This window comes from Esox lucius, chromosome 13 (genome assembly GCF_011004845.1).
Source record: "Esox lucius isolate fEsoLuc1 chromosome 13, fEsoLuc1.pri, whole genome shotgun sequence".
Lineage (NCBI taxonomy): Eukaryota > Metazoa > Chordata > Actinopteri > Esociformes > Esocidae > Esox > Esox lucius.
In genome coordinates, this window is record NC_047581.1 from 22,838,017 (window position 1) to 22,959,912 (window position 121,896).

The 121,896-nt window shown below is 39.0% G+C and overlaps 1 protein-coding gene across 7 annotated transcripts; it reads right to left on the minus strand.

Annotated features, from left to right (window-relative positions):
- Positions 1–19,983: 19,983 nt before the first annotated feature.
- On the minus strand, positions 19,984–119,075 carry galnt9 (polypeptide N-acetylgalactosaminyltransferase 9). Of its 7 annotated transcripts, none has more exons than XM_020052195.2 (12): positions 117,985–118,052; positions 97,523–97,690; positions 97,012–97,195; positions 87,372–87,538; positions 78,961–79,135; positions 65,676–65,873; positions 62,683–62,800; positions 34,137–34,322; positions 30,167–30,304; positions 25,823–25,918; positions 21,583–21,750; positions 19,984–21,010 (listed from the first exon to the last, which is right to left on the minus strand). In XM_020052195.2, the coding sequence occupies exons 3-12, from the start codon at positions 97,179–97,181 to the stop codon at positions 20,864–20,866; spliced, it is 1,563 nt and encodes a 520-aa protein (XP_019907754.1). In that variant the 5' UTR covers positions 97,182–97,195; positions 97,523–97,690; positions 117,985–118,052; the 3' UTR covers positions 19,984–20,863. The 7 variants fall into 7 exon arrangements, with proteins under 7 accessions (XP_019907754.1, XP_019907753.1, XP_019907752.1 ...); XM_020052194.2 differs by lacking the exon at positions 117,985–118,052 and adding an exon at positions 99,724–99,790; XM_020052193.2 differs by lacking the exon at positions 117,985–118,052 and adding an exon at positions 99,713–99,775.
- Positions 119,076–121,896: the final 2,821 nt, after the last annotated feature.

The window sequence follows — 121,896 nt, forward strand, 5'->3', positions numbered from 1 at the left end:
CACAGCAAGGGATTGAAGCCCTGTAGTGTTATGGGCTTATCGCTTCTCTCCTTACTCGTTCTCCTCCTTCTCAGTGGTGGTGGGTGGGTAAAATCACAGGGAAGCCAAGTCGGGAAAGAAAAATCCATATTACAACCTCTATAAGCCGCTATTCATAGCCTAAAGATACACGATTGTACAGCCAAGAATAGAAGACAACCATCACACACACACACAGTGGTTGAATATATTCCTACACACAACTTGAGTAAAAAAAACACAAAGAAGCCAAAGACTTGCCTTTACTATTCAAGTGCCATTTGTGCACAAATCAGTCTTAAAACCTACAGCAGTGGCAACTTAAGATAGCAACCGACGAAAAAATCTATTTGGTCCAATCAACATACAACTAACAACTTTCTTTGGTAGGCTGCTTATTTGTTTGTGTGTGTATGTGTGTGTTAGTTGTGTATGCAATTACAAATACTTTTTGGACCCAACCCCCTAGTGGAAGGTCCATGCCATTCTCCTCTTCATGTTGCCAACTAACTTAAATGGCTTGACTTCATACAACAGACAGTACACCAGTTAATTTTTTCCAACTAGACTTTGCTAAATGTTACCTGACTAAAAGCTGGTGCTGGTCTAACTTCATGTTAACATTTAGCAGAGTTTAAATTGAACTTCCATTTTCTCAGGTCCGGTGCACATTAAGCAGTTAGCAAAAAACCACAGGTCCGTGCCACCCATGTATATTTACGAAATAGCAACTTTTAGCTAGCTAGCCACCGAAGAAGAACAACATAACTGAGGAGTAATATATTTTTTCAGTCACTTACGTTTTTTGGTGTGATTTAATTGGTGTGAAGCCAGATACACCAATTTGGAAAATAAATATATTTTTGCAATGCAAAATGTATGTAGAATATATGATGAATATATGTTGAATACATTTAACTTAATTCAAAAAACATTTCAGATATCAACATGTATTTCACCTTTTATTCTGAAATGCATTTAAAATTGTATACATACCTTTATCTTTATTCAAAATACATTTCAGCTATTAAAATATATTTCAGCTTTCATTCTGAAATGTATTTGAAAATGTATAAATAAATTTTATAGATATAGATTACGAAAATACATTTAATCTTACAGTCACAAATATAGTCTAACGTACTAAGGCAAACTTGGTAAGATCACTACTTGCCTCTTCCAAAGATATAATCCTGTTTGAGTAGTGGTTCGTGTGCCTGACTATGGAACATAAGGTTGTAGTTTCAAACACTGCATGGCTGACGCTGCATTATATTTAGACTTGCATTTTAAAAATGCATTAAATACATTCTTTATAAATATATTTAAGCTGCAAATTTCATACATTTTGACATATATTTACCAAATGTATTCAGGAATATATTTTCCAAATGTGTTCGGAAATATTTTTTCCAAATATATTCAAAAACATATTTAAAATACATTTATTTTCTGTATGGGCAAATTAGCTTCCCGTATGAGACGTTTTCTTGCTAAGAAAATACACACAATTAAGCTCAGCTCAAAGCTGATTGACTATTTAATGTTTTTTCCTCAAGGGATGCCAAACAGGACTTGGCGTCAGTCAATCGTGGTTCGGCAATCATACTGTTTTCAGCCAGACGGCATGAAATACTTGGCCTAAACTTATTGAGACAGGGGCGCTGTTTCGCTCCATCGGATGATCTTTTCCCTGGCAGAAATTCAGCAACTTGTGAAATCAAAGGAAAGAAAAGAAAACAGGAAAGACAATCAAGAACATTCTTAATTATGTTTTTATTTTTATTGGTCAGATGTTTTGGTGGAAACCTGGCTTCCCTTGGGTTCCATGAATAGACACCAATCCTCCATGCATCCTCTCTGTTCCTCCTGTTTAGGATGTAACAGAAAATTCAAAGTGAAGCGCAGCCATGGCATGGTCATTTATTGGTCATTTATTATTTTATCAACATATAATGTGTTATAGACAATTCATATACTGGGTCCATTAATGTATATCTGCAAGAGACAGAGAAGTGAGGTAGACACACTCTGTATACATACCATACCAGTACAGTAAATAAAGTATATCCAGACAAACAATCTGGTATTCGTTTTGATGGTCTTGTCGTCACTGTTTAGAGTAAAGAGCTCTCTTGTGAAAAGTAGCAGTGAAATTCCCCTTGACAGTTTGTCCAACACCGCACATATTGAGCCTTTTGGATTTCTAGCTGGGAAGGTGCAATGTTATGCTGCCTGGCATAGCAAGCAGGATGGATCATTTTTGACATTGAATCTCATGGTTGTTTACAGTATATGGCTTTACAACTTATGTTTCAGAATAACTGCACTGATCTAGTTAAGTCTTTCTTAGAGTCTGCCCAAGTGTCCTAAGAAAATGTATACTGTTATACAAGCTGTACATTCACTACTTTACATTGTAGCAAAGTGTCATTTCCTCAGTGTTGTCACATGAAAAGATATAATCAAATATTTACAAAAATGTGAGGGGTGTACTCACTTTTGTGAGATACTGTACATGGGGAGTAAATAAAAATAAATGGAAAAAGTCATACATTTCCGTTGGAAAGATTAATGAGATCCCACATTTAAACACTGTTGTTCTACAGTCTTTTGACAACACAATTAATTAATAGCCTCAGGCATAGAATTAGTTCAAAAAATATTATGTTTACTAGATAGGCAAAAATTCTCAATTATGATTAATTGTTCACTGGGACTACTCTACTACTTGTCCCCTAGCACTGATTGAAGACTATAGAAAAGATGCCTAAATGTGAGGTAGGATAAATTAACCAGGAAGTCACAATAGACATGCTACTTTCTTTTACTAGTTAATGGAAATACACATGGCATGGTGATTTTTATCCTGGGTTTCAGGCAGGAGGGAGAACAGCAGAAACAGCACAATTAAGTAAGTAAAACAGAAAAATACTTTTAGAAAATGTAGTTTGTTACAAATAGTTTTTTGGGGAATGCCTCAATTAAAGAGGCCCCATTTTACAGAGAAATACAACCAAAAAAATGATTTCAGTCCTGTTGATAAAGGATGGCACATCGGATTGAGATTATTGAGAGTTATTGAGACTTGTGTTGCCTTAATAGATAACTGTCCTATCTAAAACCAGTGGCAACTGCACCTCCACCAAATTAAAAAGAAAATCTAACTATATTATAGTATTATATGAATTATTTTGAAACATTAAAATGTCATAACATAACCTTTTGACATATAAATATTTATAATGGCCATTAAATTGTGAGTTCTCTTTGCACGTGTGACAGAATTCTATGTTGCTCTTCAAGAATTTAATTGTTGCGGCCATCATTTGTGGCACTTCATAAAAAAGGAAATGTTATTTTTTTTATACGTCTGATTGATAGTCTTTTTTTCTATTATCTATTTTGTATGATAAATTATTAAACTACTAAATATTCACCCACCTTGAACTTTTCCACATTGTATTGTGTAAAAATGTAATGGAGATGTTGGTGCTGAGCAGCACAAAAAAAGTCCATAACGTCAGAGTAAAAAATGTAATCTGCTAATTGTTTTAAATAAACTACAAATATATAACAGAAAATAACTGATTCGAAGCCAATCTTTTTTTAAAGGTTGTGCTGATTGTGCTAAGCTAATTGCAGTATTCAAGCAGTCATTTTTGTTGTGTTGTCGTTATTGTTATTCACATACATTTCTGTCATACCAAAGTTGTTATAACCAGTAAAGTATGTAAGAAGTGTACTAGAAATGATTAATCCTGAGTCTGATGTTCTATTGAAATCTTTATAATTTTCACACGCATTGTCTACTCATAGCCCAGTCCCCTTACTCCTACTCCTTCACACTGAATTACAAACCTTTCACGGGATACTGAATGGTACCAATATACAAACTAATAGGAAAACATTAGAACTAATTGACAGAGTAAACTAGCTATCTGGTGCTATTCACCATTTTTTGTTTTCCCTAGTAAATAAGAAACTTAGCTTAGCCAAAAATGCAATGGATCTCTTTCCTTACAGGAGAACTTCACTCTGGGGGACCTTAGGTAGTGTGTTTCTTGTCTGAAGGAGTTTTAGGGCAGTGAGATTAGTTTTAAACAGCATTGGCCAGAAGGAGGTTTGTTTTTTGCGCACCAAAAAGCCCACATTATTATGTCACTGTGGGCATTGAAGGGCGAGTGAGATCAGAAACATTAATGGATGGATGTCTTGTTTCATTTTGGTAAGACTCCATGTTGTAATGTTCACACTACAAGTCAGTTTAATATATAGTCGCGGTTGTCCTTGATTGATAAAGCCATAAGATGTCTTTCAGAAATTTTCCCATTTACAGATATATTGATAAATGTACAATGTGTCGACGTTTCTCCTCTTTCTAAAAGTCTACAACTCTGAAGCCGTTATTTTCTGTTCGCCTATAGTCCCTCCCCATTTTCACTATGCAGATTCTTTAAAAAAAATCTGCAGTAGACTGGATACTACTAGCTAGCTAATTTTACATAAATCAAAACAATGGCTTGTTGCCATGATTTGAATGATTAAAAAAGTGATCATTGTGATATTAAACAACATGTTTGAACAAGAGTAGGCTAGTGTAACACTGATTTGAAAGAAAGTGGTAGCTGTTTATTATTGGGATTTTCCTAATTTAATTTATACCACAAAAGGTTAACAGGACCAAAGTGACCCATAATGAAGTTAATTCTGTTGATTTGTGTCTTGCTTCTTGCTAAACAAAAAGTGGGAATTAACAACTTAATTTGGCTAAGTTAAGAAACTAACAATTGAGATCCCTGGCAAGTAATCTACTGAAAAATGTCTACTCATTTTACATATAATAATAATAATAATAATAACTTTATTTGTATATTGCTTCACTAACCCAAAGCGATTCACACAGCAGTAAAACAGCAAAAGTAATAAGCAATAGTAGAAATAATTAGCTACATTAAAATAATAAGCAATAGGAAAATAATAAGTGTCAATAAAATAATAAAAGACAGCAAAAATAAACTAAATACTATTAAATTACAATAAATCATAAGTGAATACCATCTTATAATGAAAGGTAGCAGATCTTACATTTTGTGGTATGTTGTTCCAGAGTCTTGGGGCCCTTACAGCAAAAGCCTGGTCCCCTTTAGTTTTCAGTTTAGACAGAAGTCCTTTATTAGATGATCTTAGAGACGTAACAGTGTTATATGGGTTCAGTATACCCTTAATGTATTCCGATGCCAGACCATAAAGTGCCTTAAAACTGAAGAGTAAATTCTTAAAATCAATAATAATTTATTAACAAGTTGATTCAGGTGTGCTAGCTCTGGGATACATCTAATAGATTAAATGGCTGGGGGTCCCCAGGAGAGGGTTGAAGACCTAAGTGTTACTTTAACTGGTTTATGAAAAACTTTGGATATTAATGTTATAATGTTCCTTATATGTAATTCTTGGATGATAAAATGTTTGCATTTTTCAGTAAAATATGAAATTAGGGAATACATATGTCAAAAGGTTTATTTAGCATTACTACGAACCTTATTTAGGTGTGTTTTAGACAACAATGCTGTTTTGATATGTTGCTGCATAACTAGTACCCCAGTGTTCTGTGTCTATTGTTCTAATCACATATGGTACACTGCAGGAAACTCAACAATGATCACAAATGTGATTGTATGGCTCAATGGTTTTTTGCCTATTCTGGTAGGTTGGAACTGTTGGTCTACTTTTTTATATAACACGTGATCTGTTTGCAATACAATTATATAAATATTTTAGGACTATTCCTTTTGGTAAGAGGTTAGCTCTGTGTATGTAAATATTTTAAAATATGTTTGTTCAAAAGCATTTCACAGGCCAAAGCAGGCTAAGGGAAATTAATTATTGAAGATATATTTTTGAGTTATTTTCTTTAAATAAAAACTGTGATTTTACAGATGATTCCAAAATAAAAGGACATAGTCTGCCCTCTGACATTAATCAGGTGTTATACAATACATTGCTAGGACTTTGCTAGGACTTTTGGAAAAGGTTGACATCTATGTATTCATTGATTTTATTTACTGTGTGGCTGTGTTTGTTGAATGTTTTCAATTCCAATTACATTCGACTGAAATTATTATTGCCCCAGAAACAGGTGATTCAATTGTCCCTTTGGCATTCCATCACTTCCACTCCTTTGTTTCCTCCTGTTTCAAATCAAACTAAATAAAACATTGAAAAAACATTGGTGGAATTCCACAATATGTATTCTCCAAAACGCATTGAAGGATTTCATTAGGAATCCCATTACCTACCACTAAAAGCAGCAGCTACTCTTCATGGGCTCCACACAAACATAAAACATTACATAAGACAGAATAAACACAGGCAAGTACAGTGAAGACAGAAGTAAATACATTAAAAAGTAGGTCATGTCACAGTACAGCCCTTGGGCTTACGTAGGTAGCTTGCAATGATATTGCCGCTAAAGATTCTCTAAGATAGTATGACATGAACATAGCAATCTCCCCAAATTATATATTGTCAACAGCTATGTTTTGCTAATTGTCCTTTTCTTGCTGCAATCTCTTCCAATCTTAAACAGTCAACGTTCTGTCTAGCTAATTCTGCCTAATGATATAAACATTGCAGTTTCCTAGAATTGTGAATCGTAAGATAGTCAGCCAATCAAACATTCATGCATGATTGGAGGTTTTGCCTCTACCAGTGACTGTATGATGTAGGGTGCTGTTTGTACATTGCACTCTATGAACAAGATAGTTCAATGTTTTGGCACTTATTGCATCAGCTCAAGTTTCAAGCCTAAACCTGCTCCAAATACAACCGTTTTTGTAAATGTTACATGCTATGCAAACAAAGTTAAAATATCTAAAAATATTATACAATTATTTTAGTTTTTTGAGTGACTTTAGATGTTTAAGTTGTACTTTAAGATCATACCACTACATGAAAATTCAATGTCTTTCATTCTTTCTGGTTTTCACACTGTGAAGAAAAACTGGTAACCTGTCTTGTGGGGTATGTGTGTCTGTAAAAGCGACATGTTGGCTGATTAACTAGACATTTTTGAATTTGAAGACATTCATATGCTCGATGAAAATAACAGGATTAATCAATTTTCCACCTTAACAATAATGAGAGATTTGTATGCATGTTATTTACATTGTCTCTCTGATTACAATGAAAGGCAAATGGAGCTCTGTTCTGGACCAGCTGCAGCTTTCCAAGGTCTTTCTTTGCAGCACCAGATTGACTGACAGAGCCATAATCAGGATAAGTGGTGTTGGGAATTCTGACGATCCCTACCCATAGAACTCTTCCCATTTTTCCAAACCACTGAGTCAATATTCTTTGGCCAAAACATTTTACAATCTATCGTGACACAATAAACCTATTCATAAATCAATAGTTAGGCAGTAAACCATTCACATTAATTAAGTATTGGATTGTAATGGTTACTAACTCTTATCTTTTGTTATGTTTAATGCAGCTTTTCACATGCACACATAAAGAATTCCCCAGACAGTAAAAATACCAATATTCAAATTGAAGAAACACTTTGGAGGTCCTGAGACTCTTGGTGTATTTAAAACACTGTAAAATAAGAAATTGGGTTTACATACACTTGCAAATAAATTGGGTTTACACTATGAGCACCTCTCCTTGAACTGCCACCTTAACGTGGTGGAGGGGTTTGAGTACCCGAGTGACCCTAGGAGCTATGTTGTCTGGGGCTATATGCCCCTGGTAGGGTCTCCCAGGGCAAACAGGTCCTAGGCGACGGGTCAGACTAAGAGCGGTTCAAAAACCCCTTAATGAAGAAAAAAATCATGTGTTCTGTGACGTCGCCCGGCATGGCGCAGCCGGGGCCCCACCCTGGAGCCAGGCCCGGGGTTGGGGCTCGTTCGCGAGCGCCTGGTGGCCGGGCCTTTCCCCATGGGGCCCGGCCGGGCCCAGCCCGAACGAGCGACATGGGGCCGCCCTCCCGTGGGCTCACCACCCACAGGAGGGACCATAAGGGGCCGGTGCAGAGAGGATCGGGCGGCAGTCGAAGGCGGGGGCCTAGACAACCCGATCCCCGGACACGGAAACTAGCTCTAGGGACGTGGAATGTCACCTCGCTGGCGGGGAAGGAGCCTGAGATGGTGCGTGAGGTTGAGAGGTTCCGACTAGAGGTAGTCGGGATCACCTCTACGCACGGCTTGGGCTCTGGAACCACACTCCTTGAGAGAGGATGGACTCTTCACCACTCTGGAGTTGCCCATGGTGAGAGGCGGCGGGCTGGTGTGGGTTTGCTTATAGCTCCCCAGCTCTGCCGCCATGTGTTGGAGTTTACCCCGGTGAACGAGAGGGTCGTTTCCCTGCGCCTACGGGTTGGGGATAGGTCTCTCACTGTTGTTTGTGCCTATGGGCCGAACGGCAGTGCAGAGTACCCGACCTTCTTGGAGTCTCTGGGAGGGGTGCTGGAAAGTGCTCCGACTGGGGACTCTATCGTTCTACTGGGGGACTTCAACGCCCACGTGGGCAACGACAGTGACACCTGGAGGGGCGTGATTGGGAGGAACGGCCCCCCTGATCTGAACCCGAGCGGTGTTCAGTTATTGGACTTCTGTGCTAGTCACAGTTTGTCCATAACGAACACCATGTTCAAGCATAAGGGTGTCCATCAGTGCACGTGGCACCAGGACACCCTAGGCCGCAGGTCGATGATCGACTTTGTTGTCGTTTCATCTGACCTGCGGCCACATGTCTTGGACACTCGGGTGAAGAGAGGGGCGGAGCTGTCAACTGATCACCACCTGGTTGTGAGTTGGATCCGATGGCGGGGGAGGAAGCTGGACAGACTCGGCAGGCCCAAGTGTACTGTAAGGGTCTGCTGGGAACGTCTGGCCGAGTCTCCTGTCAGAGAGATCTTTAACTCCCACCTCCGGCAGAGCTTTGACTGGATCCCGAGGGAGGCTGGAGATATTGAGTCCGAGTGGACCATGTTCTCCACCGCCATTGTCGAAGCGGCCGCTCGGAGCTGTGGCCGTAAGGTCTCCGGTGCCTGTCGAGGCGGCAATCCCCGAACCCGGTGGTGGACACCGGAAGTAAGGGATGCTGTCAAGCTGAAGAAGGAGTCCTATCAGGCCTGGTTGGCTTGTGGGACTCCAGAGGCAGCTGACGGGTACCAACAGGCCAAGCGGACTGCAGCCCGGGTGGTTGTGGAGGCAAAAACTCGGGCCTGGGAGGAGTTCGGTGAGGCCATGGAGAAGGACTATCGGCTGGCCTCGAAGAGATTCTGGCAAACCATCCGGCGCCTCAGGAGAGGGAAACAGTGCCCTACCAACGCTGTTTACAGTAGAGGTGGGCAGCTGTTGACCTCAACTGGGGATGTCGTCGGGCGGTGGAAGGAGTACTTCGAGGATCTCCTCAATCCCGCCGTCACGTCTTCCAGTGAGGAAGCAGAGGATGAGGGCTCAGAGGTGGACTCGTCCATCACCCAGGCTGAAGTCACCGAGGTGGTTAAGAAACTCCTCGGTGGCAAGGCACCGGGGGTGGATGAGATCCGCCCTGAGTACCTCAAGTCTCTGGATGTTGTGGGGCTGTCTTGGCTGACACGCCTGTGCAACATCGCGTGGCAGTCGGGGACAGTGCCTCTGGGATGGCAGACCGGGGTGGTGGTCCCTCTTTATAAGAAGGGGGACCGGAGGGTGTGTTCCAACTATAGGGGGAATCACACTTCTCAGCCTCCCTGGGAAAGTCTATGGAGAGGAGAATACGGGCGATAGTAGAACCTCGGATTCAGGAGGAACAGTGTGGTTTTCGTCCAGGCCGTGGAACACTGGACCAGCTCTATACCCTCTACAGGGTGATGGAGGGTTCATGGGAGTTTGCCCAACCAGTCCACATGTGTTTTGTGGATTTGGAGAAGGCATTCGACTGTGTCCCTCGCGGCATCCTGTGGAGAGTGCTTCGGGAATATGGGGTCCTGGGTCCTTTGCTAAGGGCTGTCAGGTCCCTGTACGACCGAAGCAGGAGCTTGGTCCGCATTGCCGGCAGTAAGTCAGACTTGTTCCCTGTGCATGTTGGACTCCGGCAGGGCTGCCCTTTGTCACCGGTTCTGTTCGTAATTTTTATGGACAGAATTTCTAGGCGCAGCCAGGGGCCGGAGGGTGTCAGGTTTGGGGACCACACGATTTCGTCTCTGCTCTTTGCGGATGATGTTGTCGTGTTGGCCCCTTCAAGCCAGGACCTTCAGCATGCACTTGGACGGTTTGCAGCCGAGTGTGAAGCGGTGGGGATGAAAATCAGTACCTCCAAATCCGAGGCCATGGTCCTCAGTCGGAAAAGGGTGGCTTGCCCACTTCAGGTTGGTGGAGAGTGCCTGCCTCAAGTGGAGGAGTTTAAGTATCTAGGGGTCCTGTTCACGAGTGAGGGAAGGATGGAACGGGAGATTGACAGACGGATCGGTGCAGCTTCTGCAGTAATGCGGTCAATGTATCGGTCTGTCGTGGTGAAGAAAGAGCTGAGCCGCAAGGCAAAGCTCTCAATTTACCGGTCAATCTACGTTCCTACTCTCACCTATGGTCATGAGCTTTGGGTCATGACCGAAAGGACAAGATCCCGGATACAGGCGGCCGAAATGAGCTTTCTCCGCAGGGTGGCTGGGCGATCCCTTAGAGATAGGGTGAGAAGCTCGGTCACCCGGGAGGAGCTCAGAGTAGAGCCGCTGCTCCTCCACATCGAGAGGGGTCAGCTGAGGTGGCTTGGGCATCTGTTTCGGATGCCTCCGGAACGCCTTCCTGGGAAGGTGTTCCGGTCCCGTCCCACCGGGAAGAGACCCCGGGGAAGACCTAGGACACGCTGGAGGGACTATGTCTCCCGGCTGGCCTGGGAACGCCTCGGTGTCCCCCCGGAAGAGCTGGAGGAAGTGTCTGGGGAGAGGGAAGTCTGGGCATCCCTGCTTAGACTGCTGCCCCCGCGACCCGGCCCCGGATAAGCGGAAGATGATGCTATGCTATGATGCACTATGAGCACCAGATTGGAGCTTAACATGACTTTTTATGGTTTCATTGCACATGGTGTCTTTCAGTTTTATCAGTGTAGCTATTACTTTTAATTGCAAATGAGTAGAACTTATACAGCAGGTTTGGAAATGTGACTCACACATACATTGTCTGGCTGCAACCAGGTCTGTTCTAAGAAACAGTCTTATGTCACGTTTCCCTTGGTGGTTTACCCCAGTATTTTATATTCAATGATGTAATGTAAAAACAGACAATTTCATTTTCAACCCTGCTGCATATTCAGGTAGGCCTATTGTGAACTCCAGAGAAGTTACATTGCTAGTTTATTATGGCTGTTTAAATTGAGTTTTGGTTGGGTTTAACATAGAATTCAGGTGCACATGGTACTTAATTTCTTTACATTTCATTTGAAATTTGAAAATCCTTTGTCAATTACCCTCATAATTACAGACTACATGTTGTGTAGACAATTACGTAGGCCATATTGAAATTTAGGTACGCATGCATTCGGGTTTACAAGGTTTGGAGATCACTTTTGGTTGATACATGGGGCGTATAAGGTTTGGAGAACCATTTTGGTTGTTGCACGGCCAAAACTGTAAGAACTACTGCAGTGTAGTTCTGAATCACACTATTTTTTGTTCATAGTTTTTCTTCAAAAAGGAACTTCAGAACTTGTTGACCAGTCTCTGCAGCAAGTTCAGACGAGAAACGCCACGTTCTTCGTTTAACCTTTACTAGAGAAACAATAGACATAGGATGTCTTGGTGTTAGGTTCCGTTCCTTTGGAGTAACTCATTGCCTTCATATAATGGTGCATACAATACTACTAATAACATCAACAGTGTAATATTTTAACAGCAATACCGATGGCAATGAGTAAAGTACGCAGTACCAAAACCCCTGCTGAAAGAAACAGAACCAACTGGTGGAGGCGGGTGGGTTCATGCAAGACGACCAGCAGAGTAGCCTGACCGACTAAAAATAGACCGCCATATTAGATTAGGAATCTTGAGACTTGGGTAGGAACAATCCAGACGTCACTTGATGCATCGCTGGGCCAATGCCCACTCAGGTTCCTTGGCCCAACTAGCTGCACTTTTGTTTATTAAATGATACACTTTTACAAATATTTCCAGAAAAGCAACTGAGGGCATTAGAATTGACCAGTAATATACAAACTGTTTGTGTTGCACAATGTTGTTTGCAACAGAAAGAATACAGTTTAACTCGTAGGATGATTATACTCTTTACAAATCTTTATGTTCTTCACAGAAACTCTAAGATGGTTAATGGTATGAGTATGCACAAAAATGTGGTTCCAGTCACACGCAAGCATACATAAGAACACACAAGCATGCAAACACACACAGGCACTCACACATGCACACACACTCACTGGGAAGAGACACCCTGCACCTCTGTATCAGTCTGTATTATTGTAACTTGGAGGTAGAGCTATGCTGGCTTTAATTGTGTCTTGGAGCAACTCTCGTCATCTCTGGAGATCTCATTACGTGATCCACAAGCTGTTCAAGTATGTACATACAAACCCTATTCACTTTCTTAGCACATCAACCCATGTACAGCGCTTACTGGGATGAGATCTCTATTACACTGCACTGCATTGACATTATACCTAGATCATTTATGGTTGATGACGAAATTGTGCATAGTGAAAGCTTTGAGAAACAAGGAAAGGAACCAGGTAAGCCAAGTTCTGCCGGCCCGTGATGAGAAGGGATGAATATTGTTGCTCCTGGTTGGATTCGATCTGCGGTTTCTTATGTGGCAGACTATGTCTTTAAACCACTACGCTCTATAAACAGTGCTGTTGCACATGATACGTGTGTGGAGATGTGGTGTCTGTTTACTTCTGCATTGTTAACTCAATTTGTCGAAACTTCACAGATCTTGAAACTAGTTCACTACATTAGCTACCATCTCAACCAACATCAGGTATAAAAAGGTCGCTACATTACATTCAACACGTTCAATTCTAAAGAGATTACTGTAGTTGGCTAGCTAATACATACAGTAATGAAAATGACTCCAGTCAATCCATGGCTGGTTCCACTATGCTATATGATCTATGCTATGTCAATCCAAATCGAGAAGAAGTTGTTCGTTGTAGGTCCAGTTCGTCCATCGCAATGTAACCACTGAAGTTGGTCAGCAAGTCAGTCAGGCACTCACTCACCCACTCAATATGTTTGTGTGTGTGTGTGTGTGTGTTGCACACCCCTGTTTTGAAGCTAATAACTGTTTAGTATAAATTACATTTATAAGAAAAAATGACACAAAACAATTGTACAATAACATTACTAAAGACGTGTGTTCTTCCAGGTTATGGTAACATCCATTTCTCCAGTAGATTAGACAGGTTTCATATACGTTTTAACATGTTCTTTATTTGTTACAAACTCACATTTCTCGAGGCTCTCCTTCAGAGACTGCAAGTTCGACTGCAGATGTTCACATAAGCACATTCTTTAGAACAACAAACCTTTCAATCTGCAGCCCTCCGTTTGTGCATTTACGTGTGCCTCCACCATGCGCACAAAGAACTCAATTTCCCAGGAAGTGAACATTATCAAGGGTATAGGAGCTAATTAAACCACCCGGTGGCCCCTTCCAGCAAGTGTGCACTGAAGCAGCCTCCACAAGCGAAGGGGAATCCCATAAGGCACCATATCATTTCTGGGCTTTCGCAATTTCACGCAAAAGAATAGAGAGTTGTGGCAAAATATGTGACAGGCATTTATGTCTGATCTTAAAAACAAAAAACTACTTGGTAAATTAGATGTTCAGTTGTAAATGATTTTCAATCATTTTGAAGATACGATTTCTACATTCATAAATGTATCATTCGTGTTGACGCGTGTTGATGCATTTATTAAACTCATAATGCTGTGGAAGTCACTGGGTTTTGACAGCAACACACGGACATGGAGGGCATTCAGAGCAAGTGAAGGGGATAGGCACTAATTAGAGATTCACAGGGTTTGTTTTATTGAAATTCAGGGAGGGCAGTTGCAAGTTGCATAACGGTCTCGAATGTTGCATATAGAAAAAAGAATGGAGCACAAGTGATTTCTATTCAGGCATGTTTGTACTACATATCATATTTCTGCCTGAACATTTGTGAAAGGGTATGTTACTGAACACAGCTCAGACTCTTCCAATGTCACCATCATACAGGGAAGTACCATGGAACAAAAGGCAAACAAAGGACGGAATAAATTAAGAAAACTTGCAAAATGACTTTTAACAACCCCATGAGTGTCTTATGATACACTATTCTAGAAAACTGCGGTGCTTGTACCATTAGTCATTGCCATGTAACACTATGTCTAGGGTTCTAATTGGCTGCAGAGTCATTTTAGATCATGGATGGATTATAATTATTGTTTTGGGCTTTTAAAAGTAGACCAATGCAATAATACATGGTATATAAGATCTTCAAAGTATTCTCTACAGGATACATCGGGCTTATGTAAATGTTTTAACACTCATTAAACCCTCATTAAACTAACGAACTATAGTTTATCAGTGACTCACAAGCTTCTATTTTCTGCTCCATCTCATACATTCCAGTTACAGTAGGTTTCTGCCATCAATGTTTCTGACAAATGTCTGATTGCAATGACAAGCCACCTATCTGTGACCAGACAGTTGTTTGCAATGTTCGCAAACAAATGTCACAGAATCTAATAGCAGTGTGACTGAATGTTTTCAACAATGACTGCTATAAGAATCCGAGTGATGCACTTAAGGCATTAAAAGATTATTACTAGCATGGCAATGACAAACGATCTGGTTCCCTGCCCATGAGTGCCATGTGTCTTTGTTCATCTGCATTATTTAGCCCCACACCGCTGCTCCATCAGTCCCCTCTTAACCACCTCTCAGGAACGCAGGCCATCACTCATTGTCTAACATGTGTCTATCTGGGAATTGAACAAGGATGTGTTGGACCACCCATCAAAACAAATAACATCCAATTACCAGTGAAAAGTGGAAGGAAGTTGTAGTTTCCACAACTGCTTAGTGCTACAACTATCAATGTTTCTAATCATTTTACTTAGTAACAGATAGCTCAAAATGACATCAACGTGAAACTAAATATAAAAGTTGCAATATGTAGATGAACAACTAGATAGTGGTTGCACAAATTGGTTGTACAACAGACCGTTCCAGTGTTACAATAAAATCTAGCCACACACTTTCATCACTTCTTGAAAAACAAACTCTCCAAGCTGCTTCCTGATCAATGCACTTGGAATTTGTCAAACCGATGCGTGTGTGTAGCTGTATTCAGTGTAATTCTATGTTCCTTTGTGTTTAGTGTCCATTAGTATTTATACTTTTGTGACATTATTCATGTAGTTCAAGTAGTGTTATGTATGAGTAATTGTGGCCAGGTCATCAATCAAATGTCAGTTGGTTCTCAACTGGCTAATATGACTCAATAAAGGAGAAATAATAATAACAAAAACATAACTGGTGTTCTGGTACAGTCAAAATAACTTAGAACCTGACACAAACAAAACCATGGAGGTGGTGGTTGAAATGGCCCCATTTCTCTGCAGACGACATCAAAGTGATCATAAAACAGGCACATGTACTAGCTGATGTACTACTTACGGGAGTTGAACAAATATAAGATATACAAATCAATACTGACCCTGCCCTACACATCAATCGTTTGGTACTGTTTGCTCGCTCCAGAGGTAAATGCATTGTACAGTCCACAGAAAGGGTTATAGGTTGCCACCTGCCCTCCATCTGGATTCTGCCTGACTCCAGGGAAAGAAAGCGTGCAATCAGGATTATGGCTCACCTCTCATATCCCCTTATTTTAAATGCTCACCAGCAACTGTTTATATACAGTGCTATAATTACATAGTAAAATTACACTCCCCAGTCATTATTGACTTGCATTGGGTATGCTTCGGATTTGCTTTTACTGCATGGACTCTTAAGTTATCTTCAGTTGTTTTATTATTCCAAATCCAATAGATACGTTCTACAGTTTTTCACAATCACATACACCGGAACTGGTGCTATAAAAAATATACACCAAAGCATTTAGCTAAATTCCAGAAGGAAGACAAATCCAACCTTTTACATTTACAAAAATCTGGTCAAGAAAAAAGAAAAGACAATTGCATTTTCTGACGGTCCGTAGGTACAGACAGCCTAAAAATATAGCCTAACATGTAGATTGAAATCTCTGGCCCAAGTCAGATACAATTCCTTCCCCCAGTATATAATGGGTATTCAGTATTGCCATTGTATTTTATGCTTCTGTGAGACTTTTGAGGGCAACATTTTAATTATATGCCAGATATACTTTTTGTATATCTGCACAGCAGTAGCCTTTGTTTGGAAAACATTTAGTCATTGTTCATTTTTTCACACACAATGTCAATGCTAATCATATTTTGTGCAACCAGTAAACACAACTCTCTAAAAAACATTGAAGAACTCAGTAATCACGTCAAACAAGATTAAAACGTGTACAATTTAAGACAGACTTTTGTATGCCCTCAAAATAATTGTATTCAAATGTTTTGAGTACATGTTTTATAAACAATTGTTGTATTAACATTACTGAGTAAATGTTGTGAAACCCTATCAATCCACTATTTCCACAGATATATTATGGACTTATAAGTAATGCACTTAAGATATCCAATTGAAGAAACTCAGAGCAAATTTGGGACATTTGATGATGCGACATGCAATGCCGTTGTGGTTCTTATTGGGCTGTTCAACCAGGAGGTCGGGACAGAGTCATTATCAGTGCCGGCTCTAGCCTTTTAGGGGCCCTAAGCTACATTTGATTTGTCGACCCCTCTCCCCTATTGGTCAGGGAGCTCCCAAGTGGTCGGAGGCCCCCTAACACGGAGCCACTTCTACTTTGATTGAGCTTACGTCCTTCAGCCTTGTTGGCAGTAGACTAACAGTTTCAAGTTCTGCCAGAGACCCTTAACATTTTTCATCGTCAGGTATGATTTCTTTTAATAAAAATGTGACCAATTTGCTTTTAGATTTGTAACCTTGTGCCCAATTTCCTCACATAGTCAATCATGGGTTAGGCATGCTAGTTCTATGCAAACTGTCAAATTGCCCTCTCCACTTTCATCTGGCAGACCACATTTTTAGCATGCACGATAACCTATCACTCCTTCCAGACCCAATGTTGAAAAATAAAAACCTTACAATAACCTGGTTGCATAAGTGTGCACACCCTCTTACAACTGGGGATGTGGCTGTGTTCAGAATTAACCAATCACATTTAAACCCATGTTAAATAGAAGTCATTTCACACCTGTCATCATTTAAAGTGACTCTGATTAATCACAAATAAAGTTCAGCTGTTCTAGTAGGATTTTCCTGACATTTTCTTAGTTGCATCTCAGAGCAAAAGCCATGGTCCGCAGAGAGCTTCCAAAACATCAGAGGGATCTCATTGTTGAAAGATATCAACAAAGGACACCATACCCACAGTGAAGCATGGTGGTGGCAGCATCATGCTTTGGGGCTGTTTTTCTTCAGCTGGAACTGGGGCCTTATTCAGGGTGGAGGGAATTATGAACAGCTACAAATACCAGGCAATTTTGGCACAAAACCTTCAGAGCTGAAGATGATGAGGAAGTTCACCTTTCAGCACGACAACAACCCAAAGCACAAAAACATGGCTTCACCAGAAGATTAACGTTTTGGAATGGCCCAGCCAGAGCCCAGGATAAAAGTAGAAGAAACGCACACCTTAGTTGACAAGGTGCTGGCTAAAGGGTACGGAATGGAAACAAAATGAATGAAAAAGCTGCACACTCTAAACTCAAATGCATATAATTTTTTTAATAAGACCAACGTTTTGACAGACACGCTGTCTTCATCAAGGTACAATGAAAAACACTGCAAATCACATGCAAATAAATCACTATTTGTTAACGTGTCCCTGTGGTAAGCACTACGTGGGTGAAACAAAAAGAGAATTAAAGGTTCTTATCTCAGAACATCGTAGCACCATTAGGTGTAAAAACACTACGTACCCTGTTGCTTCTCATTTCATTGAGATGAATCATTCTATTGCATCTCTCCGCTATATAGGCATTGAACATGTCACCCTTCCTAGGAGAGGAGGCAACCTCGACAATTTATTGTTAAAAAGAGAGGCGGCTTGGATCTTTAATTTAAGGACCCTTGCTCCATTAGGTCTCAATATTGATTATGATCTGAAACCATTTCTCTGATTTGTGTATTAATTTTTAACATGGTTTACTCTTGGTTATTGATAAAACTTAGTGCCATTGTGGCCTTTGGTGTATTCCTGTTTGTATATATCTATTTATTTTGTTTCCCTATCCAATTTTGACACACTACTCCTTTATTGTCCAATTAGATAATCTCTCTGATTGACATATTACAAGCACCTGTGTGTCCCCCACAATACCCTATAAAGCATTGGATTTGCAGTGTTTCCAGCCAGTGCCCAGACCTGAATCCAATTGAACATCTGTGGGGTGATCTGAAGAGGGCTTTGCACAGGAGATGTCCTGGCAATCTGACAGATTTGGAGAACTTTTGCAAAGAAGAGTGGGCAAATATTGCCACGTCAATATGTGCCATGCTAATAGATTCCTACCCAAAAAGACTGAGTGCTGTAATAAAATCAAAAGGTGCTTCAACAAAGTATTAGTTTAAGGGTGTGCACAATTATGCAACCAGGTTATTTTGAGTTTTTTATTTTTCCCTCTCAAAGATTTCAGTTTGTTTTTCAATTGAATTGTTCATGTAATAGGTCACATTAAAGGTGGAAAAGGTTCTGACATGATTTTCTTTGTCTCATTCTTTTACATCACAAGAACCTGGTATTTTAACATGGTATGTAGACTTTTTATATACACTGTATGTTTCACAGCTCATTTCTTCAGTTGTCGGCAAGATCTGATGTTATGCCCCAGCGGTCACAGATTGGTTGGTCCTCACAACGCATTAAGGAATCATAGAATACTTCAATGTCAACAAGTATTCTCTTAACTAAATAATACATGGCAAATCAACAAAAACAAATATAATTATTCTGCTCAAGGTAATTTTTTTCACTGATACAACACACGTTCTTTGTGGGCCCCACTTCCCCCACCCATCACACCAATTCTGGCACCACCTCTGGACAGGACTACATCATGCAAATCTTCAAATCTCAGCCCTGTGAATTTCACAGCCCAAACATGTTGTTTTGTCTGTGCCTGTGTATCGGAAATCCCTCTATCAGTTTTTTCTTTCAAATATAATTAATACATACATTAAGTACAAGATAGGCATTAAGTACAGTTTGACAGGGGTTTTTTCCTACCCAAGGCCAGGAGGTTTTCCTGGAGTAGAAAAACAATTAAATTTTACATGATTAGAAAACCTGTAGTCTTATCATGGACCATATTTAAGTTTTTCATAAAGGTTGAACCACATAATACATTTACAGGGCTGGAGTTTAACCTTTTTGGTTACCAGATATGAAAAAAATTACAGGCCCCAGAAATATTTTTATTAAACAGGACCTATGATGTCACCTTCAAACTCAAACTTTGGTCAGACATATAGTGGAGACAGAGTTGGTTGCAGAACATAATGAAATGGAAAGCCTTTAGTACTTTTAGTACTTTTTAGTACTAGTACTGTGAAGTCCTATTGGGTTTTAACGATTATTTGTATATTGCTGTAGGTGGACTGGAAACACAACAAAGGCAGAAAATTGTGCCTAGTATCAAATAACCACCATTATGAATTTGGCTATACATAGGCCCTGGCTCCCATGTAAAATGAATAGCATTGTGGGTAATATTTAGAAATCTTTAAATGTTCCAATGTACTGTACACTAGCTGACATGGCTGTTTTAAAATATTGAATTATTTAATCAAACACAAAGAAAACAAATCATCATAAAAACATTTTATTATCCTAACTGTTCATGGAGAACTGATACCATTTTAAATTGTACAATATATTAATATTATTTAGACATCTTTACATCAGTTTTTATATTGATTACTTGAAAATTATTTGTACATGCTTGTGGAATGGACATTCCCTTGTCAGATGGAAAAAGGCACTTTATTGCTCTGATAGTAAGTGGGGAGCAATACAGTCTAAAGAAAAAAAAGTAAAGAATGTTCTTCTTTATTGTGACAACAGTAGTCACTTTGCATCCTGATTAGTTGAACAGCTTTTTAAAGTGTATTAAATCTCTTATCAGGATAGTGAAATGTCCACAGCAATTCTCCAAAACATAGCCTTAAGTAATTCCACATTGATATGGCAACTGATAAGCAATTTCTTCTTTTAATCTGCTGAAATGCATCAACAAAATAACTCCCTGCAAACTAATCTGCAAAGGGGATTGGCTTTATACCAGAAACACATTGCTGGTCATTGTCAGTGTTAAACCCCCTTAGGAGATGCATTCCAGTGTTTTATTATTCTTTTTGTAGGTGGCTGTTCTGTAAGAATTGTAGAGCATTTCAAAAAGTATTATACAGCTTGCTGTAGGCCTGTGGTACGGTCTCCACGTTTGATCCCAGGCTCAACTAAATATATATATTGATAATATTCTTCTGAAGATTCAGCAGTTGAAAGCTCTGTGCCCTAAGGTGGGGGGGGGGGGCATAGTGCACAGAGGAGTCCATAGAAGAGTCCAAACACTGCGAAGATCGTCTCATCAGTCCTAGCGCCTAAAGCCATCTCCTATGAAATGCTGACTGTCCGTCAATGGGTTAGACTGAAATTATTAGATTTGTTTCAGAAAGAAAGTCTTGCCTCAATGCCTTGGATGCTTTATCCAGTTCCGTATCATCCACTTTTGACCAGAACACCTCTGCACCACCAGTCGAAGGCCAAAGTTGGCATCTTTGGACATCTCCACCTCCAGGCACCGTCCAGTGTCTCTGCTGATGACTGGACCATTCTGCCAAAAAATATGTGAAACAATTCTATTAAAAAACACTGACATTGAAAAAGAGAACGCTCTAAATAACATGTTGTAAACTCAAATAATTATTTTCCTGATGTTAAATAGATAATGTTTATAATGGTTAAAAGAGTGTTACAATTATCCATTCAATATACGCACACTTTAAAGTGGAATCCAAATCACTTATTTTTCCTTCTTTCAGCCATGTGCTAAAAGTGAATCAAAAAGCACTTAAAGAACGTGGAAGATGTATTTGGTTTCAACTCAGTGTGATGCTGCATACAATAGTTACACCTTTACCAGCAGCAACCACCTTTACCAGCAGCAATCACCTATACCAGCAGCAATCACCTATACCAGCAGCAATCACCTATACCAGCAGCAAGCACCTTTACCAGCAGCAACCTCATTATACCTGACATTAACACATGCCTTGTACTGTTACTGAGAACAATTAATTTTAACTTTCTCACTATGTATAAATTACACGAATCACTGATGTCAAAGAAGCTAGAGGCTCCTATCATTGACCAATTCATATTAATACATTTGAGGTTTGTTTTTACCTGTGTAAAATCCCACAACCTTTGCGAAACCCGCAAAACAGAATCACATTTTTTCAAACTGGGTGTGCGGCCTCTCCCGTCGTCAACTAGACATTTTGTATCAGGCAGAAAGGTGGTCGACCCTAAAGGTCCTAACTGCAGAAGGCCCTCCGTTGAGTAACGGGCAAGCTGAAACACAAAGATGAACATCAGACAGTTAAATCGGAAAATGCGTAGGAACTTTAATGATATTGCAGTGAACCAGAAGGTATTTTTATTTCCTACTGTAAATCAGTGAGTAAATTAAATAATTGTATGCCGATACCTAAATCATTTATATGGGGATGATTAATATATAAGCTATATTCCATGTGAATAATAATATACACTTGTAGATAGCAACGTAGTTTATTAGTGCTCAAGATTTTTCCAACCACACATAATTCATGAGAGGGTGTCTGTGCGTCGTATCTGTTATATAAGCGTACAGTAAAGACAACATTTATTATTCATTACTCTGATCCTCTCACAGAAATGAGATGCAAACTGTGGAGGATCTTCAATACAGGCCAACTTGACACTGTGATATTCTGCTCTGCCCCATTGTTCCACAGCCAGGTGTTTTGTGATTTAGGTAACTGTACGAATCACAACGAGGAGGAGGTTGGGTGGGTAATGTTACTGTATGCTTCTAAACTCATACTGTTGATCATCTAACTTGGATGGACAATATATTAGCCTTGCAGCTGCATGGATGGCTGTATATAGCTGCAGGCTGAAATTCCTGGTACCACTCCCTTAAAACAAATACTCAGAGCCGGGAACAAGCCAATCATGTGGTGATAGTTTAATATACTGTAGCTCTAACCGAAGGTGACTGAGATTGCCCTTTGAGCAGAATGCTGCACTTACAGAGATAAAGAGACACCAGTTGGAAAAATATGGAGTGGGTTCACCATTTAAGGCACTCTTGTTTAAAGGAGGCAAAATAGGTTTGAGTTTGAAATGCTTTCATTAACTAGGGAAAGGTCCTGCTGAACCAGGTCCTGTGGCTGATTGTCTTTTCACTATTTCTATTGAAAGTACCTAGAGAAAGTGTTTCATATATAAAAACAGTGTTTAAACCTCATAAAATACACTTCTGAAATAAAGCGTCCAGTGACAATCCGGGAGCAGTAACATTATTCTGCATTATGAAGTGATAGCTGTTTTTCCTCTAAACTAACAGTATGACTTAAACCCTGTCTTGACATTGTTTCCAACTGGCAGCAAGGGAAATAGATGTTTTTTTAATTTTTTATATTTATTGTTTTCATTGATTTTGAATGTTTACTTTCAAAATTTCAAAAACGGACTTTCTAACTAACCAGCGTGTTTTATTGTGTTAGACATCACACCTACCAATGGTAGAAACAATTGCGCACAGCCCAAAGCTAAATAATTGATGCCTTTATTACCTTTTCTATTTTTTTTTTGTACTGCCATTTACTCACCTCCGTGCTTTGTTGCAACCACTCCCAGCGGAGATGGGAGAGTCAATGATCAGAACATGTGTCCCTTGAAGCACATCCAACAGGAGGCTTGTATTAAAATGTGTGCACTCACTATTGTCACTACGGATAAGTGTGTATGCTATATTACTTTATATATTAAATATCAACATATAAATATACATCCTGCCAAGCGGTTCAACTTCTTACCACGTCGCTCAACTAGGAAGTGGTTTTTGCCTGAGTTGCCACGAGAAGTTAATAGAGCACACCAATGTAAGGCAACCTTGTTGGACATTCCGGATAGCGCTGAGCCTATTCGCAGAGACTTATACTGCTGTGCCATTCGAGACCCCCTAAAATCTGACTTATAATTATAAAATAATTCCCAAAACACTGTAAGATGTTTCTGCCAAACCAATCAACCAGTATTCAAAGCATTATATTAGAAGCGGATGCTTGATTATTTTCTTGGCGCAATAAAGTTTGGTAGGGAGCCTCTTTAGCCAGGCTAATTATGACTCCACTAATTGTCTCATTAACACAGGGGGTACAGTAGAGTAAACATGATGTTTGTGTGTTTTTGTATAAGAGGAAGTATTTCAGAGGGAGACCTCCTGCTATGTTAATCCCCCCACTCCTCGCTCTACCACAGAGCAACAACACTGAAATGTGCCTCTCTGTGATTAATGTGTTGTACACCACTTATTGGCATTAAGAGGGGCAATGCAGACATACGTACATGTAAGTACGTTACATGTATGAGCCAAAGGGAGACAGGCTTATGGTACAGTAGCTCTGAACAGAACCCAGCTCATGTCCTCTCCCTATGGGGGGTTGAGAAAAAGCAGGAGACCAGTGTGAAAGGTGTGTGTCCCAAATAGCACCCTATGCCCTATATAGCGCATTACTTTTGCCCAGGTACTGGGACCCTGGTCAATGGTACAGTATTGTACCATTTAGAATACAAACCTGACTATTAAAACACCTGTCTGGGGACTTTAGAGGCTTGTTAGCATAAGTGGTGCTAACATTTTTTGTCTACTACACTATGTGTGCTGTCTACTACAGCACACATAGCTGGGATTTCAGCTGTAATGAGCCAGGCTGGGTGACCCAGGGTACAGTTACAATAAGCCCAAAATGGACAAAGAGAACAATTGTAATCCTGGTTTTAAATAATATTTACAGAAGGCATAGGGGATACACACAGGCTAATTTATAAGAGGTGCAATAAAGATTCATTCTTCACAACTAAATATTTTATATGTAATAGTAGCCAGTAAAAATCCCATGATAAAGTTCATGACTATCTTTACCACTGGGCTTTGTTGTGGACAATGTAAGCAAGGTTAATAAATAAAAATGTGAGGGACACTTCCCTTGCACCATGGTCTTTTATGGATACATGCTTTAACTGGAAGCCAATGAAAAGTGTGCAAGAGTGAGGTGAAATGAGAGAACATGGGAAGGTTGAACGAGGCAGGCTGAGGCAAAAGTGAGTTGCAGTAATCCAGCACAAGATGACAAGTGCCTGGATTAGTGCCTGAGATGTCAGTTAAGGTCGTACTCTAAGAATATTGTAGAGCAGGAACCTGCTGGATTAAATCTCCACACAGACTTGCAGAGAACATTGTTGTCACTGGTCACATCAAGATTCTTGGCAATCTGGGAGGGCGACACTGTGGAGTGGCCTTTTATTGTGGCCAGCCTAAGGCACACCTGTGCAGTAATCATGCTGTCTAATCAGCATCTTCATTTGCCACACTTGTGAGGTGGATGTATTATCTCGGCAAAGGAGAAATGCTCACTAACACAGATTTAACAAGATTTATGAAAAATATTTGAGAGATATAGGCCTTTGGGGTAAATAGAGAAAGTCTTAGACCTTTTGATTTCAGCTCATGATAAATGGCAGCAAAAACAAAAAAGTGTTGCGTTTATAATTTTGTTCAGTGTATGAAGGTACAGAGGAAAACACAGTTAAAAGGTAGAGATATAACAATGAACATTTATTGACCTCTGATTCATAAATGTAGTCAAAGTCCACAGACTATTGTGAGGAAGTTCATCAGCAATTTTTTTTTTGCAAGGGTTTTAGTTCAGTTGGCTTAAAAACATTAAAACTTTAAAAATGTCATTACGTTGTGTGGACAAGCATAGCACATTAATTGTTTTAATCTGATTGTTCTTTTTCCATTTGTTTATGTCCCTTGAGGTTAAGATTATATGACATTACTGGATTGCATTCAGCTCTCTCTGGAGGAAGCATGGCCAAAGCAAGCCAAAGTACAGCAACTTTTTAAATATTTGTATGCAACTGATAATAAACATGTTGTTCTGCTTCCTGATAGGGGAAAAACAACCATCAGTAATATTTTCATGCCCTGTTTCTCCGGCATAAGTTAAAAATGTTTGGTATAGGCACAAGTAAAATTGTCACTAAGCCCTTTTCCACCCGGAACTCACAGGACAGCACCTCGTGAACAATCTCCAATGGAACTTCCATGGCTTTCTAGAGACCATGGATTAGAATATTGAAACAAACAAATAACAAAGCACAAAGATTTTTGCTAATGAATTACTTAAATTGACAATATTGAGCATTTTTTATTTAAAATAAGTATCATACCAAGGTATTGTTTTGCATGATATAAGAATAATGATGAGAAACTATCCATTAGTAGAGAAAGAAGGATCCTTCACAACCAACCAATATCGAAACATTCTGAATATTTGTTGTAAATATACCAGGGCCCAAATCTACTAACCTGTGAAGACATTCCATGGCAGGGGTAAAGAATAGCTTTGTCATCATCCTCTGATCCTTGGTCCAGACAGTAACCACTAGCCTTACTATTTCTCACCTGAAACAAACAAAACAACACAGAAAGACGAGAATACATTAATGAAAATAATGCCCCAAAAATGTATACTATTACAACAATTTATTTAACTATGGCACAAAGTATTATCTCAAATGTGTGCTGGTGATACAATATATCAGTAATTTCAATTTACACAGTCTCTGTGTACATCAACCCCAGGGAAACACAATGACGAAATGAAAACACGTTGTTTCATCGCATTCTCATTGAATTTTGACACAAACAGCATTACCAATGAATCCAGTTTGTGAATCTACTTTTTTCACGTCTTTATTTCAGGCATTTTATGCTTAAATTGATTGGAAAGTGCTAAAAGACAGATTTTGCTGATAGAGTAGTGGGCCATTCTTGAACCCAAGATGCAACAATACATGTATACTGACCCAGACCGCTGGACCTTCCCCAGATCACCCCAGGATACTTTTTGAACCTTTAGGTAGCAATTCTACATTTTGACTTGAATACACAAATGTATAACCTACTGTACAACCTCATATAGAGGGGAAATCTATGCTCAGCATAAATATTTCAACATTTTAATGAATTTGGTGTAAGCCTATGCTCTCAGTATGTCAAATTAAAAAAGAATCACCATAATTGATCTGCTAAGTTGCATGTCGTAACACTTCATAGGTTTGTATGCTGGTTACATTTTATAATGCTAATACAACCTTTACCTGATTGCCAAATCAGTCAGTAAATGGAAAATGTACATGTCTAGAACACATCCACCTGGCTATATCATCATGACAAGCCATATAGCCTATATTATTTAAATTTCCTCAAAGTGCACATTTTGTCAGTTTCCACATGTCCCAAAACTTTCCCAATGCAACCTGAAGAAACACAGCTTTAGGCTGGAAATGTGATATTTTCCAAGTTGAATATGGTTAATTTAACTCCCAAATTCACTGAAGTGAAGGGGTCTGAATACTTTCCAAAGACACTACAACTGAGAAGAATATGTGGAAAATACACATGTAGAAAAATACACAACAACTACACTGCTCAAAAAAATGAAGGGAACAGCTAAATCACACATCGGGTCTCGATGAATGAAATATATTAAAGATAAAAATCTTTACAGTACATTGTGTAATTTGTTGAGATGAGAGGACGTAACAATAGTCAGTGGAAACCAAAACCACCAACAAGTGAAAATCAAAGTGAACAACTGAAATCCCAGGCTTTTCCAACTTGCATGAATTTCATGGCTGCAACTCATAATGTGACTCAGTAGTGTGTATGGTGGGGGGTGTGGGGGAAAGCATTCACTGCCAACAACGTCTGGGCATGCTCCTGATGGAATGGCGGATGGTGTCCTGGGGGATCTCCTCCCAGACCTGGATCAGGGCATCAGTGTGCACCTGGACAACCTGTGGAACTACTTTATAGCGTTGGATGCACCAATACATAACGTCCCAGAGGTTCTCAATAGGATTCAGATCTGGGGAATGTGAGGACCAGTCAATGGCATTAATGTCTTCGTCATCCAGGAACTGCCTACACACTCTGGCCACATGAGGCCGGGCATTGTTCTGCACCAGGAGGAACCCAGGACCCACTGCACCAATGTAAGATCTGACTATGGGTCTGAGGATTTCACTTAACAGCAGTCAGGGTACCTTTGGCTGGCACGTGAAGGTCTGTGTGACCCTCCAAGGATATGCCTCCACAGACCATCACCGTCCCACCGCCAAACCGGTCATGCTGGACGATGTTGCAGGCAGCATAACGTTCACAACGGCCTCTCCCGACTCTTTCACATACTCATTGTGAACCTGCTCTCATCTGTGAAGAGAACGGGGTGCCAATGGCGGACCTGCCATTTCTGGTGTTCTCTGGCGAATGCCAATCGAGGTGCACAGTGCTGGGCTGTGAGCACCACTAGAGGGTGTCGGGCCCTCATGGAGTCTGTTTCTGACAGTTTGGTCAGAAACATGCGCATCAGTATCCCGCTGGAGGTCATTTTGTAAGGCTCTGGCAGTGCTACTCCTGTTCCTCCTCGCATAAAAGATACCGGTCCTAGTGTTCAGTTAATGGCCTTCTACGGCCCTGTTCAGCTCTCCTCGTGTAACAGCCTGTTTCATGGTGTCTCTTTAATGCTCTTAAAACTGTACTGGGAGACACAGCAAACCTTCTTGGGAGAGCTGGACTACCTGTGCCATCTGAAAGGGCTGCGGGTACCGCCTCATGCTTCCAGTACTGACAATTAACAAACTCAAAACTACAGAATAATCAGCCAGTAAGGATAATGAGAGAGCAATTGTCTGCACCACCACCTGCAAAACCATTTCCTTTTGGGGGGTTGTCCTGCTGTTGCCTCTCCAGTGCACCTGTTGTCACTTTCATTTGCACCAAACCAGGTGACATTGATTACCTTGTTAACTGCAATAATCTCTCTTTCCCCTCCTCCTTACTCAACTGACAAAATTTGGTATTGCCTATGATTTTGAGATAAACTGCCATTGATTCCCTCTTTTTCTGCATTTGTTCACCATGTTTCTATAATACATCTTCTTACTGTTATGAAATCGCACATCTGTCTCTGAAAATTGGAACCTGACTTGCCATTCATAGAACTGAATAACCAGATTAAAATGTGGATAAATGCCATTTGTTCAGACTTGAGTCTTAGTGTTTTCAAATAACATATAAAAGAAATGTACCAGTTGTAATAAAGTGAAATTATAGAATTGGAAATAAGAGTGTGACATTTTTTTTCCAGACACTGCATTTCAGATTAGCACAATTAAAATATTAATACCACTGCCATATTTCAATTTTCCCCACTTCTAAAATGATGAATTGTCTGAAGTGAAGTGTAATTTGCTGTTTCTGACGCAAATACTTTCATGGATTGAATGTTAAACTAGTAATCACTTTAAGATGGAGGGGGAAGTTGAATTGATCATAATACACATGTTGATCATGGATTTGGCTGGCCTGTGTCAAACATTAGCAGGGTAACAATCTCTGCCAAAACGAGGAGATTAAATGTGATGAAATCCATATAATTATTTTTGTTACAATTTTCTCATCTTGTCATACATCTTTAACGGCCATGCTACCAACATTTTATTTTCACATTGTAATGAGTACATAAAAATGCTTTAAAAACTGAAAGGAAAAAACACCAAAACTTTTCTGATTGGCACTATCATTGGTCCTACCGTTCTGAATGGTCCTACCATTATTAGGTTGGGCTAGAGATGGAACATACACAAAGTGAGTGATTTTAGGAAAATAAATTATAAAATTGCTAATCTTCATTTGAAGATTTCATATTGTACCCAAGCCCAAAACAATCAGATAGGGATCATAAGCTAATAAGTGTTTAATTAAAATGCATTACAGACTAATTGCATATAATCTTGTAGTTGCACTGTGTTGCTATGGAAACATGATACCGTTACCATTTGAAAACTAACTGTTAATTAATGTACAGGTTTTCCCTTAAACATATCCCAGGAGACGGGTAGTTATAAAGACATCAAGTGGTCCATGAAACAACCACCTGATGTTCAGTGAATACATTTTTGTTTTCAGTGGGGTAATCATAGTTCTGTAGTGCAGAAGGGGTGAAATACACTGTCACTGATAGAGTGATTGTGTATAGAATGTAAATATTGCTTGTGTAGTGTGCATGTGACATTAAAGCAAACACAGAGACAAGAATGTGCCAAATAACTCAACTGAAGGCTGAGGAGAATAATTCAAGGAGTTGTAGTTAAAGTCTTGGTTTATAAATGAATGAGCTTTAGGCATACCAAATGGATGTTCTTATTCTAGGTAGAACACAAATGTCATTATTTTCAAACACCCAGTATTGTAAAGATATTCCAGTGAAAACATTTTTTTGTATTATGTTGTTTGTAATAAAAACAGAATCTGGTCCACAAAGCCAGTTCCAATCTCATTGCCACCGCCTAATCAGGGACTTATTTAAACCAGGGACACCAGATGGGTGCAGATAATGATGTGGTAGAATGGAAAACCAGCAGGCTCTGGCTCTGGTAGGGTAAGCTTTTAATATCCCAGCCGTGCAGGTATTCCAGGCAAAATGCAGGTTGTGTTTGTATTTTTCTCATGAAAGCTTTTCATGATGAAAAATGATAACCTGCATTTTCATTCAATAGAAACATATTTCAAACAAACATATTTTGCTTTGTACTGTATCCCTATTTTTGATAGTGAATAGTAAAAAGTAAGTAGTGAATGTCTCACCTCCCCATACGTAATGGTGTTATTGTAGATGCGCATCTCTGGGTAAACATGCTCCAGATACCACTGGAAGCTTTGACACTGCAGCTTTTTTCTCAGGGCTACACGTTCAGACACATCCCCAAAGTCAACCCCTGGGTTCTGTTAGCAAACGTGGAAAAATCATTAAACCACAAAATCACATTTCCTTACCTGTACACTAAGCAACATGCAATCTCATCTCAAGGCTATTGCAAACAATGAGCGTGACACAACCACCATTCAAAGTTGCCTTAATGGTATGATTTTATGGGAGTGAAGATAATATGTCATCTTTTGACTTTACACAATGAAAGGCTACAGGGCGAGCCTCCAAATATTGCTGTACGTGATGTTTGATCATATAAACACTGTCCATTACATCCAGTCTAGCCTGAGCCAGCCAAGTAGCTAATCTGGGGTCATAGTTTTATCACACTGAAGGTGTTTTAAAAAAACTTCTTTGCTCCACAACATTGTTTCAATGTACTGATTTGTGCTTGGGTGCACAAGAGGCAAGGTGTAGTGTGAGACAGTTTGATGTCAGACTAAAACGACCAATGGCTATTGTGCAGGGAATTTCTCACTTTCTTGCTTGTTCTAATGGAGGCAACCTTTGGAGGCTAAACATTCCACCAGATCTTCCAAAACATTTGGGCATGAGCTTAAGCCACATGTAACTACACTTGTATCTGTTACAAAACTATTGATGTCTCAAACAACTAAAAATAAATAAAAGGGAGCCTACGAGAAGAGGTTGTGTTTGGTTAAGAAATGGGTGGATCGTGTCATGTGGGACCCTCTTTGTTCTTTCATGAGACAATGATAGTACGCTGTGTAAATTCTAATCAGCTGATTAATTATGAGGGCTCACGGCCCTGCCAGGCAGCGTTGGGCATGGGGGTGGCATCCCAGATTGATGTAGGGAATGCCTAATAACTGCTCTGCTCTGAGCACTGTGCCCTGGCCTCCACAGCAGACATGCACTGCCTCAATAAGAGAAACCGTCCTGAACTTAAAAATAAATGTTTTCCCTTTTCCTTTCTCTAGAGCCAGCCATGGTTGTATCAGCCATATTTTAATATCTATGACTAATGAACACTGGCATTACTCTCAGATATTTTTACTAGATGCATTCCATTTGGGAGAGCAGTTGTTTGGACTACATGTTGGTGGGAACCATGCTAAATTATAGACCCTACTCTCTATAGTACCATAGATAGTTCTTATTCACAGGTCTCCCTAACCAATAATAAGACTCAATGATTCTATGCTTGGTGAAAGGAATGGGAAGTAGATTAGTTATTACATTATGCATTGTACTGTATATAAAATAAAACTGTAGTACCATGAGACAGGGTGTAATATAGCACATTATGCCTGGTATTAGGGAGAGATATAATATTGTCCGGCCAATACTTCTGCATTGGGTCGGGTCAACCAATGGGAATTGGTTCTCAAGTGACTGACCTGATAAAATAATGGGTAAATAAAAATGAATAATTTAACAAATTAGCTTTTGGACACATTTACAGAGTAATTCGTTGTTCTGGTAAGTTTGTGGTATTGTAAATTTTTTTTTTTTAGCAAAGTAAATGTACACAGAATCCATCCTTCTGCTGCCATCAGCAGAGGTTACATCATCAATGAAGACAAGTGATCCCGTTCCATTGGCAGCCATGCTGGCCAAAACATAACAACCACTTCAACATACCTGACAGATGAGGTGGTATGCCACTGTTTCTGCTCTATCAATTTTTATTACATCAATAAGACCGCAAAATGCAAAACTAAGAATCAAGACTAGATATTAATCTCTTGTGCATTTATTAAAAATGCAAAAAACACACATGTCTAATAAAAACAGTTGTGAAGCCAACTGTCCAAATATTCTTTACAATTTTCTTTTACAATTTGTAGTTCACCAGAATTGGGATTCAATTAAAACTTTTAGTCTGCACTTTTAGTCATTGTATCATTTTCACAGTCATTGTATAATTTCAAGAAAACAAAGCCAAATACAACAGCTTGAATACCAAGCCAAAGGAAAACAAAATGTGCATTGTCCAAATACTTCTGGAATATATCAACATAGAGATCATCTCAGTAATGCTGCCCATGCTGCCGTAATGGCACAGATACACAGATTCATATTTTTTCGTCATTTTTGAAGTCTGCCATCTTTACTGTTGCCTTGGAAACAACTGAAATCTCTGACGTTCTATGGCATTTCAAGCCAATTGGTAACTCAGACTTTCCATCCTCAAGGTCAATGAAAACGTGATTTCACCTTGTCTTCTTCAGAGTTCCCAGCTGTCTAGAAAGCATCATGCGCATGTTTGCAATTATGATAAGGTTGCGAAAACATTGTCACCGGCCGCTGTGAAACTCAAAACTTTTATAATAATACTAGACCTAGCAGTTAGTATTCAACATTAAGATTGTTTAATTTATTGCTGAATATAGCTGTTTACTATATTTCAAACTCATTTCAAAGGCCTTTGAAAGCAATTACATCTAAACTGTGTATTAAATGTAAGGCCCCCTTATTCATTTGGTTTCAGCTCTTTGCTATGGTCCACCACTCAGAGCCAGATGTCATGGTACATATCTCACTGAGCCTCTATGAAGGCTGAGTGTGATGAAATCTGAATTCTGAATTTCCATTGAGGCCTATGTCTCTCTAGAGGAGCCCTACCCAGCATGCAACAGGAGGAGGGTCTGAATGAACAAGTGCTGAGGACGGATTGTGGTTGCACAATTTCCAGAAATCAAATTTGGAGGAATTAGGCACTATAGGATGGTTGGACCGATTTATATGCAAAAGCCCAGCAATATTCTTGTGACCAACTGCATTGAACACTAGGCATTAGCTTGTGGATCTAATAGAAGTCTTCGGGTGTCAAGCTAGACTACTCATGTGCTTGGCTCATCAGACTAACTCATGTTGTCTTACTATGTTTGCAACGTTTCCCAAAACCAGTTTCCATCCCAGAGTTGGGATTTGTTGATGCTTTACCAAGGTTTTAGGCACAAAGCCTTGACTAACGACAGTAGCTATATTGTCCTATTCTACTTCTAATTAGAATAGGACAATATAGCTAGGTTACTTAGGATGCAAACCTCATTCATTGTCTTCCCTCAATGTCCTGCTGTAAAAATAATGTATACTAGGCTGTATGTACCTTAGATATAGGTTGATTTTAAATGTGTTGGAATGTCACCATATATACAATAAAACAACAAAAATCCAGCATTCCACAAGGACATGTTGTATAATGCAATTTTAACATAATATTGTTTTCCGGTGTAAAAACCAAAGAAATTAAATAATAAATATACAACTCTGGAAAAACTTAAGAGAACGCTGCACCTTTTTAGCCCTTCTGTTCCTCACTAATTTCCTCACTTTCCGACTTTTTTGGAAAGGAAAGAAAAAGGTGCAGGGGTCTCTTAATTTGTTCCGGAGCTGTATGTTTAAAGGGAGAAATATGAATTGGCTGAAAAGAAAATCCCATGAGCACCATATGTGGATTTGGATAACAGAAGGATAATAATGGGCTTTAGAGTATCCTGCTATTAAATTAAGTGACTATTGTGTTACAGTATGTTGTTTGTTCTGTACTTAAGTTACTCAGAAGCCTCTAGGTTTCTCCATAGCTGGCTCTAGGTTTCTCCATAGGTGCCTCTAATTTTCTCCATAGCTGCCTCTAGGTTTATCCATAGCTGCCTCTAGGTTTATCCATAGCTGCCTCTAGGTTTCTTCATAGCTGCCTCTAGGTTTCTCCATAGCTGCCTCTAGGTTTCTCCATAGCTGCCTCTAATTTTCTCCATAGCTGCCTCTAGGTTTCTCCATAGCTGCCTCTAGGTTTCTCCATAGCTGCCTCTATGTTACTCCATAGCTGCCTCTAGGTTTTCCATAGGTCTGGTGCTGTGAGATTATGGTTCCACTCACATTCATGGGGATGTTCCAGGCCATGTAGACGTGGGACTTGTACTCATCCATCCAGACCTCGGCAGCCCGCAACGCATTCCTCTTGGCATAGTAGTCAATGTCATTGTTGTATGGCTTCTTTGTCCGCTCGATGTGTGCAACTCTGGCACACGGGAGCACCTCCATGCTTCCTCCGCACTGCCACACCTAGAGAGAGAAGGCAGCAGAGGGAGGCTACAGTCAAGGCAACGGTATCAGCAGGATCTCCTGTTATGGCTTGTATTGCTGCCTCCTTTTTCTTTTCACAAAGGAGGGCGTTTGCTTGATGCAGCAATTAAGTTCCACAGGCTATTATTTTCTGCTGAAGTGGGTAAAAAAAAAAAGGCCTGAAAAATGGTTCTGTATGGGATTGGCAAATAAATATGAGTGTCCCTGGAGAGCTTCCTGGGACACACAGTAACCCTGACACTGGATTGCTGCTGGGCAGTGTTTGCGTGTACTTAAGAGGTAATACACAAAAATAGGCAGTCATCCTGTAGAAGAACGTCCATTACTGCAGCAAATATTGATTCACTACGGGCCTGAAAAATGCAATGACACTCAACTGTGACCGACTCAATACTGAAAGTAGGGAAATAGTGACAGCATTGTAGAACGAATACGAGAATGAATTCTTCCAGGTTATTGGAAAACAATTCCAACCTAATACTAACACTTGCCCCCACAAAAATGTGTAATATAACCACGAAAAGAGAGAAAGAGAGAGAGAGACAGAGAGAGAGTGAAAGAACACCTTTTCCTCCTTTCTTTTAACTGCAGAGCCACCAGCACACTCAACTCTTAATGGTAATTTTCACAAAACATGGCATACGTTCCAAACCATTAACATTCCGCTAAACCCAAAATGGATCTGAGGCTCAGCAGTCAGAGACAGACAGCTCACCATACCTGCATGTCACATAAAAATACCCAAAGAATCCATGAAGCTCGATCAGTCAAAGATAGACTATCAACATTAAAATGACATGAAAATGATGCATCTTCTTGAAGTAAACAACATTTAGACTAGGGATGACTTCATTCTTTTGGAGGTGTAATACGGTATACTTGATGTAATGGTGACTTACAGCTAATGTTACATATTTTGCATTTTTATGGACTTACACTACACCAAACCACATGCAATGCCGCATGAAAGTCCACTGAGTGCATTTAAGTATGAAGCAGAGCAGAAGGAACTTGAGACAGCTGGAGAAATGTAATTGCTCAATTTCAGTTGGTTGATGGATTCCTAAGATGCATTGTGTTTCTTCTCAAACCTTTTTGTTGGTGAGGGCTGAATATATTTAACCCATTTCATTGAGCCTTTCACTGAAGTGTGAAAGAAATGCTTGCAAATACAAAACATTGGGTTGGCTGCATTTCTGATGCAGAAAAGTGTCTCTGCCCAAAAAGACTGCATGGTATAATTGTTCATCTTGTACCTCCCTACACATTACGAAGAGGTATTTAAACAATTGTTTCACAAGCACTATACATATAAATAAGTATTCAAAAAAGCCAAATAACGTCACAATAATAAGCGGGTCGGTGAAATTCATTGGGACAAGATGCTGGAACCACTGTGCCCCAGAGCCATATGATTAAAGGGTACCATGTTGATGGTAATCAAAAACATCAAATATTAATGAAGTCGCTGTTACCATCATTTACATGTACAGCAAGTAAAGTGTTTGTTTAATTTAATATGGATAAAGGCATTCAAATCGGTAATACACACCTATTCTGACCCAGTTGTGAAGCCCTTTGTCATCCTGAATCTACCACGCTCAATGGCTGCCTTTGATAAATCACTTCCATAATGACGCAGATTGTGTCTGATCTTCTCTTAGATTAAACAGCCATGAACCTTGGAGTCACCCTGGACAAAAAAATTACTCAGACCGTATACCATTACTTGCTCAATCAACAATCCATTTGAGAATATGTGGAAAGAGTTGAAAATCGCTGTTCACCAAAAGTCTCCATCCGACTTGAAGGAGATTTAATAAGGTTTCCAAAAATAATTAGCAAAAATTGCTTAGTCCTGGTGTGCAAAGCTGTTAGAAACCTATCCACATAAGACTCATGGCTGTAATTGCTGCCAAAGTGCCTGTAGCAAATACTGATTACAGGGGGTGAATAATTATGCAATCGGTTATTTTCTGTATATTTAATTAATTTAGAACAATTTGTAGATTTAATTTTTCATTTTGACATTATGGACTGATCGGTGGCAAAAATCTATTTTGATTTCAGATTGTAACAAAATAAAATTTGGAAAGGTCCAAGGGAGTGAATATGCTTGCGACTATAAATCATATCTGTAACCCTATGAGAAATTAGAATTTTCATTTTGATCAAACAGTACTGTACTGTACGCGCAGGTTCCCTCTCTTTCTCCAGATTGTGATACATCCAAAAACAGCAGTATCGAACCAGTCTTGTGAATTACTTTAGGTACTATGGAGTTCCAATACGCTTGAAGTGACAAGAGAAGAAGAAACACACAGACAAAACAGTATGCTTGACTGCTACTGCTAAAAGATGTTTTCCAGAGTTTTGGATAATTTCAGACAGTAGTAGCACAACTGGTGGTCCAGTGCCAATAATGGTCCCAGTTTTAGGTCTATGTCTTAACCCATTTTGTATGATACTCTATGTTTACAACCCAGAATTTATTTGAAATGTTTACAATTTGTCACAAAACCAATTCATAACATATTGTACAATTCTGATGTGCTAAATATGCCTAAATGCATATTTAATTAAAGTTTAATAATAGCATAGAACGTTTGGACAAGTGGGGGTTAAATCCAAGGCCGTATCTAGGATCGCAGAAATACTAAAATCATGCAGCAACCCTCCCAAACAAGAACATTTTGAGTTCCAGAATTTCAATCTATGCATTTTCTTTTGTTTTATAAAAACAAAACTCATAAGTATCTAAGCTGAAAACGACCTCTTGAAAAAACATCTATAATGTTTTATAGTCTTTATGACTTCAATGTTAAATGTATGCCAAGAGAACAATTTCTGTTCTTTGATCACTTGAATCAATACAAAAACACTCAACATTGAAAATCTGGGATGTGTCTGCAGTCAAGAAGATTGGCTATAACGTCTGTGCCAATGGCCTGTCCCTTTCTCTGTCTCTCCTATCTGGACATCTCTGACATGTATATTTGTGTTAATTATAAATACATTGTATGTGTAGATTGTATAACTTTATAAAAGGACCTGCATGCGAACCAAGAGAGATTTTATGAAACCAAGATCACAGATGTGCCCGGCTTTATTTCACAACTCACAAGTCATCACCTGCAAGCAGGTGGTAATCTTCAATTCTACAAAGCCTTTGCTTTAGGGTTTAATCACATCATCACATTTATCACGCATCATTTAACAAGAAATGAAAAATATATGAAGGACATGACCGCAACGTCCTCAATGGTTGATAAAGGCCAGGTTAAATCAAATCAAATAGTACTTGCCACATTTCATTTACAACAAATGTTAACTAAAAGTGAATACTAACTATTGTTTTGCATCAGTGAGCTGATGAAGCTGTTAGGTAGTGAAAACAAAACGCAGGGACGTTTTAGCTGCACAGACCACTCCACTTTTCACCAATCTTAAATTGCCTGTACTATATCTAGTATTTGATGGCCCTTGTTGCTTGCCATTGTGTTCTCTCCCCATCTTCCTCCAATTTGAGTCACTGTGCACACTGGTATAATAGCTGGATCATTGCAGGTATTTGCCAGATACATGCTGTATCTTCTGTCTTCTAAAAATCATTACCCTACAGATAAACTTCCAGCTAGGTCTTGGTTGGAGTCGGTACATGTTCAATGTGTAACTTTTACACTATAAAGGACACCACTGGGAAATGGATCCCTAAATTTGATGTCTATTTAACCAGAGGGAAATAATTTTAATCAGAATACATGTTTAATTCATGTTGGCCATGTGGTTTCTAAAAGTGTGCTTATCTAATATTGTCCTTTGTGTGTGTTCTAGTAATCAGTCTGTGCATTGATGCACAGTGACGATGTGACCTTTGCAGCATGAGAAAGAGACAGAGCGTGTCATAGTTAGTCAATCAGAGAGAGCGAGAACAGGTGGCATGCTCCAGGCCAGTGCCAGACAAAGGAAGGAGCAGACTGCTGGCTTCTCATGTATGTCACGTCTGTTCCAGGATGTCTTATCATGCTGCTGTCACTCTCTGATATGTTTGGAGGTCTCTGCCGGGGCATTAGCAAAAACACATCAGACCAAATGCCCTCTTATCCCTGGACACAAAAGGCATAATGACGACGTGCTGATTGTGCATGGGTTAGGTGGATGACACATTTACATCAGGCTGAGAGAGGTTTTCCAGCCCAGTTCGTGCCTGATCTGCTCTAATAGCCAATAATTGATCAGCAGGTGCCTCATCAAGTGACGTTAAGAAGTGTTTTCATTACCAGAGTAAAACAAAATGTATCCCAAAGATAGTGAGTGTGGTTTGTGCCTTTCCCTGAATATGACTGTTGATTCTTACGGCATCATAGCAAGGCTGTCAAATCTGCATTACCTTCTTCTTGAGATTCAGATGGGTATCTGTATAAGCACTTGGTGTATGTTGGTGTAAAAGGGATTTATAAAATACATCTTATCGATAGACTATTAACTTATTGATTAAGACAACAGCCATGTACAGTTTCAGGGTGAAATTGGTGACCTACAGAGAAGTGTTACAAATATGTGTAAACACCCTGCTATGAATTTACAGGAATATAAGGACATCTGTTTGCATATAGACCTCTTTAAAAACAGAAGAAAGATAATTCTCATCTCCTAATATTGCAGACTGTTTGATTTAGTGTGGTAATACAACTGCTAATTTAATTGTCAATGTACTTGAGGTTAGGAAATTGATGCAGGAGAATTTGGGGGATAAGCTAAGCTCTAGAGAGTTGCTGGAAACATCAATCGTAAAACAGCTGTAGATAGAAATTGAAACAGCACCATTTTACAGTATTGCTACTAATCTACCATTAATGGAGGAGTCTACAGCAATGTTGTGTTCATCGGAAGATCTTTTATGTTAGAATACCTCAAGCTAATGTGACGCGCGAGGGTTGCGAGTGCGTAAAGCTAAAGTAACAAAACAACAGCGATACGAAGAATCCCGTTTCAAGGCTTTATCTTTCAATGAGCACGGCACCCCACAGTCTTCAAACATACGTAGACACAATAACCTGAGGTGCGGGTAAAAACCAGGAACTAAATAGTCATCCTAATGGCTACCTCAAAACAGGTGTGTGTGTGAGCGGTGCGCTGCTGCCATGTTCTCCTGCCGACGGTTAGTACACCGGTGAGACGAGCGCCGGAGAGGGAGAGAGCACACAGCGCCACGCGGAGCAACTGTCACGGCTACTTAGAGAATGTATAAATAAAATGAACATTGACATCAAGGCCTGTCCCTCTCATCTACCAGTCAAGAAGAAAGGAGACTAGTAAATGAGATAGAGTGAATACTAGGTTGGGATATCTAGCAAAGTCTGACAGACAGAAGGTTGCTTGAGGTCTAGCTGACTTGTGTGCCTCATCTTACTTGGCAAATGACTGATTTAAAAGACACTATACTACAGGAGACCTGTCTGTCCCAAGAAAGGTGATTTTGAGCGTGGCATGGTTGTTGGTGCCAGACGGGCCGGTCTGAGTATTTCACAATCTGCTCAGTTCCTGGGATTTTCACACACAACCTTTTCTAGGGTTTACAAAGAATGGTGTGAAAAGGGAAAAACATCCAGTATGCGGCAGTCCTGTGGGCGAAAATGCCTTGTTGATGCTAGAGGTCAGAGGAGAATGGGCCGACTGATTCAAGCTGATAGAAGAGCAACTTTGACTGAAATAACCACTCGTTACAACCGAGGTATGCAGCAAAGCATTTGTGAAGCCACAACACGCACAACCTTGAGGCGGATGGGCTACAACAGCAGGTACCACTCATCTCCACTATAAATAGGAAAAAGAGGCTACAATTTGCACGAGATCACCAAAATTGGACAGTTGAAGACTGGAAGAATGTTGCCTGGTCTGATGAGTCTCGATTTCTGTTGAGACATTCAGATGGTAGAGTCAGAATTTGCCGTAAACAGAATGAGAACATGGATCCATCATGCCTTGTTACCACTGTGCAGGCTGGTGGTGGTGGTTTAATGGTGTGGGGGATGTTTTCTTGGCACACTTTAGGCCCCTTAGTGCCAATTGGGCATCGTTTAAATGCCATGGCCTACCTGAGCATTGTTTCTGACCATGTCCATCCCTTTATGACCACCATGTACCCATCCTCTGATGGTTACTTCCAGCAGGATAATGCACCATGTCACAAAGCTCGAATAATTTCAAATTGGTTTCTTGAACATGACAATGAGTTCACTGTACTGAAATGGCCCCCACAGTCACCAGATCTCAACCCAATAGAGCGTCTTTGGGATGTGGTGGAACGGGAGCTTCGTGCCCTGGATGTACATCCCACAAATCTCCATCAACTGCAAGATGCTATCCTATCAATATGGGCCAACATTTCTAAAGAATGCTTTCAGCACCTTGTTGAATCAATGCCTTGTAGAATTAAGGCAGTTCTGAAGGCGAAAGGGGGTCAAACACAGTATTAGTATGGTGTTCCTAATAATCCTTTAGGTGAGTGTACAGTATCCCACAAAAGTGAGTACACTACTCACATTTTTGCAAATATTTGATTATATCTTTTCATCTAACAACACTGAAGAAATGACACATTGCTATGATGAAAAGCAGTGAGTGTACAGCATGTATAACAGAATACATTTGCTGTCCCCTTAAAATAACTCAACACACAGCCATTAATGTCTAAACCGCTGGCAAAAACACCCCTGAGTGAAAATGTTCAAACTGTCAATATTTTGTGTGGCCACCATTATTTTCCAGCACTGCATTAACCCTCTTGGGCATGGAGTTCACCAGAGCTTCACAGGTTAACACTGGAGTCCTCTTCAGGTTAGAGACCTTGCGCTCCGCCACCTTCCGTTTGAGGATGCCCCACAGATGCTCAATAGGGTTTAGGTCTGGAAACATGCTTGGCCAGTATATCACCTTTACCCTCAGCTTCTTTAGCAAGGTAGTGATCGTTTTGGAGGTGTGTTTGGGGTTGTTATCATGTTGGAATACTGCCCTGCGGCCCAGTCTCCGAAGGGAGGGGATCATGCTCTGCTTCAGTTTGTCACAGTACATGTTGGCATTCATGGTTCCCTCAATGAACTGTAGCTCCCCAGTGCCGGCAGCACTCATGCAGCCCCAGACCATGACACTCCTACCACCATGCATGACTGTAGGCAAGACACACTTGTCTTTGTATTCCTCACCTGGTTGCAGCCACACACGCTTGACAGCCTCTGGACCAAATAAGTTTATCTTGGTCTCATCAGACCTTGGACATAGTATCAGTAGTCCATGTCTCTAGTCTGCTTGTCTTCAGTAATCTGTTTCCGGGCTTTCTTGTGCATCATCTTCCTTCTGGTACAGCCATGCAGATCAATTTGATGCAGTGTGTGGTGTATGGTCTGATCACTGACAGGCTGACCCCCCCACACCTTCAACCTCTGCAGCAATGCTGGCAGCACTCATACGTCTATTTCCCAAAGACAACCTCTGGATATGACGCTGAGCATGTGCACTCAACTTCTTTGGTCGACCATGGCGAGGCCTGTTCTGAGTGGAACCTGTCCTGTTGAAACACTGTATGGTCTTGGCCACTGTGCTGCAGGTCAGTTTCAGGGTCTTGGCAATCTTCTTATAGCCTAGGCCATATTTACGTAGAGCAACAATTCTTTTTTTCAGATCCTCAGAGAGTTCTTTGCCATGAGGTGCCATGTTGAACTTCCAGTGACCAGTATGAGGGAGTGTGAGAGCGATGACACCAAATTTAACACACCTGCTCCTTGTTCACACCTGAGACCTTGTAACACTAACAATTCACATGACATCGAGGAGGGAAAATGGCTAATTGGGCCCAATTTGGACATTTTCACTTAGGGGTGTACTCACTTTTGCTGCCAGCGGTTTAGACATTAATGACTTTGTGTTGAGTTATTTTGAGGGAACAACACATTTACACTGTTATACAAGCTGTACACTCACTACTTTCCATTGTAGCAGAGTGTCATTTCTTCAGTGTCACATGAAAAGATATAATCAAATATTAGCAAAAATGTGAGGGGTGTACTTTTGTGAGATACTGTATCTACCCTATGTAGCCTATGGCACAATATTCTACTGTACATCGTGCTGTACAGTAAAACCCATGCTGTGATCCATTCTCATGTAGATTCCAGTGCCATCCACCATATGTTTTTGGACAAAGCAGGTTTTAATCTAGCAAAGAGAAAGCATGGCAGTAATGCAATGGAGCAGAGGGCAACTGCTGACATCCTGGGTCAGCGTGAGAGCAACATCACCATGTGTGACACAATTAGTCAACAAGGAGGGTCACATTAACATGGCCTTATTGGTCCTTACAACAGGGACCGATTGCTGGTGTTTCTCAATGGGCTAGTGCAAAAGCTAAAAGAAGCAGAAGATGAAGGTGAGGGGACTCAATCCAAATATGTCATAATCTGGGACAATGTAAGGTTCCACCACAGTTCGAGAATAGTTCCAAGCCAATCCCAATATATGTTGAATGTATTTTTCCCATCAAATGAAATTGAAAGTAGAAACAACGCTTAATACTTATGAGGTTTTCAGCTATTGAGTTTCGATATAATGTCCATCCGAGAGTTTTTCCTTTTACACAGAGAATGCGGGATTGTTTCAGTTCTGTTTCAGGAAAGAAATCGGCAAACTATAATATGGTCGTCATTTATGCGTAGAAATGCTTACCACAATGTTCATGGCATAGGCAATTTACACAAAATATTGTGGCAGACAGAATTGCAGAGGGGAGTCTGAATGAAGGTGTTCCGGGCCCGTCCCACCGGGAGGAGACTCCAGGGAAGACCTAGGACATGCTGGAGGGACTATGTCTCCCGGCTGGCCTGGGAACGCCTTGGTGTCCCCCCGGAAGAGCTGGAGGAAGTGTCTGGGGAGAGGGAAGTCTGGGCATCTCCGCTTAGACTGCTGCCCCCGCGACCCGGCCCCGGATAAGCGGAAGATGATGATGATGATGATGAGTCTGAATGACGTGAAGCATGTGCCAGTTGGACATCACTTTCCAGCACGGACATGGAGACATAGAGGACGAGGATCATACAATGTTTTTATTCAGTCATATTATGTCTTTGTTTTGGTTATTTCTCGCCAATAGACACACTTTTCTATCACAAAAATTAAATACCAATGAACAAGATATGATCGAGAACCCAAAAAAGTTTGAGGCAGAACTCTCTAAAATGTGTACCCAAGCAAGCATCCTACATCAGGACCATAAAGTTGCAGCGCAAAAACATTGTAGTGCGTGAATGCTATACTGCCCCATTTATACAAAGCAGTGGCCGAAAGAAACTGGTAATATAAACTACCTCCACTACTTTGTTGACAGGCTTTCCTTTGCATACCTTTCATATTGAAAAAAAAAAAGACACCAAATAATTCATGGCAATATCAAATTTGTGTTATTTTAGGCTCTGTGTGAAAGGGGTATAAGAGTCTGCAAAGATGATTTATTCATAAGATATTGCTTTTAGAGTTGGTTTTGAGTTATATTTTTATTACATTCATTACATGTTTACAGTATATAAATATCGTAATACTATAAGATATTTTGAAGAAAAATATAGGTTCTAGGAGAATGTATTTAATGTTGTGAGAAAATATTTCTTTTTGCAAAAACATGTTAAGAAAAATTCTGTGTCAGAATTCAGAAAAATGCACAATTCAGAAAAACTGTAAATGTTTTGAAAAAGTTAATTCTGGTTGGACATAAGCACTAAACAGAATAACAAAGTCATTAGCTCCTGTTCAACTTCTGGTCATAAAATATGATGGTAGTTGGGCAACGTCGCCAAGGGCCTTCTCCCATTGGCAATTGCTCAAATCACATTAGACATTAAAATGGAATAGTACAGGGGTTGAGTCATACAAGAACTATACAGCTCTCCCCAATCTTGCATACAGTACATATCTCCAATTAGCATAAGTAGTAGATATGAGTACTAACTATCATATCTATATCATATAAACATTTGAATAATCTTGAGACCTAATTTTAACCAAATATTCTAGCCTTAGCCTAGTTTCACTTCATGACCAGCCATGTGTCACCCCAGTCAAAAAAACTATACAAAAGTATATTATTTGAGAAGCAAAAGTGGTACTTTAGTACACTAAACTAAAAAGTATTTAAGTACTATTAAAATCGTAATAAACATACTTCACTGTGTTAAAATGGACCCACTTATTTCATACTTGAGCATACTTATAATACACTGAAAAAAATATATAAACGCAACCCTTTTGTTTTTGCCCCCATTTATTATGAGCTGAACTCAAAGATCTAAGACTTTCTCTATGTACACAAAAGGCCTATTTCTCTCAAATATTGTTCACAAATCTGGCTAAATCTGTGTTCGAGAGCACTTCTCCTTTGCCTAAATAATCCATCCACCTCACAGGTGTGGCATATCAAGAAGCTGATTAGACAGCATGATTATTGCACAGGTGTACCTTAGGCTGTACCTTAGGCTGGCCACAATAATAATCTAAAATTAGTTCAGCTCATGATAGAATATCTGCCCATTTAAAAAAACACTGCCTATTTAAAAAAACATAAAGTGAGATCTTCTCCCATGAAGCTGTGTGGCTTTATGAAGTGAAAGAAATGCTCAACACATCTATATTATATATGTTTTTGTGATAGACTGTGACTTTGAAGATTCAGTAAATTTGAGAACCACTTGTTAAGTGTGGACAGCTAGCGTTCAAAGCGCTGATTGATTCACTCCTTTGTGCAAATTACATTTTAATTGCTTCAGTGAATAACAATTAAGGCAATCATAACATCAAATATTTCCATTAATGCTTTAACATGAATAGTAGAACATGTAACATTTCCTATAAAGCCTACCGATACTGTTTAGCCACAATTATAAATAATCAGTGGTTAAAGCATTATTCATTTGGGCAATTGGTATTTTGTCAGTATTCCTGTTACTCACGTGAAATAACACACTGGGTAGACCATCATCTAAGTTGTTGAGAATGACAAGGATACCAGAAAGCAACATTAGGTGTTGCAAAGGCCGTGCGTGTAGATCCCAGCCTTTGCAATACTGCATCTGACTGAATGAGATGCGTGAAGTTTCAAAGCTTAGTTGGACTACCCTCCTCCAGTAAACTACAAGCTGTCACTTAAGATGTATAACGGCTAGAGAATATACTTTGAATAAAAGTTAATGCAGAGGAGAGTAAGTGTGTAAAAGGTTTGTTTTTGAAATCTCTGGTATAACCTTTGTTACATTAAATTATTAAAATAATTTTGCCAAATACAACAACACCAAAATCCACCTAAATGAAAAAATAAAAAGAGAATTTAAAAAATCTGTCATTACAAAAGTGATGCAATTTAATGTTTGCGAACGCCAGAGTTTAAGTTAATGTAACTGCAATTTCATAGACAGTATGATGGTTAATTATCTTCAAGGTTTTATTTTATTTTTGCATATTAGGCTCAGAAAACAGAGGGTTAGGAAATTAACAATAGGTCTTAAGGGATCTTAATTGCCTTGTCAATGTGTGTTTTAAGATAGGTGTAAGCACAGTCACACTTGAAAGAGGCCTTTAATGAAGTTTATGACTCATGTAGATAATGCGAATTCTGACAAGTTCTACCTAATTGCTACTCCCTCTGGCCCTGAATGGGTAAGAGCTCTTAAAACTTTGTCAGGTGCTACAATATGTTTTGAGAGCCACATAACCATGGCAATATCCAAAAGGTATTCAGCAATTTCAAAGACTTGAAAATAAGCTTTATGGGCTGTTATTCAGAAATATTTGTTATGGTTAGGACAAATTGGATTCACAATATTTGATACAAATTTTATTTTTTTTTATTGTGGGACATAACTTTGACACCCTGTTTAAATAAAACAAATAATGTTTCATTACAGCTTTTAAAGAGGATTTTTTTGGTAATTACATTGCATTAAATTCAATAAAATGGTTTTACTCTGATGGGCAATTCAAAGAAATTCAAAGAAGTCAATCGTGTCATGGTCATAATGGGTGAAATATTTAATATGTTTTTACTTTGATGTTTGAATACAAAATTATGTAAATCATTTGAGTTTTACAAGCTGGGGAATCTGCTAGAATTTTTAAGTATGTGTGAAAAGAGTTCTCAGATGAGCCAATATTTTTTTAAACATTAGCCTATATACAATTGACAACTCAGAAACAAAAAGTAAAGCAGCAATCAGGATTACACTGTAGTACTAAATCACATAGGGCCAATTTTGCAAAAACAGATTAATCCTAGTTCTAGTCAAAAATGTTCCTCTCTATAGGGTTGAGCCGGCAAGAGAAAGGCGCAGGGATGTAGTCACCCTCGGTGCATTGGGAAAGAAACAACCCCAACTCCAATATCCAAGACGTCAACCACAAACTAGCTGGGTGTCAATGAGATGCTGGAGGACCTTCCAGTCATGGACGATGGTCATCAAGGTAAACAAACACAAACATGTTCAGTATGACCCGGAGTACATTGTTGAGCAGAGCCAGGTACAAAGCAGAAGCATAGGTCAGTCCCAATGGCTTTACAACACATTCATATTTGCCCCTGGCGGTGTTAAAATCCCCCTCCTGGATCCAAACCAGGTGATAAGCATTCCAAAGGTTGAGCATGGAGAATGTGGTCGCCCCCTAAAGCAGCTCAACAGCAGTGATGAGCATCAGCGGGTACCGGTTTTTGATGGTGATGTTGTTTATAATCTGGTAGTCACCTTATTTATCGTTCTCCACAAAGAATCCTGTCCCGGTGAGAGATACAGAGAGCCGAATAATTCCAGCGCGACTCCATTACTTTGGTCTCTGGACCAGACAGAGGTAGTCACACCAGTGGAGGTGAGGTTCCAGAGTGGCGGTCTCTAGCGTAGTTGTAAGGCCACTGCAGAGTGAGAGAGGTGGCCCGGAACCTGCTGAGAATTCAGCCAGGACCCAGGACAGGCCGGGGGCATCCTCCAAGCCTTGGGGTGTGCTGCACAGACCTCAGACATCAGGCATGACAGAAAGAACTCCAGCCCATAATGGAAACCATAGTCCAGTCAAAAAGGGGATTGCATTTTTGGACCCATTAGTGGCCTAGAACAACAGGTATGTTGGGGGAGCTTAGGGGCAAGAACTAGATCGCCTCACTGTGGTTGCTAGAAATGTGCAGGCCAACTGGGACAGTAATGGGCCTCACCCGGCCAATGGGATACAGAGAAGGGATGAATGGGGATCCCTAGCCGCTAGACAATGGCAGAGACTATAGCAATCATTGGCCCAGGAATCGATGAGAACCTGGAGTGAGTGAAATTGGGATCCACAGAAAAGGGTAGCGTGGAGCAGGGTGTGTGTTGATAGAGACCAGGGGGTCTCGGTTTGGCCCCACCAGCATACCCACAACTACTGATGGGCTTTGTCATTTATCGTCCAGGTTGGTGATGAAATGAGCAGGGTTCCCCCAGCACAGGTCTCTGCGGCTTTTGATCCTCCGCTGCAGCACTGCAGGGGTAAGTCGTGTCCTACCCAGCTGCGTGGGTTCTGGAGGTGAGGGCTCATCAGTTCACAACCATTCTTGGAGGGGCTCGGGTCATTAATAATTATGATAATTAAGGTTAAATACAAGGTTAGTGGTATATGGCCATTCAAAAGGTCAAAGGGTTTCTACGTTGAATCCATGGGCTTGCCAAGTAACAAAAAATTATGCTAAATTACTAAAATGTAAAAATGAATCCCAAATCCAGCAATGTGGGGGGAAAACATTCCTGTCCAATGTGGCAGCCCCCAGAACATTGGCAATTTGCAGCTCCCCATAACTCTCCAATTTAGAGGGGGACTTTGATAACAAACATCTTGATATGATGGCTTTGTTTTCTTTCAGGCTGCAGTAGATATGCTTAAAGATCCTGCTGTTTCAAACAAGGTACCATTTTCAATGAGAGGGAAAATAATACAAACATGTTGGCTATGGGATTTTATCCAACACCAAAACCTTTTACAGCTCTGTGGCTAAATACCATGCTGTACCGTGCAAATTGCAAACTGCAAATCAACTGTTTTTTGGTTAGTTGATTAAACAAAAAAGGTGACACACATTCACCTGCCCTGATCACAGTCAACACAGAGATATTTTAGACTGAGAACATAAAGTAATATAATAGCATGAATTAGGACTGCACAATATATCGTTTCAGCATGGACATTGCGATGTATGCATCCGCAATCACATCGCAGAACGTGCGATTTAGTAAAGTAAACATATATCAGTCTACAATATATATATATATTTTTTTGAAATGTTAAACTAGCATTATATATCTGTCTGATATAACATTATTTACTCCGATTTATGGCTTATTGGCTACACAGTATATTATTATTATTATTTTAAACACGGTTAGCTGCTGCACGTGGTTGACATGCAGGCTCTGCTTGGGTGTGACGAAATGATGAGCGAGGAAACCGACAAAAAAGACCAAAATGGAGAATTTGGTTACAAAAAGAAATGCATTGTCAATTATATCAGACAGGACAGGATCATGTTGACCAAAAACAAGTACTTTGTCGAGAGTGCCATGCAATTGTTGCCACAACACGAGGCAACACGACAATTTGTTCGATCATTTAAGGCGAAACCACAAACCTTCATATGACGAGTGCAAAGCATCTCAATGCCGTCCAAAGCAAAAATATATTTTGGATGCATTTGCCAGTATTACACCATATGAGAAAGGTTACAAACGGCAGAGAGAAATCACAGATTCAATAACATTTCACATAGCCAAAGACATGATACCAATTAACACCAAAAGAGGGTTTTAAAAACATTATCCGGTCGCTTGACAAGCAGTATGTAATGCCATCACGCAACTATTTTTCTCAAGTTGACATCCCAGAGTTGTACGAGAAATGCAAGGCACAAGTTGAAACAGAGCTGTCACAAGTAGAATATTATACAGCAACTAGGGACTTGTGGTCCAGCCGGACAACGGAGCCCTATATAAGTCTGACCGTACACTATATTAAGGAGGACTTCCACCTGAAAAGTCGCTGTTTGCAAACTGAATTTTCCTAGAGGATCATACAAGTGAAAACATGACAACAGGGATGAGAGAAGCTTTAGCTAATTGGGGCCTAGATGAGAGTCGTCTAGTCTGTATTACAACAGACAATGCCGCGAACATGGTGAAGGCTGCCGCCCTGAAAAAGTGGACCAGATTGCAGTGCTTTGGCCACAGACTGCATCTTGGCAAGTTATGCCCAATTGTGAATTCTATTTTACTACTGTTGCTATTGCTATACTATTACTGTTACATATTTTTACCTAGCAACCTGTTCAGAAATATAACATTTTTAATAAGTTTAATATAGTTTTATTGTAGAGAATGGGGCTGGGAAAGAATGAAGGATACAGACTGTCAGGTTGATACCCAAAGCTCTGAATGCCAGGGCTGATATCCTATGGCATTAATGGTTCATATCTATATATCTCTGCTATCTTTTTTTATGTTTAAATGTTGCATTTGTTTACAAAAGCAAACAATGGAATTAAATGCCCCTATATTTTGGGGTATCATTAAGTAAAATAGTGCTAAACCCATGAGATAAGTTATATGAGAATGAATGTGTTTTATTATAGGTCTTTAAAACATAAAGAAAGCATGCTGAAACTATTTTTTTTTAATCTGTAAATAAATAATTGTGTAATCATTTGCAAAACAGTTTTATGAGCAATTTATTTTTTATAATTTATTAAAGTAAATTAATTAAATGTGTATAACAATAAGTTCTTTATTTTGTCTTTGTTTTTCCCCTTAGAAAATGCAGTGAAAAAGGATGGAGCTGGTGGGTCAATTGCAAGAAGCAGGTGGGTCACTTCTCTCACAGCTGGAAGGCCAGAAGTGCTCTTGACAGAGCCCTGAATGAACTCAATCTACAGTGGGGAGAACAAGAATTTGATACACTGACAATTTTGCAGGTTTGTAGACCTGCACAAGGCTGATCAGCAGGATACTAAAGCAGCAGAAGGCTATAACTCAGGTTCTGTCTGAGGACAGGAAGACACAACATCTAATTCTAACCTGGCAAGATATGGATGTCCTGGAATCTGTCAGTAGGTCACTGGGCACACTGCTGGACTTCACAGATGCACTCTCAGGAGAAGACTATGTTAGTGTCTCATATGTGAAGCCAGTTCTTCACCTTTTCAACACTTTAATGCTGCTAATACAAGAGGGAGACAGACATGACCAAGACCTTGAAAACTGAGATGTTGCACTACATCAACAAGAAATATACAGATGAAGCTACTCAGGAGCTGCTAGATGGGGCTTCTTGTTTGGACCCCCGGTTCAAGATGGACTTCATCAGTGAAGACAACAAGCCCCAAGTCAAGGCCAGAGTGGCATAAGAAATTATGGAATGCAAGGAGGAGACTTCAAGCAGCAGCACAGAAGTAGAGGCTGAAATTGCTGATATGTCCCAGGAAAAGCAAGCCAAGAAGTCCTTGGGAAGTTTTTTTTAAACAGAGCGGAGCTGCAGCAAAGGGTGATTCCTCCCTGACCCACAAAGGTGCTTTGGAAGCAGAATTAAACAACTACCTGCTAACACCTTCTATAGACAAAGAGGAAGATCCACTTACATGGTGGAAAACACAGAGTAAGCGTTCCACATCTTGCCAAGCTTGCCCACAATTATCTATCCATTCCCGCTACAAGTTCCCCCTCAGAGAGGCTTTTCAGTAAAGGTGGCAACATTGTCACTTGGCAACGGTCATGTCTCAAGCCTGTAATGTTGAATAGACTGGTATTCTTGGCCAAAAACCTTACAGTTTGAGTGAGCAATGTATACATGCTTAAAGTCAAGTTATTATATTTTAATATAATTTAGATTTACTATATTATTCTACAGTTATGAGAAGGAAATTTCTTTATTTTACTCTGTTTAGAAAGAAACCAGATTTTATACAGCTGAGAAGTTTAATTTAAATCGGCATTTGTCTAGCCATGATGATCAACATTGTTTTCCTTTGGCACTGTTGCCAAGAAAAGTTTCTTTTAAAAACAAAAGTATGTGAAATACAATGGTTCTGTTTTAATATTTGTTATTCATGTTAAGTTCATTGGTATTTATTAGTTAGGTTTTGCATTTATTATTACAAATTATTTGTTTTATAAACACTATTTTGTTTTTGTAAACCACTCAGGATTGGTGTATAGCTGCTCTTTTTCATTTTTCAAATGGTTTAAATTAAAAGATATGTTTCTGTTTTCAAAAAGGAGGTTTGTAATTTAATTTGTAATGTAATAAAATGTTAAATTCACATGAATTCCCTATTGTGATAATGAAACTTTCTCCGTATAGAATGCTCTGTTTTAACCTGGTTGGAGTACTGAGATAAAGCCTCCTGTAATCTCCTGGATCCCTTATAGACACCACATCTCTTCATTCATAAATTAGCCCCTTTATTTTAGGGTAAGCAACATGCATTATTAATATCATAACATGTTAGATCATTGACTTTAGCCTGAATTGATAGAAGAGTATTACATGAATACAACAGAACCATGTTGAATTAAACAGTGTATTCATTAATTTAATAAATTAAACTACCCAAATTAAGTGAAAAGGAAAAAAGTAATTTTCAGTTTTATTTTTATTTTCCATGAATATGTAGTTCCCTACAAAATCACCCCAATCATTCTAGAATAATTAATTATTCTCAAATAGAGCTTTTCAAGTAATCTGGTGAAGACATCATGTATTTTTTCATAATACAATATATATAACAGAAAAAAGAATATCGCAATGTCAGTTATTTCCAATATCGTGCAAACCTAGCATGAAATATCTACACAGATCAGCCAGAAAACGTGTTTCATCAGACCAGGCCACCTTCTTCCATTCCTCCGTGGTCCAGTTCTGATGCTCATGCGCCCATTGTAGGACCTTTCGGATATGGACAGGGGTCAGCATGGGCATCCTGACTGGTCTGTGGCTATTCAGCCCCATGTGCAACAAACTGCGATGCACTGTGTGTTCTGAATGTACCTTAGTTCAAAATGTCCATAACAGCACTCAGCCAGTAGTAAAATTAACCATTATTTACCACCACTCCCCAGCCCAAAACTATATATGGGCCTATATTGTACCTCAAGCTCAGTCCACTTACCCACAAACCAAAACCCAATTGCACTCTCAATTGTGTACGAGATAAATAGAAACCTCAGTAGTCCCTAAGAGTTCAGCAATAGCCAGGAATTTTCTTTTGTGACATTTGACTTCAATACTCATCTCTGTATAGCGAAGGTATTTTAAATGATACAGTACATTGCAGATATTTTATACATTAAACTAAATATTTAATTTAATATGGTTAATCCCTTTGACACGAAATCTACCTGTATTTACTTTAATAATAGCAGTCAGATTTTGTTGAATTGGTTGAATGCTAAATGAATGAATCAATGCTATTTTAATGTATGTCAAATATTCCTCTTTGTCTTCCATTTGGGACTAATGGTGAGGTAGTTACTGTAGGTAAAACCTACTTTAATGAAGCATAGACTTAATAGTCCTCAGTCCATTAAGCATTAACAGACTGAGTTACTTTTTGTAAATTCAAATAATTGAATGAATGCTAAATTACTGAATGAATCAATGCTATTATACAGTGTATCTCCAATTCTCCTTTGTCCTCCCTCTTGGGACCCGTGGTGAGATAGTTATGTAAAAATCTACTTTAATGAAGCATGGAGTAAATACCTCTCAGTCCATTAAGCCCTAGCAGATTGATTCCGGCCCTCTAAATAATGCACATATTGAAAAAGACAAATGCTTGATCAATATTGCATGGTCTCCCCCATTGTTACCTTTGCACTGTGCCTATTGATGAAAAACAGATCTTTCCTCCCATGTCCTTTCAGTTAAAGGACTTTATCTTTGAGAATTAATCATCCATATAATTGGGAGATGAGTCAAGATAGAAATAAATCCAAGAGAGATATGGTTTATCTGTAGTCAATAGGGATGCAACAGTACAGTAGGCTCACGGTTCGGTACATATTGTGGTGTGTGTGTCACAGTAACGGTACGGTTTCAGTATGAATGACGTCATCATGTTAGAAGTGTTTCCACTCGAGCCAGCCGACAGTGGCAAAGCAATGCTTGCAGACTGTACTTACGGTCCTCTTATCCTTGTCATTGTATTGAACCCTGAATCGAAAATGTTCCCACACAGCGGATTTGAAAGACGGGGGTGCCTCTTCAAATTTGCTTCTCTCTGAACACATTTTAGCTCTGGTCACGGGCAGTGAGAAACCATGATTTCAGTCAGAATGTTAGATTTCAACAAGACACTTGTGACGGTTGGCTGCTTTTCTCCCAACAGAGTTGTTCACGAGGTAGATAGCTAGGTAGTACCAAGCTAGGTAATTTAGCAAGCTATATAGTGGACATTGGCTGTTAAATCTCCTGCAGGTACCATTGGAAAGTGCAAATTCAATCAGAAGTTGTTGGACAACAGCAACTTCGCTTTGTGGTTGAAATCTTTTGAAGGGGAAGAAAATGAAGCCCACTGTGTTTTTTGAAAGAAGTCCTTCAAACTTTTCAAACTTGACACATACACCAATCAGCCATAACATTATGACCACCCGCCTAATATTGTGTGGGACCCCCTTTTGCCGCCAAAACAGCCCTGACCCATCGAGGCACAGACTCCACTAGACCTCTGAAGGTGTGCTGTGGTATCTGGCACCAAGACGTTAGCAGCAGATCCTTTAAGTCCTGTAAGTTACGAGGTGAGGCCTTCATGGATCAGACCTGTCTGTCCAGCACATCCCACAGATGCTCGATTGGATTGAGATCTGGGGATTTTGGAATCCAAGTCAACACCTTGAACTCGTTGTTGTGTTCCTCAAACCATTCCTGAACCATTTTTGCTTTGTGGCAGGGTACATTATCCTACTGAAAGAGGCCAAAGCCATCAGGGAAAACTGTTGCCATGAAAGGGTGCACATGGTCTGCAACAATGCCTATAGCTGGGACATGTCAAAGTAACTTTCACATGACAGGCAGGACCCAAGGATTCCCAGCAGAACATAGCCCAAAGCATCACACTGGCTCCGCCGACTTGCCTTCTTCCCATAGTGCATCCTGGTGCCATGTGTTCTCCAGGTAAGCAACGCACACACACCTGGCCATCCACGTGATGTAAAAGAAAATGTGATTAATCTGACCAGGCTACCTTCTTCCATTGCTCAATGTTCCAGTTCTGATGCTCATGGGACCATTGTAGATGCTTTCGGCAGTGGGCAGGGGTCAGCATGGGCACCCTGACTGGTCTGCGGCTACGCAGCCCCATACGCAACAAACGGCGATACACTGTGTGTTCTGACACATTTCTATCAGTACCAAAATTTATTTTTTCAGCAATTTGATCTATAGTAACTCATCTGTTGGATTGGACCACATGGGCCAGCCTCGCTCCCCATATACATCCATGAGACTTGGGCGCCCATGACCCTGTTGCTGGTTTACCACTTTTCCTTCCTTGGACCACTTTTGATAGGTACAGACCACTGCAGAACGGGAACACCCCACCAGAGCTGTAGTTTTGGAGATGCTCTAACCCAGTCGTCTAGCCATTACAATGTGGTCAAAATTGTGATCCTTGCACTTGCCCATTTTTCCTGCTTTTAACACATCAACTTTGAGGACAGAATGTTCACTTGCTGCCTAATACATCCCACACACTGATAGGTGCCATGATAACGAGATTATCAATGTTATTCACCTCACCTGTCAGTTGTCATAATGCTATGGCTGATCGGTGTATATGGGAATTAAATCTGTGGAATACCATACGAAGTGTGAGGAACTCAAAAACACTGAAAAGCCTTGCTTGGTCGTACCACCGACAACAGTACAACAAGTAACGTTATTGTTAGCAGTAGGCTTACTGCTCTAACAACAGTGGGTACTTCAGTAGAATTGGTGTCCTTAAGTATTTTTTTTGCCTGGGGTGTTGTTGTGAAATTTGTCTTAAATTGAATTCATAGTGGCATTAAAAAGTCTTAAAACGTCTTAACTTTAACTTCCAGAAACTTGCAGATACCCTGTGGGGTGCCTTTAGGGAGGTTTCCTACTGCGATGTCATTGCAAATTGTCCATTGGTTGTTTAAGGGGGAGGGGGTTGTGGTCCTTGCAATTGTCAAATTTTGCAACATCTGTGGAGTAAAGTTTGTCAGCCCTCAGGAGCCCCCTAAAGGCCTGGGGCCTCAAGCAGTTGCCTGCCTTACCTGTTCACAAGCTACACGTCAGGTTCTGTGGATCTGAATCTACAACGTGTGAGTAGTCTGCAGAGCAATAAGCATGTTTTGGTAATTATAGGAATATTACCAGCATATCGTAACACCGCGGTTCAAGTGTGCGTATTGAACCTTAGGGGGCGTAGCGAACGGTTCGTTAACATACCATGTACCATTGCATCCCCAGTAGTCAATACCTAATCTAGGACATCGGACAGGTCTCAAATGCAAATGTACTGTACCTATTTTTCATAATTTATGTCAATCTTCTTCAATGACTCATTATGTTGCCCTTTAAACCATGACCTACTCTAATTGGAAAATTTCCTCATTTAGTGGATCAAATCAGTCCTATTATTTATTTAATGGTCTGTTTGTTATAGTGGGAACACCTGTGGCTGGCTGCTTTTTCACTGGCTGCCTGATGGACATGGGAATGAGGGTGATTTAGCAAGTCATGGCTGGAACTGGAATGGCTGGTGACCACAGATGGCTGAGGCTTAATGTGAGCTCATAATGACAGGCCTGCCCTTTTCAAGGTGACTCTCTATGCTGTGTGTGGGAAAATGGAGGAAAGCAAAGTAAAGGAAACACTACTACAGAGAGATTTGATCTCTCCTTTGGATATAATGATAATAAAATATTAATGTGACAGCGTAAATATTTTATTTACATCTGTTTGCATTTTTGGAAAATGGCCTGTAGGAAAGCATGTCATTGTTAGTTTACAGTTGTTAACGTAGCATGTGAAAAATATAATTTGATTTCAATTGTGCACCCATTTTACAGTATCTACTCTATTGTGCTAATGATTCGGTCAATATAATAGAGATAGCACTTCAACTTTAACTCAAGTTAGTGTAGTAGTGTGAGCACAGCTTGATCTTACAATTTTGAAAACTACAATCCTGTAGTGTATCAGCTTGATCTTACAATCTAACCTTTAATTGAGGTAAAACTGTTAAAGGGAAAACAAATGGTTAATTAAGAAATACATGATTAGCAATCATAGAAAGTTTTGAACCAACTATAATACATAATCTAAAGTACTGTATGTTCCCCGTGATATGAAAACATTCTCCATGATCACAGCTGGGGAATTGCTAAAGTTTTCATCTATTTACACACCTAAATATGAACTATTGCACTGTTGATATGTCATCGATATATTGCTTTCAGCTAGGACGTGGATGCACATGTTCATGAAATGCTTTTAAATATGTAATACATTAATGTACAGTGCAAGTAAGTGGGTAAGTGTGTCCAAACATCTGACTAGTACTGTACGTAATGATGGGGCTTTAGACAAATAGATACTTCATTAAAATATTTATATGTAATACTTTATATATTGATATGTGTTCTTTAGCGGCACATACCTGAGGGGACTTGAAAATATGTTTCATGAGATGATTCATCAGCAAATCCTATGTAAGACTAAAAATGCATGATGCAATAAATGTGTATTGACACCACTACCAGAACTCAGCATTTATATTCTTTCTTATCTTCATTTTGTTCTTTGCAAACTCAGCCTAAGGTAAGAAATATTTTCCTTTTTGACACAAATGTATGGTTCTCAAATTAGATTGTACAATTCACACTGGACTGCAGTGAAAATAAACAGCTTTAAAATAAATACTTTACTGGAAATGCTGCAACTGCATCAATATCATGTTAAATTAACAGCATTTTAGACATATTGAGATGCAGTAGATGGGCAGACAGGGGTAGCTAGTGCTGTACTGAAGGGCAGTTTAAAGGGTAGTTTGCCACGTTCTCCCTCTGGTCTCTAGGCCATCCCATGGGAAAAAAACTTCCGCTTAGCCCAGTCAATGCTTTTTTCTGCAATGATGGAACCAGCTTCCATTAGAAGCTAGGACAACAGTTCCCATCTTCCAAAAGCATCTGAAACCCCACCGTTTTAAAATAATGTAAAATAATTCCACATTATTTTACAAAGCGATACTGGGTTATGAGCCAGAAGGTTGACGGTTTGCCTGTTTCAGAAAGGGGCAGGTGAGGGATGGGCACAGATCTAAGTAACCCTAACCCAGTGGTTCCCAAATTTCTCCTGGGGCCCCAACAGCCATTCCATCTATTAGATGTATCCCAGAGCTAGCTCACCTGATTCAACAGGTAAGGGGTTTGTTAATTAGTTAAGTTGATTCAGGTGTGCTAGCTCTGGGATACATCTAATAGATGGAATGGCTGGGGGGCCCCAGGAGAGGTTTGGGAACCACTGCCCTAACCCATGGTCTAATGTCAATAGTCTTTGTTTCTTACTGTTTTTAACCTATCCTATTGTCTTGAGTCTAAACAAATATCTAGATTTAGTTTTCATACAAAATCCAACAAAACTATTCACTTCTGATTATTGATCCCTGTGGCCTGTAATCCTAGCATTTGCTGATGCTAACTTCCTCTTTCTCTCTGACAACTTCTTACTTGAAAAAGGCTAGCACCTTGGTACTAGACCAGAAAACCTTTTAAAGAGAGTGTTATAGGGAAGGCAGAACACCCAAAAAATTGTTAACACTCCAAAACCTTTGGCTGTGAAATGTGTCTTTCATCGGCAGTCGTGGTGTAATGGTCCTGGGCAGCAGTTTGCTACTGAGAGCTGCCCTGGCTAATTGTTAAACATGTTCTTGTCAATCACGTCCATCCCAAATGGCAACTCTATCTCTGTTTTTTATTCTCTCCCAGTCTCCAGCTTTCAATTAGCTGGCCTCAGAGATATAATAGCTCACTGCAACAGAGAAGCCAATCACCATTCTATTAGAGCATATACAATAAGTATAGCAGTGAAGCAGAGCTAACTGTTACTCAGCCATTCTTATACAGGTATTCGCTGAATGGCCTGTTTGTTTAATGATAATGTGTTTAATCTTTCTCACACAGTGACAAAATTCCTGAAGAAAAGGTAAAAGGGTTTGCGTAGACATTATGATGTAAGCCAAAGAGAGACTGTCCTTGCCTATGTGGGGCATTGCTATTAACTTATTATTGCATTAATCAAGGCAAGTGCAACTCTCCCTGTGCCAAAGACTCCAAGGTAACCTGCTAAAATGACTAAAAAGATGGTTGCACATTTTGCAAAAAATCTCACACATTTGTACTGTATCCATGAATGCTTTTTGAAGAATGGTCAAGGCTCACAAACAGCATCAATCCAGACACACTGAACCCACTCAGACTTGCATAACAACCAAATAATTCAACACATAATTGAATCGCTATGGCTCTCCAAACTGTCTTAACACACATGTACAACACGACTAACTATATCATAATACACATCACTGACCACATCCCTTGCATGGTTGTCGCTAAGCTGAAGACCCTGGGACTGAAAAACGCCCAATGCAACCGTATTCTGGACTTCCTGAAAGGTCCTCCGCAGGTGGTTAGGGTAAGCAACCTCACATCCGGCAATTGGACACCTAACATGGGCCATCCAGGACTGCGTTCTTGGTCTTCTCCTGTCCTCCCTACCGCATGACTCCAACACCATCAAGTTTGTCAATGACACTTGTTGAGATTAACAATAACAAAGCCAACAGTAACCTCTCACTCATCATCAGCAAGCCAAGGAGCTAACCGCAGACTTGTGAATACAAAAAGGGGCGAGCATGGCGCCATCCAAAAGCAAGTCTAGAGCTTTTAAGTTCCACGTCGACAGACAGCCACAGACTGTTCTCTCTACTACCTCACGGCAATACCAGTGCACAAGTGCAGCTTCTACTCCCATGCCCAAATACTGCTCTATGCACACACACACACTAAGATCTGCACTCCTAAACACATTGAGACCTATACATACCGCATACGCTATGCTCACACATGCATAACATCCACACACATACATACTGATTCCACATAGGCACTCATCGCATACACTGCTGATTATTCTTTACCATTGCTAAGGTCTTTGCACTTTATTTGCCTTAAAAAGCCACTGATAAAGTTATTGTTTTTAAATGAACTTACTAGTTTTCTTCAAGAATGAGTGGTCCTCCATTATGCAAATCTGCCATTCTTACAACATTACTTAGGTTTCATTCAGATGGAACCTGACGCTTGTGTGAATCAAACAACAAAACTGAAACATTTGTGTTCAATGAATTCAAGGGTTCTAACTGTGGTACAAATATTTTTGTAGTCAGAATTGTTCAGTCCTGTCACTTTTGTAAGAAGACAACTTTGGGAAAAAGATGGCATTGTCACATAATACAATCCTGTCTTGTGAAGCATGTAAAAGCCATAGGTGAATAAACAACTTACATTTGCTTCTAGCTCAAATATTTGGGGTTCCACAGAATGTGACTTTTATATTTTCCAGTTCTTCTTACTCTGACTGAATAGCATTTCTATAATTCTATGCAAGTCAATACACAAATGGCTAATGGATGGCAGACACACACAGTATATGTATATCATAACGTGATGATGTCAAACTGTCACATGGGCACATAGTGCTAACTAGTCACTTCACCCTAACTAGACCCTAACTTCACCCAAACTACCATCTACTATTCAACTAATATCCCTGCACACTGGTTCTCATGTTATCTGTGCATTATTATAATCTCATCTTCTTATTAACATGATCTCATCTTCTTATTTCATAGTCATCTATTACCTACTAGTTTATTGTCTTTTTAGGAAATGGATCATAAGAATGATACTGTCCAATGGTAACAACTGTTTTGTTCAGCGAATGTGACTAATCTAATTAGATTAGAATGGCTTACTGCAAGCATGGTGCAAAGGTTTGACCATGTGAGCAGAATGAGAAAGTGGGATACACCCGTATAAAACACACCATCCAGTGGGTTAGTTATAACATTCTATAGTGCTGTCTAAATTGAATCTCCGACCCCATGAACCCGCAACTTAGTGACATAGTTATGTTCATTGAACAAAGAAATTGAGTTTAACCTTGGACAGAAACTCAGGGGTGGTATACTGAACACTATAATGAGCATTTAGAACAATGAACAATGTGAAACCTAAACCTGAAAGGACCCTTTACTGTATAACAAGACATGGAGTGTCTGAATGTCTCACACTATTCTTATACCATGCAAATAATGAGGATATGTCATTCTAGTCTCTTTGGAATGATGCTACTATAACAGTCCCTCCATGTACCTTAAGAGGGGTTGAGTTATCAATAAACCAACCAAAATCTATCTTCTCATCCCTCGCCTCTGAAGTGATTTGTTTAAAGGCTGCAAAAACCCCTTCAGAAGCACCATTCAAACGATCTGAAGATTTGAAATGGATGTGATGACATTAAATGGAGGAGGATCTTTAAAGACTTTCTCATTCCAATAAACCCAGCGTTTAGATTCAGAGTGGTTCCACTTGGCTGATGAGAAACATTTTCTGAATTTAAACGCTACCAATTCTTCAACCAAGCCTCTGCTCACATGAAGCATTAAATTCAACACAAAGCAGCTGCAAATAGATTTACATTTTTGTATAGGGCTTTAAAGCTTTTGGCTCGACTGAATATGTGCATTAAACCTTTTCCCTTCCATCTGAGAAACATAATTTATAACTTTGCAGAGGTTGAACATCTCTCTGTTAAAGCTTTTGGTATTGTATCTTAAGATGTAACCCTTAGGCTATAAAACAAAAGGAAACTTAATCATGAGCCATAACAAAGATGGGAATACAGATTTCATAAATAATTTCAGCAGGACTTTCCAAGTGAGCCAGTGCAATTGTAGGCCACAGTCATGGAAGCCAAGGGAAGCAAAGCTTTCCAAAATATGTAACCAATAAAAACAAAAACATAATTAAGAATGTATATTTCATTACTTTTCTGTTTTGTTAATTTGCTTTTGATTTCACAAGTGGATGATTTCTCAACCAGAGAAAAGTTAAACCAATACCACAAAACAGCGGCCCTGTCTCATTATGTGTAGGCATGTATTTCATGTTGTGTGGCTAAAAAGGATACAACTGTAATCTATCTGGATTGATGGAAGTTAATTTGTTTGCCATAACAAAAAGTATTGAAAAAAATGTATAGTCAAATTACATCAAATTTAAAATGTACTGTACAGTAATTGACAGAGATAATATTTTTCTCAGTATGGTGTCCTCAAATGTGTCCTTTCCTAAAAATCCATGCATGCCCTTATTTACTTTTGGCTTTACCTAGTTCACCATATTGAGTAGTGATTCAATTATATCCCATTGTGCTCTGGGCCTGAGAAGTTGGGAGTTCAGGTTCATCACTGCAAAATGTTTACTAGCTGGCTTGAAGTAAGATCAGACCGCAACAACAATTACTATAGCCCCTTAAAGATTTGCAAAATATAGTCGCTAAGACAACAAAATCTAAATGTGTACTATTGTATAAGTCAATACATCTTTTCAAGTTGATAAGGAGAATTAAAGGTGAGAAAAAAAGGTTATTCTAATTGCTCAACACACACACACATACATAATAGCCCAATACATATCATTGTAATAAAGTAATTAGTAATACATGGACCCATATGTTTTTGCTATCTTAAGTCACCACTGCTGTAGTTCAAATGTTGCGGGAATCAAGAAGACAGTTCTTCACTTTCTTTACAACTTATTGATGACTCAATTGTGTGAGGAAATTTATTCAATCTCTCTTTGCATGTGATTATTGTCTTCTAATCTTGGCCATACAAACCCATTTCTATAGGCTTCTAGAGTTTGCAATATGGATTATTATTTTGGGATTTCTTCAGTCATTTCACGCACCAATCTTTACTGCTGTAGGCCAACCGAATATTGGATTTGCAATATTCAGTATTGTATTCCAGCACACTACTCTTCACAGTCCGTTCGACAATCTCAACTCAAACCCACTAGCCTTAGCTGAATAGGCTTATTATCAACTTATTTACCTTCATGTTGTAATATCTATGGAAATTCTCATTTCAAGTCTATAAAATAAATGTGGATATATTTCATTAACAGAATCTCATTGTTCTTTTACTCACCCGCATGCCAAGCTCAATATTCTCTCCTCCATACACCTCCATACCAGGATCAAGTAGGCCGATCTCGCCAAAGTATTCTCTGTCCACCACAAATGAGCAGCCAATCATAGCTGGTGTCCTGGATGAAAAAATAGGACGGCTTTTATAACAACAAAAAGGTCCTTCCTCTGTCTTTGTCTTAATCAGTTTCAATAACATCTTCAATAATGCCACAGGCCACTCTGTTGAAAAGAGTCTTTGTTAAATCAACAAGATTCATAATAATGTCCATATTTCACACAAGGCAATTTGAGTTTGAACAAAGACACTATATATGCAAACTTCACAAATATGCTAGATACATTTTAAGCAACTGAGTCATACCAAATGTCCAGTAGGCAAATTAAAGTAAGGTTGCTAAAATTGAATTTGTGACCTGGTAAAATAAAAAATCTGATTATGTGTCCCTCACATGGCACTTAACCCCAATAGTTCCCAGGTCACTGATGTTAATGATAATGTGTTCTTAGTCAACTTACATAGTAAAATAAATATATACATATAATATTATGGTATGGGGAGGTTCTAAGACTTGCCACACTCATGATAGTCATGTCCTATGCCAGTGGACAAGATGTGCAAATGTTTGTAACAGACGGCAATAATTGTTTGAATGTTAATCTGCTAGTGATGGGACACGCAAAGCAGATGCTTCGAAGCTTGCTTTGAGATTTCAACCCACAGTCTGTTCAAAATTAAAGGGCCAAGTCTTGCAATCGAGCAACAATATCACATGAATTATGACATTTGAAGCTTCGGATCTCATGCAAACATGTGGTACGGTTTTGACAGACATGGCGCTTTTCAATCATGCTTTTATACATATGAAACTATATTAGTCTACAGCCTGAACAAATGAAATTCACAAATTAACTGGTGAATTTTAAAACCTTTGTGCTACACATCATTCATTATCAATAACAGGCGGGTATCCACAATACCTTAGACTATTGTTACAATTAATATCACATCTTAAAGCTGAAGTATGTAACTTTCAAGAACAGGAAGTATTAAGAATATGTCGCTAGACTCCATTGAGGATTGTGTAAAACTGAGTAACGTTTCTTATTAAGTCTACCTCCACCACAAATAGCGTCTATGAACTGTATTGCTTTTGCCACTGGCCGTTTTAACAGCTTATTAGCCAGTAACAAGTATCTACTAACTTCCTAGGAATAATCATAAGAATTAAGCAATTGAAATATTCCATACCAGAAACCATTGCAATATAACCGTATACAGTTTTAGGTTTTAGCTAGCAAGGTTTTCGCCAATAAGGAATAATTCACAATGCGTACTTCGCTTTGTCTGCGAGGAGATACGTACTCGGTAGTTCACAAGTCTGCTTCTCTAACCACTACGCTATTTAACAAGGGGAAGTCACTCAGTCAGTCAGTCAGTCAGTCACTCATTCACTCACTCAGTAAGAGACATTCGCTCTGCTTACACTGTCCGCAAAAAGACATGCAGACACACATATGCTTACCCTCAAAAACTACCTCAGCATGTTACCAAACTTCTCTCTTCCCAGTAAACATTCTATAGATGTCTGGCATGTCCATTGGAGAAGCTCCTTTTACCACACACTATCATTTTCTATATAGTTTAAACCTATTCTTCCATTATCACATTTGCCTTGAAACTTGCTAACATTTTGTATTGAACGTTCCCCAACAACTAAGCTCATGGGTAATCGGTCTCAGTTCTATGCAATCGGTCTCAGTTCTATGCTAAATCTAATGTTGATGGGCAGAGTCTTGGAGGAAACAAGTAAATTTAGTATTTCCAATAGAAATCCACACATCTGACACACTCCATTTGCCCCTTCAGGATCTCTGTCCATTCACATTAAAGTGTCAATAACAGTAATGCAAATAGCTTCTGCAATGTTTGTAATTATTCTCCTGTTTTGACACAGAAAAATCAATTCCATTTTCTAGACTTCACATCTGAACTACTGTACATCAATAGACATAGAACAGAAGCAAAAGTTACAGAACAATCCTCTAAAAAGTTTTGTTTTTCATGTTTTTTTTCTGTTGCATTTGTAATGAATCACTCTCAGGGGCAACAATAACATAACAGAGCCATGCCTAACATTAATTCTGACACAAGACATTGTTAAGACAGAATATTTGTCTCTAGCTGGCAAGCATATTTGGTTGTCATTCACATAGCGATAAGGAAAATTGATTGCCATGTTGTCAGAACAGCCTTATTGAAATATTTCTCAGAGGAGAGGTCTTGTCTCTGAGTCTCATCTTGTCTATGCTCAGCTGTTCTCCCATCTCGTTCCTGACATTGTGTGAAGTTGCAATCATAAGCTAATATGCTTTAATGCCTCAGCCAAAAGACAAATGGCCCATAGCACATAGTTCATCAGTCACCTCCAGTCTTCAGACACAACATCACTTAAATTACTAATCTCGTTTATGACCTGATTTACCAAGTGTGTGTTGTCATGACCTTGCCCTAAACAAATACAGGATCGAAAAAAAGATATGATTCTCTCTGTGTGATTCAGGGAATATTGTATAAAACTCGTCCTAAACATATTAAAAATATATGAAATATGACACACCTGAGGCCCCTAGGAAAAATGTATTATAATAAACATTAGTACTATCATTAAAATTAAAATAGAGCGCCAATACAATAAAGAGTTGGGTAGACAAATATACAGTCCACACCTACTGTATGCAATTACACTAATGACCTAGAATCAAGGTTTCCTCTAGTGCACCGCCGCATCAAAATGAAGATATTCATCACTTTAATTAGGTGCACCCCCCCCCCCCCAAAAGAGATTGACTGTTTGTTGTTTGGACCAAAGACCCCCAGAGCCATACAGTTGACGGCTCTAAGCATGAATAAGTCATACCCAGGACCTAGATATCCATATATCATACTCATCTATAATGGAGGGGTTGCTCAGCTATGGTGAGGGCTGTTACCTGATGGGGGCCGTCTCATCGCCCTTGTCCAGCCACTCCTGAGGGGGGATGATGTACATGCACCACAGGCCCCAGTTGTAGCCATGGGCAGCGTTTGCATACTGCTGCACCTCAAACGTGTTGAACTTGATGTTATCGATGGCTGGGAGGATGACCCGGGTGTGGTCCTCCTTCACTCTGGCCAAGATAGGCTCTGCCCTTTGATAAGAGATGAGAAAGACGTCAGGGTTGAACTGCTATACTGGGACAATGTTACAGGACAACCATCAAACAAACATCCATCAACAACCCTTTAGGTAGAACAGGATGAAAACAGATGTAATTCATACTTGTGACCAGCCATAAAAAGAAAACTACTGCTTTGAGATCTTGCGTTTCTACCTGTCATGTACAGGGCTGCCAGTGATCCTGAATAAAAGCCCTACCCCAAGAGCCTGCCAAAGTCTTCAACAGTTTCTCTTGCTCTAGGGTGCTTTGCTTGGCACGTTTTGTGTCAGAGTACATCAGGCAGTGTACAGCAGCTTTTGTGTGGGTGTCCCCTGGTCATTGAAGTGGCTGGCAACAGAGTTCATGTGTTTGTTCCCTTATTTCGAACTCATTTTGCCTTAGGCTTTCATGTTGATATGCCTTTAGGAAGATATAACCCAGGATGTAAATTATTTTGCCATACTGTCAACCCTGACTATTTAATCAACTGTCTAATTAGATGTGCTTCAGTAGAGCCTAAGAGCAACTACTTACATGAATAGCTAATAGTTACAATATCACAATTTTTAATCTGACAGTGGGATGCAATTATGACCTATAATTAGAGGTAACTATTCTCATACTCTATTGCTCCTTGCACATTTTCTTAAAAAACACTCTCTCCTCTTCTATTTCGGTCTTCCTTCTCCTCCTCTCATATTTTTTTAAACCATGCCTATTTTTCTTCCAAAAGTAGAATTATTCTTTATCTCCTATAGGTACTTGAAATAGGGGAATTGATCAAAATATAGCAAATGGGTTTCCCTGTAAAAATAACTGACAGATGCTCTACTTAGAAAGCAATAATTTTGTAAGAGTGGAGCAATTGTTCAAGGCATTTGGAAAGACTGACATAAGAGTGACCCAGTACTCTGTTTAATGACTGAAACTGTGTGAGAGAGGTGTTGATTTTACCTTCTGCTGTTGGAAAGTAGGTTTATATCCAGGTAAAAAAAATGTGTGAGAAAAAAAAGTGATACAATATAATTGTGACAAATATTTTTCAGCCATTAAATAATACTATCTAAAGTTCAATGTACTTTGCTTGTGTTTTGCTTCCCTAATGAACCTTCTCTAACTTTATATTGCCATGTGCATAGCATGGCGATGAATAAAGTAGCCACACCACCTGCTGAAATGTTGCTAAACGGGTGTCATGTATGCATTCTCTAACCTTGAGAACCGACAACCCCCCTCTCCTCTTCTACAGCCATTAATCTCCACCTGCCCTTGAGAGTCTACAGTAGAGTAGCACCCTAGAGCAAGCTAGCAGCATGCTCAACACTTCAGTAGCTATCTCAGGGATTAGAGTGTTGATAAGAAGTCCCTGAAACAATGAGGGATTTGACTGATAAATCTTGTCATTGTTCCCATCATCCTCTTCCTATAATTTAATACACATAACCACTGTGAGGGATATTCACCCAAATCATTTCCAATTCAGCTTGGTTTCATATTCAAATAGCACTTTTTCCTCAGTAATGACTTGCGTTGTCTTGTGAACACAGTCTGTCAATAGGTCTCGCTCTCAATTGTTTTTCATAGGGTCTCCCATTTTATGGCTGCCTGGCCTGGCCTTTTTTAAAACATCTCAGACAAAATTATTTTTGTGTGCATTGTTCAGATACTACAAAATAAACAGCCCTGCATGTTTTCAACTAATCCTAGTGACGTTGTTCTCCCACCTAAATTCTGGGAGATGTTACACACTAAAAATATGAATAATTTCACCAAATAACCAATTGAGATCATCTGCCCAATCTCAATCTGTGCACTTAGTAAATCTACATGCTTTTAAAGACGACTCTTCTTCCTCTCTATCTGTCCTACCTTTGTCCTCTCTGCAGACACAAGAACGCAGGCCACTGAATTTTTTTTCTCCAGATTAATGGAATTTCTGTGCGACACATCTTGAATTGAAAATGCTTCTCAAACACTGATTTATCAGATAATGGGATCTAGCTTCATTCATAGCCATGCAGCCACAGAACTGCATGCCCTGAGTGTGTAAAATAGAACCTGTTTAAAAAAAAAAACATGCAGGCAAATACACTACGACATGAGTTGCACCTCCAGAAAGGTGAGGCGATTTCATTGTGACATAGTAGGATTTTGGGTTCATTACATTTGAGCATGTGAAACTGTATGTACATTTTTGTGTGGATGAGAGAGACAGAGGGGCCGAGCAAGAACAGACTAAAGTGTGTGTCGTCTTGATAGTTATCACTAGCTAACACAGCCATGAATTCAACCGGATTCTAAAATGTCATCTTGTAACCTGATTTAAAACCTACACCTAACTTTAACCACACTGTTTACCTTATCTTTAACCCTAACCTAACTTCAAGATCACAGGGCAAATATTTGTTATCATGAATTTTTATGATAAAGCCATTTTGATTTTGTGGCTGTGTGTAGTGTAAACCCTGCATGTCTGTGTGTGTTCATTAATGCTTGTGTGCGTGCGGGTAAGAAGCCTTTGAAAAACATCTCAGACTTCATTGCCTCCAGCCATGTTCGTTCCAGTACATTAAGTTTGCATACTGCGCACAGATCTAGGACTATCCAGTCACACAGTTCTTCAGGGCTGTTGCTTTGGATAAATAAATATAGAATCTGCAGCTGAATATAGACATTGAGCAATACTACTAGTAGGGAATGTAATTTAGAATGAATTTAACGTTCTTGTGAAGTTCACTGAATAAAGTTTTGGAAATACCATTAGTATAAGTTTAGCAGCAATACAATCTCTATTATTTACTTTGTGTTTTTAAGTTGACTTGATATGTACAGTATCTCAACAGAAGTGAGTACACCACTTACATTATTGCAAATATTTGATTATATCTTTTCATGTGACAGCACTGAAGAAATTACACTTTGCTACAATGTATAGTGAATGTACAGCTTGTATAACAGTGTACATTTGCTGTACTCTCAAAATAACTCAACACACAGCCATTAATGTCTAAACTGCTGGCAACAAAAGTGAGTACACCTCTACGTGAAAATGTCCAAATTGGGCCCAAAGTGTGAATATTTTGTGTGGTCACCATCATTTTTGTGAGATACTGCATATACTCTATTTACACAGGAGTAAAAGTTAATATACCAAATCTGTTTATTTTGTATCTTTGACAGGTGGTCTGTGGGACTCTAAATGTGTAAATGTTAAAACCCTACTTTTCTTCTGAAAATTAATAAACACTGAAACAAGACCAGTCCATTGGGGAATTGGAAAGAAGATATTTTTCACATTTTGAAGGCCACAAGGTCTAAAGAGGCAGTGCTACTAAAGATAAGACTTGTAGTAATAACTGAGCTCATAACATTCATTAAAAAGAAAAAAAATATTCATGAAAGATTTGTCATAAAATTAATTGTTTCACACAAAGTAACTATTAGCTACTCTGTATAACAAATGTGTGATGCTCTTTACAGTATTATTTTCCTTTTTGGAAAACAAGTGTTTTCCCAATCTGTTGAAGAGAACATCCTTATTAAATCATGTCAAATATATTTAACATTCCAGCAGAATGCAAATTATCCCATCCAAACCGTTTGAGAGCTCCTTTGAGATAAAAATGGTAAGAAGTCATATTGTTCTTTGTTCTTTCATTTTTCCTATTTTCCAATCCCTGACCTAAATCTGAAGCCTAGGAAATCTGTGGTTGTCAGCTGTGCATTTAATCACAGCCATACAGTCAACATTCAACACCCACAGCCTCTTATCTCACCAATACACTCAGCAGGCACACATACTGTATGCAGAAACACATGCATGCACACACAGAAACACACAAAGTGCTCACATGGACTAATCATTAATAACCTGAGATTAAAAGAGCGCAGAATATATAATAATAAATAATATACATTTACCTGAAGCTGCTTTCCATGTGACCTCAAAGTTCAATAGGCACAGCTTTTTATTAGAAGCCACATAATAGATAAACAATTACAAATGGAAACAGAACAGTGGCATTGTTTTTAACACAGAAGAAAGCAAAAAAGATTAAACAAAAAAAGAGGGAAAAGTACAGATGTCACAAAACATAAAAAGCAAAGCCATGGTAAACTTGAGATTTGTTACACATGGGAGAAGTGTCAGAAAATGTTCCATGGAGTTTAGCCTTCAAGTGTAAACAATCAAATATCTGAAATTGACATTTTCTAGCATTTACTGAGCAGCTACAAAGGTATTCCAACCTATTCTCCTACCAATCTAAGCCCAGACCTTCCTCCTATTTTGCTTTAAAATACTCTATATGATGATTTGACAAACATCATATAGACCGGAAACACAGTGCCCTCCAGAAATACTGGTACCCTTGTTAAAGAGAAACACTAAACAACTGTTGCTGGGTATCAGCTTGATCCAACACAAACTAATTAAATCTAACCTTTAAGGTAAGTAAAATTGTTCAAAGAAAATTCTTCATCAAGAAATACATACAGTGGATATAAAAAGTCGACGCAACCCTGTTAAAATGCCAGGTTCTTGTGATGTAAAAAAAATTAGACAAAGACAAATCATATCAGAACTTTTTCCACTTTCAATGTGACCTATAAAGTGAACAATTCAATTCAATAACAAACTGAAATCTTTGAGGGGGAAAAATTAAAAACTCACAATAACCTGGTTGCATAAGTGTGCATACCCTTAAACTAATACTTTGTTGAAGCACCTTTTGATTTTGTCACATCCTGGCTGTGCCCCTAGCCATCTCTGCGCTGGGCTCAGGGCATAGCCAGGACAGGACAGGTGGTGGCCTCTGGCCACCTCTAATGTGCACAGCCCTCTTCAGATCACCACACAGATGTTCAATTGGATTCAGGTCTGGGCTCTGGCTGGGCCATTCATAAATGTTAATCTTCTTCTGGTGAAGCCATGCTTTTATGGATTTGGATGTGTGCTTTGGGTCGTTGTCGTGCTGAAAGGTGAACTTCCTCTTCATCTTCAGCTTTCTAATGGACGCCTGAAGGTTTTGTGCCAAAATTCCCTGGTATTTGGAACTGTTCATAATTCCCTCCACCCTGACTGAGGCCTTGGTTCCAGCTGAACAAAAACAGCCCCAAAGCAAGATGCTGCCACCACCATGCTTCACTGTGGGTATGGCATGCCAAACATACCTTTTGGAATTATGACCAAAAGGTTCAACCTTGGTTTCTTCAGACCATAACACATTTTCCCACATGCTTCTGGGGGACTTGACGTTTGTTTTGTTTTTCTTTATACCACATAGCCCATTCATATGAAGAATATGGGAGATTGTTGTCACATGTAGCACACAGCCAGTACTTGCCAGAAATTCCTGCAGTTCCTTTAATGTTGTTGTAGGCCTCTTGGAAGGCTCTCTGTCCAGTTTTCTTCTCGTCTTTTCATCAATTTTGGAGGGAAATCCAGGATGTCTCTGTTGTGACATATTTTCTCCACTGTTTTCCATGGTATATCTAATACCTTAGAAATTATTTTGTACCCTTCTCCTGACTGATATCTTTCAACAATAAGATCCCTCTGATGCTTTGGAAGCTCTCTGTGGACCATGGCTTTTGCTCTGAGATGCAACTAAGAAAATGTCAGGAAAACCCTACTAGAACAGCTGAACTTTATTTGTAATTAATCACAGTCACTTTAAATTATGGTAGGTGTGTAATTACTTCTATTTAACATGAGTTTGAATGTGACTGGTTAATTCTGAACACAGCCACATCCCCAGTAATAAGAGGGTGTGTATATAAGAGGGTTATTGTAAGGTTTTTATTTTCATTTTACCCCCTCGAAGATTTCAGTTTGTTTTTCAATTGAATTATTCACATTATAGGTCACATTAAAAGTGGAAAGAGTTCTGACATGATTTCTCTTTGTCTCATTCTTTTACATCACAAAAACCTGGCATTTCTATAGATAAAGTTAAAACCACTGAGTACCAAGATAAAACCACTGAGTCTTCTATAATGTTTGATGAAATAGTATAATAGAAATTGGGTTCGGCCACCATTCATCCATGCAGAATCTTAAAAAGTTCTTTGTCCTCACTTGAGGACCCTCCTCTTCAGCTCACTCCACAATATTCATTGGGTTTAAAGTCAGGGGACTGCAATGGCCATTGAAAAAGCCTAATTCTGTGGTCAGTAAGCACATATTAGTTAGAATCAAGAGAAATAATTTGGAAACAGTGACAACTCACTTTTAGCAATCTAATAGCTACAGACCAAGTTTGGTCTAAAATCTCTCGTTACTTGACATGGTCCATGATGCCATTAATCATAACTAACTTAGGGCCTTTGAAGGACAAAAGCTGCAAAAACATTGCATATCCACCACTTGAGTCAGCAATCTTATTTAATGCATGTCCATCACATCATTATTATTATTTTTCATATAACCCTGTTCCAATTAAAGTTCTAATGACATTTAGCTATCTACAGGTCCTGGGGTTATTTGTCAAGACATCTAAATGGAGGTGGTGTATAACTGTAGTTTTGGAGACCTGATGAAGTTTTAACCAACATCTGTAATGATCCAATTGTGATCCTTGAAGAATTATTTACTTCTCAAATCAGCACTGTGCTGTGTGGAATGGGAGCAGATTGAGGAGGTCTGCTGAGATGGTCTTGAGAAAGGAGGAGCACTGAGAGGGTTTTCAGATATCCCAGGGGTCAAATCCTGCTTGTGGATTAGCCCAGGGGTGCCGCAGAGTCTGATGCAAGTTTGGGCACTAAGTGCTTATTGAAAATGGTTGTCTTTACTTGTTGCACTCCAGCAAATCCTTGTAGCAGCTTGAGCACCTGTGCACTGAATCAAAGTTGAATAACAGAAAATGAGTTCTCTCCAGCATGTTAGGATTTTGGTATATACATTTTGGTTTAGCATGCAGCATTGTAAGCACCAGAATAGAGGTACTTTGGAGGACACATATCTTGACTGTCTCGAATCAACTGTAAGGTACTGGAATGAAGGGGAACTTTAATCAGGAATTGGATATCATAAAATTGAGGAGAACATCGAGAAGGGAGGAGGAATGGTGTCTATGGGTCAGACTGTTGTGCAAGCAAACTCAATATTTGCAAGATTGTGCCTGAAAAGAGCGGGGAAAAGAGGTTAATGCATAGACCAGTTTGGGACCATAGGACCCTCACACAGCAATAGGATTTCATCAACCTTTTTAAATTGGTTGATAAAGTAATCCACAGAGAAGGAAAATGGGAGTGCAGAAGGTCGAGGCTTGAGGAGAAGGTGGCAAAGAGTTACCTAGAGATTGAGCATAAGCTGAGTGACAAAAAGTGGCCTAGGCAGCAGCAGACAGAAGTTAGCATGGAGGTAGTGAACAGAAGATCCATCCAGATGTTTTTCTTCCATCCTTTTCTGCTGAGCTGCCCGCAGCCATGTTCCAAAAGAGTACAGTATTTAGCCAAAGAGAAGAAGTGAAGGGCAGAGCCAGTTGGGGGAGGGGGGAAGGACAGTTTCATTGAATGTGGAGAAGGAGGAAAGAAGAAAAGCAGACTCAGGAGACAAAAGGAAGAAGGGATTAGCAGATGATAGGATGGAAGACATGAGAATAGTAGGGTGGAAGTGACCTTGACAGCATGGATTCAAGAGAGGGCATGGACAGGTGAGCCAAGAGCCTTGAAAGGCAGCACAGGCCAAGATAAAGTTGGCCTCTTTGACTACAGATCAGCATTTCCAAACACTGCCAGAGACCTATAATTCACATGGGTTGTAGGTAAAATCCGTGGGTAGAAAATAATTTATTTTGTAATAATGATAAAGCAAGATACGAGAGAGTGGCTCTATTTCTTTCCTTGAAAAACTCTGCACATAAACTCAGCAGAACTGGCCTTGTTTTTTGACAACAGTCTTTTGGGAGACATTACCACCGAAGTTGACAAGAATGCCGCTAACAGCTGCTACTGAAAGATCAGTGGAGGCTTCAGTTTTGTAAACCACTTGTACAAAACAAGCATTGTAAGGGATGTTGAGAGATCACAGTATCCCATGTTTTAACCATCAATACTTTTAATTATGTGCTAGAAAGATAAAATTATTATACTATGACCGAAATTGTGCATTGTTTGCAGCAAGGACACCTAATAATACATTTATGATTTTCAATTGTTGTGTTTTGTTTTTCAAGGAAAACCTGATTAGAACAAAACTTTGTAATCCATCCAAGACAGATTTTTTTAATTTGGCAAACATAAACTCATGTAAAGGAAATGCACAGCTGCTGTGCCGAAGAAATAGCTGCATACCATCAAAAGGAAAGGTGAAATGCATTTGTGTTTGTGTATAAGGCTGGATGTAAACCAAAGTAAAACAAATTCTTACAGATCTTTGAATGTAAAACAGGAGCGAAAACATCAGAAACAATGAGGGTAGATCACATGGAGGTGAAATGAGGGTGAAAACCACTTCCCTTATTGAACAGAAGCAGATGGGGAAACAGATGAGTGAACCACCAGGGTATCAATTATCACCACCCACTCCCCCATGTAGCTGGCTTGCAGAGACAGCCTGCAGGTTTGGAGTGTCAATTAAGTTCTTCCTGAAAGCCCTCATGGACGGGGTTCAAGATACATTAGAAACTCCACCTGGACGTTGAAGAATTGGCGGTGATTAAAAGTGCATTCCAGCATTTTTGGTAACTCACTGTAAAAGTGGCTTTGTTGAGCAAAAAGGGTCCCCAAAATTGTGTACCTTGTCATGTATGTTGCTGATATGTGCCCCATGTCACAACCACTCAATTTCAAACTTGGAATTTCATGGCTAAATGATGTATCGTAGTTATTCTACTTATAGATTATGCACATATAAACAATATTTTAAAGGAGCCTCTAATGTTTAACATTTTGTCTTGTTTACTAGTATTTACTAATCGCTAGATGCCAGCTCTGAGCCAATCTGAAAATGGGGGAAGAAATCACTTGTAAAAGTCAGAAAGAAGAGGGGATTTCTTGTGACCAAGCACCTACAGTGGATATAAAAAGTCTACACACCCCTGTGGAAATGCCAGGTTTTTGTGATGTAAAAGAATGAGACAAAGATAAATCATGTCAGAACTTTTTCCACTTTTAAAGTGAACTATAATGTGAACAATTCAATTGAAAAACAAACTGAAATCTTTGAGGGGTAAAATGACAAATATAAAACTTACAAAAACCTGGCTGCGTAGGTGTGCACACCCTCTTATAACTGGGGATGTGGCTGTGATTAACCAATCAAATTCAAACTCATATTAAATAGAAGTAATTACACACCTGCCATCATTTAAAGTGACTGTGATTAATCACAAATAAAGTTCAGCAGTTTCCTGACATTTTCTGAGTTGCATCTCAGAGCAAAAGCCATGGAGAGCTTCCAAAGCATCAGAGGGATCTCATTGTTGAAAGATATCAGTCAGGAAAAGGGTACAAAATAATTTCCAAAGCATTAGATATACCATGGAAAACAGTGAAGACAGTCATCATCAAGTGGAGAAAATATGTCACAACAGAGACATTACCAAGAACTGGACGTCCCTCCAAAATTGATGAAAGGACGAGAAGAAAACTGGTCAGGGAGGCTTCCAAGAGGCCTACAGCAACATTAAAGGAACTGCAGGAATTTCTGGCAAGTAATGGCTGTGTGCTACATGTGACAACAATCTCCCGTATTCTTCATATGAATGGGCTATGGGGTAGGGTGGCAAGACGGAAGCCTTTTCTTACAAAGAAAAACATCCAAGCCCGGCTGAAGTTTGCAAAAACAAACATCAAGTCCCCCAAAAGCACGTGGGAAAATGTGTAATGGTCTGATGAAACCAAGGTTGGCGCAAAAACAACACTGCACATCACCCAAAGAAAACCATACCCACAGTGAAGCATGGTGGTGGCAGCATCATGCTCTGGGGCTTTTCTTCAGCTGAAATTGGGGCCTTAGTCAGGGTGGAGGGAATTATGAACAATTCCAAATACCAGGAAATTTTGCCTCAAAACCTTCAGGCGTCCGTTAGAAAGCTGAAGATGAAGAGGAAGTTCACCTTTCAGCATGACAATGACCCAAAGCATACATCCAAATCCACAAAAGCATGGCTTCACCAGAAGAAGATTAACGTTTTGGAATGGCACAGCCAGAGCCCAGACTTGGGGTGATCTGAAGAGGGCTTTTGCAAAGAAGAGTGGGCAAATAATGCCACATCAAGATGTGCCATGCTAATAGACTCCTACCCAAAAAAACTGAGTACTGTAATAAAATCAAAAGGTGCTTCAACAAAGTATTTGTAGTTGTTTAAGGGTGTTCACACTTATGCAAACAGGTTATTGTGAGTTTTTATTTTTTATTTTTCCCCCTCAAAAATGTCAGTTTGTTTTTCAGTTGAATTGTTCATGTTATAGGTCACGATAAAGGTGGAAAAAGTTCTAACATGATTTATCTTTGTCTCATTCTTTTACATCTCAAGAACCTGGCATTTTCACAGGGGTGTGTAGACTTTTAGTATCCACTGTATATATGACAGAGCCTTTAAATATCCTCCGAAAGAGCAGGTTACTTTTTTGTTATTCAAAAAACACCTGGAGTGTGTCTAAAATATATATGCATATTACCTTTTTTTCTCTAAAAATTACACTAGATTCAAAGATGGCCTTGGCCGTTTCAGCTTTAATGCTGTGTTGATCGTTGTGTATTCATAACTAAGAAGAAGGTCAAGAGGTTTGGCCACACCACGTACAACCCCATTTCGAAAACAAATTGTAAAATGTAAAGAAAAAAAGAATGCAATAATGTGAAAATCATTTAAACTCAATATTAAAAAGAAAATAGTACAAAGACAACATATCAAATGTTGAAACGGAGAAATGTTATTGTTCCTTGAAAAATATTGCCCACTTTGAAGATGATGCCAGCAACATAAAAAAAAAGCCTGGACAGAGGCAATAAAAGACTGGAAAATAAAAAACCTAGAACATCTCACAACTAATTAGGTTATTGGCAACAGGTCAGTAACATAATTGGGTATAAAAAGAGCATCCCAGAGAGGATGAGTTTTTCAGAAGTAAAGATTGGGAGGGGTTCACCACTTCACCATAGTGAAAGACCACGCAAACAAATAGTGCAACAATTTAAGAATAATGTTTCTCAATGCAAGGGACAAGACCGAAAATAATTTTTGGTTTGCCCTGATCTTCAGGGCCTCCGGTGGAACTGCATTAAAAACAAATACGATACTGTAGTGGACATCACTGCATAGGCTCAGGAACACTTCCAAAAATCATTGTCTTTGAACACACTTTGTCGCTTCATTCACATATACAAGTAAAAACTCTACCATGCAACGAAGTAATATAAACAAGATCCAGAACCAACACCTCCTTCTCTGAGCCCCAGCTCAAATATGGACTGAGGCAAATTGGAAAATGGTCCTATGGTCTAACAAATCAAAATTTGAAATTCATTTTCGGAATCATGGATGTTGTGTCCTCCGGACTAGAGAGAAGAGGGACCATCCGGCATGCTATCAGTGCACAATTCAAAAGCCAGCATCCATGATGGTATGGGAGTGCATTAGTGCACATGGCATGGGTGACTTGCACATCTGTGAAGGCTGAACAATACAGGGTTTTGAGCAACATATGCTGACATCTAGACAACGTCTTTTTCAGGGAAGGCCTTGCTTTTTTCAGCAAGGGAATGCCAAACCCCATTCTGCATGCATCACCACAGCATGGCTTCGTAGTAAAAGAGTCTGGGTGCTAAACCGGCCTGCCTGCAGTCCAGACCTGTCACCCATTGAAAACATCTGTCTCATTATGAAATGACAAATATGACAAAGGAGTCCCCTGTTGAACAACTGAAATCCAAGCAGGAATGGGAATACATTTCACTTTCAAAACTGCAGCAATTGGTCTCCTCAGTTCCCAAATGCTTACAGAGTGTTGTTAAAAGAAGAGGTGATGCAACACACTGGTAAACAAGCCCCTGTCCCAACTTTTTTGAAACGTGTAGCTAGTATCAAATTCAAAATTGCCATGTATTTTTCCCAAAACAATAACATTTCTCATAAAGTATTTTTATGATTTTTTAATGATTTGCACGGGACACATTATTTGCAAATCATTGAATTCTGTTCCTATTTGCATTTTATGCAGCGTCCAAAAAAATTTGGAAACGGGGTTATAATATTTATTGGCCAACCTCCAGATTCCTAAGACCCTATTACCAACACAGGAGTGCATTTAATACTTTTGAAAAAGATATATAATCACACATTTCATTGAAATGATAAGTTACGATAGAGTACAAATATTTGTTGTTTTCCTTTCCTGTTCTTCTGATGTTAGAGCTACAAACCAATGGTAGTATCATGTTATGTTAAATGTCTGAGCTACAGCCAGGAAGGCAGCAAAACAATTTATTACCTATCTTTGGTTCCAGCTTTTCCTAGATTTCCCAAGAAGACAGCAAACACACTCTCTCATGAAAACCATGACATAATGACAGGTTCAAATTAAGTGCCAATTACAATAGCTTGAGCGACTTGTTTGTTGTTAAGCATAAGTGTCCACAAAACATTGGATTGAGACTCCCTTAAGTAATTTCCATCATGCCTTTAAGACTAGTCAGAAGCCTGAGGTGGATGGGAACCTTGTGGAAAACACACATTTTAATCTGTTCTCTTTTATATATTCTCCATCCACAATTTAAAAGTGTCTTTGGCTTATGAACAGTACAGTACTGGACAGCTAAGATCATTGAAACCCAAACAGTGTATTATCTATTGGTCATCCCTCATAGTTCAGGAGTGATGAGCTGGAACCTAAGGGAAAGCTTATTAAAGGTTCTAACTAATTCAAAATGGGGGTCATATCCCTGAATGTGCTGCGTCAGTAAGAATTCCTTGCACCGTAAGCACTGTTTAGCTGACGCTTGATAAAAATCCTTAAGGTGTCATCCACATATTTCATCGATGATTATGCAGGACTACAACCCTTGCAGTCTATCATGAACCCCAAGAGGTAAAGGAGAATGTACTGTATAAAGATGAAGTACAGTTCATACCAGGCAGTGTTGAACTCAACATGGGCATCAAAGAAGCCCACAACAGGGGCGGTAGCAGCATTCCAGCCGTGTAACCTGGCTCGGATCAGGCCCTCCCTCTTACTGTTACGAACAATCTTTACCAGGCCTGGGTAACGCTTGTTCACATATTGGTCCAGGTTGAACTTCAGCTCCACTGGAAAGACAAGAGAAAGAGAATCAGTTCAACTAGAAAAAGTATTGACTGACAAAATATATAGCTTGCAGAATGTGTTCAATGTGGAAAATTTGTTTGAAAAAAAATTGGTTATGAACAACATGCAACACAGATCAGCCACCTGATTATCCAAAAAGAAATAAAAATGGAGTGACCAACTACAAGATAGATAATCATTTTAATATTGTAAAAACCTTCCCCTCTTTCTTTCATTCTCTCCCTCAAATGCTCATCCCTTTTCCAAGGGATGAGCATGGCTTTCTTTCTGTGTTGCTGTCGTCCCTGGATTGGAAATCTTTGAGGTAAAGCAATTCCACAAATGGCCCGACTGACTGGGCTTATGTAATAGCTGTATGGTGCAGATGACTGAAGTTCTCCACCCAGGTTACTGACTGCTCTACTTCGTATGGAGGAGGGAGAATAATAACGGCAGGGCACTTGGTGCACAACGCTTCATAGATGGATCCTTCTCAGCACATGCAGTGGGGAGGACAAGTATTTGATACACTGCCGATTTTGCAGGTTTTCCCAATCCCAAAGCACGTAAAAGTCTGTCATTTTTATCATAGGTACTCTTCAACTGTGAGAGACGGAATCTAAAACAAAAATCCAGAAAATCACATTGTATGATTTTTAAGTAATTCATTTGCATTTTATTGCATGACGTATTTGATACATCAGAAAAGCGGAACTTAATATTTGGTACAGAAACCTTTGTTTGCAATTACAGAGATCATACGTTTCCTGTAGTTCTTGACCAGGTTCGCACACACTGCGGCAGGGATGTTGGCCCACTCCTCCATACAGACCTTCTCCAGATCCTTCAGGTTTTGGGGCTTGTCATGCTGGAAGACCGGGCCACGACCGATCATCAATGCACTTACTGAGGGAAGGAGGTTGTTGTATCTCAGAATACATGGCCCAATCCATCATCCCCTCAATATGGTGCAGTCGTCCTGTCCCCTTTGCAGAAAAGCATCCCCAAAGAATGATGTTTCCACCTCCATGCTTCACGGTTGGGATGGTGTTCTTGGGGTTGTACTCATCTTTCTTTTTCCTCCAAACACGGCGAGTGGGGTTTTGACCAAAAAGCTCTATTTTTGTCTCATCAGACCACATGACCTTCTCCCATTCCTCTTCTGGATCATCCAGATGGTCATTGGCAAACTTCAGACGGGCCTGGACATGCGCTGGACTGAGCAGGGGGACCTTGCGTGCGCTGCAGGATTTTAATCCATGACGGCGTAGTGTGTTACTAATGCTTTTCTGTGGTCCCAGCTCTCTTCAGGTCATTGACCAGGTCCTGCCGTGTAGTTCTGGGCGGATCCCTCACCTTCCTCATGATCATTGATGCCCCACAAGTTGAGATTCTGCTTGGAGCCCCAGACCGAGGGAGATTGACCGTCATCTTGAACTTCTTCCATTTTCTAATAATTGCGGCAACAGTTGTTGCCTTCTCACCAAGCTGCTTGCCTATTGTCCTGTAGCCCATCCCAGCCTTGTGCATGTCTACAATTTTATCCCTGATGTACTTACACAGCTCTCTGGTCTTGGCCATTGTGGAGCGGTTGGAGTCTGTTTGATTGAGTGTGTGGACAGGTGTCTTTTATACAAGTAACGAGTTCAAACAGGTGCAGTTAATGCAGGTAATGAGTGGAGAACAGGAGGGCTTCTTAAAGGCAAACTAAAAGGTCTGTGATAACCGGGATTCTAACTTGTTGGTAGGTGATCAAATACTTATGTCATGCAATAAAATGCAAATTAATTATTTAAAAATCATACAATTTGATTTTCTGGATTTTTGTTTTAGATTCCGTCTCTCACAGTTGAAGTGTACCTATAATAAAAATTGCAGACCTCTACATCATTTCTAAGTAGGAAAACCTGCTAAATCGGCAGTGTATCAAATACTTGTTTTCCCCACTGCTGAAAGACTATTCAGTTTGAGGCACTAAGCAACCAGCCCAATATGATCAAGGTAACCAATCAGTAGGCCAAAATGTATTTCCCTGATCATGTGAACTGATTAGGAAAAACTGAGCTATAATGACTAAACTCAGTGACCTGACCTCTACACTGTAATAAAAAAATAAATCTCTTGGTCAGGTCACATACTGTAGTCAGGAAAAACTGACCCTATCAATAAGTACTGAGGCTTTCGTGTAGGTCTTTGTGCCTGCCTGTTGGCCTACATTTTGTGTAAAATGATCGCTGTTCATCTGTACCAGAATGCATTGGAAGCTGTGTGCTCTGGCTACAATGCTGCAGCTAAAATATGATGAAACCCAACAGAGTGCAATGATGGCATTTTTCTTTTTATTTTTTTTTGGGGGGGGGGGTTATAGGTTCCCCTCTGCTGCTCAGCAAACAAATACAAATTTGGGATGCATCCACAGCACTTGAGAATTATGGAACAAGGAATATGTTTTAAAGGAATTGACAGTGCAACAGAGCAAAAAATAAATAACTATCCATCATAGTGTAATATGGAATGAACACATTGCATTGTATAGGGAGCCAGGGTGATTTTGGGAAGTCGTCAGCTCTGTTTGGTTTTCTTGCTGTGTTACCCGACATTTGTAATGTAAGGTGGTGAGAACACATATACACTACCATTCAAAAGTTTGGGGTCGCTTAGAAATGACCTTGTTTTTAAAAGAAAAGCAATTTTTTGGTCCATTAAAATAACATCACATTGATCAGCAATACAATGTAGACAATATTCATTATAAATAAAAACAGCACAAACTAGCCCAAACGGGAATAGAAAGAGGAGTGGGAGGCCCCTGTGCACAACTGAGCAAGAGGGCAAATACATTAGACTGTCTAGTTTGCGGAACCGCTTTCTGACCGGTGAGTATTTGTAATTGTAATTGTTTTTTTACTGAAAAAAATCCTAAAGGTGCGGCTTTAAGGAGTCAAATGGCTTGGTAACATGTGTTGGTGATATTGGGATGGGAGAAAATAAGGTAAAACATAAAAGAATAAATGATACAATGACAATGGGGTTCAAATCTTCTGGACATGGATTTGGCAAGGTATCGGTTCTTCAGTGATGTCGGTCTATGCTGAAGCGATTGCATCACACAGTTGTTGCAGATTATGTCAGTACATTCAGGCTGCTGGAAGTATACACGTGATGAAGTGTAGAATGCAGCCAGGAAGGGTTGCACCCGGTCAGCAACATAATGTTCAAGTATTTCTGGTGTTCAAACCTTGATAAATTAGTATCAAGGGAGCTAACCCGTGCCAGTAAGAAATTCCCCACCCCATTACACAACTGCCACAAGCATGTGTGTTTTAGTACGGGTTCATGGATCCATCTTACTCACGCCAAATCATAACTCTGCCTTTAGCATGATACAACAAGAACAGCAATTAGTCGGAGCTGGGATGCTTTTCTACTCAGTTGACTGGTGGTGATGATCACGTGCCTTCGGGAGCCGCTTCTTATTTTCAATGGACATGAATGGTACCTGTGAGGTCATTTGCCGCAATCCATCACAAGGGTTGATAAGTTGTGCATTCTGAGAAGCTGTTCTACCCACTACTATTGTGATGTGCCATTTCTGTTTTTGGCCCACCTGTAAAATGTTGCATGTTTCTTGCAATTCTTCCTCAACATCACCTATTAACAAGATGTTTCACCTACAGGACTGTAGCTGGCTGGATATTTTTTGTTTGTTGCACCATTCTCTGTAAACCCTTGACAATGTAGGGCATGGAAACCTCTACAGGGTAGGCATTCCTGAGACACTGATTCATACGCCTGGCCTTGATGATCAAACCACAAGTCATTTAGGTCAATTGTTTTGCCAATTCTAATGTTCCAGTGAACAGTAATTTAATGTCAATGTCTTTAGGAGCAATCATTTTAAGAAACTGGCCACTCCATAGGAAAAATCTAATTTAAAGAGAAATATATTTTATAATCCATAACTTCCAGAGATCCCTCAGTGGAACTTCAATATGCCTATATGTTCAACATTATAAAGAAAATTGTGCCTATTCAAAGTTTATTCCTATACAGTTGGGCTCAAAAGTTTGCATACCCTGGGAGAATTGGTAATATATGTACCATTTGTAAGGAATACATGAGTGAGCAGGCAAAACATGTATTTTATTTCTTATGGGATTCATATTGAACTGTAGGTCGTAACAGAATGGCACAATCATAAAACAAAACCTAGCAACAAGGGGAAAAAATTAACTGACCCCTGCTCAAAAGTCTGCATACTGTACCCTTAGTTCTTAATACTGTGTATTGCCCCCTTTAGCGTCAATGACAGCATGAAGTCCTTTGTAACAGTCTATGAGGCCCTGACTTCTTGCAGGTGGTATAGCTGCCCATTTGTCTTGGCAAAATGCCTCCAGGTCATGCAAAGTCTTTGGTCGTCTTGCATGAACTGCATGTTTGAGATCTCCCCAGAGTGGCTCGATGATACTAAGGTCAGGAGACTGTGATGGCCACTCCAGAACCTTCATATTTTTCTACTGTAACCACTGGAGGGTCAACGTGGCTTTGTGCTTAGGGTCATTGTCGTGTTGGAAAATCCAAGAGTTTCCCATTAATTGCCATTTTCACCTGTGTGTGTCACCTTGAGTGTCTGTAACAAGGCCAAATATTCAAGGGTATGTAAACTTTTGATCAGGGCCATTTGGGTGATTTCTGTTATCATATTGATTTAAAAAGGAGCCTAACAACTGTGATAATAAATGGCTTCATATGATCACTATCTAAATGGCTTCATATGATCACAAAAAAGGTCATATTTTCAAAATCAATGCCAAAATGTCACAATTTCTGCCAGGGTATGCAAACTTATAAGCACAACTGTATATGATGCTTAATAGTAATAAAATAACAGAAAAAAACATTTGTCCACCCTGGGATCATTCCCAGTTGGTTCACTCCTGGTTGTGACAGGAAGCTCGAATCTGCAGTGCACATTTGGTCTCCTATCTTCAAGGGAGGCTATGTTTTGTCTCACTGTGCTCTAGTGACTCCTTGTGGTAGGTCATGCACCTACAAGCTGAATGAGTAATATGGGAAATACTTCAATACCTTGATTCTGGCTGACCTCTTGGCTAAGAAACCAGGGTATTTATTAGCAGCATTGCTTTGCAGTCCTTGTTTTGGGGAATGCATTATCCAATATTCAAAACTAACAAAAAGACAAGGTTAGGACTACACAAAGGAAATCATCAAATTGGAGGAACATTGGGTATCACTTGATTTGACAATAACATGGTAATGTTAATAAGCTTAAGAGCAAGCAACAATGCTTGAGTTGTACTCAACATCGGTTCAGATATTTTCATTATATGAACCATCATGTTTGACTTTACTTGCCATATTTGTGGCTTGGTATTCCAACAGGTTTAGTTAATATTGCACTTACAAAAACATGTGAGCTGCAACAATGAATGAGTGTTTAGGACAGATAATATACTGTTCCCAGCTTGCTAACCCCTATAAAGTTGAATATTAATTTTGCCCCCCTGCCCGGCCGTAACCCTCTAAGTGTGAGGAGCAACCCTGAAAATAAACCTCTCAGTCTCAGAAAACCAATGTCACTCTGTCGCAGCTAAAGGATATGTCACAATGACAAGACAAACATCTTAGTCCCTGTGTGTGATTAATTATGCACCCAGCCAGCGTCTGTGCTGTACCTCTAGCCGTTTCTCAAAACCTCAGTCAAATGAGAGTGGACAGGCATTGCCGGTGAGAAAAGGTCAAGTAGCCAAGTCTGCATGTTAATAGTGTATTCGCACTTGAGGGAACAGCTTATACATCTGCACAAATTAACATCACCAATCACTACCAATAAACAATGGGGTGTGGACTGGTGAGGTAAGGAGTAGGTGGGGTGGTATTTTGCTGCAGCTACCATTTGTGCCTACCTCGTTTGATTTAAATGGTTGCCTATTTAGGAGCCTCTGTGGGGAAGTGGGCATGTGCCAATGTTGACTCTTCCTTGGCCTTATTTCAGGGTGTTATTTATGCGCCTCCCTTCTGCACCAGCCTGGGGGACACAGGGACTAAGCCCAGCTCCAAGCTCAAGTGATGAAGGGCCAAGTGTCAGTTGGAATCTAGTTCATTTTTCCCCTCCTCAGAAAAAGACAAGGTGCCAGCGGTCGGGCTGAGCAGGTTCGGCCGCCACAGGCTTTGCAGGTGTGGGAAGCAACCAGAACCCCAAACAGCCCAAATCATTTGAGACTGCACAGGCAGAGGCAGATCCTCCTCTCATTCTTTCTGTATATTTTTAAACTAACAGAGTTCAAGAGCACCCCACCCTCAAGTGTTCTCTATCTACTTGCACTGGTAAATTCCTTTTATCCAAAAACACATAAACATATATACACACGCACAAAGTTAATGTCCTCATAAGTATAGAAAAAACATCTCTATCCTCGGGGGTAAAAAGAAAGTTATTTTCATTCAAAATCCGATTTTCCCTATCCTAATTCCTAACCCAAATTCTACCACAAACCTTAATTGTAATTTCTCCCTTTGTGTTTTTAGGGATACACAGACAACCCCATTTATTGATAAATGTAACCCAGTTCAACTAATTTTCAACAAACAGGTTTTTCTTTGAAACCATTCATGCAATTAAAATGAACAGAAATATCATTTTCTAATGCAATTTCTAATGTTAGTACACCATACCTTTACCATCACATCAAAATACTAAAATTTAAATCAGGTGGACAAAAAACTGCAAATTTCGGGGAAATCATTAGTGAGTAACTTGGGAGGGCCCAGTCTTACATAAACATTAAAAACTGTCTGGTTTGGTCTAACCATATGGGTGTGTGGTAACACAATATACCATGACCAAAAGACCTATCCAAGGCTGCCAGAAGAATACCAGGTTCAAAAGGTGATAAGAAGAAACTAATATATACTGCAGTGTATTACCATAGTCCAGCACAGACACATTTTGCCCAAACAATTTCCTTTCTATGTGGAGATGACAAGCATGCTTTATTTCTGTAAGGACACCCAATTCTGATCCGCAATTTTTTTACCAACTCAGTAATGTGGGTATTAAAGTACAGCTTATTACCCAGCCAAATACCCACATTCCTGGACCACTCCTGGACCGAATTGTCCAGTGTAGTTATATTACCATTATCCGCACCTACGGCTTCACATCGAGAGAACACCATATAATTGGTTCTATTTGTATTTAAAACCAATTGAAGCTCTCTAAGAGAATTTTACAACAGTTGGAAATCCGAATGCAAGTGCAAAAATGCTTTAGAAGAGATGGAGCTGCTGTATACAATACTGTGTCATCAGTATTTTAAATCAAAATAACATTTTCTAACAGAATATATATTCTGGGCCCTTTACTGTTTGGTAAATACATACACATCTCCAGAAAAGAGACTACTGCACCTTTTTCTTTCCTTTCCAAAAAAGGAAAAAAGGAAGGTGTGAGAAACAGAAGGGCAAAAATAAAGAGACCACTGCAAACTGAAAGCTTCTGTTCCTCACTCAAAACCTTCCTTTTCAACTTTTTTGGAAAGGAAAGAAAAAGGTGCAGTAGTCTCTTAAATTTTTCCGGAGCTGCATATATATATATACACACACCAAACAGTACAGGCCACAGAATCGAACCGAGGAACTCCTTCATGAACTGCAATGAATTTGGATTCATAGCCATCTATCACAACAGTCCTATCACTGAGAAAGTTTTGAAACCCTAAGTGTCCATTTTCATTTCCAAGGAAGACAATCTTTCCATCAAGTGGTTAACACCATCAATGGCCTTGGCCTGGTCAATAAATAGAGCCACACAACTTAGTTTCCCATTTAAGGCCTTAAGGATACCATCTACAACCACCTTGGTCGCAGTAATAGTACTGTGCTTTGGTGTGAAACCCAATTGAAAGGTGTTTAATATGTTATTATCAGTTAAAAAACACTGCTGTATATATACTAGTGACTCCAAAATGTTAGCCAGACAGGACAGTTTAGTGAGGTTGATAATTATTAAGAATATTAGTTTCTCCACCTTTATGAAGTGGTGTATTAAAATGTATCAATACAGGGATTCTAGAAATTCAAATAAAATACAGAAAACAGGTCAGCTGACAAAAGCAACAGCACTGTGAGACATTGATATAAAAACAGCTTCAAAGAATAAAAGGGATAAACAGTTAGATGGTTAAACAAAAGAAGCATCCGGCGAAGAAGTCTTACCACTGTCACTGTTATCGTCCACCAGGATGATCTCCTTCAGAAGGTGTGCAGGGGTGTGGTTGACCACACTGTGAACAGACCGCAAGATGACCGACAAGGCCTCATTGACGAAGATAAACACCACTGAGATCTGAGGAAGGTCTTCTGGGTATGTTAACTGCTTACACCTGTAAAGTAATAAATCATATAGTTTTAGAGTTATGGAAAGCAATTCAAGATTTCACCAGTGAAACTGAGCTACCCTAATTGAAATAAACAGGGTCGTGTTTAAATGTTTTAATTATCGTCTGAACATCCACATTATACGGCAGACAATTATATATAAAAACAAAATGTATAAAGACAAATACAATTAATCCCACCCATACCTTTAACTGCTCAAGTCAAAGAAGATAGGTTGGTATGTGAAAACATTTAGAGAAAATTTATTTTAATTTATTAAATAGCTGCATTGTCAGAATAGAAGAGAGATTTTTTCAAATGTACAGACAATTTTTCCTCAGTATGTATAAAATAACAATTTAGTGTGAGAACCTCTTTGTTTTCCAAAATATCAGAATAATGTTTATTGCAGACATGAGATTGTAAGAAAAAAGGCTACAGTAAAGATGCCGTCCATGCCGAAGGATGCACGGTCCCCTGGGCCAGTCAGTCATTTTGTATGCCAGATGTCTATAACAGGATGCATCATTCACGCATGTTGAATTCTTTTTTTTAAACATTCTAGAGTAACTCATTTATCGAGTGTGTGTGCAACATTCTCGGTCAATGAGATCAGGATTTATAAACATGTCCCCGTTATAACGCCACCATGTGGTTAATATGAAAGCTCAACCATGAGTTTTGACAGTGTTTGCAACATTGGTTATGCTCAGTAAAAGGGTTTTGCTAACTCTACAGTAACATGAGTTTGCAAAATTTCAAAACAAATGTTGCTTCATAATAATATCAATTTCCTTGATAGATTTATATGCATTTAAGCGCTAGACTACTTAAATTCATAGACTTTGGTCAAACACAGTAAATGGAAGATGCATCCCTGTTCTGTCCATATCGAAGTATTAGTTGGAGGGAGAGGCAGATGAGGTGGAGAGATAAAGGCTGGGGATGAAACTAACACACAGGGCACCTTCTCTATCCTTCTTTCACTGCAGCCTCCACTGCCAGTCTCTCCCTATCCTCCCCATCTCCCTATTCTCTCTACAGTCCAGGAGTTGAACTGGAGAAAACACTCTTACTGCCACTGATTACACATCTCACACCAACGCCATGGTAACTGGAACTGTGGAGCAGAGATTCTAGTGATTGCAATCTGATTTCATGTTGCCGTTTTCAATGACCCAGTTAATGAAATGAATAGCACAAGACCACAGTTACGTTTTCTAATTTACACAAGCACAAAACCAGGCACCATACAGTAGCATTACATTTTTATGTGGGTCTTAGCCTGTTCAACTTTTTCATTTCCATTTCCTTAGACCCCTTTTCAGTAGAATAAAGCTTTCGAAGCATCTAAAGGTAAAGCTGTTCACACTTAAACAGATTCCTATGGCAACCATGACCCACAATCTTGTAAACCATCCCCCACCAGAATCCCAATTGTATTTTTCTTCTGCAATTCCTTCTGACTTCAAACTCGACTCTTCCCTTGCTTGTAATGCACAACAGTGCTATTTTGTCTAGAATTTCCTTACGGTTATCATAAACTGCGTAGCTGTTCTGCCTTATTCCGAGGCCTTTAACACAATTTAACATTCCCTAATCATTCACAGCATGTGTGAATTGGGCCTGGATCAGGTGTTTGAAAGTGATTTAGAAACTGATGACAAATTTTTTATGACGTCAAGTCAATTCCTTCAACACTGTCATGTTTTTAAATAATATTGGTCTACCCGTTAAAACCCATAAAATTAATCTGTATGCAGACAATACGGTTTTGTGATATTTTTTTGCCATTGCCACAACTGTACAGAAAGTAATTTTCTAAAACGTTTACTAAAGATGCATTTCTGACATTAAGTACACCAAATCTGACACATCTATAACAGTATTGTCGAGCTTCTGTTAAGGCACTTCACTAAGAGCTGTTCACAATGCAGTCTGACTGTAATTGGTTGCCCGGTAGGGGTCTTGCATGGTATGGGAATTGTTGATTCAAGTTAATAAAATGTATAAAACATTTGCTATTTTGACTCTATGACTTACAAAGATCTGAGTGGTCATGGCTAGAATGTTTTTATTATTCACCTTTAGTTAAACAGATTATCAGTTAAAAAACAATTATCATGTTCAATGCAACCTGGCCAAAAATATTGCATTCCAAGAGGACAATACACGGAACAATCCCATGGTGAGGCGTGGTCAAAAAAATATCAATATAATTTAATCAATTATAACTTACGCCAAAATGTACAGTAGTCTCTCTCCCTTTTTTGTCAATTAAAATCCCATTACTGTGAAACATTTAGTTCAGGCCACACACACAGTATACCTGCGAGGTCCAACAATACAAGAACATTTCATAAAATGAGAATATTGTGTAAAAATAAAAATACATCCGTAATTCAAATAAAAAAGTTACACCTTCAGATATTCTAAATTCATTACACATAAAATGAAATATTTCAAGTCTTTTTTGTTTCAAACTGGATGATTACGGGTTACAGCTCATGGAAATCCAAAATACAGTATCTCAAAATATTAGAATAAAAAGGTATAACACAGAAATGTCAACATGAGAAGAGCTCTAATGAGCTTTTTGAGATGCACCTGTAGATTACCTGAAACATTTTCCCCCCAAACCAAACTTTAACCCATAAACTAATCTCTTAACCCCTAACCCTAAAACACATTTTAAACACTAAACCAAATATAACCTTATTTGTTAGTGTTGACTGATCAAATATGCTCACTTCCATGGTTAACTCTCCTTATGAGGACTTAAGATACTCAGAAGTAAACTGAATAATGACCACACCTACAAAGCCTCTGGTGCATTTGTTTCGCTTCAGCACTGACTCAGTGGACAATTCTCACAATATTCAGTTGGTAGAGAGGACAGGATGCAGAAAAATGCTACGTTCCGTCTGGTGCACAGACACACACACACACACACTCCCTCCAAGACGACCTAGGCCCCACAACGCTGACTCACCGAGCACAGTATTTTCACATATGACTTTGTCCATCTCATGCTTTTCCTTGTCAGCAATTTATATGCTAGAACGCCAGGGCTTCCGGATATCTCACCAGATGAGCGTAAACTGCAGAGCATATGTTTTAGACTGCAGAGCGTATGTTTTAGTCAGTGATACACATTTACCTCAAAGGGTAATGACATCAACCTTATGTTGAGCACCTACTGTGCCCTCAGAAAGTATTCATGTTCTCCACATTTTGGTGTAATGGGTTTTATTTTATACTGATTAAATTTTTTGCCATCAATTTTATAACAAAACACACTGCATAACGACAAAATAAAACACATTTCTAGACTTGCACCAATTTATTGAAAATAAAAATGTGATTTCTTTATATTTTAGCATTTTAGCATTATTTAAACAGGCAAGTTGATTAAGAGCATTCATCTGAACTGCTGTCTTCGGGTCTCCTCATAGATGTTCATTATGTTTTGAAAGCTGATCTTTGCCCCTGCCTGAAGTCTAGTATGCTCTGTATCAGATGTATCAGAAGGACCTCTGTATTTTGCTCAGCTCAGCCTTCTTTCAGTCCTGACCAATCTCCCAGTCCCTGTTGCTGAGAAATGTCCCCATAGCATTATGCTCCCATCACTGTAGGGATGGTAACAGCCAGGTGACGAGCAGTAACTTCATTTCGCCCGATATGCGTTTTTCCTCATGATCTGAGAGTCCTTCAGGCAGCATGCCTTTTACTCAGGAGTGGCTTCCGTCTTGTTAGTCACCATTGGGTTCTTGGTCACCTCCATAACCAAGACCCCTTGTGCCCTTTTACAGTATTTAGTTTGGCCAAAAGCCAGCCCTATAGGAAGAGTCTTGATTGTTCCAAATACCTCCATTTCATTATCATGGAGCCCACATTGCTCATGGGAACTTTCAAGGATTTAAAGTGTTTTTTATAACCTTCCCCAGATATTCAGGCTAATTTTTAGTGATGTATAGTATACCGAATTGTCTGTGCTTTTTCAATACCAACACCTGAAATGATTCGGTACCAAAATGTTTGTGACATTCGGTACTTATGTCCAAACAATTTTTGTAAACTATGGAAACTTATGGAAATGACACAGAAAATTTGATTTTCATTATCAAAAATAATTTGTTCCATCAAAATAACATCAAACTGATCAGAAATACAGTGCAGACATTGTTAATGTTGGAAATGACTGATTTCCAATGGAATATATACATTAGCATAAAGAGGCCCATTATCAGCAACCATCAGTTTTCTAGTGGCACGTTGTGTTTGCTAATCCAAGTTTATCATTTTAAAAGGCTAACTTGATCATTAGAAAACCATTTTGTGATTTTGTTAGAACTGCTGAAAAAAGTTGTGCTGATTAAAAAAGTAATAAAGCGTATTTCGACTAGCTGAGTATCTGGAACATCATTATTTGTTGGTACTATTACTAACTCAAAGTGGCCAGAAACAAATAACTTTCCCCTGAAACTCATCAGTCTATTATAGTTCAGAGAAATGAAGGCTATTCTATGCAAGAAACTGCCTGGAAACTGAAGATCTCCTACAACGTTGTGTAGTACTTCCTTCACAGAAAAGCGCAAACTGGCTCTAACCAGAATAGAAAAAGTAGTAGGAGGCCCCGGTGTACAACTGAGCAAGAGGACAAATACATTAATGTCTAGTTTCAATGTCAACAGCAAAGAGGTGACTCCGGGATGCTGGCCTTATAGCCAGAGTTCTTCCTCTGTCCAGTATCTGTGTTCTTTTGCCTTTCTTAATATTTTCTTCTTATTGGGCAGTTTGAGATTGGGCTTTTTCTTTGCAACTTTGCCTAGATTCGTCTCTTCAATATTTTGTGGGAACTTTTAATGAAGCTGCCAGTTGAGGACCTGTGAGGACCTGACTTTTGCACTGGCATTTCTACCTATTTTCGTCTTCAACGTAAAATTGGGTAAAAACGCAGGCCTTTGAAAGTTTAATAATCCAGACACCTGTCATCTTCGGTCTGGACTACCAGAACTCACTGTAAGTAGGGCTTCCTAGTAATATGAACTTCCCATCCCTGACTTCAGGCAGTGCTCCAAACCTACATCCTAACCCAAGCCCTTTTTCTGCCACATCTAGTGACTTTGGCCATTCCACTCCCATTGCTATATAGAAAAAAATTCTGAATAAAACAGGTGTTACTTAAATCTATTTTTGAATGTTTTGAATAAATCTTCAAAGTAAAATGTATTAAATTATAAAGAATCATATTCTTCTCATCAGACTGCCTTTACATGCCGTTCCACTACACTAGTATTTCTTTTTCAAACTTCCTACAAAACATGCACAGTATATTACATGTTCCAAATAGGGCTGTTTTATTTTCCATGCTTTTCATGGTATTCCTGAATTCCATCCTTTGTTTTCCTCTGCAAATTAGTTTTTTACATTGTTGTAGATCTTATACTGCCTCTTTCAATCATCCATACAGGCAGTATGAACACAAAGCCATATCTGGCAATCAACACAAGTGAATCTTTGTTCAGCCTTTTTTTCCCATTTGTGGGGGCCAAGTTGGGCATCCTAGTTAAGTCTATGAATATGGTTACCATAATAACAACAGCGAGAAGGGGCCAGGGCAAGGAACATAATTTCAGTTGAGTTATGTCTATGGCCAAATTCATTGAGGTTGTCAAGCTGTATTTAGGAAATCACTAAGCCTTAACGTGTATCTGTCTGCAAGAACGTTAAGGCTAATAGTTCCATTACAGTATGGACTAAGCAAGCTATCATAATTTGACCTGGAACCAGATATGACAGAAACAGAGCTCCAGATTAAGACTTATTCCCATCACATTCCCTATTTAGCTGGCCCGACTGGTTTTCACAGCCACATTATTCACTAGCTGTGAAATATCACATCAAACTGAGATTACCTGTACTGCATAGGAAATGTGGAAGAAAATCTTTTCCCCATAGGGAAGTCTTTTTTCAGAAAGACAATCATTTTCCTTTTAATTTCGTTGCAAAATCAGGTTGTGGCAACCTGTATGTCCTGCTGTTGCTTTATATTTACGTTATCACATACAGATATTAAAGGGGGACAACCTTTTTGGAAAATAACCTCAAATATCTGTTCCAACATTGCTCACAATGATTACGCAGTGAATTCCAAAAGTATTTGGACAGTGGCATTCATCTAGATAAAACTCTAGTATCTAACTCTAAGCTCATACTGTATCAGCAATATTGTCTTGCTATGACTGCAATGATTATTTACCATATACAGAAGTATTAAATATTGTAGAAAAGATAAAAGAGCAACACAGAACTAACTGCATGGATATTGCATTTTCACATTGACTGGGAGGTATAAGTGTAGCCCTTTTACTGGATACATTGTCTCAAATACATTATCTTGGTAAATTTGGTGAAAAGGGACATATCTGTAAAAAAAAAATTAAGAAAAAAAAAGACCTTATCTTTAAGAACATTTTATCAAGGTGCAGTAGCTGGCCCATTGTTTATTTTAAATGTGGATTGCAAATACATACATCAATTAGAAAGAAGGGTGAGCAGGTTTTAGTTGTTGATTGGCGGGACTGTAGATGTAGGAAACCAATAACAATAATGCTTCTCAAAACAACAGACATTCCCTTAAATATAAATGCACAACCAACCTTGCTTTAAAGACAAGAAAGCAATGTGTGCTAACAGCCTAGATACTTTATAAGTGTGGTGTTACATTGTCATCAGTGCAGTGTCAATAAGATGTTTTACCTGCATCATAGTATGTTTTTTCAAAAGAGAAGAGCAGGTGAAGCACGTAATTTTATAATAGTGGGTAAGTAAAATATCTTTGGTTAGGTTTTTCACAATTATTCAGTTGCTCCTTCATAGTAATTTATTTATACCAGGGGTAACCTGGGACTTACATAAACGTATACCTCTCCACTTTCATGATCAGTTGTTCGTCGTCCATCATCCAACAGCTGACCAGAGGCATCTTCCAAAAAAACGCTACTCCAGAAAATAGGCTGACAAAAGTAATGCCAGCAGCCCACAGAGCTAAAACAAGCATCTACTTCAAATCTGTCATTTTCCCCCATGCATATTAGGCCCATCAGTTACCATTATCTGTATGACTTTTTTTACGAGTCAATACACACAATCTGTCCCCAAAGATTCATCCATTTCTTATTATTTCAATTCAAAGACAGAGTGAACACGCGTGTTGGCCTTCAACAATTGAACCTCAGTGTTTTGTTAAGATTGGACGCTGCCATTGGGCGCGACACAATGCGAGTCGTGTAGCAGCTGTCATTTATTTCAATGCCATTCCATAACGGTTGACAGCTGCTGGCAATAATGAACCCTTGATGGATGTAGTGCAACTTCTAGGTAAGCCTTTGCAGATTGACAGAACATGGGAGAATTGTTGACATTTCAGTAAAACCTGAAGATCAGCAGGTGCTTTACATTCTGGTTCTAGTAGGTATTGAAATAATGATAGTGACTGCTCTAGCTCTCACCCGAGGTACTCCTAACCACTCTTTGAATCACACCCCAAACAAATAACTGCTTTGAGAAGTACTGTATGCCTTCAAGGGGTTTTTACAAAGCCAGAGAAAATTACTGAACCTAGTTATCTTGCAATGTCATAGCAGAAAATAACATAATTGACGCACGTCCAAAGGCTCTATTGAACAAGGACAATCATATCTACTGAATTGTGCAATCGGTGAAACACAGGACTCGGAGTGTGCAATGGCAGCATCATCGTTGGGGAAAATAAAGCTCCTACTGTAGTTAACTTTCTTATCATCACCATTAGAACAAAACCCCACTGGAAGGATTTGCACTATGAAGTTGAGAGCACTGGATACTGAATAGGAATAATATAGTTTTGTCCCTGGAATTTACTTTACTTTTTTAACAAATCTATAATTTGACAATGAGCTGGTAGTTGGCTGTAGTAATAGGTAAAATATTGTAGGGATTTCTTAAATTCCAACAAAAGAAGAACAATCTATAAACTCCATACAGAGACCCAGACAGTTTTTGTTCTTTTACAAACAATGTTCTTAGCTTGCTGTGCATATGTTGGTTAATGGGAGTTTGGACAAATTGTGTTCATCTGACAGATCAGGGTGTTAATTTCTTTCAGACTAGACACATACACAGACTAGACATCATGGAGATATCCGCTTTACCCAACCAGTTAACAATGACTTTTCATAGACATCATGGAGATATCCGCTTTACACAATCCGTTAACAATGACTTTTCATAGACATTATGGAGATATCCGCTTTACCCAACCAGTTAACAATGACTTTTCATAGACATCATGGAGATATGCGCTTTACACAATCCGTTAACAGTGACTTTTCATAGACATCATGGAGATATCCGCTTTACACAATCCGTTAAACAATGACTTTTCATAGACATCATGGAGATATCCGCTTTACACAATCCGTTAACAATGACTTTTTATAGACATCGCTATCCCCATATAGACTCCTCAAATCCTCTTTTCCACTAAGCAGTTTTTTAGCTGGTATTATTAATTAGTAACCAAGCATTTCACTTGTTACCCCTCCCTCCCTCTCATTTCGTTGACATTTTTTGTGTGAAAGAAAGGGTGGAACAAAGCAGCAGTGAACTGAATGAATTGATATCCACAGCAAAGCCCAAAGAAGTCTCTGGCCATCAGATTTCCGCTCAGCGTCTCTGTCAGTCTGTTTTTGTTCTCTGACACAGTGTGATCTAATCGGCCAATAGCAAGGCTTATTATCCCACAATCATTGTATTACAGATGTAGTTGCACATTCTAAATATAACATTAATTTAAAAAGACCATTAATATTCCCACTGGGATCTCCAATGTCTCTTTCATAAGAAATACTGCTGGACTCTCTTTTATTGCATTATTAACTAGCCTGCCGCACCACGATCAACATCATCTCTGGCTTCCTGGTACAATGCATTTTTATGTAAGGATAACTGGTGTCTTATACAATTTCCTTTGAATGGATGTTGTTGCAGAATATAGTGGCCTAGCTACAGAGGCAAGCCAAAGCTGAAAGTCAGTTTGGACTTTTCACTGTTTGATAAGATTTGTGGTTTCCGACCACAGCTGCTTTAGGAATGTACTTTCTGTAATATCTGAGGTATTTTTTCTGATGTCTTTTTAACGTCTTGGCCTAAATAATAAGTCAATTGACTTTGTTCATCTATTCTTTGAGAACAACCCTGGGAAAGTGGTATCCTTTGTCATATTTAGTAAATTCAGCAGACACTCTTAGTCAGAGATAGCTAGGTAGAACAGCAATGCAACTCAGCAGCAGTAAATATACCCTAATCAATGAAGTAGTTATTATCAGAAAAGTCAAGCATACGTTTACAAAGGCAACATGGCAGAGGTATGAGTGAACGTTGGCTGCACAAAGTAAATGAATAAAACATCCTAAATCAATAAAGTTCCACCTACTTTTTGGGTCTGTAGTCAGGGATGCTGCGGTCCAGTGAGACACGGTCACTGAGCAGGGCATTGTAACCATACTCCTCATACTTCCCCTCCCCATCAACATGGCTATCTTCCCCGAGAGTGGCAGCTGCTCCTCCCTGACCCAGACCCCCAGGGCCCTCCACCAGCCCCATGGGCTTTGCCAGTCCTAGAGGAAAAACAGAAACATACCCAGACACACACATACGCACGCACACACACACACGCGCACACACAGACAGGGAGACAGAGAAAAAGACAGGGATTGATAGGTGAGAGGAGAGGCCATGCGGAAGGACAGCTGATTGGCATTCATGGACTGTGAGGATCATGGGGAGTGGCAGCGCTCAGACACAGCAGGGCTCCATAGGGCTTCATTACACAGTCTGTCCATATAAAGGTGCTGCAAATTCCAACCTTGGCGTGGCTTTCTTAAGAATATAGCTGGGAAGTAAAAATATACAATGCAGTATAATGTTTCAATTTAAATGTTTACTTCGGTTTAATGAATCGAATTCCGAACATCTCCCCACAACCTCAGTTGGGAAGGCGATGTTACAGCGATCACCAGGAAGGCACAACTGCAAGATCTCCCACTCAGTCCTGATCCGGCTTTACACAATTGTCCTTCTTCACCTCCTCCATTAACATCAGCATCTGCCTGCTGCAGGGATGAACCACAATGAACTGTATGTTTTGCTGAGAGGGTCACTGGCTGATACCCTTCCTACTGTACATCATGGTCCAACATGCAACACTCCCACCTCTATCTGAAGCAGCTCTCACCCCCTTAGAGACTAATAGGAATTTCACATCAATACACTTGTTTACTAAATAGACAAAATCAAAATCAGTTAAACTCGCTGCATTTAGATACACTATACTGATACGTTAAATATATACATCAACTGGCTATCAAGTAATATTAAAGGTATAATTACCTACAATGTGTACGACTTTATAAGTGTGTCATAATGAAAATGTGCACACCATGAAAACAAATACAATACTTGAAACAAAAAAGTTTGGATAAGCCAAACAGTCGGTCATGTTTGAAAAATGTAATGTAGCATAATTCACATCAACGTGTAACAGCTTGTTGCTGCTGAAATAATTGATGTACGGTTCGTTCACATTAAATAATTAGAAAAAAGGGCCAGCTCCTGTTAAGCGCCACATTTGTTAGTCACCTTACAATCTGTTCAGAGGCAGACAGCATTTTGAAAGTATTTAAACAAAGTATTTTTTACTTGTACAACGGTGTTCATTTTGGCAGCATTTTAATCATTTTAGACATTTTCTATTTTATCAGTCTACTATTAATCTGGACAACATGCATATTTAGGCTACCTCTTACCTCCCATCATGTACAGAATCTAAAGGACTTGTCCAACTCCATTTGGGCTGTGGTCCAGACTTTTAGTATACTGATAAAAATCAGTAATAGGTTACAAAATTAACTATGTCCATTTTATCTAATTTCAAACTAGATTTGATTTGTCAATAAAAGTCTCTATAGAATTAATTCATTATTTTAGAAATATATCCTATATGTCCTATTGGTATAAAAGGCACAAGTAAGCATGCAAAATGATGAATGTAAACAAGGAAAAAACAGTACCCTCTGCTTTGTGTAATAAAAAGATTATGTGTAAATGTACTTAGCGAATAAAAGTGATTCAGATTCTGAACTTAAATCAGAATCACTAGGATGCTTTTATTAAGTTGAAAGTACAATGAATTCGGCAGGCTATTACACATTTCCACTGTCTGACATTTTAAAAGGGGAGAGGAATGAATGTACACAAAAGGTTATTAGAAATGACAAAAGATTTAAACTAGATGGACTTTACTGCCTTGGAACATAATTGCATGTCAGCTGCACACAAGTGTTAATTGATCTGAAAACTGGCCGTAAACCTACCAACACAGATGGGAAAAGATACAACAACATGCATTTTAAAATAAGATACTAAATACCTTTATTTTAAGCGTTTTAAAATATACTAATGTCATTTTTGTATTTAAAAAATGACAAGGGAGCATGATATCACTCCACAAACCTTCCATCTATCGGCCTATTTGATTTATCCCTTCACCATTAAACTCATCAGTTAAGAGAAAAACAATTCACAGCAACAGCTTTTCTCTGCCTAACGAGTCATGCGATAAATCTGACATATGCAACCAGTTAACAGAACAAATATTCACATATCCCTGTGATCACTCAGATAAAGGTTAAAGTAACCAACAGCTTAACTTTTAACTAACAGTATGCTAATGACTCATAATTGTAACCTAGTTTAGTTACTTGATTGGTATTCGGCAAGGGCCTACTTTGCATCAGCAACAGTGACTCAATGACAAACTGACAACAAGGCACACGTGTGGGCATGTAACTATTTACACCATATCGTGGCATTATAATGTTATGTTGTACAACACTGAAACGCTTTATTATTAATTTTTTCGTGCACAATTAACCGACCAAAACTTAACAAAGGCTGAAAATAGCAAGCTAACGTTAAATGTGAGGGCATCTACTCGGATCAAATAGTTAGCTAGAACGTTGCGTAATGGTAAACGATTTAGCCTAGGCTACTGGAACAAACACAAAAACTTAACATGAACTGTTAAAAACTTTAAAAATGTATGCTAAAAATCCACGGAAAGCTTGGCAACCTACACGTTTCTCACCTTCACCTTCTTCTTCGGGTATGGATAAATTTTTTGTTCTGATCCGTCTGGGCAAATTACTGAGTAGGCACCAATCAGATGCAGCATTTTTATGATGTCATCGTGCAGACATTTTACAAAGTATTTTACAGTATTTTTAAACTACAAAATACGAAACACTTAAGTATTTTGATACAAAATATCAAGCCATGTTCATCAACCCAATCAAATACAAATTAAAAAACAAAATTTTGTATTTTAAATAGTATGTTTTATAAATACTGCCCATCCCTGCATACCAAAATTAGTTGTTAAACTAAAACATTTTGCCAAGTTAATTAAGTGTCTGAGACAGTGACACTCATGCAAAGCGAAACGATTGACGCTAAGTGTTGTGGTCCTAATGACATTTGCAAAATGTGACTAAACCTTGATGTTTTTTTATCACAGATTATTTATTCCAATCATCAAAGTGCTGGTTCACTGCATACTGTTTTTAGATGATGGAAATATTTTGAGAATGTGCAAACATGCTGGTAGCCATGAAGTGAGTGCTGGACTTTCAGATAAAAACATCATGACCAGTCATTCTTATACCACACTACAAGGTATACAAATAGGCCATCATTGAAGGGACCAGGAATGATCTGGTATCAGATCGTTCTACGGGAGTATGACTGGGCATCTGTCCATGAGCTGAAGCTTATGCGCACCTGGGTCACGTAGCAAGATAATGATCAAAATGATTTAAGTCTATCTCAAAAAGGCTTGAAAGCAAGACAAACTATGAGAAGTTTTACTAGTTTTTTTCAGTTGTCCAGCATTTCAAAATAATGTCTGATTCTTTATCATTCTTTATGAAGTAAATTCCCAATAAAGCAAATAAAAAATGTCCGCTCTCAAACTAAGTAGTTGGCAGTGTGAAGGTTGTGGAACAACATTGTCATGGTTTAGGGATACAGCTTGTGCCTTTTCTTAGCTAGCAACAACAGCTGGGAACAACTGTAAAATAAAGTTTTGTTTACTTCAATGGGTGAGAGCTAATTAGCTTGTATTATTGAACCATCTGGATGAGACAGTGATTTATGTGATAGGTGACATTATATTAGCTAACGTTACTCCCATTGGTATGTAGGACACTTGTAGGCCGGATGATCAGCTTACAAGGACATGTTGTTATCCAGAAATCACAACTCGCTATGTGGTGTCAGGATAACAACCTATCCCTAAAGGTCAACAATCAAATTTTTGTTCCTTGGCATTCACATAACCCAAGAAATCGTCACCATCTTTGTCGAGAAGGTGCATCAGTGACTACTTAAAAGTGACTTATTACATAAACACTTTTGCCATTTTACCTAAATAAAGTGAAATTAGTTATTGTTTTGGCTTGGGTAACCTGTTTAGAACTTCTAAGACTATATGGATAATTAATGTCAGGTCATGATCAAACAGAATCTCAGAAAGGTCCGACAGGATCCAAAACAATTTTAGACCAGTGCTGTGCAGGTTATAGTAAAGGGCAAAACATTATCTGTTGTCCAATTTTGTCCTGATGGTATCTGTTGAGGTTGGGGTGACAATAAATCAACATGTGTTATATAGACAAAACATACGTTTGCTTGAGGTAGTGCACATTTTGAGGCACCTGTCAAACAAATAAGGTCTTGCATTATATAATGAGGGAAAATGTTTTCTGACAGTGTCTAACCCGTGGGTATCTGAAAAAGATTCTGGGACGTTCCTAGGTATTATCAGCAAATCAAAGGAGTTTCCGTTTACATATAGATTACCTATGGTATGTATCCCCAGGTTTCACTATTGTTCAAATGCTGTATCAAGGTAAGAAGGGGCAAAAGAGGGGTTTTGAGCTATGGGGTGAGGGAATGACTTTGGTCTAAAGTCAAAATTACCCTTAATTTGCTTCCAGATACCGACTGCACTATGTATAATGGGATTATGATTATAAAGTGATTTCTTCAGGCTAATAGCTTACATGATCACAGCGCCAACAGAAAAGCTTGTTAATCCTGCTTCTCCATTCTGAGCCAACTGGGCGATGCAGGAGCATCATCAACCAGTCATCTCTCCATTTTGAAATTTCAAAGGTGCTTTTTACTTAACTGAGTTTTATAATCACAGATAAAGAGTCCAGTTGTTAATAAAATGACTTTGGTATGAATATGAAGATATTCTGGAAAAGGAAGGACAGTTGTGGGAGGAAAACCATTTTAAAGGTGTGAACAGGGTTCCCCACCCAATATCAGAGTTATAAGAAGTATTTGAACTACATACAAAACTCACACTGCAATGTTCTTTTTTGATTGACTGGCTTGGTACATCTTTACCTCTAGGTTTCTAGAATACTTATCTAAACAAAAATACCAATTTCAATATCCACAGATGAAGTAGAACAATAGTTTTAAAATCACTTGAACAAACAGAACTATGAGTTAAGAAGTTAACAACATAGCACCATGCTCAACTCACAGAAGACCTTTACTTTACTACCTTGGATCGATTTTAAGTTAATTCCCCCCAAAATTCCACAGGCATAACAAACATCATTATCCAACCAACTTGTGCATTTTTAATAGTAATAAAACTGAAAGTATTAAGGTATATCACAAAAAGAGCATGATGATTTGACCTTGTATATATTGGTTTCATATTGGCTTTGATGTGTCAAATTTTGCTTCATCCAAATCCTAATATTATCAGGGCCCCACCATAATTTTATCAAATAACTCACATTTTATTTCTTACTCTCCGTACGAAGGTCTGCTTTTCATGCACGCATAGATTTTAGAAAGAGTAATCCCCATGCTTCCCCTCTTCCTTCTCTGGTGATTTTTAGTGATAGATGCACAAGCTATGCCTTTTAAAATGTTGCCCAGCTGACAGCATTAACATACATTACCAGAATCAGAAGCTCACAAACCCCACTACAAAAATGCATAAATTGAGCATATTATTATTTGTGTTTTATTTTATTTTGCAGTCCCTATAAAAGTTTTAGCATTTGTTTTTTAAAATGTTTTTCTTCATTATGTTACTATATTGTACCGGTATTTCAGTTTTTTTAGTGCATTTCTGGTTTGGATAATCTTAACTCTTATGCACAGTGACATTGTGGAGACTTAATTTGATATTCCTGTCATACTTCCAGTGTGGTCTCCACAGGAAAACCATGTTGCGTCTTCTCAACAGATGGACAGAAACAGCAAGTAAACAGTGCATACTAATGAAGATCTATGGTCAGACATTCCCCCATAAGCCATTGCAAGCAAAACATGTTTTTTTAAACTCCTTGAAATTCTGGGAGATTTGCCATTGGAGATCAACAGTTGGCTGTTGCAAAGTGTCAACTCTCACGAGAGGGATCACATCAGGAGCAATTCAGTGTGTATCTGACACCCTGGGTGGGGTTCACCAGTTATAGACCCAGTCTGAATCCCAATTGCCCGCTCAGAAGCAATCTAAGAAGCAACTGAAAATGAATTCTGTAGTGCCTTTCTCTGCGTGAGACATGAACAGCCCAACATCCCTGCAGTTTTGTTTTCCACAGTCTTGTTGTTTGTTTCCCCTCAATTCTTTCTTCTTGCTGGCTGATAATTATATTCATGGTTGAGAGGATACACTCACATTAAGCCCAGGAAGTTTGTGTTCTGCCTGACAGTGGAGAGGTATTTTAACATATAGGCATTGTGTCACTGATAGTGTTGAAACCAGTCTCTCATACAGTTAAAACCTAGGCAGTAGGTGCCAATGTAGCTCATACATGGTCTAGGGGACTGATTTGACCCTTTGTGTTAAAAAAAATTTTTTACCACTTATTGCACAGCAAAAAGCAAAAAGAACCAAATCTGGGGTTTATAGAAATGGCAGGACAATTGATGGGTTTATCAAGCTGACTTTGTTGGGTTGCTGTCAATAAATATTGTGCTTTGATAATACCTAGGAGGATAATTTGATGTAACTACAACTTCTCACTCTGCTACATATTGATCTCCTCATGTTTTTTTCTGTTTTTTCATTTTCTTTTCCGGGAGGCTGGTGCCAAGTAAGAAATTCTTACAATGCTACAACTTAATAGTAAAAGTGAAGACAGATATACAGGTGCTGGTCATAAAATTTGGATATCATCAAAAAGTTGATTTATGTCAGTAATTCCATTCAAAAAGTGAAACTTGCATATTATATTCATTCATTACACACAGACTGATATATTTCAAATGTTTATTTCTTTTAATTGTGATGATTATAACTGACAACTAATGAAAATCCCAAATTCAGTATCTCAGAAAATTTGAATATTGTGAAAAGGTTAAATATTGAAGACACCTGGTGCCATTTAACCTTTTCAATATTCTAATTTTCTGAGATACTGAATTTGGGGTTTTCATTAGTTGTCAGTTATAATCATCAAAATTAAAAGAAATAAACACTTGAAATATATAAAGTTTCACTTTTTGAATGGAATTACTGAAATAAATCAACTTTTTGATGATATTCTAATTTTATGACCAGCACCTGTAGTAGGCAAAAGGAACAATCATCTTTAGGTGCTTTTGATCAACAACACTGCCACAATGAGGTTTATTTGAATGAAATCCTGAACATAACTGTATTTTAAAACAAATCACTCTGGATTGGAAAAATAAATACTTGCCAAAAAAGTTGATTGGAAAAGTAAATACTTGCCAAAAATGTTGTATTTGCGTAAAATGAAACGTTGAGAAAATGTTATTGTAATGGGAAAAAAACATGGCCATTTTGGATTTGATGCCAGCAACATGGTTAAAAAAATTTGGGACAGGGGCATTTTCACCACTGTGTTGCATCACCTCTTCTTTTAACAATATTCTGTAAGCGTTTGAGAACTGAGAAGACCAATTGCTTTAGTTTTTAAAGTGAAACGTCCCATTCTTGATTGATATAGGATTTAAGCAGCTCAACAGTTCGGAGTCTCCTTGGTCACATTTTTCATTTCATAATGTGCCAAATGTTTTCCATTGGTGACAGGTCTAGACTGCAGGCAGGCTCTTTTACTGGAGCCATGCTGTTGTAATACGTGCAGAATGTGGTTTGGCATTGTCTTGCTGAAATAAGGAAGGCCTTCCCTGAAAAAGATGTTGTCTGAATGGCAGCATATATTGCTCCAAAACCTGTATATATTGTTCAGCATTAATGGTGCCTTCACAGATGTGGAAGTAACCCATGCCATGTGCACCCATGCCAACATGGATGCTGGGTTTTGAACTGTGCGCTGAAGCGGTCCCTCTCCTCTTTAGTCTGCAGGACGCAGCATCCATGATTCCCTAAAATAATTTCACATTTTTATTCTTCAGATCACAGGACAGTTTTGCACTTTGCCTCAATCCATCTTAAATGAGCTTGGGCTCAGTGAAGGTGGCTGCAGTTCTGCATCTTTATATATAGTTTCTTCTTTGCATGGTAGAGTTTTTACTTGCATTTGTGGATGCAGCAACATACTGTGTTCACAGACAATGGTTTTCAGAAGCCCATGCAATGATTTCCACTAGAGAATCATATCTGTTTTTTTGATCACGACCATCCAATATCGGTTTTCGGCCTTGTACCTTGCATACAGAGCTTTTTCTGGATTCTCTTAATCTTTTAATAATATTATGTACTTTAGATGAGGAGATCCCAAAACTCTTACATTTTACGTTTAGAGACGTTATTTTGGAATTGATGCATTATTCGCCCGCGCAGACTTTCACAGAGAGAAAATCTTCACTTCTGACAGACCCATCCTCTCTGGAATTATCTTTTAATACTCAATCATGTTACTGACCTGTTGCCAATTCACCTAATTAGTGGTGTGATACTCCAACAGGTTTAATGTTTTAGCATTACACATCTTTTCCAGTCTTTTGTTGCCTCATTCCCAAAATATTTGAAACATGTTGTTGGCATTAAATTAAAAGTGAGCATTTATTTTTCCAGAAACAATTACATTTTACAGTATCAACATTTGATATGTTGTCTTTGTACTATTTTCAATTAAATATAGGAATAAATTATTTGCACATCATTGCATTTTGTTTTACTTGTAAATATTGCTGTGTGATTCAGCATGTGATTCAGCATGCGCATACTTTAGGGACAAATAGTAAAAGCATGTTTTAACTAGCACAGGGTCTGTGACTTACTATGGACAGTGCCTCATCATGTTAATGTAATGTAATCACACAGTGAGGAACCATTGAGTTGGACATACACTTGTTCAGACAAGGCAGACAATAGGCCTAACACAAAATGTTGTTTTGTGACAAAAACGCATTAACAATCCGGGATTTAGGAATCACTAATCAACTTTTTATTTTTTTATTTTTTACAATACACTGATGACAGGTTGATGACACATCTAAAATATCTTTGTATCTGGGTTAAAAAGTTTACAATGCTTATTTGGTCAGACAAAGCCCCTGAAGAAGCATATAGAGATATGTTTCATTTTATCCTATCGGGGTGATTCAGGTTGTGTCACCATCACAACATCAACTATCTTTTACTTTCTTTCATTTTATTCTTCAAACTGCACATTAGCAAAACACATTACTAATCCCACAGTGTGGTAATTACAGTAAAACATCTGTCTGATTCATTAAATAGGCATAATTTGGGACAAAGAGAGGATGATGTTCTTTACCAATAAAGAATCTGAATAGATATGGGGTTGGAAATGCTGACTACCATCAAATATTCATCTAGGTTCACTATGTCCAAGTGGATATCCATCAAAATTCGCATTCACTCACCTCAACGTGTCTTTTTGTAGAGGCGCCAGCACATGATGCATTAAAGTCATCACAGCAATATATTACGTAGCATCCTTTGGGCTCTATCAGATTTTCAAACTAAAGGAAACCCGCATTTGGTTGATTTTAACAGAAAGTGATACTGAGATACTGAGATACCATTAATATTGATGTATTAGTTGTGGTAGAGAGATCAGTTCTTCAAGAAAAGGGAAATAACTCGCAGTTCTAGGTTGTAAAGGCTAAACTGTGGGCAATCCATTAAACATTGATAACAGGGGAAAGGCAGAAAGCCCTAATTTGCTTTCTTATGACACAAATCCTCAAGTCAAGACCAAGGACTTAAGCCCTCTTCACATTTACTAGAGATATTAATTTAGATAACATTTAATTAACATGTACATTAAAAATCAACTCACACTGCCACATGAATCACATAAGCAGAGATAGGTTTCTGTTGACGTTCTTGCTTCGTTGCTCTAAAGTACCGTAAAATGTCAGAGGCCACTAAACAGTAGCATAAGCGTGGAACTGCAAGCATTCACTACTACTAGGTCTATGCAAGCGACTTTACATAACTATATTGCAAGTTTAAATAATGGAGCAAAACCCAATATGAACCTTGAACAGTGCACAAATTCAGGAGCATGTGTAGACAATTACAGGGTAAGTTTTCTCATCTGTAGGCTACACTGATCTCTATGTAACTTTTAAGCTTCAAGACAAAAGCATCAGTTGCTAACAGCCCCTCATAAAGTAAAGTTAGTCTATCGAAATACAACATTACAAAAAACAAGGTTGAATTTTGGTGTGAAGAAACCAAAACAAGTAGCGACTAAAATCTTGGGCACTGTAAGGTAAGTGAAATCCCTATCTACAAAAACATAAAAAAACAAAGGGTTAACATAATATATTTATAACTAGAAGCTATTTATTCATAGGCTATTTATGGTCTCTTAATTAGTGGGATTTTTTAAGCAAACTTATTACTATGCTAGACCTTACAACTAGAGTCTGGAGTTGGTTAAGTTCTACCAATTCAGGAAAAATCGGGGCCACAGCAAAAAACATGTATCACTTCCTGTCTGAGACCTTTGGTGCCACCTATGAAATCACCACACAATGTTAAAAATAAAGAATCTTATTTGCATGATCTACCTACAGAAGCCCTGAAGCCCAAGGCAGTAAAAAAAAAAAATGCTGCAGAGACCACGTTTATATTGTTTGAACGACTTAGTATCTCGTTTGAACAACTTTGTATCTCATTTGAACAACTTAGTATCTTGTTTGAACGACTTAGTAAAAAAAATGATGAAACAAGTTGCTCAAACGAGATTACTTAGTCGTTCAAACGGGATACTATGTTGTTCAAATGAGATAATCATTAGTATGTCTAATTATACCAAATTAATTATGAAGCAGCATTACAAGGCCATGTAATGGTAATGGTTGCTACAGCCCATCGTTCTTTGATTCTGTCCATTGATGGGCCTATAATTGTTCATTAAAAGTTATTTGAAACACTAAGGCAAGGCTACCTGTGAACTCCAGCATTAGGTCAAAACAGTGAGCAATCGGCTGAATGGTGGCACACTGGCGCGTCAAGTGTGCCATGACATTGTGCTCAAATGATAAAATGTTTTACTGTATGTAATAGAAAAAAGGATCGTCCCATAAATTCAGTGAATTCATCACGAACTGCATTGTAGGATTGTTGAGATTGTGGATTGTTGACGTGCTGTACGCTGCCTGCTGTTACCTACCTGGCTACCTGACAAACTTTTTTAGAATTTACTCTATATAAACTAATTGGACAAAATTCTATTTTAAGAGTTTTACCAACGCAATATTTTAATCTGTTTATCTGTTGACCTCTTACCCAACTTTAATACACCAGGACTCTTTTTGGACATAATTAACGGAACTACTCACCCCTGAACACCCAAGGCTAAGTATCATTAAAATGCCATATCACTGTAATTGTTGTAGCAACAACACGGAGGAGAACTGTAGTCTTGAGTTAAAGATAGCAGAGTTAGAGGCTCGGCTTCTGACGCAAATGTTAGGCAAGGATTATGCTAATGTAGAAATAGAAAAAACTGTGTCAGTGCCACCAGGAAGAAACGATAGTCTTGTTAGCCCCCCGGCACAGCTCCTGCAGCCGGGCAAGAACTTTCTCTTGGTCACTGGGAAGAAATGCCGTCGACCAGTTAAAACTGAATCGTTGCTAAATCCAACTGAAACTTTCAACAGGTTTTCCCCACTTGAGTCAGAGTCAAGGCCCGAGCCGTCTTCACGGGGGAATGATCGGCAGGCATTTTCTACCGGTGGCCTTGAAAAACTGAAAACTTTAGTCATTGGCGATTCCATTACCCGCAGAATTAGACTAAAGAATCAGCCGGCAATCATACACTGTTTACAGGGGGGCAGAGCCACCGACGTAGCCGCAAATCCGGGGTTGGTGCTAGTGAATTTTAAAACTGGCAAGTATAGAGAGTACAGAGATATTGTTACTCATGTTGGCACCAACGACGTTAGGATGAAACAGTCAGAGGTTACGAAGCAGAACATAGCATCAGCGTGTAAACTAGCTAGAAGGATGTGTCGGCATCGAGTAATTGTCTTTGGCCCCCTCCCAGCTAGGCGTGGTGACGAGCTCTACAGCAGACTCGCGCAACTCAATCGCTGGCTGAAAACTGAGTTCTGCCCATCGCAGGAGGTAGAGTTTGTAGATAAATGGCTTTCTTTTAGGGACTCTCGCAGAAATAGGGCCAGGCCTGATCTGCTGAGGAGCGACGGACTCCATCCTAGCTGGAGTGGTGCCCTTCTTTTATCTAGGAACATTGACAGGAGTCTCACTCCTATTGCCTTAACATGAGATAGGGTGCAGGTCAGGCCGCAGGCTGTTAGCCTGCCTGCTAGCATAGTGGAGTCTGTCAATAGCATAGCCAGAGTAGTTAGTACAGCTTTACCTATTGCCACTGTGACTCATAACAGGCTGAGAAAAGTTAAACAAGGTAGTGCTAACAAAAACAACCTTATTAAGATAAAGCCTTCCTCCACCTCGGTCACAAATAAAAATGACTGTATCACCTCGCATCTCAAAATGGGACTCCTAAATGTTAGATCCCTTGCTCCAAAGGCAGTTGCCGTAAATGAATTAATCTCTGATCATAAACTAGATGTTATTGGTTTATGTGAAACATGGCTAAAGCCTAATTAATTCACTGCCTTAAATGAGGCCTCTTCTCCTGGTTATACTAGTGATCATATCCCTCGTGCATCCCGAAAAGGAGGGGGTGTTGCTAATATGTATGACAGTAAATATACATTTACTTTCAAACATAACACTGAGTTTCATTCTTTTGAAGTTTTACTCATGAAAGTTAACCAGGCCGATAAATCGTTTTACATTGCTACTATTTATAGGCCCCCCGGGCCATACACAATGTTCCTCAATGAGATTCTAGAATTCTTGTCAAACCTTGTTGTCATGGCAGATAGTATTAAAATGTTTGGCGATTTCAATATTCATATGGAAAAGTCCAATGATTCTCTTCAAAAAGCCTTTGAAGCCATAATTGACTCAATGGGTTTTATCCAACATGTCTCAGGTCCAACACATTGCCACAATCACACCTTAGATTTAGTCCTGTCATGAGAAATAGATATTGTAGATCTAATAATTTCCCCCCAATATCCTGGATTGTCGGATCATTGTCTTATTACATTTACCGTTAAAACAAGAAATCCACTTGCTCCGCAAACAATGAGTTTCAAAAGCCGTACTATAAATTCTCGGACTACAAATAAATACCTTGATATTCTTATATATCGCTCATTAACGACAGAGTAAATAAATCTGTAAACGATCAAATCGAGGATCTAAACTCAACACTGCGAAATACATTAGATATGGTTGCACCACTAAAAACAAAAGAAATATGCAACAAGAAACTTGCTCCCTGGTACACAGACAATACTAGAGCACTTAAGCAAGCCTCCAGAAAATTGGAGCGAAAGTGGCAATCCACCAAGTTGGAAGTATTTAGACTAGCCTGGATAGACAGTACACTACAACACCGAAAATCACTCACGTCGGCTCGATCAGCTTATTCCTCCAACCTGATTGAGGTGAACAAAAACAATCCAAAATGTCTTTTTGATACATTTGCAAAGTTAACAAAAAAGCAAAGCTTAGCAAGTGAAGTGGGTCTTCACTTTAGTTGTAATGAATACATGAACTACTTTGATGAAAAGATCATCACCATTAGAAAACAAATAACTGACTCCTCCTTAAATAGTTATGGTCCTCAAAATCTCAGTTGTCCTAAAAATGTCCTGAACCTCCCTGACCAGGTGTCAATAAATGTGTCAAGCGATACCGTATCGCTTGACACATTTACTAAATTTGTAATGAGTTCTAAACCCACAAATTCTCAGCTATACCCCATTTCAACAAAATTACTTAAGGAGCTATTTCTTGTGCTAGGTCAGCCAATGCTGAACATAATAAATTGCTCCCTTTTCTCCTGATGTGTACCAAACTCACTAAAAATAGCGGAAATTAAGCCTCTTCTAAAAAAATCTAATCTGGATCCCGACATATTAAACAATTATAGGCCAATATCGAACCTCCCATTCCTCTCAAAAATCTTAGAAAAATGTGTTTCCCAACAACTGAATGCCTTCCTAAAGACAAATAACATTTATGAAATATTCCACTCCGGTTTCAGATCCCATCATAGTACTGAGACTGCACTTGTGAAGGTAACAAATTACCTTCTAATGGCCTCAGACAAAGGTCCCGCATCCGTCCTGTTGCTTCTTGATCTTAGTGCTGCTTTTGACACTATTGATCAATCCCTTCTCTTAGAGAGACTGAAAACCCATATTGGGCTACGTGGACATGTTGGAGCCTGGTTTAAATCTTATTTATCTGAAAGATATCAGTTTGTTAGTGTGGATGGCATATCCTCTGACAAATCAAAGGTCTGCTTTGGTGTTCCTCAAGGCTCGGTTCTGGGCCCATTATTGTTCTCACTATATATATGCTCCCTCTGGGCAATGTAATCCGAAATCACAATGTAAACTTTCACTGTTACGCTGATGACACACAGTTATATATTTCAATGAAGCATGGAGAAGCTCCTAAATTAGCTACTGCGTTTCAGATACTAGGATGACAGAGAATTTCTTGCTCTTACACTCAAGGAAAACAGAAATGCTTGTTTTAGGACCCAAGAAACAAAGAGCATTGTTAGCAGATCTCACTGTGAACCTCGACGGCTGCATGGTTGGATCCCAAAAAACTGTAAAAAACCTAGGCATTACCCTTGACCCTGACCTCTCTTTTGAAGAACATATAAAATATGTCTCAAGAGTTGCGTATTTTCATCTTCGAAACATAGCAAAAAAACATTCTATCAAAAACGTATGCAGAAAAATGTATCCATGCTTTCGTTACTTCTAGACTAGATAACTGCAGTGCTCTTCTCTCTGGTTATCCAGACAAATTAATAAACTTAAATTAGTGCTGCACACGGCTGCTAGAATCCTAACTAGAACAAAAATGTGAACACATTACTCCTGTCCAAGCGTCCTTACACTGGCTGCCTGTTAGGGTTAGGGCTGATTTTAAGGTTTTACTGTTAACCTATAAATCAATACATGGACTTGCTCCTACTTACCTTGCTGAAATGATCCAGTCATACATACCTACACGTAACCTACGATCGCAAGATGTAGGCCTTTTAAATGTATCTAGAATTTCTAAACAAACAGCTGGCGGCAGGGCCTTTTCTCATAGAGATCCACTACTGTGGAATGATCTGCCAATTAAGGTTAGAAATGCAAACTCAGTGCAAACTTTCAAGTGTCTACTAAAAACTAATCTCTACAGCATGGTTTATAATTAGGTGTAGCCTGGCCCGGGGGCGTGAAGGTGACCAGTAGGCACTGAAATCCAACACTACTGTTGTTTGCTCCTTGGGGTTTAAGGCCGGGTGTCTCTGTAAAGTACTTTGTGACAACTGCTGTTGTAAAAAGTGCTTTATAAATAAATTTGAAATTTGATTGAAATATTCAATCCAGGCAACATTACAACAAATAAAAGTTGCAAAAATAAACTTTTAATCAGGTAATCTTATACAATGCAAGAAGTTGAACTTCTTGCATTGTATAAAGAGAATGCATTGCTCACTAGTTGTTACCAATAGCAGCTAATATGCTAACAACCCTATGCTATTCACAACGAATGTACCGCAGCGCTTATATACACTGAGCACTAGTCCGCTGTTGTCTTTAGAATATGACTCCATTTCACCTCTTTATATAACAAATATTTATTGGACATTGATCAAAGACCCGGGGTTGATATGGAAACACCTGGACAAACATTACTGAGTCAAACAAGACAATTATTTTACCCAGAGACATTATGTATAACAATTGGAGCTGCAGTGTGTGCATGAAGTTATCTAATTTGAACGACTTAGTATCGCATTTGAACGACTTAGTATTGCATTTGAATGACTTAACCAAAAACAATTAGTCGAAAAATAAAAACATTTATTTTGAATTTGTTCAAACAAGGTATTAAGTTGTTAAAACAAGATACTAAGTCATTCAAATTAGATAAACTTAGTCTCTGGGCCCCAATTTTTTTTTTTTACTGCCTTGGGCTTCATGGTTTCCGCATCTACAGTAACATCCATTAACATTGTACTTTGCTATGGCAAGATTTGGCTTTCATAGTTTTCGGTGGCTATGTACAACTGGCAGCAATTTTCGAAATGTCATTTCCTGCAACTTCTAGAAAAAAGAAACATTCGCAAATATTAGTACGATTTCTATACATTTGAGCTGTTTCATAAGTATTGCTCTGCTATTACCATTTATACTGCAGAAGTGCTAGTTTAATAAGACAGTTCTGTTCAGTTCTGTTATTGCCCTGCTAGAATGGGGACCACTGTCAGTATAGTGTTGGGCATTACTTCTGCTTAGATTAAAATGTCTGTCTGAGCATATCCTCTTAAAACCTTGAATGAATTTCTTCTACTGTGATTAGGGCTTTATAGAGGTTGCTTGGAAATTTGGAATGATATGTATTATATGTCGACCAGCTTGCATGAAAGGAGTGAATGCAGCCAACTGTTTCAGAAAAATATGTGCATCATGGCACAATTTCTAAGCAATTTTATGGCAAAAAGATTGATATTAAAGACATCATAGTTTTAGCCATGGCTTAAGTGGATATGTCGGATCCTGCTCCGAAGTTCAATACGAAATGTGTATCCCTGTGTGTCCAAAAAATTTAACACATAGGAATATGTCAGAATTTATCTCCCAGTATTATATCAAAAGACACAAAAAAGTAGAATTGTAGGAAAGTAGCTTTTAAACAGCATTTTTTTGTCTCAGCCAACAAAGTGGTGTAATCCATTTGGGTAACATGAGTTGAGAGTGGGAGGTTAGTTACTATGCGGATGAATTACAACCCTGTTTCCAAAAATGTGTTGGTGCTGTGTGAAATGTAAACAAAATAAATTCTCAGTTTCAACATTTGATACTGTATGTTGTTTTTGTACTATTTTCAATTAAATATAGGGATAAATTATTTGTACATCTTTGCATTCTGTTTTTATTTGCGTTTTACACAGCATCCCAACTTTTGTTGGAAACGCAGTTGTACAGTATCCATCTAGAACTTTGCCAGCAAGGACTTTGTGTGACCAGACCTTCACAAATTGTATTTTTTTACCACTGGACTACAGTACAGTATATAGTAACTGTCCATAACTCATGAAATACACCAGTATTCTAACACAAAGAAAAAAATGTTCACAGATCTAATTTATTTAAGAGGGTGAGGACATGTTAATGCCAATGCTTTTTTGGGAATCATCAAATTAAAGTTGCAAAGTAATCACAGGAATGAAATTGCTGCAATTTTTTAACATTTTAGCTCTTTGCAATGTGTAATTACCATGTAGATAGAATGTAGATAGTTAGATGAGGCTGTGAATAAATTATAGAGATTCAGATTCCTAAAGGTTCGAAACCCATGAGTTGATTCTCATCAGTTTCTGGAAATGTTTGACAGATGATTCCTCATCTACATATCATTATTGGAAAATACATTTAATTCTATTATAGGCTCCATTCCCGTATTCCAGTCTGCTAGGGAGGTGTCTGTGGTTTCTCCAGTATAGAACTACACACTGTGAAGAATACCATTAAGGTATGAGTGGAAGCACAAAGTCAACATGGTACATTTCTAACACCTAGTCAGGATTTCTCTCTACAGGCTTTAACATATAACAACTTTTGCTTTCTGCGGCATTTTGGGCCATTACAGAAATTAAGCATACTATTTAGTGCAGTAGATGAACTGTCCTCAGACACTGCAGTCATCCCATCTCTCATAACCTCCATTCACTCAGGTTGAATCCAGGACTCACCTGCATCAATGATGACAAACACTTAGTACAGTGTTTCAGGACAACACTGTGCTGGAGGCTATGACACATTGCAGAGTCACTCTGTCAAAGGACATGTAGGTGAGCTAGAGAGGACAGTACATTAATGACTGGGCATTGGAGTATCTACATGTTGTTGATTTATTTTGTATATTATATTGTTTAGATTATTATGTTTTTAAAATGACAGGACAGTAGGATGGAGGGGCTAGGAAATGCAAATATGTGGCTCATGTGTGGTCCTTTATCCAGACTCCAGCAGTGTTGTTGATTTTTTTATTCTTTATTATGACATGATAATCTAGGGCAGACATGGATGTGAATTGAATTGCTTCAGTGAGGTGGAAGTTGCTGTTTTGTAAAGAGAGGAAGAACTGTGCCTTTGAACTCTAACATTAGCCAGCATTATAGTTACATTTTCATACAATAGTAACCATATCATCTTAGAGCAATGTTGAAACTTGTAAACTTGCCATAAAATATGTATTGACTGATTAATATTGATTTTCATATATGCAGATGAGAGAGATCTGAATCTAAAGTTCAATTTCAGTAAGTACAGATCTGCCTATTTTAATGTACTGCATAGGTCATAACACAGTCCTCCAGTATAAGCCTGTTAACAGATAAACGATTATCCAGCATAGTTCCTCTTCAACAGGGAAGAAATGTGGATAAACCATGCCTTTTGTCTGTTATTTCTATTCTGAAAGACTTGCTAACAAGTTTGTACAGGTTCACAAATATGTGGAATATTTAAACACAAATTCTATCAAATATAACCCAATGAGAAAAAATGTGGGCAAATTGTCCAAATCAGTTAATCGGCAGTACTGCAACAAATGCTTGAACAATATATACGAGTTATAGGACATTACTTTGCAAAGCGTTGTAATATTAAACGCTTAGTAAACGTCCTGTAAATCTTTTTGGGCATTGCCTTAATCCCTTTTCATGCCATTGTTGGAAGTGAAAAATTGGTAATTTGTAAGGTCTGCCTCCAACACTCGTCCTTGACATACCCAACAGGTTGGTGAACGCATCTCATTCACCCAATCCCTTGAACACACCCCTCACAGCAGATTCCCAATCACCTGAATACTAATTATCTAAATGCCACTCACCTGTGCTCTCCCTCATCCCCTGGCCACTGTATAGCCTGGTCATTCATACCCTGTCTTTGTGAGGTATTGTTTGTGATATTGTAACCCTACTAAGCCTGTTGAATTTCAGTTATTCTGTGCTGTAGGTAGTTTGAAAGTATTGTTCTGGTACCCTGACCCGTGCCTGCCTGTCTGGTCATGTCTTTGGATTGTCCCCTTTGGTCCTCTGCCTTTTGTCTCATTTGATACCTGTGTTACTGCCCTTCAGCCTGCCTTTCGGCTATGTACCTGCCTGTTCCTGTATATATTGCTGTATATATTATCTTCAAAATAAACATACTGTGCTCTGCGCTTGGATCCAGCCATCTCTCTCTGGGTGCATTCATTACACAATTACTTCAAATCACTGACATAGTAGTAGTTAATGGCTCACTCCATAAAGCCAATCCCAACGGCAAATTAATTGAATTAATGGTCAGTGCCCCATTAATAAATTGTGTTAATAAATATGCAATTCTAAAAATAGAGTGATGTGGATGGACAAAAAGACTCCTTCACAAACTCTCAGGCAAATGCATGGTGGCTCCCTGATTTCTGCATGAAAGAAAGCACCCTGAATGAGCGTACGCATTATATTTTTATTGAAGCAGTGTCTCCTGGCTTGGCTCCAAGGGCAAAGCATAACTCAAACTGACAGAGTGACCTCCTCATATTTTATGCCAGCCAGTACCAAGCCATAGTAATAAGATGTACTGAAATAAAAACATACAAACTATCAGGGATTTGGGACCATGTTGTCAAGCAAAGACACTATACACCTAGCACTTTTGGCAAAGTGAATAAAATAACTTCCCAAGCAGTTTTAATTTCACACAAATAAATTCTGTGCATTATACTAAAGTGCCTACCTAGAAAATCTATAAATATTGTGGTTTGATTGATAGAGTACTCAATTCACGCTTTAACAGGCCTATTGCAAACTAAAAAGCAAAGAAAAATTATCCGCGATTTTTAGTGGGATTTAAGATCGTGAAACGAACCTGTGCACATGCGCGGATGTTGTATGTGACAGCTCGAGCCATGCATCTCTTCCCTTGCAATATCCGCTGTGATGACCTGGCGCTATGGAATTTTTTAACAGGAATGTCAACCTGTTTTGTGTTGAGGTTTATTTACTTGGGAATGTCAGAGGCAGAACATGAGTTATGTTGACATTGAATTAAATAAACATTGAGGCATTTCTAGTGTGTCATTAAATGCATTTGCTAGTTCAAACAAATCTGTGATCACACGGCTGCTTGTTATATGATTTATATATTATTTGTATATTATATAGTATTGATGATTTGACTGTAATTATTTTAATGTGTCTATTTGTTTCTGTTACCTGTTGTGATACATCCATCATTTTTTATACAATACTTATGTCCATTAGCGGGTCAAAAAATGAAGTTTGAATTGTCTATCTGTGGATCTCTTATTCATGAGCGTAGGACCGTGGAGCTGACTGCTTATATAAAAACATATTTTAAAGGATGCTGGGCAGATCAAATCTCATGCAATAGGCCTACATGTTAGTTATTAATGACCAAATAATAAAAAGGCAGTTTTTATTTAATAAGATAATAATTTAATTTCAACAGATTTTTTGGCGTTTCGATAGCCCAGCAGGATTATTGTATATAGTCAGGTGAATGACTAAATCATAATTCAGAGACCGCTTTTTTAATGTTTCATAGTTGCCTATTGGCGTAGTATTGACCGCAATTTGATGAATTACAAGCACAAAATAACTAATAACTGTACCATGATGACTGATACTCTTTTATATGCAGATGTACAAATTGCACATTTCCTTTTTTCCCAATATATTTAAGAAGAGATGAATATGTTCTTAAGTAACCATAGTACCGTTTAATTGATTGTAGACTACGTCCTCGAGCCGCTCCAGCCTCTGAAGTATGGACTGCCTGTCCACTACGTTGGAAACTTTGCCATTCCTGGCTCTTAGTCTCTGGTCTGATATTCTTCCGATCTGGATTAGTTCCTCGGAACGGTCCTGTATTCTGCAGTACACAGAGAACAATATGATCCCCACAAAAACTAAAATGTTAACCGTGAGCAAAGTTTTTATTTTGCGTGCCACAGCCATTAAAACCTAACTTTCGTGCTGACGCTGTCAAGGCAAATAATATTCCATGTGGAGTACTTGGCTGCCCGTTTACTCCAAAAATAACAAGCAAACGCTTTCAGTGGATGTCAACTTTGGCAGTCCTGAAATTAGGAGCTGTCCTTTCAGCACCACTAAGATAGTTGTGGCATGGTTCTCACTAGCTTGTGTGGGTTGCTACTGTTGACATCCAAGCTGCTAGTCTTCCAGACTCGGGTATCCAGATGATGAATTAAACAAGTCCAATTTTGACAAGGACGCTGGACAAAACGATGCTTTCTAGTCAGTTGATAAGCCACGCCGTAAGCCTAAAAATGTACAGATGCACTGGTGGTGAAGGGAAATCGAAGGTCTTCTCTCCTGTCCATTAGAAATAAATAGGCTAACGTCAAACACGAAGCATATTCTTAAATAGGATCCATTATTTACTGTAGCAAAACATATCTGCTTGTAATGCAGTGTGGAAAGTCGTGGAATCGCAGCTCGTTCATCCTAAACACTGCATAATATCGTATTTGCAAAGCAGCATCCACTATCACTGCTTTGACATTTCCTTTCTCAAAGGCGTCGTGGTCACAGGATTCGTCCTTATCCGGAAATAGATTCGGATGTATCTCGAAATCAGCACATGACTCTCTCAAATATGCTGCGAGATTCTCCCCTTAATCCACCATTGGACGCATCTTAAATTTAATGTAATGATGAACAGAATTTCAAAATGTATTTCGTCCTCAAATGTTTTCAAAAGGTTCCTATGCTTGCACTGCCTCTCTGCATGGTGAACGAGCCAACCGTTCTCGTCTGCCAGCTCTCGCATGCTGTCTTGCATCCCACCCTCTCCCTCTCTCTTTCAGTCTCTTTCGGAGGAAGGGCGAACAGAAAGCGCTACTGCGTTGTGACGTTTTTAGATGCACATTCATGAATATTCACTGTCTCGGGGATAAAATAAAACACGAATAAAAAAAAGCAGTAACCTTGAAATTCATATGGTGCACTATGTTCGCCCCTTTTAATGATAACAATAGCATAACAAAAAATAATAATAATAATAATTTACAATCGTTCCCTGTGTCCAATGTGTTACCTATGTCTACTGTATTATAGGGTTTTACTCCCATTTTTATAGGTTTTCACCCCAAAATGACAGTTCTTACTCCCATCTTTGCTCATTAGTAATTCTGTCCGGTCTGTTTAAATGTTCTAGAGGACATGTACATGAAAAGGGAGATGCTTCTGTCAAATGCCATGTCCACTATGTTTTTTGGGAGGATTGATTATAGAATGTGTCTGACCTCCTGTGAGTTTACTCAGTGTACACTCAATGTAATTACACAAAAATGTGAACAGGTTTTACCGGTGCATAGCATATTATGTAAAAAGTGTATGTACTGCACCTGCTTATGCAATATCATACTGATGCCAGTTTAAGCTAAAAAGGCTTATCTATGCTCAGCACTGTGTGCCCTGCCTGCCAGAGACCAATTGCTGCCTGATTCTAGTAAATTACAGCCAAACAGAGCAAGTCCCTGTGCTTTCCACTGATTAGAGTAACCCACCAGCAGGCCTTCCAAAACACTTTCATTCCTGGCCTCTCCTTAGAGGATCGTGGTACAGATTTATACTCTAAGATTTTTTTTTTTACTTTCCAATACAAAGAGATGTGGGCTATAACTGTAAAACGTTTATTGACTGCAAAATGTTCACTCTGAGAATTGTAGGGGTACATAGAGGACAAGGCTTGTAAATGTTTTTTATTTTTTTGCACTAGAGTAAATGCCTTGATTAGACATTTTTAGGGCAGATACATTTTCTACAGATAGAGGTTGATAGGTCATGAACACTTTTATCTTTTAAAATATTTACTTTGAAACCAAGGTATTCAAGTACTAGCATGGTGCACATTTAAAAATTTCACAACATCACGAAAACATTTTCCATTTCAACCTTGCAGACAGTGGCAACTGTATTTTATTTGTATATGATACCCCTAAAAACATTGCACTAAACATGAGTTCCTCAACACTCCAATGCATTAATGTCAACATCCTTTATACATGCATTCTTTTTACCTAACAAAGCCAATATGTTTTAGTGGAGAGATTGACAGTCTAAAAGAAACCATTCTAAACAGGAATCAATTTCCTTCAAATAGTGGATGTGAACAAGACATGAATTGCCGCATAACATTCAACATTTACAAACTAAAAGGAAAAAAAAAACACTAGGTAAAATTTGGCCTCCTCAGTTATAATTCAAACATGCATCTCACCCTTTTTTACGGGGGGAGCCGCGAGTGGGCACAAGCGCACAACACCAGACACAATCAGAGAAACAAAAAGGGTGTTTTAATGGTGGCTGGGATGGAAGGACTGAGGCCAGGCTGGAGGGGTTGGGGCTGGGCAGGTAGGTAGGTAGGGCAAGGCAGACAGGACAGCGGGTAGGCAGAGCAGGTGGCTGACAGGCGGGCAGGTGGAGGTGTTTGGAGGCTGGGTAAGGTGGGTCATGGTAACGGGGAATAAACAGGGTTAGTAGTAAGGAACAACTAAACAGAGTGTTCAAACTATGGTTTGGAGCGGCTGTGAACGTTACTACCAAGTAGTGAATAACAATGATTTAGCGCCGGACGGCCGGAAACCAGGGTATATATAGGCAGGCTGATGAGGGAATGAATAGCAGGTTTGGAGACTTGAGGGGCAGTGGGGGAAAGCCCCACATACATGGACAGACAGGAGAGAGAGAAAGCCTGGCCCGGACTATGAGGAGGTGGATGTGGAGGGCGTGACACCCTTTTTTTTCTCATCCTCAACATGACAAATATATAAAAAAAGAAAAAGGCTTTATCTGCAGAACTAATGAGGTTTCCTGCTGAATATTAATTATATTGCAAAATATACTGATTTAGCTTGTCATTGAAAAAAAGAATTTGTTCTTAACTGTCCCAACTGTTAAAATACATTTAAAATAGTCATAAACATGTCAGGGATTATTTAAATAACCCTACATACTGGGGGTTTAAAACGATTTTACTTAGTATTAAGGTTCTCCTAAGGGGAAGAACGCTTTACGTTTCTATTAAATTTTTTCTAAGAACGTTCCACGCCTACCCTCCTACCTCTACTGTCAGTACTGGTTCCAATTATGTGTATTCAGCACACAGCCCAAGACTACTTAGCCAGACACAAGCTAGCTCTGAGGCTCTTTAGCCATATTAACCTGGGAGGCTGCCAGCCACACTTTATTCAACCAGATTAAAATGTTTCTGCATGGCTCTCAAACCTGTGAAAGTGACAGGATGAAGAGGAAAGGCTACCAGGCCTTATTTCCCATGTTGAGCAACAAATCACATTATCATTTGACAGTAAATGTCTACATTTTTAAAACACTGTATGATACCATGTGTCCCATGCTTCAGTTTGCTAAAACAATCTTTACCATATACAATATACTATAGAAAATTTAGTATAGTATAGTATATTGTATACAGTATACAGTATAGCATACAGACACACGCAGTGTCCAGTGTAGAATACCTCCACGACTCAAAATCATGTATGTATTTCTTATATAGTGATTAATGCCCGGTAAGAAGACCAGTGCATACATTATCACTTTGTTCACAGGTAAACAACACCTCATTTTATGGTGTCCAAGCC

Coding starts and splice junctions, on each gene's coding strand:
- galnt9 (XM_010876649.4), bottom strand. CDS start 118,225: ATGGCTGTGGCACGCAAAATAAAAACTTTGCTCACGGTTAACATTTTA. Junction 30,305..34,136: donor CCTGGAACATCCCCATGAAT/GTGAGTGGAACC, acceptor GTTTGCTAACAG/AACCCAGGGGTTGACTTTGG. Junction 21,011..21,582: donor GGTTGTGGGATTTTACACAG/GTAAAAACAAAC, acceptor ATTTTTTGGCAG/AATGGTCCAGTCATCAGCAG.